This window comes from Hydra vulgaris, chromosome 01 (assembly GCF_038396675.1).
Source record: "Hydra vulgaris chromosome 01, alternate assembly HydraT2T_AEP".
NCBI lineage: Eukaryota > Metazoa > Cnidaria > Hydrozoa > Anthoathecata > Hydridae > Hydra > Hydra vulgaris.
In genome coordinates, this window is record NC_088920.1 from 43212248 (window position 1) to 43356426 (window position 144179).

The window sequence follows — 144179 nt, forward strand, 5'->3', positions numbered from 1 at the left end:
AATGTTAAAAACCAGACAGTTATCACAACATTAAACAATGTAAATCAAACCATTCCAGCAACAATATCAACTACAAACATTACTACTCATACCAATATGAATTTTGAAAATCAAACACTTTTGGCAACAGTGTCAAGCGAAAATGAAACTGTTCCAGCTACTAGTAACATTAAAAACCAGACAGTTATCACAACATTAAACAATGTAAATCAAACCATTCCTGCAACAATATCAGCTACAAACGTTGCTGTTCATACTAATTTAAATAGTGAAAACCAAACACTTTTGGCAACAGTGTCAAGTGAAAATGAAACTGTTCCAGCTACTAGTAATGTTAAAAACCAGACAGTTATCACAACATTAAACAATGTAAATCAAACCATTCCAGCAACAATATCAACTACAAACGTTACTACTCATACCAATATGAATTTTGAAAACCAAACACTTTTGGCATCAGTGTCAAGTGAAAATCAAACTGTTCCGGCTACTAATAACGTTAAAAACCAGACAGTTATCACAACATTAAACAATGTAAATCAAACCATTCCTGTAACAATATCAGCTACAAACGTTGCTATTCATACTAATTTAAATAGTGAAAACCAAACACTTTTGGCAACGGCCTCAGGTGAAAATGAAACTGTTCCAGCTACTAATAACATTAAAAATCTGACATTTATTACGGCATTAAACGATGTAAACCAGTCCATTCCAGCAAAAATATCAACTACAAATAAAGCTATACTTACTAATTTAAATAGTGAAAACCGAACACTTTTAGTAACAGTGTCAAGTGGAAATGAAACTGTTTCAGCTACTAGTTACATTAAAAACCTGACAGTTATCACAGCATTAAACAATGTAAACCAGACCATTCCACCAACAATATTAACTACAAACACAGCTATTCTACCCGTTTTAAATGGTAAAAATCAGACACTTTTAGCAGCAGTATCATATAAAAATGAAACTGTTCCAGCTACTAATGTTAAAAACCAGAAAGTTATCACAACATTAACTAATGTAAATCAAAACATTCCAGCAACAATATCATCTACAATTAAAGCTATTCATGCTAATTTAAATAGTGAAAACCAAACACTTTTGGCAACAGTGTCAAGTGAAAATGAAACTGTTCTAGCTACTAATAACGTTAAAAACCTGACATTTATTACAGTATTAAACAATGAAAACCAGTCCATTCCAGCAACAATATCATCTACAAATAAAGCTATTCATACTAATTTAAATAGTGAAAACCAAACACTTTTGGCACCAGTGTCAAGTGAAAATGAAACTGTTCCAGCTACTAATAACGTTAAAAACCTGACATTTATTACAATATTAAACAATGTAAACCAGTCCATTCCAGCAACAATATCTACAATTAAACCTATTCTTACCACTTTAAACGGTGAAAACCAAACACTTTTGGCGTCAGTGTCAAGTGAAAATAAAACTATTTTTGCCACTACAAATGTTGGAAGTCAGACATTAACAACATTAGGCAATGTAAACCAGAGCATTCCAACAACAGTGTTAACTGAACACATATCTATTCAAGCTACTGTAAGCAATCAGTACCCAACATTTTTGGCAACATTAACAAGTAAAAAACAAATTATTCTAGCCAATACTACAGTTGAAAAACAGACAATAACAACTAGTTTTGGTCAGCTGAATCAGCAGACAATAACAACGACTTTAGGTCAGTTGAATCAGCAGACAATAACAACGACTTTAGGTCAGCTGAATCAGACCACTCCAGCGACAGTATCCACAGATGGCGAAAAACAGACAAGTTCTTCAAATAGTGAAAACCTCAAAATTCTATCAACTGTAACAATTAATAAGAAATGGGTTCTTTCGTCAGCGAAGGCAAAATATGACTTTATTAGTCAAGATTATTTTGGTCCTGAAAAAGATATACATGGCAACATATCCGCAGGTGTTATCGTCGGAATTGTTGTGGCAGTTAGTATTGCTCTTGTTTTGATCACCGTTGGAATTGTAATATTTGTGCGACCTAAAAAACTTTTTTAAGGCTAACATAAAACTATATTTTTTGCTTTAAGTTTTTTTGGTTTAAGCAATATTTGCTTTATAAACTTTAGAACATAAATACAAAATAAAGATGTTTCGTTAATTTTTTGTAAAATAATTTTTTTTTTATAAAGTTTTTTTTTTCTTAAAAAATGTTTTTTTTTTCTAATTTTAGAAATTATCTCTTGATTTCAAAACTGCGACAATTACTATTTATATTAGAATATTTCTCTCTATTTTTAGTTTTTCTGGAAATCCAAAATGTTTTTCAAAATTGCATGTTGAAAAGTATATTTGTTGAAAATCTTAAAAATAATAAAAGAAATACTCAAATCACAGCTTCAAATGCATTATATATAATATATATATGTATTTATATAATATATATATATGTGTATATTATATAATTATATATGTATTTATATAATATATATATTATATATACATATATATTATATAAATATATATTTATTTAATATATATATATATATATATATATATATATATATATATATATATATATATATATATATATATATATATATATATATATATATATATATATATATATATATATATACGTATATATATATATATATATGTATATGTATATATATATGTATATATTTATATAAATATTTATATTGTATATGTATATATTTATATAGATATGTATATATATGTATATATGTACATATATATATATATATATATATATATATATATATATATATATATATATATATATGTATATATATATGTATGTATATATATGTATATATGTATGTATATATATATGTATGTATATATATGTATGTATATATATGTATGTATGTATATATATATATATGTATGTAATAATAATAATAAGATTGAGCTGTGGCATAAAGCGGAGTTGACCAAATGAATATGGTCAACTATGAAAACTGAACTTTATATAAGTTTCATATTGTTTTCATATAGGCATCATAACTATTTTTAAACGAATTAGTAAATTTGGAATTTTTAACTTCATCCGGAAGTGTGTTCCAAATATTAACCACTCTATTTAAGAAAAAGTATTCTCTTTAACGACAGTTATTTGTGAGCTGTTTGGTTAGTCGTTCCTTATTTCTTCTATCTGCACCTGTTTGCCCAGGACAATCGCCGGATTGGGACTTTTTTGGAGGGTGGATCCAGGATGTAGTATTAAGACCAGTGCTTTCCTTAAAATACTGAATTGCATCTACCTGTGTGCTACGTGCTTTGATTGATTGGATATTAAGTAGGGCTAGTCGATCTTCGTATTTTTTTCCCCTTAATGAATGGCATAATTTAGTGGCTCTTCTTTGTACTCGTTCAATAACTTTTTCATCGACTTTGTTAAGTGGAGCCCATGCAGGCTTTCCATACTCAAGGTGAGGTCTCACAAATGTGGTATAAAGTGTTTTAAACACTGAAGGGTATTTCTAGTATCTAAACGTACGCCTAAATAAAGCTAGTGCTGCATTAGCTTAAACGGCTGCCTGTTTTGATTGAGCTGACCATTTTAGATCGCTAGTTATTAAAATTCCAAGATCTCGCTCTTGGTTGGTAGACAAAAAGTATGTTCGGCTGTTATCTTGATTTTGTATGCTAAATTTGTGGTCATAGATTATTTTTTTGGACGATTTTTTTATCGTCAATACTTTGTATTTGTTTGCATTAAATTCCATTTTCCAATTATCTGCCCATTTAGCAACAGCTTCAAGATCTCTCTGCAGCTGTTCAATATCAAATTGATATTTTATTATATTTATTAGTTTGCTGTCATCAGCAAAGAGCTTGAGTGAACATTTGAAAACATCTGGCATGTCAATTGTGTACATTATAAACAGTAGAGGACTTAGAACAGATCCTTGTGGCACACCACTCTGAACTTTTATCCACTCATGGGTCGTTTTGTTTACCTTTTTCTTTATATATTGGTATCACATTCGCTTCTTTCCAATTATTAGGTATTATATCTGTTTCAAATGATGAAACTATCAGAAGAGAAATAGGCCAAACTAAACCAGTGGCACACTCATTGAGAACATAAGGACTTATACCATCAGGGTCAATCGCTTTGTATTTCTTCAAAGCACTCAACTCGCCAAAAACTGCAGTTTCATTAAGATCAAATTGATCCATCTTGCATACCTGATCAGTGGGAATGTAAGCTTGTTTTTGTGGTCAATTTTAGAAAAAGCAGACTGATATATACATACATATATATATATATATATATATATATATATATATATATATATATATATATATATATATATATATATATATATATATAAATATATATATATACATATATATATATATATATATATATATATATATATATATATATATATATACATATATATATATATATATATATATATATATATATATATATATATATATATATATATATATATATATATATATATGTATGTATGTATGTATGTATATATATATATGTATATATATATACATATGTATATATATATATATATGTATGTATATACATATATATATATATATATATATATATATATATATATATATATATATATATATATATATATATATATATACATATATATATATTGCACCGAATATTTGACGATTTAATTTTTTGGAGGGTTCCGACCTTCCTCCTTGCATATGTCAACTACACTGGGTATATATATATATATATATATATATATATATATATATATATATATATATATATATATATATATATATATATATATACATATATTATCAAAATATTATCCGAACGAAACTTGCTTTTGAAATTATTGTTTGCACGGCGGTTAATTTTGATAAATTTTCTCACTGAGGTTTTAGAAAATTGTTAAGTTACGGATGTAACGGCGTCATATGTACTATATTTCGTTGGCATACACGGGAAATCAACTTAGTCCATTTTTGGCAGTTATCTATATCACTAGTTAGTATTTTAAATTCTCTATCGTTTAACCACACAAATTTAATAAATCAATTATTTATGAGTTATAAAGATTTTTTATTTCAACTATTACACAAAAACTTATTATTTTAACTATTACGCAAAAACTTTTTTGTTCATTATCTCAAAATGACGTTTTTGGACTTAAAGCATTTCCCTTGTATACCAACGATTTGTTTTAAAATTACCGTAAAGTAGTAATACATATTACTAATTTTTAACCATGCACTACTTTGGTACTACTATTTGCTAAAATGTTTAAAAAAGAGATTATAAAAAGCCATTTTCTTTTGAAAAAATTAATGTTTGCACACTTCTAATATAACTGTGTAAACACAAATCTAATTGGTTTGTATAAAAAAGAAAACTCATACTAAAATTAATTATATGGAATGAGCTAGCAGGAAGGTCTGGTTTTACATTACGCTACAGATGCATACTATATTTTTTGGAGACATTTCTTTCTAAAAAAAGGGTTTCTTTACATGCGGTTCGGGAACCCCTGAGGGTTCACAGCATGAGCACTTGTGATCTATGTAATAAGCATAAATTCAGAAAAAAATTACGTAATGGAAATTTAATTTTTTGAATGAAAAATTTATATATTTCCAATTGATAATTGATGTGCATCCCGATATTAAACAAAAACAATTTTTCACAAGTTAAAGTGTTTTTGGTAAAAAAAAATAATTATATTCTTTGTTACAATATGTTTAAAATGTCAAATAAAAAATCTAACGTTTCAGGCCGGAATGCCAGAATTTATTTTTTACCCTTTTATTTAAGAAATGTGACATAGACTATGTAAATTTGATCAAAAAATCAAAATTCTTAACAAACACAATTTTATTTGCAATTATGTAAATAATAACGTAAAGAGTTGCTATCCAGTTTTCGAATGCTTATCCAGCATTCCGGGCTATCCAGTTTTGGGCAACAAACTAGCTCTTTTTTTTTAATCAAAAGTGTTACCTACCTCTAAGATTAGCCTTGTTTTAAATTGTACTTAAATTTTAAATTAATAAAAAGTATAGGATGCCTAATACAGTAAATATTTCAATTTTAACCTAAATGGAAAAATAGAAAACAAAGAACTAGTTTTAAATATAAATATTATGCAGGTTAAAACTTTCAATAAATAAAATTATAAGAAACATATTAGATTTAAATGAAACAAGAATCAAGTTAATGAAATGGGTTATATGAGGCGCCTCACGGGAAAAGGTACCAAGTTTTAGTTTCTAGTTACTGAGATATTTGACATAACAGTTAGTCAAAAACGAGATTATTGTTTTCATTTATAGTTTTATCATATTACAATACTTATTAGGTGTTTTTTTGTGAAAAAATTTTTTTGGTAGTTGCAAAAAAGGATTTTTTTTAAAATGTGGTAAAAGTACCAACTCTTCATCAGATAAAACTATAAATATGTTTTGATAATGTTCTCTCCTCAAGAAGTAAAAAACTCCTTGTTAATTATTTTTTTATGCTGTATTATTAACGTTTTAGCGTGCCAGTATATAATACTTTTTATTTTTGATCAATAATCGTTGAAAATCCTAAGAAGTTATTGAAAATATAACTTATTTGTACGTTATTTATTAACCCTTTAAACCGAGTATGGTGACCAAATATTTTATTAAATTTTTTTTAATGTTTTTAATCGTAGTACCAACAATTATTGATTATTTACGTTATTATTTAAATAAAGAAATAATTTTAAAATAGGCTTTTCTTTGTTGAATTCCTTTTAACAGGTGTTACTTTAGAAACAAATTGATTTCAAATGCTGACGTAATAAGCCCGCTTAATTCATAAATGTAACTATGTATTGCGGTTTTTTTGTATTTAAATAGAAGTGCATGACAGTGATGTTCATACACATCAAACTAATTACAACAAACAAACAACTATTTGTTGAGAAATTTCTGCTTGTATTTTAAACCAACGATAAGAGAATTCCAAATACGGCAACACCAACTCATCTCAAAAATTACCACGCCACAAATATTACAACAAACTTCTCTCACCAGAAAGACAATCGTATCTCTACGATAGCATCCGAATTTTTGTCCCAGATCGTGGGAAAGATTTAATTTTTCCAAAGCCACAAGTTGACAGGATAACTTTTGCTCAGGTTTTTTATTTTTTAACCTACCATCATTACGAGAATTAAAATACGGATATATTTGACTAAAGTTTAGGCTTTGAACAATGAAAACATCACTAATTATATTACATTATTTTTTATTTCTAGTTCATAGCTGCAAATGTTCGCAAAACAGTTCAAGAAACAATTGGCAATCTAGATTTTTCGATGGGTTTGCCTCCGGTTAAAAGAAAGCCGTCCACATGTTCTTACTGCAAACAAGTTGGACATGTAAATAAAATGCTAAAAACAGTTCCAGTTTGCCCCAAACGAAAAGCAGATACAAAATTTTGCATTTAATTAAGAGTTGGTACCTTTTTGATTTTTCAGTTATTTTCTATTTTTTTATTTTTAAAGAGTTACTGAAATTTATTTGATGTGAAAATTTGTACCCGTAATCTAAACTGTATTATGCATTTAAAAACAGAAAATAACCACTAACTTCTTCATCAAACTGAATTTACAACATTTTTAAATTATGCGAACTTTCAACTTTAATTTTCTCAAAAACGATATTCTGGTCGTTGTCCCGCAAAAACAACTATACCATGGTCAAAAATAAAGATATTAAGTTAAATTTTTTTTCTTTTTGATCATTTTTCTTTCTATTATACAGTAGTGCTAATAACTCCTTTTCTAAGACTTGGTCCCTTATCGTGTGAGGTGCCATAATATATATATATATATATATATATATATATATATATATATATATATATATATATATATATATATATATATATATACATACATATATATATATATATATATATATATATATATATATATATATATATATATATATATATATATATATTATGGGTTATAAATATCTATTATTTAGCCACTTTTTTAGCAATTTCGGCAAATCTAGTAGTGGCCAGAATTCAAAATTTCAATCCGGTACACCCCTAGATATATGTCAGTTTCACTTTTGTTTCGATCATCTACGGTTTCACTTTTGTTACTGAACGAGATCATAGAAGCCACATTGCTTTTTATGCAATTAAGTGCCTTCTAATGGCAGTATGAAGCCAGCAAAATTGTCAGAATTAAAATTTCTGAATGGTTTAAACTTTTTTTTTTTTTTTAATTTAATTTTTTTGTTCTTTAATCCTTACAAATTCGTAAAATATAATAGAATCTTTACAGAGTAAGTAAAATTTAAAACAAAAAAATTACAAAGTTACGTTATACAAAAAAATATATAAAATAAAACTGTAAAGTATTAGAAATTACTTCAAAGAACGCGGAAAACTTGCAGAAGATCGACGGTTTTGTCATCAAGAAAACGCTATGCGTTACTAACATTTTTGGATGCTTTTATTTAGAATAAGTTTATATATATATATATATATATATATATATTTTTTTTAAATGTTATCGGTTTTCGGCAGAATGAGAATAAAAATCCAAAATGCAAAAAACAAAGAATGCAGACAAAAATAAGTTTTTAATTTTATTTTAATACACATAAATAGAAGTAGGTACACGATTTGCTAAATAGGTAATATATAGTCGTTCAATGTGTTGATAAATAAGCCTGTTATTTGCTTTTGTGTTTTTGTTATTGCTGTTGTTTTTAAGTTATTAGAGTTTACATCGGTTTCGGAACAAAGTTGGTTTTATACATAGTTTTAAATGTTTTGGGGTTAAAATAAAAATTCATAAAGTTGTTAGTGTTTAAAATGAGATCTTTTAATAACGTTTTCAGAGTATTTAAGTTATTCGATTTTTCCAGTTGAGTATTTTTTGATATTAATTTGTTATATAGATAAGGACCACGGTACGAAATGGAAAAGTGCGAGAGATTAGTTTTTTTAAAAGGTACGTTGAAGTTTCCCGTTCCTCTGGTATGGTTTCTATTTTTGCTATTTTTGGAAAAATTCTTTGAAAAGTAAGAAGGAACTAGTCCAAGTTTATATTTGAGCATAAATAACAAATTTTGGAACATATTGATTTGATATACATTTAATGCTTTCAAATTTTTTAAAAGTGGCTCAACATGCGAGAGTCTATCCTTATTAAAAACTCTTCTTGCAGCATGTTTTTGTTTTCGATATAGTGTGGTTAGTTTGGATCTATGAGTATTCGCCCATGCAACATTAGCGTATATGTAGTAGCTTTGTATAAACGAGAAGTATAGAAACTTTAAATAATCAGGAGACAGTATAGAACTAGCTTTGTAGAGGATACCAGTGTTTTTTGATATTTTGGTATTTAATATATCTATATGTGATTTCCATGAGATGTTCTCATCAATAAGTATCCCTAGAAATTTAGTTGCTTGGGTTCTCTCTATTTCTTTAGTATCTATATTTAGCGAAGGTAAATCGTGTGGTATTTTTTTAAGGTTAGAATGAAAAAGAATGTATTTGGTTTTTTCTGTGTTTAGCGATAGTTTTTTAGATTTTAACCAACTGTTTATTTTTTCAAGTTCAGTATTTGTAGTTTCATAAAGTTTTGTAATTGATGAGGATGCATAAAACAAATTGGTGTCGTCTGCGAACATTATGAAATCCAATTTACTTGAGGCTTTAGGAAGATCGTTTATGTATATTAAAAACAAAAGAGGTGCAAGAATGGAACCTTGGGGGACACCGCATTTTATTTTGAGTAATTTTGAATTTTTTTTTCCATGAGCAATAAGCATTGTTTTCTGTCTAGTAAAAAATTTTTGAACCAGTTTAGGGCAACATCTTTTATCCCATATTTTTCCATTTTCCTAATTAAGATAGAGTGATCTATCGTGTCAAATGCCTTAGATAAATCAACAAAGACTCCAAGGACGTATTTTTTATTTTCAAAGGAGTCATTTATATTATTTATAAGATCAAGAATTGCGTGTTCGGTTGAATGTTGCTTTTGGAAGCCAAACTGTTTTTCATTTAGGATTTTGTTATTTGTTAGATGTTTATTGTATATTACTCTCTCCAAAAGTTTTGAAAATACAGGTAGCACTGAGATAGGTCTGTAGTTATTTAGTGTAAATGCATCACCGGTTTTTAATATTGGTATTACCTTAGCTATTTTTAATTTATTCGGTACGGATCCTGTAATAATTGAAGATTTAAATATTTCATAGATTGGTTGTTTTATCTCCGGAAACACATTTACAACTATATAGCTAAAAATGTCGTCTATCCCAGGGGCCTTATTCGTCTTAAGCGAGTTTTTTGCAATTTCTAGTTCTTCATGGTTTTGTCCGGAGAAAATATTTAAACAGAAATGTTGGTTTGTGATATAGGTTTCGAATGAGATATCAGGGCTTTGAATTTTTGAAGCCATATTAGGGCCTATGTTTGCAAAAAACTTATTGAAGTTTTCAGCGATAGAAGTTTTGTCGATATATTTAGTTTCGTTAACGATAATTTTATCGGGTAAATTATTTGACTTAGTATAGTTTTTACCTATTATTTCTTTCAATATGTTCCAGGTTTTTTTAATATAACTTTTGCTTTTTTGTAGTTATTTTGAATAATACACTTTTTTTGAATTCTTTCTAATTTTTTCAAATAGATTTTTGTATTCCTTGTATGTAGTTAAATTAGTTTCGTTTCTGTTTTTTAAATACATGATATAGAGTTTTTGCTTTGTTTTTGATGATTTTCTAATCCCGTTAGTTATCCACGGGCAGTTTAAATACTTTAGCTTTATTTATTTCTCTTCAACACGAAAATGTTTATTGTAGTGATCTAGAAAAATATTTATAAATAAATTGTATGCGGAATTTGTGTGTCCAAGGTTACATTTTTGATACACTTCATCCCAATTTACTACCGATAGCGAGTCTTTAAAGTTTTTAATAGAGAACTGATTCATTTTTCTTTTATAAACTTTAGTTTTAGGATTATTATAGGTTCTTAAATCTTAGATAACGAAAAATAAATAATTAAATACAGGAATTATCAAAACCGATAAATCGGTTTTGATAATTCCTGCTTTTAAAGAAGTTTCTTGAAATGTATTTGTTAATATATTGTCTATTGCAGAGACGGAGGTTGAGGTTATCCGAGTAGGTTTGTTTATGATTGGAAAGATACATAATTGAAACAGATTATCAAAAAAGAGTTTATTAACCGCATTTTCATTGTAGTTTAGACTGTTAATATTTAAATCTCCTATAAAGAAAATATTTTTTCCCTTGTCCTTTATTTTAAGAAAGATTTCATTTAAAAAATTTGAAAATTTAGTCATATCACCTTCTGGAGGTCTATAGCAAGTGGAAATTATAATATTTTTTGATTTATTACCCGTTATCTCAATAGTAAAGACTTCGCTATCAGTGTCTGAGATGGAGAGGTCTTGTCTTACTTTAAACACTTCATTATCTCGGATATACGTTGCGATCCCTCCTCCCCTTCTGTTTGTTTTTCTTTCAAAAGATATTAGTTTATAATTTGGAATTTGAAAATTTGTGTTCGTTTGAAATGATTCATCAGAACACCACGTTTCAGTTATGCAAATCATACTGAATGAGTAATTGCATTCTATTAGAAAGTGTTTTAGTTTATCAAAATTTTTATTTATACTTCTTATATTTATGTGTATTGCAGTAAAATTATTTTTTAAAGTTCAATTTTAAAAGTTTCTATTTCAAAGTATTTCGAATCAAAATTATTTCTGTGAAAAATTTGCGCATCAGAGTCGTAAAAATCATTTAGTAAAATATTATTAGCAGTTTCGAGGACGTTGCAACGCAGCGTTTCAAAATCTTTTGTTTTGTTTTTGTTTTCGTCAGTCATTGCGTAAAGTGCGGTAATTTAAAACGTGCTAACGTAATAAAAAATGTACGGAACTATTTTACATATCTCGACTTAGTTAAAATTAAAATTATTTACGAAAATCTCTGACGAACATTTTATCATATTTGATAATAGCAAATTTACCTTCCTTTCGAAATCTTTTTACATCTTCCCAAAGCTTTTTTCTTATTTCCATCGTTTCGTTCGCATAGTCTTCATTAATGAATATTCCGGTTTCTTTGAGTTTTTTTGATAGCGTTAAGATTTTATTTTTGTTTTGAAAGTCTAGTAGTTTAATAATTATAGTTCTTGGAGATTTATCTTCATTAGTTTTCCCAATGCGGTGAGCTCTTTCAATGATTACGTCTTCAGAGATTCCCAGTTTGTTTCTAAATAGATCTTTAACTTTTTTTGCACAGTCATTCCAAGACTCTATGGGCAGCTCAGTTAAGCCATCAATCCTGAGGTTATTATGGCGTGAACGATTTTCAAGGTCAATATTTATTTTTTTTAAATTGTTAATTTCCATGGCCATCAGACTGTTAGTTTCCGAAATTTTTTTTAAGAAATTTTCTTCCTGAAAGTTGATACTTTCCTTTATTTCATTGATGTCGTTTTCAATTATTATAACCTTCGATTTGCTTTTATTAAACTCGTTTTCAAGTTTGTTGAGCCGATCTGTTATTATTTTTAGGTTACCACTTATGATATCGCTAAATATCTTTTCCTGTTTTTTTTAAAAGGTTGATAGTTTCACTAAGAATACTTTTTGTTTGTTCTTCCAGTTTGGTGGTTATTAGTTTTTCAATATTTATCATTGTAACTTCCATATTGTAAATTTTATTGATAAACACGTCTTGCTCTTACCATGCCGCAGATGAAAAAAATCTAAGTAAGCTTAGAGAAACTAAGAAAGCTAAGAAACTAACAAATTAAGTAAGCTAAGAAACTTAAGCTAAGTAAACTAAAAAACTAAGAAACTAAGTAAGCTAAGAAACTATAAAGCTAAGAAAGTAAGTAAGCTTTCTCTCGATATTGAAAAAAAATAGTTTCTTTTTAATTCATACTATAAAAAGCATCTTCTACCCAGTAATTTGCCTGCTTTTTTTTATAGATGACGTGCAAATTAAAAGAGTAACGGTTACAAATTGTAAGCGGTTTAATTGATGAAAATTTGACATGAAAAGACACATTAAAAACTTGCCCTATAAAATTTCCAAAAGTGTAAGAATATTATTTAAAACAAGACGCATGCCAAATAAACATACTTTAAATCAGCTATACCATTCTATTATTCATTGTCATCTAAACTATTCTAACGCGACTTGGAATACTGTAAACAAAAGTAAATAAAAACCACTTTACCATCAACAAAAACGTTGCACGACTTATTAATTTTAAACACCGTTTTTATCATGCTAAGCCTCTTTTAATGCATACATGTATATGTATATATGTGTATATGTATATATGTATGTGTAAGTATATATATTTGTATGTTTATATGTGTGTAAATAATTATATATATATATTTATAGGTGAATATTTATATATGTATTATTAAACGATTTAAAATCTGTTTAGGCGGTTCTCGATGACAAGATCTTATGATCTTCTACGAGTATCTGCGTTCTTATTGTAAAGATAACAAAATTTGTAATTCTTATTTATATGTACTGTATTCATTTTTTTATTATAAAATTTAATTTAAATAAATTAAGAAAAAAATAAAGTTGAGTTTGAATTTGCGAAAGATAACACTTTACCCAAACTAGGTTTCACTTTAACACAAAAATCATGCAACTTAATATTATGCTTCTATGGGTTTTAATAACAAATTTTTATTATGGGTTATTTTCATTACACCAATAGTAATCATCATTGATTAGAACAAGTTCTACTTAAAGATGATTACCATGTCTTTTATTCAATTTTTGATGTTCTTTATATTTTATGTTGGCTAATTAAAAAAAACACATAAAAACTTATAAAAATGACTTTAAAAAAATTGAAACTTTTTTGATATTTGTTGACAGGGGAGGTCAAGACAAGTTGACGTCAACAATGTTACTTTTTTATTAAATTTAGTTTCTTAAAAAAAGGAAAATTAGGCAGCGTTTGCAGTCCTGTGTTACATACTCGGTAAACCTTCGGTATTTTAATAAAGTTATTTATATTCCTACTTTTAAAAAACCGACTCAGATGCGACAACTATCACTGACGCGTGATGTATACTATTCATCGCTTCGATGGTTACTAAAATCATGTTAACAAGTTTTTAATTAAAATATTTAAAGCAACACAAAGAATTAAAAAAAAAGAGCTCGTTTTTAAACAATAATTCAATTTTAAAATACTACAAGTATCTAAAATATATATTTATAAATAAGAGCATCAAAACATATACTTCAATAGGATCAGTCATTGTTACTTCTTACGACATTTCAATGTTATCTGGATCGTTAATGATTCCTTTATCGGATCTCGACTTTTTGTATAAATATACTGAGACACCCACAATAACGCTTACTATTATAATGATCCCTATACTAAAAGCTGCTTTCTGAGCAGGTGTCCATCCACTTGTTTTATCTGATTTACCAAGATCTTATAAAAATTAACAAATGAACATTAAAAAATGTAACTTAATAAAACATAATTAATAAAACACACACACACACATACACACATATATACATATATATATGTATATATATATATATATATATATATATATATATATATATATATATATATATATATAATATATATATATATATATACATATATTTATATATATATATATATACATATATATATACATATATATATACATATATATATACATACATATATATATATATACATATATATATATATACATATATATATATATACATATATATATATATACATATATATATATATATATATATATATATATATATATATATATATATATATATATATATATATATATATATATATAAATATATATATATATATATATATATATATATATATATAAATATATATATATATATATATGTATAATGCAAAACTAAATAACACCAAGTAATTAAAGAACACAACTCCGAGTTTCACGTCTAAGGCGATCATCAGATGTTACAAACAATCCTAACGATAAAAAAAATTAATCACAAAAATTAGTTTAAAATTTTTTTAATTTTAACGTTACATCGTTTTGCAAAGTTATATGTGCACGCTTGCAAAGTTATTAGTGTTTATATATTTTTTTTAGCTTTAAAAAATAAAAAATATTGCGCAAATTATTAAATTAAATTACAGCCAAGCTTTTTTTTTTTAAATTTAGCATATTGTTATATATCAATAACTTTTCTAGATTAGATACTTTCCATAAGTTTTTAAAAATAGTATGCATTATTTAATCATAATTTTTTTAAAAAGGCATGCAAAAATATACATTATTAAAAAATATAAACAAATCATTTCAAATATTTTAATTAGATAAATTCTTCTCTCCTTATTGCCTTTTCCAACTATCTTCTCATATTTATATAAAAGGCATTGCACTGTTGACTATAATTATTATCAGGTGATAAAATATATTCTAGAGTTTCTTCAACAGTCTTATCGGGATTAGCATTTCTTGTGGATTTGAAATTGGATTTTAACAATAAAAAGAACTCTTCAATTGGGTTCAATTCAGGGGAGTTTGGTACTAAAAACTTGTGAATAGTATTTTTTTCTTTTAGTAATTAAAGTGCTGCAGCTGCTGTATAAAATTTTACATTATCTATTTTAAGAATTTTATTTGGATATACTGCAAAGAATGGTACTAGTTTATTGTTGATGAAATCAATAAGTGATTGTGTATTGTATGTGGCCCTTTTTGTATTGGAAACATTTAACTTCTGAATCGGAAAATAAACACATGAGGCTAACATTCTGTCCTATATTTGCAGGAACTGTCAATTATGCTTTTTTTTCTTTTGGAGAATAGACATATGAGCGCATTGCAAGTTTATTGAATCTGGTTTCGTCTAAAAAAATCAAATTTGAATAAGCAATTTTAGTTATTTCTGCCGCAAAAATTGATCTCCGATTTGTTTTTTCCATAGTGTTTCTTTCTTGAGAAATGATTACTAATCTTTTTCGTCTCAAAAATAATTTCTTAAAATTAAGGGAAACAAATGAGATCAAAATGTTTTTATCATTTTAATCTAAAAATTGCGTTTTAATTAATTTTTGAATTACGGCATTGTTAAAAACCGCGGAAATAAATAATGTCTGTTCGATGTTTGTATTTATGGAATTTTTAATTTTATACGTTTATTTCCTTTTTACTACAGATGACGTGAAGGGTATATTTTTATCACTATTTTTTATAACGCGACTTACAACATTTTGAGTTAAATTACAAGCGTTGAACAATTCCTTGATTAAATATTTTTCACAATTTCTCATATAATCGTATTTTTAGTTTCTTCTGTAATTGTTTTCTGTACTTATCTTTCCATTGATATTTAAAATATAAGGGTTAAAATTAATTTTATAAATGCACTTATAACTTTGCAAATGTGCACTTATAACTTTGCAAAACCCTGTCTTATGGCGATGTTTAACTTTCTTTAATTACCAGATGTTACTATTTAATTTTACATAAACAAATTTGCTCTACTCTGCATTGAGCACTCTATACTGGTATACTTATTGTTAATAATTGCTCTTTTGTTGTCGAGCACTCTAAAATAACAGTTATATTAAATAATTATTATTATATATATGACAATATGGAGGTTACAATGAAAATATGAAAAATTATTTAATCAACTACTCGATGAAGAACATCAACAAAGAAATTATAAGTCATATACTTAACAGAAAAAGTTGAATCATTAATAAAGAGAATGAGATGGATTGCTCTATTTTATGATAAAAAGTTTAACCAAGAAACTATTTACCATTTCGATGCAAAATCAGGAAAATGACCACCACAGTCTCCTGAACTAATAAGTTTTAAAAATGAATTACTCAAAACGATTAAAAAAAACAAACTAATTTCAGTGCAACCAAATGCCAACTCTAAAATCAATTACATAGTGATATTAGCAAAATCTTCTGAACGTTTTTACAGTCTTAAAGTATCTTTGAACTTGAAAAGGCATCTTATGATAAACACAACAAATAAGTAACATATAAAAAATCTGATGGAAAGCAATATGATACTATTAATATTGAAAAGAAATGTCAAAAGATTTAGGCATTGACAACAGAATAAATTGCATTGCCATGAGTTCAGCATTTATAACCATTAAAGACCAAAAGTAAGATTTTTCTAATAATACAAAGTGTTGATCCATCCAAACTAAAGCTGGGAAAAGTAAAATTTATCTTTAAAGCTTTAATAATATAGTGAGAAAAGATTTGTAAACCAGTAACATAATACAGATAGATAAAATGGTTTAATAATGTTCATGACAAAAAAATTGTATTTTTATCCAGTTCGACAATAACAAGTTTTACCCATCGATTTCAGGCTAAGCAGTATACACAAATACCAGATAAAACACTTAGCGTTATAAACCACTCTAGAGAATCCTTGCTTTTATGAGTTAAGAAATTTGGGAAGTTTTGACAGAGCCAAGTCGAGAGAGCTTGTAGCTCTTTATATCCTGCATACCATAAGCAGGATATATGGATGGTAAATTTTTTAGTTTTAATTTAATTAGTTTAATTTAATTTATTTAGTTAGTTTAATTTATTGTATTGTTCCTTTCGACCATACAGAAAACCAAATGACCACCTTCTGTACATTAACGTTAGTTCTAACAACACTCCTAATATTATCAAATCCATATCAATCATGTTATCGAAACATATTAGCAGTATTTCATCAAACAAAGGCGTTATTTACAAAGCCTTACCTTTTTATAATAATGTCTTGGCATCTAATGGTTATAAAGAAACAATAAAAAAAAACCAAATTATATCGCAATAAAATCAAACTCTAGATCACATAACATCATATGGTTTAACCCTCCTTTTGGATTTAATGTAAAACAAATATCGCTAGAATTTTCTTGAACTTGGTTAAAAAATACATTCCAAAATCAAATAAATTTTATAAAATCTTCAACAAAAACAATTTTAAAAGTAAGCTCCAGCTGTTTTCTTGACATCAAAAATAATATCACTGCCAATAATAAAAATCATTTTTTAGGGCTTTCTTTTTCCCAACTCCAATCATTGCAATTTTTTGCAAAACATCCTTATTTGTAATAAGTATAAACATATAAATGTTTGAAGTTTGGTGAAAGTCTGGAAGTTAGTTAGCTAAAACATCAAAAAATGTGGCATCTGTCACTGTAATACATTATATAAACATGCTGTAACTGTAATAGATTAACAAAAAACAAATAAATAATATAACGATAGATATTGAAGGTCAAAAAAGGAAGAATGCAATCAATATAAACAACTTACAACAATGTTTTTTAGTTCAGTGTTTTAGTTTTTTAGTTCTGTATGATGCCCAAAGAATGTTCTGCGTCGACCAGTGGACGCAGAACATTCATTGGGCATCATACAGACTTGTGACATCTATCTAATTTTGTATGATGATGTGCCTGCTTGTATTGCTGTCATTATAAACCAAAAATACAACTTTACAACAGTGGGGGAGAAGCTCAAGCTTGACAGCTACAGCAGATCCAACTTTATTTTTATATTTAATTATTTTTAACTATCATTAGAATGTGCATCATTAGAAGAACGACCCAAAATATAACAGTTTTTTATAAAAGGATTTATAAAGGTAGAGAATAGAACCAAAGATAAGTACAATAAAGATAAACTGTAGTATATGCTGACTTCAAAATGGAATAATTTTTTCCATGAGTGTTCAGTAGTGAAACATGATCAGAGAAAAGTTGAAGAGAGCTCAGCAAAAGTGTTGCATCAGAAATCTCAAAAACATCACAAGAATTATTATAGCAGTAAACAACTGAGTTTTGTTTGAGCTAAAATTCACCAGCTACTTGGCCAATCTAATGCACAATTTTTTTGTTATTATGATTAACAAGCCAGCAGGACCTGTAACTGATGTAATTAGTAAGTTGTTTATTAGAAATTCTAATATCTAATAAAACTAATTAATAGTAAAACTTATATATAAATAAGAGGAGAAAATGTATTTTACAAATATTTTAATGCAGATTTGTAATCTACACCAAATTAAATTTACAAAATAGTTTTTGTATAAAAAAGAAAAAACACTCAGATATCAAGTTTATCACTTTGGGTAGTAAAGTTGATATCATGACAACTTTAAAATTTTATCTTTTAAATATCATATGAAATTTCAACAAGAATAAGACTACAACATAAATGAAAAAAATTTCAATAAACTTCAACTCACCTTTATTTGCTGTTTTGAAAGTACCTGCTACAAACTTTCCCAAACGATTTTGAGAATAATACACATAAATATAATATTGATAAACAGTTGAAGGTTTTAAATTGGTAAGATTTACAAAAAGCAGTGATAACAAAGTGGAATTCACACAAGTGATATTTGTTGAATTCTCACAATATACTACAAGATATTGAAAACTCAGTGTGTTTACTCCACCTAAAGTTTGTGGATGTGACCAAGATATATTAACTGCACTGCTTTCAAAAAACATTATTGGTACAACAGTGGAATTAAAATCACTGATAATTGGTTCTAAAAAAAATTTGAAAGCTTCAGAAAATACAACATATAAAAAGAATCTTTCTGCTGCACATAAATAATTTATAACTGGAACATATATTATATATTATAACATTATTAATATATATAATATATATAATATATATAACATTTATAAATTTTCACTGGAAATTCCTTAGTTCTTATATAAAACTAACTCTAACCTGCTGTTTTGAATGTGCTTGTGATAAATTTTCCCAAAGACATTCCAGAATAAAAAACATAAACAGAATATTGATAAAAAGCAGATGCTTTCAAATTGTTAAGATTTAAAGATAGTTGTGGTGACAAAGTTGAATTCACACAGGTAATGTTGGTGGAATTCAGCTCACAATATGATACAAGGTATTGAAAAGTTGATGGATCTACTCCACTTACAGTCTCTGGAAGTAACCAGGATATATTCACTGCAGTGCTTTCAAAGTACATAACTGGCACAACAGATGCATTGAAAACACCGACAATTGGTCCTGAAAAACATATAAGAACAAGATTTTTATTGATCGGTCAAGCGTAACTAACTTGTTATAGAAATTAACCTGTTTTTCGTAATGATAATTCACAAGAAAATTTCACCCTTACCTTTAGAAAACTCTTACCTGCTGTTTTAAATGTGCTTGTAGCATATTTTCCCAAAAAGATTTGAGAATAAAAAACATAAATAGAATATTGATAAACAGTTGATGATTTCAAATTAGTAAGGTTTACAGACAGCTGCGATGACAAAGTTGAATTAACACAGTTTGTAAAATTTAGCTCACAATAAGATACAAGGTATTGAAAAGTAGATGGATCTTCTCCACCTATTGTTTGTGTTAACCAAGATACTTTTACAGCACTGCTTTCAAAGTTAACAACTGGTTCAACAGTAGCATTAAATACATCAACAATAGCTCCTAAAAGCAATAAAAAAATAGGTTCTAAAATGTAAAAAAGTTAATAAAAATTAAATTGTAAAAAATAAAAAAAATCTATTGATAAAAAACAAACTGTCAAAGTTTTGTATTTCCACACAAAAAATTATATACATAAAAAGAAAGAAATGTACAAAAAATGTCTACAAAAAAAAAAGAAAAAGAAAAAGATATGTACAAAACACAACTGGATTAGTAAAAAGAGTTTGGTTTAAAAATAAAACTCTAGTTAAATAAAATATAAACACACACAAAAATGCATTATTTATGCATTTATTATTTGTAATTATGCAATTATAGTTGACTCCATTGCCATTTTTTTTATGACTAAAACGAATAACAATATAAGAATGTTAAAAATGTTTGAACATTTATTTGATATTAGCCTTGATAATTTAAACTGGTGCTGACATTATTAACATTTGTTTAGTGTAAGTCTTGAATAATAAACTTTTATGCTTGCTGTTGACCAAATTTTTATTGACCAATCAAATTTTTATTGTCCAATACAATCATTCACTTATACTATTTTTTTTTAATACCACATTAATCTTATTATTCATTGAACTAATTTTCAAATCACATAAACATCCGCTAATTAAATCTTTCATTATGAAAATCATAATTTTCAACCCAATAAAAATTTTTTTTTTACACATGGAATGAACCAGTAAGTAAAAATAAGAGTCAATACTTTATTTAAAAACATAGGTGTCAAAAACACATGAGTGTTAAAAAATCAAACTCAAAGATCTTGAATTCTTAGATCAAGATGGTCATGAAATTATCATTTGGGTCTTCTAGACACTAAATATACTAAAGTAATCTGCTTTTATTTGTGCCCATTAGAGTCTTCATGGTGTAAATTATTTCTCAACTTGAATCAATTTTTCAAATTTATATATATACATATATATATATATATATATATATATATATATATATATATATATATATATATATATATATATATATATATACATATATATATATATATATATCATAAATATATTTAAATTTATGTTAGTATCTTTTCTCTTGTGTTTCTGCTTTTCATGCTAATCTACAACTTATATTCAAAAGTGAAATAAATTTATTTTTAAATATTTTTAAATAGGTAAAATCAGTGAAAATAAAGAAGTATAGAAATGCAATGAAAAATCTCCAAGTAAAATTATACATTGTTATGTAGAAGACAAAAAACAAGGAGAAGTCAGCATTAACATAGAACTTAGGTCAGATTTTCTGATTCTAATTTTAAACTAGATGAGTGGATAAATAGAAAAAAGAAATTAAGGAGTACAGCAACTCAAGCCAACATTTCTAAAGATATATATTCAGGAAATATTGCTTTAATGGTAACTGTTAATAATATTTCTCTTATGGTTCTGCAGAGAGTTACAACTGCCGTTGTTCATGATGCTTAAGTAGATATAAAAGTCATTAAAGCTTCTCAAATGCTGTTATAAGAATGAAAAAAGAAAATAAAGAAATTGTAAATATTGCCAAAAAAAGATATTAAAAAAAAGTCCATTGATGTACATTTATATATCATTATATATATGTATATATCATTTTTATGGGAGAACTTTGAAACAAGTAAAGAAAACAAATTAAAATGACTGGCTACACTAGTAAGCGTCAACAGCGAATTGTACTTGTTGTGTGTGCCTTCTTTACTCTCATCTTTGGGTGGCAATCAATATAAAGAAATAATGCAATTGCTTTAAGATTATGATATTAAATCATATGGCAGATGTGCTTTAACACAACATCAACAAATACTGGCATTAAAAAAGGAACAAAATAAGCAATACTTTAGGTAAATACATTCTTCAACTTGCTTACAGACACCATGTCAAAGAGCTGAGAAGCCATTTTCACAAAAATTTTTTTTTTCTTGAAGAAAAAAAAATTTTCTCTTGAAGAAAAGGTAGAACAAAATAATTCTTTTTTTTTTTAAATTTTTAAAAATTTTTTTATAAAAATTGAGAAGTTCAAAAATTCAGAATTATGATCCTAAAAACATATTAAAACTGTTTGATTAGTCATTAAAGGCAGGAACTGTTGTCAAATATTGTTAGAGAAGACAGTAAAGAACTTGTTCAGTTTATCTATCAAAATCAGGAGTTGTCAAAATTAAAAAACCTGTTGCAGCTCACCATGTATGATTTCTTAGTTCAGCACTTTATCATACCAAGTTACAGCTATTACCCAAACAACTAGTATCCAAACAACTAGACTTTTTAATAAATGACAAAGAAGTGAAAACTTAAGTTAAACAAATTCTTGAGTTTGTGTATTGTTTTTATGCGCCATGGTACTTGCAAAGCCACAATTCTATTAAAGCTGTAGAGAAAGTCATGTCAATGTTAAAACATTTTAAACTTTGATAACTCTCTAGATTACTCCTGGATTATAACAATCCAGATAAAACGCTAATTGCCAAATAAATTTTATCTTTCAAAATGCCATTTTTAAATGCATCTGAATACAGAATAGAAAATAAGCCGAGGGTGGATATTAAAGAAAAATTAAATCTAGACAGACTCAAAGCTAGCAATCCACCAAATTTGGCGGTATTTGTTGACAAGTATTTACACTTTATGTTAGCAGTAAATGGCTTTACAGAAGTGAGAATTTTCAATTGGTTATCACTTCCTCCATCCTATAAGCACACTACTTCAACCATTTTTTAGCTTATGCAAAGACATTGATTGTTGTGAACGATTATGCAGAAAAAAATTTGAGTATGATGCAGGAGTTTATCCATAGATACATTAATGAAGAAGAAAAATAAATCAGTCTTATAACAGTAGACAAAGTTTGTTATGCCATGAGAGAACCTGAAAAATGCTCTAGTAAAATGACATAAAGAAACATAGAAACTAATTTACAGAAGATAATCAATTTCAAGAAATGTCATAGTTTTGTATCTTTCGTAATCTTAAGCTACCTACCTTTGATTTCATTTAATAAAATAACTTTAAACATTTTAGTCAATTTTGAAAAAGATAAAAAAGGGGGTGTAGCGGAAGTGACTGTGTGGAGAAGGGGGGGGGGTATAGATTCTAACTTCACCTTCAAGTACATAAATGATAAAAAAAACAAAAAAGTTGAGAATTTTTAACCATGAAATATTTTTAATTTTAAAGAAAAAATCTCAGATACATTTATATTCCAAAATATTATACAGTGATTCTTCTTGTCTAAGAAAAAGTTTTAAACTTTCCTGTCAAATTTTTTAGTATGAATTTTTAGAGTTATGCAACTTTTCCAGTCAACTTGCTACACGCAATGCCTCTTGCATGAGGCTAATGCAGACTGTTTAATTTATTTTCTGTTGTACTGTATTTGTGTTGTATATGCATTTTTGTTTCACCAATATACTTTTTGTTTCATTAACATTAAATAAGGTAGACTCTTGAGTGGCTCTTCATTGGTAGTTAGATTTTTTTCTTTATGTAAATATTGTCTACAGTTTGAAGTTTGTTTTAAAGACTGTTTTATGCCCTGCTTTCCTAAACAGGTTACACAGACAGTATTAGTACCCAAGTTAATGAAATAGTTGGATACATACTTTTTAATGTTTTAGTTACAAATTACTTTTTTTTTACTTCTGATTTTATGAGGATTGTTTGTAGCCATTTCAAACAAGGACTTGAACACGAAATCTCAGTTCATTTTCAATGTTTTTGAGTGTTTAACATTAAATGGTCATGCATTTATTGATGTTTTTTTAAAATATAAATATATATATATATATAAATATATATATATATATATAAATATATATATATAAATATATATATATATATAAATATATATATATATATATATATAAATATATATATATAAATATATATATATATATATATAAATATATATATATGTATATATAAACATATAAATATATATATATATATATGTATATATATATATATATATACATATATATATACATAAATATACACGCACTTTAATTTTTATAAAATCAGCTGCACAGCACCAATTAACTAAAAAAACCAAAACTAAAACAAACCATACTAGACACTTTAATAAAAGAACTTACCATATAAATCTGAACTCTGTAACATAGCACCATAAGAGCTGCTGTAAGGACCATCCCCTGATGGATTAACTGCTTTTCCTTTAAAATAATAAAACACACCAGGAGACAAGCCGGTAAAGTTAACACTCAATGTGTCAACTGAAGGTTGCAAATTTCTTGCATCAACAACTTTGACAACTCGAGTATTAATGTTAACAAATGAATAATACTGTATTCTCTGAGAAAGATCTTTAATTACTGAGAAAACAATACCAATTGTATTTGAATCAAATATAAAGGAGCCCTTAACTTCTGGTGCAGACTTAGGCAAAGCTAAAAAAGTATTGAAAATATATATATATATATATATATATATATATATATATATATATATATATATATATATATATATATATGTATATATATATATATAACCCTCGGAATTAGGAAAGACCTCAAATTGTTAGAGGTCGACATTAGATTAGCAAAAAAAATTTGACACAAAGGGGTTACCATAAGACATAGAAACGAGGTCAGCAATTTTTTTCCAACCTCAAACACTTTTAGGTCGGCATTGCAAAATTCCAAGCCTAATTCTAAGGGTTGTATACATATATACATATATATATATATATATATATTTTTATACAACTATAAATGCATGTTTAGATAAGCAGTGTAATACAATACTGAAATAGCCAGCTGTCAGGAACTTTTTATCTTATAACTTGCTGCAGCAAAGGAGTGCCTTACATCACTGAGGGTTTGGATGGGGCAGCAATTTTTTTATTTATTATTCTTCTTTTTTTTTTCTTTTTCTGAAAAAACCACATGCGCTATAGAATATAAATTCCACAAAAAGATAAGCAAAATTAGTAAGCAATTGCTGATCTGTATACGCTATAGAATATAAATTTTGTTCGTTTTTTTAAAATCTTTTTTAATTTAGAATTTTCTTTGCCCTTTATATAAAATTTATAATGTTTTTGTCTGTTTTTATTAGAAGTTATCCATTAAGTACATCATGCTAAATTTAACTTTTAAATAGAAGTATGATTATTTGCTCTCTTGCGCAGAGATTTTTATTCAACATAAAATACTTTTGAATTTAATTACTTTAAAACTCTGCATGGAAGCCAATAATGCCTGGAATCTTTTTTAAAGTTTAAGTGTGATTTACTTAATGGATAAAGTACATCACAGTAAGTTTACCTATAAGCTAAATCAAAAAAACCAGTTAAGTTAATACAGTTAAGTTACTCAACTATTAAAAATACCTAATATGCTTAAAGAAATTTAATGGCAAAAGTTAGTGATAGAAATGTTTTTATTTATATCTTGTTGTTAACACATAATAAGCTTCTGACTAAATATTATTTTAACAAGAAGTTTTGAATAAAGTATGAAATGTCATTTTTTTAAATTTTCATTTTATTTACTACAATATCATGTTTAAACATTTTGTATAAGTACACAAATTGTTTTAGGATTCATCTATTTGATTAAGAGAATTTTAGTCTTTTAAATTTTTTTTATTCAAACAATTAAAAACATTTTAATAATTAAATTTATTTAGATATTCTATTTAGAATCTATTTATTTACTTTGTTATATTTATGTTTTTAATGTTATAAACTGTATATAACAGCAATAAAACGATAAAGTGAATTTGTTTTATACTAAAAAAAGCTTTTTATAAAGACAAATCAACGCCACAGTATTGTTTTATAGTTGTTTAATATAGCTTTTTACAATAACAATTTAATATGCTTTAAAAATAAAACATGTTTTATTGCCAGCATAATTAATTTTATCAGGTAGTTTTTTATAACTGTTTAAAATGGTTTGAATATTAAAATGATTGTTTTTTTACTTTTACTTTTTATGTTAAGTAAAAACAATTATTATGCTACTTGCACATTACATTACAATTTAAAGCAGTTTAACAGCTGTAACTCAAGCTTTAAATTATAACAGTAACTTACTTTAAAACTTACTTTAAACCCCGCCAAACAAGAGTTTTATGAGATATTATTTAAATATGAGAGATATAATGTTAAAAAGTATAGTAAAAAACTAATGTATAAAATTAGTAAGTACAACTTACTAATTTTATACATTAGTTTATATATATATATATATATATACATATATATATATATATATATATATATATATATATATATATATATATATATATATATATATATATATATATATGTATATATATCAGAGATGTAGGTCTCGAAACCAAAGTCTTGGTCTCAAGGCGCCTCGAGACTCATATTTAACTGTCTTGGTCTTGAAAGCCTAGAGTATTGGTCTTAGTCTCTGACCTCTACTGTCTTTTACTTTCTTGATTCTTACAAAAAATGTCAACTCAATGAATGGATTAGTTATTAATAACAAACCGTAGATTGCCCTAACTTCTCTCTCTCAATGAGAGTTCGTCGCATTGGTTTGACAAGGTTCAAACTGAAATTTTTTATTTTAGGAGATTTAAAATATTAATTAAAATTATTTATATTATTTTTTTTTTATTTGCTTATGTATTCTTTTTACACAGTAATAATATGTAAATGATACACCATATGAGGTGAGCTTATAGAGAAGACCAACATACCAAATTTTATAAAAAGCTTTAAAAATGTTGAGAGCGATAGACTTCTCTTATTTATCTAATGCTCGATAAAACCTTTTAGTTATTATCGTTAAACAAGCAAACAACAACAAGCAGCAACAAACCAGAACAAGAAAATCGAAACCCATATTGATGATAAGAAAGTAAATAAATGTTTGTAAAATAAAGACTCAAAAACCTTGCTTATGATAGGAAGAAGAATAATGGGGCAGTAGTTAGATGATTTTTCTCCAGAAAACAGATGCTGCTTTCCAGCAGGCTGGAAAACAAGACTCTGATAAGAACTTTTTAAATAGTTTTGAAAGTATAGACGACAGCTCCAGAGAGCACTTCTGCAAGATCATAGCAGGTATGTTACCTAGACCACAAGCTGTAGAAGAGTTTAAGCAGGAAATTAATTTAGATTAAGGAGACAGAAGCTGGAGTGACACAAATGTCAAGTAATGGATCAACCTGTTTGTCTGCTATAGCAGGTGGGATGTGATTAGTGGAAACAAGAGATGAGATTGATGAAAAGTGTTTAGCAAACAGCTCAGCTTAGTCTTTAGGTGAAACAAAAAAATCTGAACCATGTAAGAGAGGTGGAATGACAGTTTTGCCCTTATTATAGACACTGTTAAAGATTCTCCAGAAGCCTAATTTTTAAGATAAAGTACAAGATTTTATGATATGAGAATAGCGGGTTTTGTCGTCAGAAAAAACTTATTTAAAGTGGTTTCTTTCAATAGTAAACATTCGTCTGTTTTCTGGAGAATTGTTTTAGCAATAGATATGGAAGTAATGGTCAAGATTAAAAAATTTAAGAAGATAATGAGAGAAAAATAATGGATTACAGTGAAGCTTGAATTGGAATTGTCAAGAGGGAATAAAAAGTTCCATGCCAGCCTGAATCCAAGAAGATACATAAGTAGCACATTTTTCAGCAAGAAGATGAAAGATTTCTACCCAAAGGCCATCATGGAAAGAGTTCCAGTCACCTTTAAAACACTTGTAAGAGGTATGATGATAAGGGGATTCTGACGATGAAGAAGAATGAGATAACAGTTTTAGAGAGATCAAACCATGATCAAAAGCACCTAAGGGTTAATGTGAAGAAACTGAGCACTGTCTAGGATTAGAAACAAGAATGTGAAGGAAATGAGCACTGACTAGGATTAGAAACAAGATATAAATCGAGTAGACAAGGTAAATGATTCAGATTGTTAGGAGGGCGAATTGGAAAGTTGACATGATTTGTGTTAGAGTTGCAAAAAGCAAATGTTGTGGGCCTTAATACCTGCAGAGTTACTGACACTAGAGCCAAGCCTTTAGTGTGATGATCAATAAATTCACCAACAACAATGATATTGTCTGAAGGATAAAGAAAGGGCTTGGTTAATTTGATCAGAAATAACATCAAAAAGAGTGCAGTCTGAGATCAAGGAGAGCGATATACAACATAGTGAAAGGTAATAGAGTGAAGTGGAGCTAAACAAAAACACATAAAAGTACAGTCAATGGATTCAAACCTAGTTTTTCAACAAATGAGTGAATTTTTATAAATGTAAATGCCTAGGCCAAGCATTGGAGTCTTTACAAATAAAAGAAAGAAACCATCAACACTATCTAATTTGAGTTCAACTGTCTCATCACAAGATGAGACAGTTGAACTAAAATTCGTCTCACAAAGAGCATGTAGGTCTGATGAACTTTGCAAGAGATAAGACCCAACAGAAGAAAATTTAATTCAAAGACAACGAATATTAGTGATTGATAGCTTTAGAGAACTTGGTTATGATGATGGTTTTTTGTGTTTTATAGTTTTGATACTTAAGTCATTTTTAAATTTGTTAAAGAACTTGACTCAAAGTATAGATAGTACTCGGTACACTGTTTAATAGCCCAAGCAATTGCCTCATTACTATTAATAAACCCTAAGCCATAACAAAGGCTCCAAATGTAGCCTCAGCAATGCACACTAAAAGTACAAACAGGAACACCATCCATACGTAATATGGCACTGTTAGTACTCTAATACTTTACAGCTGTTGATTGAATCAGTCTCTCTAAGTCTCTCTCTCTATATATATATATCTATACACATCATAGCCCTCAACTTTTTAAAAGTCACATGAGGGTCATGTGTTTTGTGGCAAAACTTTTAATATATGTTGTATATGCAATTTGTAAAATGCATCAGATTTAATGAATTTATTTATTATTGTACAGTATTGTAGCTTTTTGGCTACCATAGTAGCCAAAAAACTACATTTAGTCTTTTCTTCTGGAACATAATTAAAACAAGCTGTATGGTTAAAAAAGTTTGTTTTGCAAGTCAATATTAATGGAATTGTTACTTCATTTGATCGGGATGCTCTGAACTTGGTCGTATTTTTTGCAACTGTGGAGAAAACTCTTTCCTCTGTTGCATTGCTATGTGATAACACCATGATGAACTTTACAATGTGGAACATTAAATAAAATTGTGGACCTGTTGCATTTTTGAGACCATTCAGCATACCATACTTAAAGAATAGATCATGACATACATGATCAATACTTTCATCCAGGAAAGTGTAGTCTGGGAGAAGTTAATATGCCACAAACTGATCATAAACACAGTCTACATTATCTGAAATGTTTTTAAAGTAGAAAATCTGTTTATAAAGTATAACACTGATTCAAATTCAACAACTTTTCTATTCTCAATTCGGAGAACAGCTGCATGTTGAACGACAGCGTCAGTCAATGGAAAATGACCTTTTCCAAATAAATAGGCTGCCTGCATGAACTGAATGATCCAGATTCAATTCTTGATTTCTTATGTGGTAGAAAGTCTGTATTTCTCATTGCTGTTATTTTTTGGCAAAGGAAAAGTTATGATAGGATTCAGGTGTTGTGAATCCTATCATAACTTTTCCTTTGCCAAAAAATAATGCTAGAAAAAATAGCTGGGTATTAGTTTATATTAGTGACATTTTTCCATGTGTATATATATATATATATATATATATATATATATATATATATATATATATATATATATATATATATATATATATGTATATATATATATATATACACATACATATATACATGCATATATGTGCGTGTATATATATGTGTGTTTATATATATATATATATATATATATATATATATATATATATAAACACACATATGTGTAAATGTTTATATATATATATATATATATATATATATATAAACTAGGATTAGAAACTAGGATTAGAAATATATGTATATATAGGACTATAATATATGTATATATATATATATACATATATATATGTATATGTATATATATATATATATATATATATATATATATATATATATATATATATATATGTATATATATATATATATATATATATATATATATGTATATATATATATATATATATATATATATATATATATATATATATATACATATATATATATACATATATACAGGTTATCCTGCAACAAGTAACATGCAACCCATTACAACCTGCTTCATGTCCTGCTGCCTTTTAGGATACGCTTTTTTAGGCATAGGCTAGACGAAGCCAACTCTGACTTAAAACACTCCCTACCTTGGGGCTCTTGGTTAAGTAAAGGATAGAAATGATGTCTCAATAATAATACTCATGTTGGGCAGACATTAAATGCATCTGGCTACAGTCTTGAAGTAAGCCTCCTAGGCAAATACTTAAGGGGTAAACAAATTCTATCTATTGACCAGCCTTGCACCCCTTCTTCATCCTACTAGACTTGCATAAATGTATTTATAATGCATTGTTTCCAGTTTAGGATTTTTTTGACTCAATGCATGGGTTTTGCTTGTATCTCTATTTTTATGACTAGGCAACTTATTCTATTATCTCCTAAAGAGGGTATAGCTCTAAAACTCAGTTTTATGGTTCTAAAGCCGGCTGGTAGTCAGGTTTCCCAAAGTCTCTGGTAGCTCTCAGAGAGGCTGATTCCATCAACAGCTGTAAAATATAAGAGTACTAACAGTGCCATGTTGTGCATGAATGGTGTCCCTGTTTGTACTTTCACCCATTTCTAGGGAAACTAGATTTTAATCCACAGACTATTTTTTTATGTGCTATCATTTAGCACCACTTTACTCTATTGCTTTACTCTATGTTCTATATCGCTCTACTTCATCTCAAGACTACATTTTTTTTCTATGTTATTTCTGATCAAATAGACGAAACCCTCTCTTCATACTTTAGCCACTACTGTTGTTGTTAGTGACTTTAATGCTCATCACACTGAATGTCTTGGCACTAGTGTCAATGACTATGCAAGCATTAAAGCCCACAACTTTTGCCTTTCTCTATCTCTAACACAAATAGTCAACTTTCCAACTCACTTTCCAGACAATCCAAATCATTAACCTTCTCTACTTAACTTATGTCTTGTTTCTGAACTTATTCAGTGCTCAGTTTCTCCACATTTACCCTTAGGTGCTTCTGATCACGGTTAAATCTCTCTAAAACTATAACCTCATTCGTCTTCATCATCAGAATCCCCCTATCATTGTACCTCTTACAACTACCTAAAAACTGACTGGGACTCTTTCTGAGATTTTCTTCATGATAACCCTTGAGTAGAAATCTCTAGTCTTCCTGCTGATAAATGTGCTTCTTACATAAATTCTTGTATTCAGGCTGGCATGGAATCTTTTATTCCCATTCAACAATTCTAAGTAAAGCCTCACTCTTCTCCATGGTTTTCCTCTCATTACGCTGCTGCAATTTTTAATCTTAACCATTATTTTCATATCTATTAGCAAAACAATTCTCCAGAAAACAGGCGCCTGTTTACTATTGTTAGAAGCCATTGTAAAAAGGTGTTTTTAACACCAAAGCCTGCTATTCTTAGGTCACAAAATCTTATATATCATATCAAAAATTAGGCTTTTGTGACTTCTGGAGAATCTTTAACAGTAATAAGGGCAAATTTATTATTTCACCTCTCTTGTATGGTTCAAATTTTGTCACCTCACCTAAAGACAAAGCTGAATTGTTTGCTATGAACTTTTCATCAATATCATCTTTTGATTACACTAGTCACGTTCTACCTGATATAGCTGACCAACAAGTTGATCCATTGCTTGACACTCGTATCACTCATACTCGTATGATTTCCTGCTTAGACTTTTCTACAGCTTGTGGTCTGGACAACATACCTTTAATAGTTTTGTAGAAGTGTACTCTGGAGCTGTCGCCTATACTTTCAAAACTATTTAACAAGTGCTTATCATATTCTTCGTTTCCAGCCAACTGAAAAAAAAAAAAGCGTCTGTTTTGCCTATTTACAAAAATTCTGAAGAGCAATCTAACTTGTCTAACTACCGCCCCATTAGTCTTCTTCCTATCATAAGCAAGGTTTTTGAGTCTTTAATTAACAAAAACCTTATCTTTTATCCTGAATCTAATAACTTACTTCCTGATTATTTTTATGGATTTAGGTCTTCTCGTTCTACTGCTAATTTATTAACTGATGGTTTTATCGTGCATTAGATGAATGTGGAGAGATTAAGGTTATTGCTCTTGACATTAATAAAACCTTTGATAAAATTTGACATGCTGGTCTTCTCCATAAGCTTTCTTCTCACAGTGTATCCGGTAACATCTTTAAGATTATTGAACCCTTTCCAATCGTAGTATTAAAGTTGTCCTTATTAGACAACACTCTTTCTTATATCCTATCGCTTCAGGGGTTCCTCAAAGTTCTATCCTTTGATCTATACTCTTGTTAATTTACATTAATGATCTTCTAGATATTCTCACATCCAAGGTGGCATTATTCGCTGATGATACTACCATTTATTCTTGTCTTGAAAAGAAGCCCACACTCTCTGATTGCTTGGAGGGGCATGGGGCTCACAGTGGCTGGTGAACTTTAATTCATAAAAAAACTTAATTTTTTTCAGCAAATTGTTATTGCAGTAATCAAGATCTTCCTATATTTATGAACGGTAATGTACTCGATGATTCATCTACCCATCGTCTACCAATCTTTTTTTGAAACCATATATCAAATCAAAATTAGTATCAGCTAAGGTTGCATTTCTTTATTGTCTTCACCTCTTTCTTACTCAGGATTCTATTCTTTATCTCTATAAATCTCAAATCCGTTCTTGAATGGAACATTGTTGCCATATCTAGGGCGGATCTTATAATGATGTCCTTTCTTTTTTAGACAAGGTGCATAAACACATTGCAAACATATTTGGACCTGCTCTTGCAGCCAACCCTCAACCATTATCACATCATTGTAATGTTGGTTCTCTTTCTCTTTTCTATAAATACTATAATGGGCACTGTTCTAAAGAGCTAGCGGCTCTTGTGCCACCTACTAAAATTCATTCTCATGCTACTTGTCATTGAATTAAATCTCATCATTTTACTGTGACTGTTCCTATGTGTTCCAAAAATTCTTACTTGCCTAGTTTTTTTTCGACATTAGTTCTTTGGAATTTGCTCCCTTAATCTGATTCATATAATTTGCATTCTTTTCTCTTACAGTAATTTCCAACTCTAACAGTGGTTGCTTGCAGCCTTGGATGAGATGTTGAAAAAAAACAAAAAAACTTCAAAATTGTTCTGTACTCCTGATCACAAAAGCCACAAAAATCCTTCAATCTATGTTATCATTTAACACTGTTGTGAAAGTACTAAAACATGTCCACTAAAAAGTTGCCAACATTAAATCCTGTCGCTTTAGTAAATGCATCTGATCCGGCTTTAAGAGTATTGTAAATAATATATTTTTTAACATCTTTGCTTCCAACAAGGCTGCAAGGAACCACTAGTAGAGTTGGAAGTTTCTGGAAGAGAAAAGATGAATATTGTAGAGCAAGATAACAATTGACCGACATAAAATATTGCAAATTATGTGATTCAGGAAAGCAAGATGAAGGAAAAGACTTCCAAAGAACTGATGTTCGAGAAAAATAACTAGACAAATAAGAGTTTTTGGAGCATTAGGACCAGAAACAGAAAAGAGATGATACTTAATTGAATAACAAGTAACACTAGAATGAATTTTAGTAGATGGCACAAGAGATGCTAGCTCTTTAAAGCAGTGACCATTATAATATTTGTAGAAAAGAGAAAGAGAAGCAACATTACGACGATGTGATAATGGTTGGAGGTTGGCTGCAAGAGCAGATACAACTATGTTTACTTTGCGTTTACACACCTTGTCTATAAGAGATGGGGATCATTAGAAGATCTGTCCCAGATATGGCAACAGTATTTCATACAAGGCCGGATTTAAGATTTATAGAGATAGAGAATAAAATCCGAGTAAGAAAGTGTTGAGTTTGATAAAGAGATGCAACCTTAGCAGATGCTAATTTTGCAACAGATTTGATATATGGTTTTCAAGAAAGATTGAAAGTAAGAGTTAATCCTAGAAGATGAAGAGTAGATGACTCATCGAGTACATTACCGTTTATAAATATAGGAAGATCTAAATTATTGCGATAACGATTGTCTGAAAAAAATTGAGTTTTATCTGAATTAAAGCTCTCCAGCCACTGTGAGCCCCATGTTATAGCAGAAGTGAGATCCTTTTCAAGTTCAAATGCCCCTCCAAGCAATCAGAGAGTGTTGGCTTCTTATCACGACAAGAATAAATGGTAGTATCATCAGCAAACAATGCACCTTAGATGTGAGAATATTTAGAAGATTGTTAATGTTAATTAAAAAGAGTATAGGGCCGAGAATGGAACCTTGAGGAACCCCTAAAGTTACAGAATATGAAGAAGAGTGCTGTCCATCGAGGACAAAATTTATACTACGATTGGAAAGGAAGGATTCAATAATCTTAAAGATGTTACCAGGTACACTGTAAGAAGAAAGTTTATGGAGAAGACCAGCATGCCAAACTTTGGTCTTAACCTCTCCACCTTTATCTAATATTCGATAAAACCTATCAGTTATTACTGTTAGCAAATCAGCTGCAGAATGAGAAGATTGAAACCCATATTGATGATCAGAAAGTAAGCTGTTAGATTCAAGATGAAAGATTAAGTGTTTGTTAATTAAAGATTCAAAAACCTTGCTTATGATAGGAATAAGACTAATGGGATGGTAGTTAGACGAATCAGATCGCTCTCCAGATTTTTTGAAAATAGGGATAAAAGATGCCGCTTTCCAGTCGGCTGGAAAACAAGACTCTGAGAAGCACTTGTTGAATAGTTTTAAAGTATAGCTCTGGAGAACACTTCTGCAAGACTATAACAGGTATTTTGTCCGGGCCAAAAGTTGTAGAAGAGTCCAAGCAGGAAATCACTTTAGATACAGAAGCTGAAGTGATACAAATGTCAAGCAATAGACCTGTTTGATGGCTAAATCAGGTAGAACGCAACTAGTGGAATCAAGAGATGATATTGATGAAAAGTTCTTAGCAAACAATTCAGCTTTAGGTGAGGTGACAAAGTCTGAACTGGAATAACTGATTTGCCCTTATTACTGTTAAAGATTCTCCAGAAGTCACGAGAGCCTAATTTTTGTGATGAAATACAAGATTTCATGAGAATAGCGGGCTTTGGCACTAGGCAAAATCTTTTTACAATGGTTTCATTTCAGAATCATTTTGCTGATAGATATGGAAGTAACAGTTTCGATTAGGAATTGCAGCAGCACAATGTGAGGAAAACCATGGAGAAGTGTGAAACTTGACTTGAAATTGTCGAAAGGGAATAAAAGATTCCATGCCCGCCTGAATCCACGAAGTAATGTAAGAAGCACATTTGTCAGCAGGAAGACAAAAGATTTCTACCCAAGGGCACAAAGAAAATCACGGAAAGAAACCCAGTCAGCTTTAAGGTAGTTGTACAAAGGTAGAGGTACAATGATAAGGGGATTCAGATGATGAAGAAGAATGAGATAATAGTTTTAGAGAGATCAAACTGTGATCAGAAGCACCTAAGGCTGAATATGGAGAAACTGAGCACTGAATAGGTTCAGAAACAAGACATAAGTCAAGTAGAGAAAGTAAATTATTCGGGTTGTCTGGAAAGCGAGTTGGAAAGTTGACTATTTGAGTTAGGGATTGAGAAAGGCAAAAGTTGTGGGCTTTAACACCTGCAGAGTCACTGACACTAGAGTTAAGCCATTCTGTGTGATGAGCATTAAAGTCACCAACAATAACATTATTGGCTGATGAATGAAGAGAGAGAGGGCTTGGCCAATTTGATCAGAAATAACATCAAAAAGAGTGCAGTCAGCGATACAGAACAAAGAGTATGGCAATATAGTGAAGTGGTGCTAAACGAAAGCACATAAAAGAATAGTCTGTGAATTTAAACCTAGTTTCTCAATAAATGGGCGAATTCTTATGAGTTTAAATGCACAGGTCAAGCATGTGACTATTGGAGTCTTTACGAATTAAAGGAAGATAACCATCAACACTAAGATCACAAGACAGCTGAACTCAAATTAGTCTCACAAAGAGCAAGTAAGTCTGGTGAACTTTGCAAGATATAAGACCCAACAGAAGAAAAGTTACTTGGAAGACCACGAATGTTAGTGAATGATAGATTAAGAGAACTTGGTGATGACGATGGTTTTTTATGTTTTATAGTTTTTGGTACTTTAGCCATTTTTAAATTTGTTAAAGAACTTGACTCAAAGTATAGATAGTACTCAGTACACTGTTTAATAGCACAAGCAATTGCCTCATTACTATTAATAAACCCTAAGCTGTAACAAAGGGCTCCAAGTGTGGCCTTGACAATGCACACCAAAAGTACAAACAGGGACACCATCCATGTGCAACATGGCACTGTTAGTACTTTGATATTTTTCAGCTGTTGATGGAATCAGCCTATCTGAGAGTTACCACAGACTTTGGGAAACCTGACTACCAGCTGGCCTCAGAAACATAAAACTGAGTTTTAGAGCTATACCCTCATTAGAAGATAATAGAATGAGTTGCCTAGTCATAAAAAAAAAGACACAAGCAAATTCCATAAATAACATCCTAAACTGGAAACAATGTATTAAAAATACATCTGCGCCAGCCTAATAGATGGAGAAGGGGTGTGAGGCTGGTCAACAGATAGAATCTGTTGACAATATGACAAGGACATCCAAATGTGTAAATTGACTCTTTTTTGATTAAGTGTGTGAATGTGTTTTCCCATGTTCACAGAGGTATTAAACTTAAGCCAATGCAGTTTTCCTAGGGAACACTTTTTTTTTCCAAAGATATCTGACACCTTTTGGAAAATTCCTTCAGCTGTACAATAACTGACAAGAGCCATATTTCAAAACTGAGAACTGATTTCACCTCTGTTAATGTCATAAATCTTAACAACAAGTGGGTACATGCTTTCAGTACCTGTATCACTGCTTCCATCAACAGAAAGGCTAAACGGTTTAGTTTTAAAAAAGTCCATGATACAAAAATTTATGATGGAGCAACGACATTATAATTGATACATGCTGTTTTTGTTGCTGCACATTTATACTTTGCTGCTATTTTACTGTCAGTAATCATTTTCCTGAAAAGAGGACCTGCTTGTGATCAGAACTCAAAGGCAAATTATGTTCTGGAATAAAACCAGTAAATAAAACTTCTGCATTTGTAACAGACTTAACTTCAGTTCTGCCACTTGCAAAAAAAGAAATGATTGGTTTAGTTGCTGCTACATCTTTAGCTGTCTTATTATGCTGAGGATCACCTATATGTCTGGTAATATCCAATAGCCCTTTGTGGTTGATATCGAAAGAACAGTCATATCTGAAATAAAAACAAACAAACTATTAACTATTAATATGTAGAACATTAATTTTACAGCGAACTAAAGTTTGGACCTTTTTTTGGCATTTTTGGCTTTTGGACCGCTCCCTAACAACTTTGAGATACTTATAGTGGAAAAAAATTGAAATTACATTATATACTTACTGTACATTTGACTTCATTTATAGGCTAAATAAAAGGATATTGTATACTCCAAACTTTTTTAAAGGAACAAGATGAATGCTTTCTTTTCTTCGATTCATTTGACACCATAAATTTTTAAATTAGTACCAAAACCAAAAAAAAACTTTATTTTAAAAACTGTTAAATACAAACAAATAAATAATTGGTATTATATGTAAATTACTTAAAAGTTAGATATTATGTATAAATTATTTATTATTAACTAATTATTGTAAAACTGATACGTAAAAAAAGTAAAACATTTTTTAAGAATCAGTTTGTTTTTTTTGCTGGATTTTTAGATACCTTCACAGGTCAGCAGATTTATAGCAATTTATGCAGGTCTGACCCGCGAATCACAGGTTACTTGGGAGGTATGATATATATATATGTGTGTGTGTGTGTGTGTGTGTGTGTGTGTGTGTATATATATATATATATATATATATATATATATATATATATATATATATATATATATATATATATATACACACACACTCTATATATATATATATATATATATATATATATATATATATACACACACACACAAGATATAAATATATATATATATATATATATTTATATCTATCTATCTATCTATCTATCTATCTATATATATATATATATATATATATATATATATATATATATATATATATATATATATATATATATATAAAAGCTATAAAAAAATATATATAAGCTAACAAAAAAGACTTTCAAAAAGGAAATAACATACAACAAGCTGCTAAAAGAGATTCATCAGATTTATCTGGACAATCGAATATCCCATTACACAAACGGTCTTTGCTTACACAACTCATGTCTTGATTACAAGTGAATTGTGTTGCTGGATTGCAAGTGTCTAAACAATATAAGTAACACATTTGTGTTTTATAAGTTTTGTACGGTTCTTTCTACTTTTAAATATTTATACGTTTTTAAGTATTTATCAAAAACAAGTAAATAAGATTATTTAAAAAATTTGTTCATTTAAACAGATTAATAATTTTGAATATAAGAATTTATATATATATATATATATATATATATATATATATATATATATATATATATATATATATATATATATATATATATATATATATATATATATATATATATATATATATATATATATATGCTTTTAATGACGATCAATAAAATTTAGTAAGTTTGAAACATTTAAAAACATATTTTATGGTTTTTGTGTGAATAACATAATTATGTTTGATTCTTTTATGATTCTGCTTTTTGTTGCAGAAACTTTGAATAATTTACCATTACAACACAAAGTTATCCAACATTTGTAAATTTGAAGATAGCATAATATATTTTTTTAACCAAAATAGCAAAGCAGCACACAAATAAAGAAACTACAAATAAAATAGATATAAACAACTACATTTTTCAAATAACAATAAACAACTGTTTTAAACAGCAATAAACCTATTTCCTAACATCAACTGTTTTAATTTGATTACAAATAGTTAGAAATTAAAAATGCTTTTTTGTGCATAGTAATAAAATGAATATACAAACAGATTATACAAAACAGATTATACAATGAAAACAATAAAAGATTTCAAGTCGGTTTAAAAATAAAATAGTTTATGTTAAACTTTTAATGTCATAACAAACGTATTATGATAGTTACAACATACTTGTCTTGATCATTCAAAACTGTCTTGATAAAGTTATTCAAAAAATTTTAAAAAATTGATGAAATATATAACAGCATCTTTACTTTTTTCTATAGTTTTAGCTCTATCAAATTTGATACAAAACATGAAAATACTTTTCAACTTTTATGTGAAAATGGCAACAACTTGTTTTAATAAATATAAAAAATAAAATAAGTTGACAAATATAATAAATAAACCTAGTATTTATAAATAAACAATTTTCAATTTAAGTTTTGCTTAAGTTTGCCTGACAAATCAAACTTAAATGTAATAATAATTAAAAATATAATACAGTGCGGTGCACATTTAAAACCTCACCAAAAATTCAAGATCTTGCATATAAATAATTGATCATTACTAAAATATTCAACTGTTATATATTAATTTGATGATGTGTTGCATCTTAATTTGAATTTATTATTAGTACTTTGTTTTATTGCCGCAACTCTGAATGACATCGAATATTCGCTTTGGCATACTTTCAGAATATTTTCTGAGATCAGCAAGACATATGTTCCAAACATGTACAATTGCTCTTTTGCATAAACATGTCTTGCTAAGATGCTTCATATGTTTTCAATGGGATTTAAATCAAGTGAGAGCGCTGGCCATTCCAATAATTGAATTTTCTAGCTGGTGAACCATGAAATCTTTGACTTTGCTCTATGAATTGGAGCATTATCTTGCTCAAAAATAACTCGTGAAATATCCTTTAAATGATTATCCAATAAATTTCTATATCCTTAAGCATTCAATTTAGTAGTAATAAGGCCAATTGTACTTTTTCCAAGTACTCCTCCGCCTCCCATAGCTCTTCTTTTTTAGACATTTTCTTTTTTTTAATGTCATGCTTTCTAATATCTTAATAATTGAAGCTATCTGGACTATCAAGATTGAATTTTTTTTCATCAGACCACGCAACTTTTTGCCAGTTATTTTTCCAAGTCATGTGGTCCTTGGCCCAATGAAGACAAATGCGTTTGTGCGCTTTAGTTAGTGCTGGAGATGTGCGTTTTTTTGCATATTTAAGAATGCCTGACTTGTTTATAGCACAATTCACTGTCCATGTTAAGCATTTCAATCTTAAATTGGCACTTATTTGAGATTAACAATCCCAATTAACAATATTTAAAGCTGCTTTCAAAGTTTCTATACAGATGAGGTTATAAATCTGTACTGCACTGTATAAATATAGCATTGAAGTTTTTTAAATATTACACAGTCAGTGGATGTTATAAATATCTAAAAGATATATATAAATATATAACTATATATGTATATATATATATATATATATATATATAGCATCAACTAAAAGTGGCCAGCCAATAACTTTCCAACATGTGATATAGTGGCTAGTCATTGGATAGCCACTAATGGTCCATTGAGCAAAACTACAGTGGATTGCTCAAAATACCTTTATAGGTCTAATCAAAATCCACTATAAATATTTGGTTGGTATATATAAAAAAAAATAACAAAAAAATACATAAAGAAATAATTAAAAAAAAAACTTAAAAAAATACAAGAATTAAAATACTTTGAACTGAAGTCTTGAATGTGCCTTCTGTCAAATCACCAACTTTTGAAGATGTTGTGGCAAAAGCTATCAATGAGTACTGATAAAAACTATCAGATTTCAAACCTGTTAGTTGTACTTGCAATGTACTGCTGTTCACAGAAATATTTTGGCAAGTAGTAGGAATATTTAATTCGCAATATGTTGCAACATAACTCAAACTGCTAGCATTATAACCAACAAGTATAAGAGGAGGGGACCATGACAGTATAAACGAAGACTGCTCAGAAAAAAGTGTTGGTGTAGCTTTTACATTAGATGCTTTTCCTATTGCACCTACAAGTTTAAAGAAAGTGTAACTAAAGATTTTAAAACATTAAAACCAGAGCAAAAATTAAACGAACAACATGTACCTGCCATTGTATTTACAGTCATATTACTAGACCATGGTCCAGGACCACTAGGATTTAGTGCTCTTACTCTGAGAATGTATGAAGAATCTGGATTAAGTCCAATGAAAATTGCCTCTTTAGGTCTGTTATCACCACTTTCCTGTATAATACTTTGAACAAATTTAGCTCCAACCAACTGACACTCATAGTTTGTTATCCTATCCTGTGGAATGTTGATTACATCCCATGCTATTGTTATACTTGTCAAAGTGGTATTTATGATGCGCAGATTTGATGGGGTATTAACAGGTACAACTAAATTAAAAAAAAAATTAATTTAAAAATGATATTTATCTGTTATTTTAATAAATCTAAATAATTAGAAAAAGAAAGGGAAAAGTTATAAAGAAGTATATTGATAAAAATTATATGAATAAAACTTGGAAAATAAGTAACAAAGATCAACACAAAGACTAAGGTTACTATAAGCATTTTCAGTAAACAACAAAATTTATTGTTACCACAACCAGCTATAAGAAGTTCATCTGAGTTGTCTATGCAGTCCTCAACCAAGTTACATGTTTTATTCTTTAGAATGCAGTGACCGTTTGCAACACATGTAAAGTAACCATCTTGACAAGTGTCTATAAAATTAGAAACCCAATAGAATTTGGTGATTTTAAACAAAAAAATAAAGTTACCATTTCACATTAAACAGAATTAATGCTGTTTTAAAAAGAAATATATATATATATATATATATATATATATATATATATATATATATATATATATATATATATATATATATATATATATATATATATATATATATATATATATATTTACTTCATATACATAAAAACTTACTCACCCTTATCAGATGTTTTAAATGTGTTTGTAATAAACTGTCCCAAAGCCATCTGAGTATCAAAGGGATAGACAACATATTGGTAAACAGTTGCAGACTTCAAGTTTGTAAGAATTACAAACAGTTGGGATGATCTTGTAGAATTCACACAGCTTGTGAAGTTATTCATTTCACAATAAGAAACAATGTATTGAAAAGTGGATAAATCCATGTTACCAGTAACTTGTGGAGGATACCAAGATATTTTTACTGAACTGCTTTCAAAGTACATTACTGGAACAACAGTCAAATTAGAAACAGCACCTATCAAACCTATATAAAAATGGTTGAAATTTGAAATGAAAATACTTCATTTACCAGGATCTAGCATAAAAAATTATATAATAGCATAAAATCTTTGCAATTTACATGTTAAACATAAAAACTACATTTTAAATAAAAAACATACATATAAAAAAAAGGTTAAGACAGCATTGCTAAGCAATTGATTAACTAATTTTTTAATTGACATTAAACATTAGTTAACACAATTATTAATAAATATTGCTTGATATATATATATATATATATATATATATATATATATATATATATATATATATATATATATATATATATACAGACCTTGGAATAAGGAAAATTGAGGTGAACAATAATATGCTAGCCTTAATCTGTTAGAGGTCGGCATCAGGTCAGCATAAAAAATTTGTTAGAAAGGTTTTACTATAAACATAGAAATGAGGTTGGCAATTTTTTGAGGTATTTTTGAGGTCAACGATGTATATATAAATATATAATATATATATATATAAATAAATATATATATATATAAATAAATATATATATATATAAATATATATATAAATATATATATATATATATATAAATAAATATATATATATATAAATAAATATATATATATATAAATATATATATAAATATATATATATATATATAAATAAATATATATATATAAATATATATATATATATATATAAATATATATATATTTATATTTATATATAAATATATATATATATATATATATATATATATATATATATATGTATGTATGTATGTATGTATGTATGTATGTATGTATGTATGTATGTATGTATGTATGTATGTATGTATGTATGTATGTATGTATGTATATATACAGTATTGGACAAAACATTTGCAACCAACATCGAACAATGCTAAAAAGTATTCCTAATTTTACATGTCTTAAAAACGAAACGAACTATACTACCACAGCAAACAGTTCAGGAGTCTGGAGTCAGAGCATGCCATGACATGAGGAATCAGCTGACAGGTGACAGCACACAGGCAGAATTTCGTTGACAAGTGCCATTTTGCAGCGGACAAAACAAGTGTAATTTTTTTGGTTTGTTTCATTTTCTTAAGACTGGTCCAAGTCAACGTCACGGAAGTTTTTTAATAATTAAAGGAAGTATCCAGAAGTTTCCAGAAGCATGCAGAAGCTTCCAGAAGTTTCCAGAAGAAGCATCTGGAAGCATCCAGAAATATCCAGAAACATTCAGAAGCATCCAGATCCATCCAGAAGCTTCCAGAAGCATCGAAAAGAAGCATCTAGGATCTTCCAGAACAGGTTCACACAGGTTTATTTTACTATATAAGAGACGTGTAAACCGACATGTAATTCTGCCAGTATATGGAAGTCAATCAGTCAGTATTATCAAGACAGTTTATTGAAGTGAGTCTTATCAAAGTGTTTCATCAAAGAACATCAATACAAGAAGTGAAATACAACAAGTGTTTCATTACATCAATACAGTCCACATCCAACCAAGACGTTGTGTTCCATAGAGCATTATTGTATCATCACAAGGTAAATGTAACACGGTAAGCCTTGAGAAGCGTGATTATTTATTTTAATTATTTTTATGACTTCAAGTTCAAAAATGGCTCCCGACAGGCTTGGATTGGAACTAAGAAAAAAAATTATTGGCGATTGGAACTAAGAAAAAAAATTATTGGCGATTATGTAAGTGGATTGCCACAAAAAGGTATTTGTGATAAATATCGCGTGAAAAAATAGACTGTATCAAGACTATGTTTTAAAAATCGTTCTACGGGGAAGTTGGCAGCAAATAACAAAGGTGGAAGACCGCGTTCCACCACTTCTAGAGAGGATTCTATGGTCGTCAGATCCGTCAAGAAGGATCTTTGGATATCATCAGTCGAGATACAAAAGCAATTAGAGCTGCCTGTATCGGACCGAACAATCAGACGACGTGCTGTTGAAGCCGGATTGTTTTCTCGACGCCCTGCAAAGAAACCACTGATTTCACTAAAAAACCAGAAGAAAAGACTCCTGTTTGCTACATTTCATATTTACTGGAATGTGCAGAAATGGCGTACTGTCCTGTTCAGTGATGAATCAAAGTTCAACATCATTGGGAGCGATGGCATTTGCCATGTACGTTGACTGGCCGGAAAACCTCTCGATTTACAATACTGCCATAAGACCGTTAAGCATGGTGGAGGCAATGTAATAGTCTGGGGGTGTTTTTCTGCTAACGGTCTAGGTCCAATACATAGAAACGATGGAATAATAGACTGTTTCATATATAAAAATATCCTGAAAGATGTTATGTTACCTCATGCTAAATGGAATATGCCAATAAAATGGGTTTTTCAGTAAGACAACGATCCAAAACACACTGCAAAAGTAGTCAAGCAGTGGTTTCAAGACAACCACCTATCGGTGATGGTTTGGCCGCCTCAATCTCCGGATCTCAACCCTATCGAGAACCTGTGGGAGATCCTCAACCGCAGAATTAATCGTGAAGGTGTTCGTAATAAGGATCAACTGTTTGAACAAATCCAAAAGGCCTGGGCAGCGATTCCACAAAGTTTCATTGATCGTCTGATCGAATCTATGCCTCGAAGATGCAAGGCTGTGATCGACAACAAAGGATTCGTCACGAAATATTGATAGCAAAATACAGCTTGGTCAACATTTTGTCGAGTTGCACTTGTTTTATCTGGAAAGAAATCAACTTTTTTTAATACTTTTGATTAATTTATTAATTTTCATGTACAAATAACGAACTTTGTGATGAATAAAACTTGCAGAACTTTGTCTCTAAACGGTTACATAGTTATTTCTCTAAATTTAGCACTTTTATATAAAGAAACTAAATTAGCATTATTTGGTTGCACTCGTTTTGTCCGATACTGTATGTATATACATATATATGTATATGTGTATATATATATGTATATATATACATATATATATGTATATGCGTATATATATGTATACATATATTTATGTATATATATATGTATATATATGTATATATATATATGTATATATATATGTATGTATATATATATATATATATATATATATATATATATATATATATATATATATATGTATATATATATATATATATATATATATATATATATATATATATATATATATATATATACACACACAAAGTTGTATAAATATATAACACTAGATATAAATAATGTTATTGGCAAATTATTTATAATTAACCAAAAAGCCCAAAAAGCTCATTTTTTAAATAAAAAGTTAAAAACAACAAAATTAAAAAATGTTACTTGATGCATATGTTACATGACTACCATATACAAAGTTGATGCAAAATGTTAATTACATGAGATTTCTGCATAAAATCAGAAAAATTAAATTTAATAATCTAAAAAAATTTGTTTACCTGATGTCTGTAATTTGACAGTGTAAATAGGACTGAAAGGGCCATCTCCTGACGGATTGACTGCCTTTCCTTTAAAAAAGTAATACACACCAGAAGACAAACCTCCAAAGATAACACTAAGGTTGTCGACTGAAGGTTGCAAATCCAAAGCATTTACTGTTTTTTCAATACTTGTATTTATATTAATAAAAGAATAAGACTGCACTCTCTGAGATGGGTCTTTTATTACTGAAAAGGTAATTTCAATTGAGTTTGAATCTATAACTGTGAACTTCTGAATCACTGGTACAGAGGTTGGTAATGCTGAACAAAAAAGAATCATTAGCAATTCAAAACATAAAAAAATCTGTTTTCAAAAAATTTAGCATAACACTATAATGATGCACAAATGTATCAAAAAACAAAAACTTATATTCATGATTATAACTTATATATGTTACATATAAATTTTTTTTATTTTAGCAATGTCATTTTTGCAAAGTCATTATTCATCCATTGGTCAATGACCTCTGGATGAATAATAAAAAAACCTTCTTAAGTCAAAATTTTTATTAACATGACATTGATAAAACAAAAAAAAAACCTTCTTAAGTCAAAACTTTTATTAACATCAAAAATTTTAACAAAATCTAATATAAGGAGTTGATATTTTGTTTTCAACAATAATAAATAAATAACACGTGCGAAAAATGGTTAATTTAAAATTCATATTTACCAAAATTTCTAAAATATATTAATACAAATTCCTAACATATATGTTCAAAAGTTTGACAACATTTACTAATATACTGTTGGATCAAATATACTCTCAGGTGTTAAATAAACATCCTCCACCAACAATTGATTTTTTTAACACCACCCAGACCTTTTTTGAACTCTCCTCGCCTACCACCACTTATTAACTTTTCTTTGCTCATTTTCCAAAAGAGAAATACAAATTATTTAATGAACTATGATTTCTTTTAGATTATTCTCATTGTTTTAGTTTATGAACAGTTTTTTGTTAGTTAATCTTGGATTATGTGTGTGTGTATATATACATATATATACATATATATATATATATATATATATATATATATATATATATATATATATATATATATATATATATATATATATATATACATACATACATACATAAATACATACATAAATATATGGTAGTTGAAAGAGACCTTTATGCTAAAAATCTCTTTCAACAACATTGTGACATCAAAAATTAAGCAATGTTTCAACGTCGTCTAAAAATTAAAACAATTAAAATAATGCAGAAGTACATTAAGTTTTATCATTTTTAAAAAACCACAATAATAATGACTAGAAAGTTTTTATAACTAATAGTGTTTTTTTTGTTTTTTTTTGATATTTTTAAAACAAGGAGTGTTGCTACATTGACTGAAAAACAAGTAAAATATGCAAGAAATGTTGTTTTTTTACTGCAAAACATGCGCAGAGTGATGCTACATTGATTATCTTATTGCCTGCTGCTAGAAGGGAGTGCAGCTACACCGACGATCCTACAGCCTACTGCAACAATGAAGTGCTGCTACATCAACTGAGATTTTGGTTTTTATTAGTTTACAGGGTGACCAGAAAAAACGGAGACAAAATTTAATATGTCCTGATAATAAAGTTTTTTATGATATCCAATTAATTTTATTTGTTTTCGGATTCTCCATGTTTTTATGTTTAGTATATCTATGTTCTTAGTTTGATATCTATAAAATATATTATATTTTTAGAATGTCAAATAAACATAGCGCAATTTTGGAGTAGTTTCGTAAAGGAATGCATCAATGTGATATTGTTCGCTTGCTTAATTTGCCTAAGCAAACTGTGTTCAAGGCCGTCAATCGTTTCAAGGAGCTCCGCCATGATGGTCGCAGTCCAGAAAGTGGTAGAAGATGCACCGTCAACAAGTCCACAAACTGCCAGATCATCAGGAAGCAAGTCAAGCAAAATTCAAGGGTCTCTATGCGAAAAATCGCCCATGAAACCTGAATGAAACATGAATCAGTGCGACAAATGGCAAAAAGGGAGCTTAACCTCATGCCTTACAAGCTCCAAAAAGTTTAATTGCTCACTAATGAAAACAAACATGTGCGACTCCAGAGATGTTTCCAACTCAAGCGTTCAGCCGCTGCTCAGCGAATGGAGCGCATCCTATTCATGGACGAGAAGCTGTTCACCATTGAGCAGGCGTACAACCACCAAAACAACAGGAGCTGATCCGCTGAGGCTCCCGGCACGTGGGCCATTGTCGAACACCGCCTTGTTTTTGTGTCAAAATCAACCAAGGTCTACCGACGCAACATTCTCGAGATTATGGTACTTCCGTGGGCCCAACAGCACCTCGGTGATGTGAATTGGATGTTCCAATAGGACTCTGCTCCTGCTCACAAGGCGAAAACGACTCAATACTGGTGTCGGACCCATTTTTCGGACTTCATCACGTCTTCAGAATGGCCGCCCTACTCGCCGAATCTCAACCCGATGGATTACAGTGTGTGGTCAATTTTGGAGGCCAGGGTCTGTGCTACACGCCACATAAGTTAGGAGTCGCTGAAGCAACCGCTGCACCAAGAATGGGATCCATTGTCGCCAGAAGACCTGCAGCCCATCGCTGAAAATTTCAAGAGGCGTTTGGGCTTATGTATCACCGCGGGAGGAGGCCACTTTGAAACCGGCTGAGTATATAGTTGCGGAAGGTCCATGTTGTTGTTATTCATCATTGTTTTACTTAACTTTTATTGGTTTAATAAAAAATGATTAAAAATTTTTTCTGCTCACCCTGTATATAAAATTAATTTTATTTGATAAAAAGATTCAGTCTCAGTAAAAAAAACCCTACATGGGTTCAACATGGATTCTGTGTGGGATTCATATGGGATAGATTTTCCTATGTGGTATCTGCAAGAGAATTTGTAAAATCATGCCAATATGGATAATTCCATATGGGTTTTATGTGTTACAAAGCCATATAGGAAATCCCATGTGGGTTAAATGTGGAACTTATGCAGTATTTATTCATATGGGAAATTCCATATAGGTTTTTTGTGAGATTTTCACAAGTTTTTTTGTGAAGACTGAAAAGTCAAAAATGTTTTTAACTAATTTTAAATTTGTCATTATTTTACTAACACCGCTTCAACATAAACAAAATAATTTTTAATATTATTTCAATCTGATCTGGTACAAATTGTATAATTGCTAAGAATTTAGGTTTGGATCTGGTGAAATGTAAATAATAAAAAAAAAATACAAATAAAAAAAAACTAAAAAGTCAATAAAGTAATATATTATCTAAAGTTTTATTTCATTTTTTTTTTAAACTTTTTTTTACAATAATATTTACAATTTTAAAGTGAAAATTTTTATTACCAGCCTATTCAAGTTACAGTTTTTAAATTAACACACATATAATAAATAAATAATAAATTACAAATTTAAATTACTCTGTTAAGACTAATTATAGCAGCTAAGAGTAAATATATTATCTCATAAATATCAATAAATTATCTCTGTTAAGACTGAATCTTAACTGTTAATTATCTCTGTCAAGACTGAATCTTAACTGTAAATTATCTCTGTCAAGACTGAATCTTAACTGTAAATTATTTCTGTTAAGACTGAATCTAAACTGTAAACTATCTCTGTTAAGACTGAATCTTAACTGTAAATTATCTCTGTTAAGACTGAATCTTAACTGTAAATTATCTCTGTTAAGACTGAATCTGAAACTGTAAATTTTGTAAAGTAAAAAATTTGTAAAGTGTAAAAAAGATTAATTTTGTAAAGTGTAAAAAAGAAATTGAAGTGTTATAAAGTAAATAAAAGAAAAATAATATTTACATATATATTTTTAATATTTAATATTTATATCAATATTTTGAATATTTAAATTTATACTAGATTTAGATTAATGTTTTATTATATATACTAAACTTTAATTTGTATTGAATTAATACTAGATTATTATGGTAAAATAATTATTTATTACTATTTTTTAGAAAATGAAAGAAAATTTTTTTTATTGAGCTAGTTTTGTCTATTTTTTTTATATCTATCAACTACTAAGGTCCAATTGGGGGTACTGATCGCATAGGAGCAAATAAAATAGCTCAAACTAATGTATTTTGTAATTTCATTGTCTAACTCAAAATTTCCTAATTTTATAGATTTAGTATAGAATTTCCAAATAATGCTACATTTATCTATTTAACTACAATGTGGATGTATTAATCACAAAAGAACAAACAACATTGATCCAAACTAATCTATTCTTTTATTTCATTTTCTAACTTAAGCTTTCTAATTTTGTAGATTTAATATATTGTTTTAAAAGAGTTTTAAAATATTCTTTTTTTTTAAAATTATGTGGGTTAAGTTTTTTTCAACTAATTGTAGTATTCTTTTTTTAAGAACTGTTGTATCTTTAACTATCAATAAACAAGCTATCATCTCTTGTTCCACCAATCAAAACTCTCGCATGAATTGTCATCAAAGTCCCATCCTTTTACTCTACTTGATCTATCATGCTCTAAAAGCTTTTATTTATTTCCTTACACATCAGAAGGAAATAAATAAAAGCTTTTATTTATTTCCTTACACATCAGAAGGAAATAAATAAAAGCTTTTATTTATTTCCTTACACATCATTTTTTTCCATCATCATGTTAAGTCTTCTACCACTTTCTCAGTCTTTAACTTTACTTTTTATTTTCTCTAACTCCTAACTCTTACTACAGTTTGATTTTAAATAAAAGGATAATATGGACATTATAAACATTTACATGACATGAGAAAACAATTATTTGTTAATATTATATAAATAAAATATTTTTTGTCACATTTTATTTAAAAAAGGCAGCCAGAGCATGTCTAACTACACTTAAAATATGCTTTTAGACCTTGCCTTAAAGAAAAAGAATACCATCAGAAAAACAAAAAAAAATTTTTTTTAAGGAAATAATAAAATATTTATAAAGGTAAAGAATAGAAATAGGAGTAAGAATATTGTGAGAGCAATCTAGTGAGGCAAATTGCTGGTAAAATTTAATCCAAACAAAACTCAATTGCTTACTGCAAAAAATTATCATTTACCTTACTATGCACTTTATCGCTAACTTTGCGATGTATTGTATATGAGTTTAAAATAATAGTTTCCACATGGGTTTAATGCAACAAAAAAATCACATGTATCCATATGTGCTTTTTCAGTGACGTTAATAAAAGAAAAAAAATCTTCAAAAATAAACAATTCAACTCAAGACAAATAAAACAAATCTTTGGAAAGTGTTTAATGTGTATTAAACCTCATCTCCCTTTTATTTTTGAATAGTTCCTACCACATATTTATTAAGACACAGTTACCCATTTATTTGACATTTGAGAATACTAAATTAATTATTGTGAGCAAATTATTAACTAACTTACAACAAAATGCCAAAAGTGATTCATCTGATTTATCTGAACAATCAAATACTCCATCACACAAACGATCTTTGCTTACACAACTCTTGTCTACAGTACAACTGAATTGCGTTGCCGTATTGCAAGTGGCTAAACAATATAAATTAAAATATGTTTCTAACTCACTTTAAGAACTAACACAACTTAACTTAACTTTAACACAAATTTTATTTTATCATGTATAAAAACACAGACAATACCTTGAGAGGAAGTCTTAAACGTAGATTCTATCAAATCACCAACTTTTGAAGATGTTGTGGCAAAAGCTATCAATGAGTACTGATAAAAACTATCAGATTTCAAACCTGTTAGTTGTACTTGCAAAGTACTGCTGTTCAATGATACATTTTGGCAAGTAGTGGGAATATTCAATTCGCAAAAGGTTGCAACATAACTCAAACTGCTAGCATTATAACCAACAAGTACAACAGGAGGGGACCAAGACAGTAAAACCGAAGACTGCTCAGAGAAAAGTGTTGGTGTAACCTGTATATTAGATGCTCCTCCTATAACACCTACAAATTTAAAAGAAGTTAAATCTACAATGTTAATTTAATAATGCTAAATTGTCATTGTTAACCTAAAAATTTCAATTCAAATAAGTGAAACCATAATCTACAATATCAACTTAGGTACACAATTTAATAGAATCAATGCAGAATGTAAAAACCAGTGTACCTGTCAAGGTGTTGACAGTCACATTACTAGACCATGGTCCAGGACCATTAAGATTTAGTGCTCTTACTCTAAGAATGTATGAAGAATCTGGATTAAGTCCTGTAAAAATTGTACTTTGGAAGAAAATATCACTGGCGTCTTGTATAATACTAAGAACAAGAGAAGCACCAACCAATTGACACTCATAACTCACAATACGATCTTCTAAAAAGTCTTTTATTGCGTCCCATGCTATTGTTATACTTGTTAAAGTGGTATTTACAACATGAAGATTAGATGGAGTATTAACAGGAACAACTAAATAAATAAAAGAAAGTACAGAAGTTTAATTCTATTATAACTAAATTGAACACAAACAAACATGTTCATAAAAGACCATACAAAAAAGAAATTCAAAACATCCTTCCAACAAATATACAAAAATATAAATAAAACATTAAAAAAGATTTAAAGTAAAATAAGGCCGAAAAACAATAAAAGTAACATAAAAAAAAAGGAAAAAAAAGGCAGTAGTTTAAAAATAAGTTATCGCAGAATAAACTAAAATTAAAAAAATAACTGTAAATGAAAAAAAACAAATTATTATTAGATAATCAAAAAAACAGTATTTAGCCATTATAAAAATAAAAACATGAATAATAATCATACTAAAGCAACAAAAATATAACTGAAAAAAAAAAAGAACTCAAATATAATAATAAGAAAGACATTTAATATCATAAAACAAACCATAACGTCAAACTTATATACTTTTCTAATATATGCATACATACATACATATTTAGATTTTACTTAATAAGCTAAAAATACTTTTACAGTAAAAAAAATTTATAAACGCATTCCAAACACTAAGCTCGTCAATTGTAAAATCGAGGATGAGTTTCATTTCGTGGTTGTTGTTTTTTTGTTTTCAATAAAAATAAAATCGAAAACATAAAACAAATTTGGATAACTTTAATAATAAATGCCAATTACCGCAACCAGCTGACACAAGTTCGTCTGAGTTGTCTGAGCAGTCTTGAACCAAGTTACAAGTTCTATTCATTAAGATGCACTGACCGTTTGAAACACAAGTGAAGTAAGCGTCTTGACAAGTGTCTATACAATAAAAAATAATAAAAAATTTAAAGATTATAAACTAAAAATATTGCAAACTTATCATACCACTTGTTTAGATGTCGACCTTTCAACTACCTGCTTTAAAACATATCAACTCGACACATAATATGAACAGAATTGCATACAAAACAAAAACAAACAAAAAAGTGTTTACACAGAAGAAACAAAAAACGGGTTTTTAATCTGTAACAGAAAAACCCTATTGCTCACCCCTATCTGCTGTTTTGTATGTATACGTAAAAAACTGTGTCGAAGACAATTCAGAACTGAACAGATAGACAGTGTATTGGTAAAAAGTTGCACTTTTCAAGTTTGTAAGAGTTACAAACTGCTGAGATGACACTGTAGAGTTCACACAGGTCGCTGGTAAGTTCAATTCGCAATAAGACACAAGGTATTGAAAAGTGGATGGATCTGCTGCTCCTGTAGTTTGAGGAGGTGACCAAGAGATTTTAACTGAATTGCTTTCAAAGTGAGTAACTGGAGCGACAGTCACATTAAAAGCAGTGACAACCGAACCTTGATGTTAAAAAAAATATTGATTCGTACATAAAATCTACTGTCCCCATAAAAAAAGCAACATTGAAAATCCTTACCCGCTCTATACACATTTTTTTAATGTGACCATTTTAATTAAACAAAAGCAAACTCAAATGCAACACAAAATAAGTATGTGGCATGTTGCTAGAGACACGTAGCCAACTTGAAAAAAGACTCTTATTTAAAAAGCAGAGAACACTTATGCATGCAAAAAGCAGCACGTATGTTATAATTACCTGATGCCTGCAGCATGAACCCCGAAGAGGAGCTGTAAGGACCATCTCCTGACGGATTGACTGCTTTTCCTTTGAAAAAGTAATACACACCAGTAGACAGCCCTGTAAAGGTAACGTTAAGCGTATTGACAGAAGGTGGCAAATTCGAGGCATTTACTGTCTGCACAATACTTGTGTTTATGTTAATAAACGAGTAAGACTGCACTCTCTGAGACAAATCATCGATCACTGAAAAGACTATTACAATTGAGTTTGGACCTGCAGATGCGATCTGCTGAATAACTGGTGCAGAGGTCGGCAATGCTAAAAAAAAAAAAAAAAAAAATTACGTTTCAATAAAACATTTGACCATTTCACGCAAAGAACTTTTTCATTAATATTTTGAAAATAACATGTCTTTCAAGTGTTATCACGTGAAAAGAAACGCATCCACAATAATAATAATAATAATTTTATACAGTAATTTTGAGTACACTCAAAAACCTATATTGAAACAAGAAAAGTCACAAAAGCATCATTTTGTTGCAAACATGTTTTACGACAAACAACTTCATTCATTTTTGCGCTCAAAAAAGACTGTAAATGGCTGCAAATAAAGTTTTTTGACATTTATATGAGCAACCTGATAAGTATACTTATAATTATCAAACTGTTGATAATATATAAGTATACTTATCAGGATAATTATAATTACACAAACAAAAATACTTCACAAACATTTGTTTTCAAGTCTAAAAATTGCTTTTTCGGTGTAAAAAACTTTCTAATTACATGATATATATTTTATAAAAACATACTATATTTTTTTCTGTTACAAGTAATATGACTTTTTATATTTTAAATACTTTTTTACGACTTCGAAGTTTTCAAATTTTACACCGACTGTAAAATTTAAAAACTTATTAAAATAAAAAATTGTTTTTATTTTAATAATTCCAATATAATCTTTTGAAAAACTAGTTGCGCTCGAAAAAAAAACAAAAAAACAAAACATTTTCCTTTCATCCAAAAGAACTTACCAAAAAGATTTGCTTTGAATGCAAAAGATGACTTTAAAGCCCTGTAAGTTTAACTTACTATTAAATAATGATTGGTTTCACCAAATAACTGCAACTGCAGATCATACTCCAGATTGTGCACATCTTATTATCGTGTTTTTAGAAGAAACAAAGCCGAAAGTCTTACTTATATACTTTTCTGATATATGCATACATACATACATACTTAGATTTTACTTAATAAGCTAAAAATACTTTTACAGTAAAAAAAATTTATAAACGCATTCCAAACACTAAGCTCGTCAATTGTAAAATCGAGGATGAGTTTCATTTCGTGGTTGTTGTTTTTTTGTTCTTAATAAAAATAAAATCGAAAACATAAAACAAATTTGGATAACTTTAATAATAAATGCCAATTACCGCAACCAGCTGACACAAGTTCGTCTGAGTTGTCTGAGCAGTCTTGAACCAAGTTACAAGTTCTATTCATTAAGATGCACTGACCGTTTGAAACACAAGTGAAGTAAGCGTCTTGACAAGTGTCTATACAATAAAAAATAATAAAAAATTTAAAGATTATAAACTAAAAATATTGCAAACTTATCATACCACTTGTTTAGATGTCGACCTTTCAACTACCTGCTTTAAAACATATCAACTCGACACATAATATGAACAGAATTGCATACAAAACAAAAACAAACAAAAAAGTGTTTACACAGAAGAAACAAAAAACGGGTTTTTAATCTGTAACAGAAAAACCCTATTGCTCACCCCTATCTGCTGTTTTGTATGTATACGTAAAAAACTGTGTCGAAGACAATTCAGAACTGAACAGATAGACAGTGTATTGGTAAAAAGTTGCACTTTTCAAGTTTGTAAGAGTTACAAACTGCTGAGATGACACTGTAGAGTTCACACAGGTCGCTGGTAAGTTCAATTCGCAATAAGACACAAGGTATTGAAAAGTGGATGGATCTGCTGCTCCTGTAGTTTGAGGAGGTGACCAAGAGATTTTAACTGAATTGCTTTCAAAGTGAGTAACTGGAGCGACAGTCACATTAAAAGCAGTGACAACCGAACCTTGATGTTAAAAAAAATATTGATTCGTACATAAAATCTACTGTCCCCATAAAAAAAGCAACATTGAAAATCCTTACCCGCTCTATACACATTTTTTTAATGTGACCATTTTAATTAAACAAAAGCAAACTCAAATGCAACACAAAATAAGTATGTGGCATGTTGCTAGAGACACGTAGCCAACTTGAAAAAAGACTCTTATTTAAAAAGCAGAGAACACTTATGCATGCAAAAAGCAGCACGTATGTTATAATTACCTGATGCCTGCAGCATGAACCCCGAAGAGGAGCTGTAAGGACCATCTCCTGACGGATTGACTGCTTTTCCTTTGAAAAAGTAATACACACCAGTAGACAGCCCTGTAAAGGTAACGTTAAGCGTATTGACAGAAGGTGGCAAATTCGAGGCATTTACTGTCTGCACAATACTTGTGTTTATGTTAATAAACGAGTAAGACTGCACTCTCTGAGACAAATCATCGATCACTGAAAAGACTATTACAATTGAGTTTGGACCTGCAGATGCGATCTGCTGAATAACTGGTGCAGAGGTCGGCAATGCTAAAAAAAAAAAAAAAAAAAATTACGTTTCAATAAAACATTTGACCATTTCACGCAAAGAACTTTTTCATTAATATTTTGAAAATAACATGTCTTTCAAGTGTTATCACGTGAAAAGAAACGCATCCACAATAATAATAATAATAATTTTATACAGTAATTTTGAGTACACTCAAAAACCTATATTGAAACAAGAAAAGTCACAAAAGCATCATTTTGTTGCAAACATGTTTTACGACAAACAACTTCATTCATTTTTGCGCTCAAAAAAGACTGTAAATGGCTGCAAATAAAGTTTTTTGACATTTATATGAGCAACCTGATAAGTATACTTATAATTATCAAACTGTTGATAATATATAAGTATACTTATCAGGATAATTATAATTACACAAACAAAAATACTTCACAAACATTTGTTTTCAAGTCTAAAAATTGCTTTTTCGGTGTAAAAAACTTTCTAATTACATGATATATATTTTATAAAAACATACTATATTTTTTTCTGTTACAAGTAATATGACTTTTTATATTTTAAATACTTTTTTACGACTTCGAAGTTTTCAAATTTTACACCGACTGTAAAATTTAAAAACTTATTAAAATAAAAAATTGTTTTTATTTTAATAATTCCAATATAATCTTTTGAAAAACTAGTTGCGCTCGAAAAAAAAACAAAAAAACAAAACATTTTCCTTTCATCCAAAAGAACTTACCAAAAAGATTTGCTTTGAATGCAAAAGATGACTTTAAAGCCCTGTAAGTTTAACTTACTATTAAATAATGATTGGTTTCACCAAATAACTGCAACTGCAGATCATACTCCAGATTGTGCACATCTTATTATCGTGTTTTTAGAAGAAACAAAGCCGAAAGTCTTACTTATATACTTTTCTGATATATGCATACATACATACATACTTAGATTTTACTTAATAAGCTAAAAATACTTTTACAGTAAAAAAAATTTATAAACGCATTCCAAACACTAAGCTCGTCAATTGTAAAATCGAGGATGAGTTTCATTTCGTGGTTGTTGTTTTTTTGTTCTTAATAAAAATAAAATCGAAAACATAAAACAAATTTGGATAACTTTAATAATAAATGCCAATTACCGCAACCAGCTGACACAAGTTCGTCTGAGTTGTCTGAGCAGTCTTGAACCAAGTTACAAGTTCTATTCATTAAGATGCACTGACCGTTTGAAACACAAGTGAAGTAAGCGTCTTGACAAGTGTCTATACAATAAAAAATAATAAAAAATTTAAAGATTATAAACTAAAAATATTGCAAACTTATCATACCACTTGTTTAGATGTCGACCTTTCAACTACCTGCTTTAAAACATATCAACTCGACACATAATATGAACAGAATTGCATACAAAACAAAAACAAACAAAAAAGTGTTTACACAGAAGAAACAAAAAACGGGTTTTTAATCTGTAACAGAAAAACCCTATTGCTCACCCCTATCTGCTGTTTTGTATGTATACGTAAAAAACTGTGTCGAAGACAATTCAGAACTGAACAGATAGACAGTGTATTGGTAAAAAGTTGCACTTTTCAAGTTTGTAAGAGTTACAAACTGCTGAGATGACACTGTAGAGTTCACACAGGTCGCTGGTAAGTTCAATTCGCAATAAGACACAAGGTATTGAAAAGTGGATGGATCTGCTGCTCCTGTAGTTTGAGGAGGTGACCAAGAGATTTTAACTGAATTGCTTTCAAAGTGAGTAACTGGAGCGACAGTCACATTAAAAGCAGTGACAACCGAACCTTGATGTTAAAAAAAATATTGATTCGTACATAAAATCTACTGTCCCCATAAAAAAAGCAACATTGAAAATCCTTACCCGCTCTATACACATTTTTTTAATGTGACCATTTTAATTAAACAAAAGCAAACTCAAATGCAACACAAAATAAGTATGTGGCATGTTGCTAGAGACACGTAGCCAACTTGAAAAAAGACTCTTATTTAAAAAGCAGAGAACACTTATGCATGCAAAAAGCAGCACGTATGTTATAATTACCTGATGCCTGCAGCATGAACCCCGAAGAGGAGCTGTAAGGACCATCTCCTGACGGATTGACTGCTTTTCCTTTGAAAAAGTAATACACACCAGTAGACAGCCCTGTAAAGGTAACGTTAAGCGTATTGACAGAAGGTGGCAAATTCGAGGCATTTACTGTCTGCACAATACTTGTGTTTATGTTAATAAACGAGTAAGACTGCACTCTCTGAGACAAATCATCGATCACTGAAAAGACTATTACAATTGAGTTTGGACCTGCAGATGCGATCTGCTGAATAACTGGTGCAGAGGTCGGCAATGCTAAAAAAAAAAAAAAAAAAAATTACGTTTCAATAAAACATTTGACCATTTCACGCAAAGAACTTTTTCATTAATATTTTGAAAATAACATGTCTTTCAAGTGTTATCACGTGAAAAGAAACGCATCCACAATAATAATAATAATAATTTTATACAGTAATTTTGAGTACACTCAAAAACCTATATTGAAACAAGAAAAGTCACAAAAGCATCATTTTGTTGCAAACATGTTTTACGACAAACAACTTCATTCATTTTTGCGCTCAAAAAAGACTGTAAATGGCTGCAAATAAAGTTTTTTGACATTTATATGAGCAACCTGATAAGTATACTTATAATTATCAAACTGTTGATAATATATAAGTATACTTATCAGGATAATTATAATTACACAAACAAAAATACTTCACAAACATTTGTTTTCAAGTCTAAAAATTGCTTTTTCGGTGTAAAAAACTTTCTAATTACATGATATATATTTTATAAAAACATACTATATTTTTTTCTGTTACAAGTAATATGACTTTTTATATTTTAAATACTTTTTTACGACTTCGAAGTTTTCAAATTTTACACCGACTGTAAAATTTAAAAACTTATTAAAATAAAAAATTGTTTTTATTTTAATAATTCCAATATAATCTTTTGAAAAACTAGTTGCGCTCGAAAAAAAAACAAAAAAACAAAACATTTTCCTTTCATCCAAAAGAACTTACCAAAAAGATTTGCTTTGAATGCAAAAGATGACTTTAAAGCCCTGTAAGTTTAACTTACTATTAAATAATGATTGGTTTCACCAAATAACTGCAACTGCAGATCATACTCCAGATTGTGCACATCTTATTATCGTGTTTTTAGAAGAAACAAAGCCGAAAGTCTTACTTATATACTTTTCTGATATATGCATACATACATACATATTTAGATTTTACTTAATAAGCTAAAAATACTTTTACAGTAAAAAAAATTTATAAACGCATTCCAAACACTAAGCTCGTCAATTGTAAAATCGAGGATGAGTTTCATTTCGTGGTTGTTGTTTTTTTGTTCTTAATAAAAATAAAATCGAAAACATAAAACAAATTTGGATAACTTTAATAATAAATGCCAATTACCGCAACCAGCTGACACAAGTTCGTCTGAGTTGTCTGAGCAGTCTTGAACCAAGTTACAAGTTCTATTCATTAAGATGCACTGACCGTTTGAAACACAAGTGAAGTAAGCGTCTTGACAAGTGTCTATACAATAAAAAATAATAAAAAATTTAAAGATTATAAACTAAAAATATTGCAAACTTATCATACCACTTGTTTAGATGTCGACCTTTCAACTACCTGCTTTAAAACATATCAACTCGACACATAATATGAACAGAATTGCATACAAAACAAAAACAAACAAAAAAGTGTTTACACAGAAGAAACAAAAAACGGGTTTTTAATCTGTAACAGAAAAACCCTATTGCTCACCCCTATCTGCTGTTTTGTATGTATACGTAAAAAACTGTGTCGAAGACAATTCAGAACTGAACAGATAGACAGTGTATTGGTAAAAAGTTGCACTTTTCAAGTTTGTAAGAGTTACAAACTGCTGAGATGACACTGTAGAGTTCACACAGGTCGCTGGTAAGTTCAATTCGCAATAAGACACAAGGTATTGAAAAGTGGATGGATCTGCTGCTCCTGTAGTTTGAGGAGGTGACCAAGAGATTTTAACTGAATTGCTTTCAAAGTGAGTAACTGGAGCGACAGTCACATTAAAAGCAGTGACAACCGAACCTTGATGTTAAAAAAAATATTGATTCGTACATAAAATCTACTGTCCCCATAAAAAAAGCAACATTGAAAATCCTTACCCGCTCTATACACATTTTTTTAATGTGACCATTTTAATTAAACAAAAGCAAACTCAAATGCAACACAAAATAAGTATGTGGCATGTTGCTAGAGACACGTAGCCAACTTGAAAAAAGACTCTTATTTAAAAAGCAGAGAACACTTATGCATGCAAAAAGCAGCACGTATGTTATAATTACCTGATGCCTGCAGCATGAACCCCGAAGAGGAGCTGTAAGGACCATCTCCTGACGGATTGACTGCTTTTCCTTTGAAAAAGTAATACACACCAGTAGACAGCCCTGTAAAGGTAACGTTAAGCGTATTGACAGAAGGTGGCAAATTCGAGGCATTTACTGTCTGCACAATACTTGTGTTTATGTTAATAAACGAGTAAGACTGCACTCTCTGAGACAAATCATCGATCACTGAAAAGACTATTACAATTGAGTTTGGACCTGCAGATGCGATCTGCTGAATAACTGGTGCAGAGGTCGGCAATGCTAAAAAAAAAAAAAAAAAAAATTACGTTTCAATAAAACATTTGACCATTTCACGCAAAGAACTTTTTCATTAATATTTTGAAAATAACATGTCTTTCAAGTGTTATCACGTGAAAAGAAACGCATCCACAATAATAATAATAATAATTTTATACAGTAATTTTGAGTACACTCAAAAACCTATATTGAAACAAGAAAAGTCACAAAAGCATCATTTTGTTGCAAACATGTTTTACGACAAACAACTTCATTCATTTTTGCGCTCAAAAAAGACTGTAAATGGCTGCAAATAAAGTTTTTTGACATTTATATGAGCAACCTGATAAGTATACTTATAATTATCAAACTGTTGATAATATATAAGTATACTTATCAGGATAATTATAATTACACAAACAAAAATACTTCACAAACATTTGTTTTCAAGTCTAAAAATTGCTTTTTCGGTGTAAAAAACTTTCTAATTACATGATATATATTTTATAAAAACATACTATATTTTTTTCTGTTACAAGTAATATGACTTTTTATATTTTAAATACTTTTTTACGACTTCGAAGTTTTCAAATTTTACACCGACTGTAAAATTTAAAAACTTATTAAAATAAAAAATTGTTTTTATTTTAATAATTCCAATATAATCTTTTGAAAAACTAGTTGCGCTCGAAAAAAAAACAAAAAAACAAAACATTTTCCTTTCATCCAAAAGAACTTACCAAAAAGATTTGCTTTGAATGCAAAAGATGACTTTAAAGCCCTGTAAGTTTAACTTACTATTAAATAATGATTGGTTTCACCAAATAACTGCAACTGCAGATCATACTCCAGATTGTGCACATCTTATTATCGTGTTTTTAGAAGAAACAAAGCCGAAAGTCTTACTTATATACTTTTCTGATATATGCATACATACATACATATTTAGATTTTACTTAATAAGCTAAAAATACTTTTACAGTAAAAAAAATTTATAAACGCATTCCAAACACTAAGCTCGTCAATTGTAAAATCGAGGATGAGTTTCATTTCGTGGTTGTTGTTTTTTTGTTCTTAATAAAAATAAAATCGAAAACATAAAACAAATTTGGATAACTTTAATAATAAATGCCAATTACCGCAACCAGCTGACACAAGTTCGTCTGAGTTGTCTGAGCAGTCTTGAACCAAGTTACAAGTTCTATTCATTAAGATGCACTGACCGTTTGAAACACAAGTGAAGTAAGCGTCTTGACAAGTGTCTATACAATAAAAAATAATAAAAAATTTAAAGATTATAAACTAAAAATATTGCAAACTTATCATACCACTTGTTTAGATGTCGACCTTTCAACTACCTGCTTTAAAACATATCAACTCGACACATAATATGAACAGAATTGCATACAAAACAAAAACAAACAAAAAAGTGTTTACACAGAAGAAACAAAAAACGGGTTTTTAATCTGTAACAGAAAAACCCTATTGCTCACCCCTATCTGCTGTTTTGTATGTATACGTAAAAAACTGTGTCGAAGACAATTCAGAACTGAACAGATAGACAGTGTATTGGTAAAAAGTTGCACTTTTCAAGTTTGTAAGAGTTACAAACTGCTGAGATGACACTGTAGAGTTCACACAGGTCGCTGGTAAGTTCAATTCGCAATAAGACACAAGGTATTGAAAAGTGGATGGATCTGCTGCTCCTGTAGTTTGAGGAGGTGACCAAGAGATTTTAACTGAATTGCTTTCAAAGTGAGTAACTGGAGCGACAGTCACATTAAAAGCAGTGACAACCGAACCTTGATGTTAAAAAAAATATTGATTCGTACATAAAATCTACTGTCCCCATAAAAAAAGCAACATTGAAAATCCTTACCCGCTCTATACACATTTTTTTAATGTGACCATTTTAATTAAACAAAAGCAAACTCAAATGCAACACAAAATAAGTATGTGGCATGTTGCTAGAGACACGTAGCCAACTTGAAAAAAGACTCTTATTTAAAAAGCAGAGAACACTTATGCATGCAAAAAGCAGCACGTATGTTATAATTACCTGATGCCTGCAGCATGAACCCCGAAGAGGAGCTGTAAGGACCATCTCCTGACGGATTGACTGCTTTTCCTTTGAAAAAGTAATACACACCAGTAGACAGCCCTGTAAAGGTAACGTTAAGCGTATTGACAGAAGGTGGCAAATTCGAGGCATTTACTGTCTGCACAATACTTGTGTTTATGTTAATAAACGAGTAAGACTGCACTCTCTGAGACAAATCATCGATCACTGAAAAGACTATTACAATTGAGTTTGGACCTGCAGATGCGATCTGCTGAATAACTGGTGCAGAGGTCGGCAATGCTAAAAAAAAAAAAAAAAAAAATTACGTTTCAATAAAACATTTGACCATTTCACGCAAAGAACTTTTTCATTAATATTTTGAAAATAACATGTCTTTCAAGTGTTATCACGTGAAAAGAAACGCATCCACAATAATAATAATAATAATTTTATACAGTAATTTTGAGTACACTCAAAAACCTATATTGAAACAAGAAAAGTCACAAAAGCATCATTTTGTTGCAAACATGTTTTACGACAAACAACTTCATTCATTTTTGCGCTCAAAAAAGACTGTAAATGGCTGCAAATAAAGTTTTTTGACATTTATATGAGCAACCTGATAAGTATACTTATAATTATCAAACTGTTGATAATATATAAGTATACTTATCAGGATAATTATAATTACACAAACAAAAATACTTCACAAACATTTGTTTTCAAGTCTAAAAATTGCTTTTTCGGTGTAAAAAACTTTCTAATTACATGATATATATTTTATAAAAACATACTATATTTTTTTCTGTTACAAGTAATATGACTTTTTATATTTTAAATACTTTTTTACGACTTCGAAGTTTTCAAATTTTACACCGACTGTAAAATTTAAAAACTTATTAAAATAAAAAATTGTTTTTATTTTAATAATTCCAATATAATCTTTTGAAAAACTAGTTGCGCTCGAAAAAAAAACAAAAAAACAAAACATTTTCCTTTCATCCAAAAGAACTTACCAAAAAGATTTGCTTTGAATGCAAAAGATGACTTTAAAGCCCTGTAAGTTTAACTTACTATTAAATAATGATTGGTTTCACCAAATAACTGCAACTGCAGATCATACTCCAGATTGTGCACATCTTATTATCGTGTTTTTAGAAGAAACAAAGCCGAAAGTCTTACTTATATACTTTTCTGATATATGCATACATACATACATATTTAGATTTTACTTAATAAGCTAAAAATACTTTTACAGTAAAAAAAATTTATAAACGCATTCCAAACACTAAGCTCGTCAATTGTAAAATCGAGGATGAGTTTCATTTCGTGGTTGTTGTTTTTTTGTTCTTAATAAAAATAAAATCGAAAACATAAAACAAATTTGGATAACTTTAATAATAAATGCCAATTACCGCAACCAGCTGACACAAGTTCGTCTGAGTTGTCTGAGCAGTCTTGAACCAAGTTACAAGTTCTATTCATTAAGATGCACTGACCGTTTGAAACACAAGTGAAGTAAGCGTCTTGACAAGTGTCTATACAATAAAAAATAATAAAAAATTTAAAGATTATAAACTAAAAATATTGCAAACTTATCATACCACTTGTTTAGATGTCGACCTTTCAACTACCTGCTTTAAAACATATCAACTCGACACATAATATGAACAGAATTGCATACAAAACAAAAACAAACAAAAAAGTGTTTACACAGAAGAAACAAAAAACGGGTTTTTAATCTGTAACAGAAAAACCCTATTGCTCACCCCTATCTGCTGTTTTGTATGTATACGTAAAAAACTGTGTCGAAGACAATTCAGAACTGAACAGATAGACAGTGTATTGGTAAAAAGTTGCACTTTTCAAGTTTGTAAGAGTTACAAACTGCTGAGATGACACTGTAGAGTTCACACAGGTCGCTGGTAAGTTCAATTCGCAATAAGACACAAGGTATTGAAAAGTGGATGGATCTGCTGCTCCTGTAGTTTGAGGAGGTGACCAAGAGATTTTAACTGAATTGCTTTCAAAGTGAGTAACTGGAGCGACAGTCACATTAAAAGCAGTGACAACCGAACCTTGATGTTAAAAAAAATATTGATTCGTACATAAAATCTACTGTCCCCATAAAAAAAGCAACATTGAAAATCCTTACCCGCTCTATACACATTTTTTTAATGTGACCATTTTAATTAAACAAAAGCAAACTCAAATGCAACACAAAATAAGTATGTGGCATGTTGCTAGAGACACGTAGCCAACTTGAAAAAAGACTCTTATTTAAAAAGCAGAGAACACTTATGCATGCAAAAAGCAGCACGTATGTTATAATTACCTGATGCCTGCAGCATGAACCCCGAAGAGGAGCTGTAAGGACCATCTCCTGACGGATTGACTGCTTTTCCTTTGAAAAAGTAATACACACCAGTAGACAGCCCTGTAAAGGTAACGTTAAGCGTATTGACAGAAGGTGGCAAATTCGAGGCATTTACTGTCTGCACAATACTTGTGTTTATGTTAATAAACGAGTAAGACTGCACTCTCTGAGACAAATCATCGATCACTGAAAAGACTATTACAATTGAGTTTGGACCTGCAGATGCGATCTGCTGAATAACTGGTGCAGAGGTCGGCAATGCTAAAAAAAAAAAAAAAAAAAATTACGTTTCAATAAAACATTTGACCATTTCACGCAAAGAACTTTTTCATTAATATTTTGAAAATAACATGTCTTTCAAGTGTTATCACGTGAAAAGAAACGCATCCACAATAATAATAATAATAATTTTATACAGTAATTTTGAGTACACTCAAAAACCTATATTGAAACAAGAAAAGTCACAAAAGCATCATTTTGTTGCAAACATGTTTTACGACAAACAACTTCATTCATTTTTGCGCTCAAAAAAGACTGTAAATGGCTGCAAATAAAGTTTTTTGACATTTATATGAGCAACCTGATAAGTATACTTATAATTATCAAACTGTTGATAATATATAAGTATACTTATCAGGATAATTATAATTACACAAACAAAAATACTTCACAAACATTTGTTTTCAAGTCTAAAAATTGCTTTTTCGGTGTAAAAAACTTTCTAATTACATGATATATATTTTATAAAAACATACTATATTTTTTTCTGTTACAAGTAATATGACTTTTTATATTTTAAATACTTTTTTACGACTTCGAAGTTTTCAAATTTTACACCGACTGTAAAATTTAAAAACTTATTAAAATAAAAAATTGTTTTTATTTTAATAATTCCAATATAATCTTTTGAAAAACTAGTTGCGCTCGAAAAAAAAACAAAAAAACAAAACATTTTCCTTTCATCCAAAAGAACTTACCAAAAAGATTTGCTTTGAATGCAAAAGATGACTTTAAAGCCCTGTAAGTTTAACTTACTATTAAATAATGATTGGTTTCACCAAATAACTGCAACTGCAGATCATACTCCAGATTGTGCACATCTTATTATCGTGTTTTTAGAAGAAACAAAGCCGAAAGTCTTACTTATATACTTTTCTGATATATGCATACATACATACATATTTAGATTTTACTTAATAAGCTAAAAATACTTTTACAGTAAAAAAAATTTATAAACGCATTCCAAACACTAAGCTCGTCAATTGTAAAATCGAGGATGAGTTTCATTTCGTGGTTGTTGTTTTTTTGTTCTTAATAAAAATAAAATCGAAAACATAAAACAAATTTGGATAACTTTAATAATAAATGCCAATTACCGCAACCAGCTGACACAAGTTCGTCTGAGTTGTCTGAGCAGTCTTGAACCAAGTTACAAGTTCTATTCATTAAGATGCACTGACCGTTTGAAACACAAGTGAAGTAAGCGTCTTGACAAGTGTCTATACAATAAAAAATAATAAAAAATTTAAAGATTATAAACTAAAAATATTGCAAACTTATCATACCACTTGTTTAGATGTCGACCTTTCAACTACCTGCTTTAAAACATATCAACTCGACACATAATATGAACAGAATTGCATACAAAACAAAAACAAACAAAAAAGTGTTTACACAGAAGAAACAAAAAACGGGTTTTTAATCTGTAACAGAAAAACCCTATTGCTCACCCCTATCTGCTGTTTTGTATGTATACGTAAAAAACTGTGTCGAAGACAATTCAGAACTGAACAGATAGACAGTGTATTGGTAAAAAGTTGCACTTTTCAAGTTTGTAAGAGTTACAAACTGCTGAGATGACACTGTAGAGTTCACACAGGTCGCTGGTAAGTTCAATTCGCAATAAGACACAAGGTATTGAAAAGTGGATGGATCTGCTGCTCCTGTAGTTTGAGGAGGTGACCAAGAGATTTTAACTGAATTGCTTTCAAAGTGAGTAACTGGAGCGACAGTCACATTAAAAGCAGTGACAACCGAACCTTGATGTTAAAAAAAATATTGATTCGTACATAAAATCTACTGTCCCCATAAAAAAAGCAACATTGAAAATCCTTACCCGCTCTATACACATTTTTTTAATGTGACCATTTTAATTAAACAAAAGCAAACTCAAATGCAACACAAAATAAGTATGTGGCATGTTGCTAGAGACACGTAGCCAACTTGAAAAAAGACTCTTATTTAAAAAGCAGAGAACACTTATGCATGCAAAAAGCAGCACGTATGTTATAATTACCTGATGCCTGCAGCATGAACCCCGAAGAGGAGCTGTAAGGACCATCTCCTGACGGATTGACTGCTTTTCCTTTGAAAAAGTAATACACACCAGTAGACAGCCCTGTAAAGGTAACGTTAAGCGTATTGACAGAAGGTGGCAAATTCGAGGCATTTACTGTCTGCACAATACTTGTGTTTATGTTAATAAACGAGTAAGACTGCACTCTCTGAGACAAATCATCGATCACTGAAAAGACTATTACAATTGAGTTTGGACCTGCAGATGCGATCTGCTGAATAACTGGTGCAGAGGTCGGCAATGCTAAAAAAAAAAAAAAAAAAATTACGTTTCAATAAAACATTTGACCATTTCACGCAAAGAACTTTTTCATTAATATTTTGAAAATAACATGTCTTTCAAGTGTTATCACGTGAAAAGAAACGCATCCACAATAATAATAATAATAATTTTATACAGTAATTTTGAGTACACTCAAAAACCTATATTGAAACAAGAAAAGTCACAAAAGCATCATTTTGTTGCAAACATGTTTTACGACAAACAACTTCATTCATTTTTGCGCTCAAAAAAGACTGTAAATGGCTGCAAATAAAGTTTTTTGACATTTATATGAGCAACCTGATAAGTATACTTATAATTATCAAACTGTTGATAATATATAAGTATACTTATCAGGATAATTATAATTACACAAACAAAAATACTTCACAAACATTTGTTTTCAAGTCTAAAAATTGCTTTTTCGGTGTAAAAAACTTTCTAATTACATGATATATATTTTATAAAAACATACTATATTTTTTTCTGTTACAAGTAATATGACTTTTTATATTTTAAATACTTTTTTACGACTTCGAAGTTTTCAAATTTTACACCGACTGTAAAATTTAAAAACTTATTAAAATAAAAAATTGTTTTTATTTTAATAATTCCAATATAATCTTTTGAAAAACTAGTTGCGCTCGAAAAAAAAACAAAAAAACAAAACATTTTCCTTTCATCCAAAAGAACTTACCAAAAAGATTTGCTTTGAATGCAAAAGATGACTTTAAAGCCCTGTAAGTTTAACTTACTATTAAATAATGATTGGTTTCACCAAATAACTGCAACTGCAGATCATACTCCAGATTGTGCACATCTTATTATCGTGTTTTTAGAAGAAACAAAGCCGAAAGTCTTACTTATATACTTTTCTGATATATGCATACATACATACATATTTAGATTTTACTTAATAAGCTAAAAATACTTTTACAGTAAAAAAAATTTATAAACGCATTCCAAACACTAAGCTCGTCAATTGTAAAATCGAGGATGAGTTTCATTTCGTGGTTGTTGTTTTTTTGTTTTCAATAAAAATAAAATCGAAAACATAAAACAAATTTGGATAACTTTAATAATAAATGCCAATTACCGCAACCAGCTGACACAAGTTCGTCTGAGTTGTCTGAGCAGTCTTGAACCAAGTTACAAGTTCTATTCATTAAGATGCACTGACCGTTTGAAACACAAGTGAAGTAAGCGTCTTGACAAGTGTCTATACAATAAAAAATAATAAAAAATTTAAAGATTATAAACTAAAAATATTGCAAACTTATCATACCACTTGTTTAGATGTCGACCTTTCAACTACCTGCTTTAAAACATATCAACTCGACACATAATATGAACAGAATTGCATACAAAACAAAAACAAACAAAAAAGTGTTTACACAGAAGAAACAAAAAACGGGTTTTTAATCTGTAACAGAAAAACCCTATTGCTCACCCCTATCTGCTGTTTTGTATGTATACGTAAAAAACTGTGTCGAAGACAATTCAGAACTGAACAGATAGACAGTGTATTGGTAAAAAGTTGCACTTTTCAAGTTTGTAAGAGTTACAAACTGCTGAGATGACACTGTAGAGTTCACACAGGTCGCTGGTAAGTTCAATTCGCAATAAGACACAAGGTATTGAAAAGTGGATGGATCTGCTGCTCCTGTAGTTTGAGGAGGTGACCAAGAGATTTTAACTGAATTGCTTTCAAAGTGAGTAACTGGAGCGACAGTCACATTAAAAGCAGTGACAACCGAACCTTGATGTTAAAAAAAATATTGATTCGTACATAAAATCTACTGTCCCCATAAAAAAAGCAACATTGAAAATCCTTACCCGCTCTATACACATTTTTTTAATGTGACCATTTTAATTAAACAAAAGCAAACTCAAATGCAACACAAAATAAGTATGTGGCATGTTGCTAGAGACACGTAGCCAACTTGAAAAAAGACTCTTATTTAAAAAGCAGAGAACACTTATGCATGCAAAAAGCAGCACGTATGTTATAATTACCTGATGCCTGCAGCATGAACCCCGAAGAGGAGCTGTAAGGACCATCTCCTGACGGATTGACTGCTTTTCCTTTGAAAAAGTAATACACACCAGTAGACAGCCCTGTAAAGGTAACGTTAAGCGTATTGACAGAAGGTGGCAAATTCGAGGCATTTACTGTCTGCACAATACTTGTGTTTATGTTAATAAACGAGTAAGACTGCACTCTCTGAGACAAATCATCGATCACTGAAAAGACTATTACAATTGAGTTTGGACCTGCAGATGCGATCTGCTGAATAACTGGTGCAGAGGTCGGCAATGCTAAAAAAAAAAAAAAAAAAAATTACGTTTCAATAAAACATTTGACCATTTCACGCAAAGAACTTTTTCATTAATATTTTGAAAATAACATGTCTTTCAAGTGTTATCACGTGAAAAGAAACGCATCCACAATAATAATAATAATAATTTTATACAGTAATTTTGAGTACACTCAAAAACCTATATTGAAACAAGAAAAGTCACAAAAGCATCATTTTGTTGCAAACATGTTTTACGACAAACAACTTCATTCATTTTTGCGCTCAAAAAAGACTGTAAATGGCTGCAAATAAAGTTTTTTGACATTTATATGAGCAACCTGATAAGTATACTTATAATTATCAAACTGTTGATAATATATAAGTATACTTATCAGGATAATTATAATTACACAAACAAAAATACTTCACAAACATTTGTTTTCAAGTCTAAAAATTGCTTTTTCGGTGTAAAAAACTTTCTAATTACATGATATATATTTTATAAAAACATACTATATTTTTTTCTGTTACAAGTAATATGACTTTTTATATTTTAAATACTTTTTTACGACTTCGAAGTTTTCAAATTTTACACCGACTGTAAAATTTAAAAACTTATTAAAATAAAAAATTGTTTTTATTTTAATAATTCCAATATAATCTTTTGAAAAACTAGTTGCGCTCGAAAAAAAAACAAAAAAACAAAACATTTTCCTTTCATCCAAAAGAACTTACCAAAAAGATTTGCTTTGAATGCAAAAGATGACTTTAAAGCCCTGTAAGTTTAACTTACTATTAAATAATGATTGGTTTCACCAAATAACTGCAACTGCAGATCATACTCCAGATTGTGCACATCTTATTATCGTGTTTTTAGAAGAAACAAAGCCGAAAGTCTTACTTATATACTTTTCTGATATATGCATACATACATACATATTTAGATTTTACTTAATAAGCTAAAAATACTTTTACAGTAAAAAAAATTTATAAACGCATTCCAAACACTAAGCTCGTCAATTGTAAAATCGAGGATGAGTTTCATTTCGTGGTTGTTGTTTTTTTGTTTTCAATAAAAATAAAATCGAAAACATAAAACAAATTTGGATAACTTTAATAATAAATGCCAATTACCGCAACCAGCTGACACAAGTTCGTCTGAGTTGTCTGAGCAGTCTTGAACCAAGTTACAAGTTCTATTCATTAAGATGCACTGACCGTTTGAAACACAAGTGAAGTAAGCGTCTTGACAAGTGTCTATACAATAAAAAATAATAAAAAATTTAAAGATTATAAACTAAAAATATTGCAAACTTATCATACCACTTGTTTAGATGTCGACCTTTCAACTACCTGCTTTAAAACATATCAACTCGACACATAATATGAACAGAATTGCATACAAAACAAAAACAAACAAAAAAGTGTTTACACAGAAGAAACAAAAAACGGGTTTTTAATCTGTAACAGAAAAACCCTATTGCTCACCCCTATCTGCTGTTTTGTATGTATACGTAAAAAACTGTGTCGAAGACAATTCAGAACTGAACAGATAGACAGTGTATTGGTAAAAAGTTGCACTTTTCAAGTTTGTAAGAGTTACAAACTGCTGAGATGACACTGTAGAGTTCACACAGGTCGCTGGTAAGTTCAATTCGCAATAAGACACAAGGTATTGAAAAGTGGATGGATCTGCTGCTCCTGTAGTTTGAGGAGGTGACCAAGAGATTTTAACTGAATTGCTTTCAAAGTGAGTAACTGGAGCGACAGTCACATTAAAAGCAGTGACAACCGAACCTTGATGTTAAAAAAAATATTGATTCGTACATAAAATCTACTGTCCCCATAAAAAAAGCAACATTGAAAATCCTTACCCGCTCTATACACATTTTTTTAATGTGACCATTTTAATTAAACAAAAGCAAACTCAAATGCAACACAAAATAAGTATGTGGCATGTTGCTAGAGACACGTAGCCAACTTGAAAAAAGACTCTTATTTAAAAAGCAGAGAACACTTATGCATGCAAAAAGCAGCACGTATGTTATAATTACCTGATGCCTGCAGCATGAACCCCGAAGAGGAGCTGTAAGGACCATCTCCTGACGGATTGACTGCTTTTCCTTTGAAAAAGTAATACACACCAGTAGACAGCCCTGTAAAGGTAACGTTAAGCGTATTGACAGAAGGTGGCAAATTCGAGGCATTTACTGTCTGCACAATACTTGTGTTTATGTTAATAAACGAGTAAGACTGCACTCTCTGAGACAAATCATCGATCACTGAAAAGACTATTACAATTGAGTTTGGACCTGCAGATGCGATCTGCTGAATAACTGGTGCAGAGGTCGGCAATGCTAAAAAAAAAAAAAAAAAAAATTACGTTTCAATAAAACATTTGACCATTTCACGCAAAGAACTTTTTCATTAATATTTTGAAAATAACATGTCTTTCAAGTGTTATCACGTGAAAAGAAACGCATCCACAATAATAATAATAATAATTTTATACAGTAATTTTGAGTACACTCAAAAACCTATATTGAAACAAGAAAAGTCACAAAAGCATCATTTTGTTGCAAACATGTTTTACGACAAACAACTTCATTCATTTTTGCGCTCAAAAAAGACTGTAAATGGCTGCAAATAAAGTTTTTTGACATTTATATGAGCAACCTGATAAGTATACTTATAATTATCAAACTGTTGATAATATATAAGTATACTTATCAGGATAATTATAATTACACAAACAAAAATACTTCACAAACATTTGTTTTCAAGTCTAAAAATTGCTTTTTCGGTGTAAAAAACTTTCTAATTACATGATATATATTTTATAAAAACATACTATATTTTTTTCTGTTACAAGTAATATGACTTTTTATATTTTAAATACTTTTTTACGACTTCGAAGTTTTCAAATTTTACACCGACTGTAAAATTTAAAAACTTATTAAAATAAAAAATTGTTTTTATTTTAATAATTCCAATATAATCTTTTGAAAAACTAGTTGCGCTCGAAAAAAAAACAAAAAAACAAAACATTTTCCTTTCATCCAAAAGAACTTACCAAAAAGATTTGCTTTGAATGCAAAAGATGACTTTAAAGCCCTGTAAGTTTAACTTACTATTAAATAATGATTGGTTTCACCAAATAACTGCAACTGCAGATCATACTCCAGATTGTGCACATCTTATTATCGTGTTTTTAGAAGAAACAAAGCCGAAAGTCTTACTTATATACTTTTCTGATATATGCATACATACATACATATTTAGATTTTACTTAATAAGCTAAAAATACTTTTACAGTAAAAAAAATTTATAAACGCATTCCAAACACTAAGCTCGTCAATTGTAAAATCGAGGATGAGTTTCATTTCGTGGTTGTTGTTTTTTTGTTCTTAATAAAAATAAAATCGAAAACATAAAACAAATTTGGATAACTTTAATAATAAATGCCAATTACCGCAACCAGCTGACACAAGTTCGTCTGAGTTGTCTGAGCAGTCTTGAACCAAGTTACAAGTTCTATTCATTAAGATGCACTGACCGTTTGAAACACAAGTGAAGTAAGCGTCTTGACAAGTGTCTATACAATAAAAAATAATAAAAAATTTAAAGATTATAAACTAAAAATATTGCAAACTTATCATACCACTTGTTTAGATGTCGACCTTTCAACTACCTGCTTTAAAACATATCAACTCGACACATAATATGAACAGAATTGCATACAAAACAAAAACAAACAAAAAAGTGTTTACACAGAAGAAACAAAAAACGGGTTTTTAATCTGTAACAGAAAAACCCTATTGCTCACCCCTATCTGCTGTTTTGTATGTATACGTAAAAAACTGTGTCGAAGACAATTCAGAACTGAACAGATAGACAGTGTATTGGTAAAAAGTTGCACTTTTCAAGTTTGTAAGAGTTACAAACTGCTGAGATGACACTGTAGAGTTCACACAGGTCGCTGGTAAGTTCAATTCGCAATAAGACACAAGGTATTGAAAAGTGGATGGATCTGCTGCTCCTGTAGTTTGAGGAGGTGACCAAGAGATTTTAACTGAATTGCATTCAAATGAGTAACTGGAGCGACAGTCACATTAAAAGCAGTGACAACCGAACCTTGATGTTAAAAAAAATATTGATTCGTACATAAAATCTACTGTCCCCATAAAAAAAGCAACATTGAAAATCCTTACCCGCTCTATACACATTTTTTTAATGTGACCATTTTAATTAAACAAAAGCAAACTCAAATGCAACACAAAATAAGTATGTGGCATGTTGCTAGAGACACGTAGCCAACTTGAAAAAAGACTCTTATTTAAAAAGCAGAGAACACTTATGCATGCAAAAAGCAGCACGTATGTTATAATTACCTGATGCCTGCAGCATGAACCCCGAAGAGGAGCTGTAAGGACCATCTCCTGACGGATTGACTGCTTTTCCTTTGAAAAAGTAATACACACCAGTAGACAGCCCTGTAAAGGTAACGTTAAGCGTATTGACAGAAGGTGGCAAATTCGAGGCATTTACTGTCTGCACAATACTTGTGTTTATGTTAATAAACGAGTAAGACTGCACTCTCTGAGACAAATCATCGATCACTGAAAAGACTATTACCATTGAGTTTGGACCTGCAGATGCGATCTGCTGAATAACTGTGGCATGTTTGCAATGCTAAAATAAAAAAATAAAATTACGCTCTAAGTCAAACATTTGACCATTTCACGCAAAGAACTTTTTCATTAATATTTTGAAAATAACATGTCTTTCAAGTGTTATCACGTGAAAAAAGAAAAACGCATCCACAATAATAATAATAATAATTTTATACAGTAATTTTGAGTACACCAAAACCTATATTGAAACAAGAAAAGTCACAAAAGCATCATTTTGTTGCAAACATGTTTTACGACAAACAACTTCATTCATTTTTGCGCTCAAAAAAGACTGTAAATGGCTGCAAATAAAGTTTTTTGACATTTATATGAGCAACCTGATAAGTATACTTATAATTATCAAACTGTTGATAATATATAAGTATACTTATCAGGATAATTATAATTACACAAACAAAAATACTTCACAAACATTTGTTTTCAAGTCTAAAAATTGCTTTTTCGGTGTAAAAAACTTTCTAATTACATGATATATATTTTATAAAAACATACTATATTTTTTTCTGTTACAAGTAATATGACTTTTTATATTTTAAATACTTTTTTACGACTTCGAAGTTTTCAAATTTTACACCGACTGTAAAATTTAAAACTTATTAAAATAAAAAATTGTTTTTATTTTAATAATTCCAATATAATCTTTTGAAAAACTAGTTGCGCTCTAAAAAAAACAAAAAAACAAAACATTTTCCTTTCATCCAAAAGAACTTACCAAAAAGATTTGCTTTGAATGCAAAAGATGACTTTAAAGACCTGTAATTTTAACTTACTATTAAATACTGATTGGTTTCACCAAATAACTGCAACTTAAGATCATACTCCAGTTTTTGCACATCTTATTATCGTGTTTTTAGAAGAAACAAAGCCGAAAGTCTTACTTATATACTTTTCTGATATATGCATACATACATACATATTTAGATTTTACTTAGCTAAAAATACTTTTACAGTAAAAAAAATTTATAAACGCATTCCAAACACTAAGCTCGTCAATTGTAAAATCGAGGATGAGTTTCATTTCGTGGTTGTTGTTTTTGTTTTCAATAAAAATAAATCGAAACATAAAAACAAATTTGGATAACTTTAATAATAAATGCCAAATCACCGCAACCAGCTGACACAAGTTCGTCTGAGTTGTCTGAGCAGTCTTGAACCAAGTTACAAGTTCTATTCATTAGACTATATGTACCCGAAACACAAGTGAAGTAAGCGTCTTGACAAGTGTCTATAGATAAAATAATAAAAAATTTAAGATTATAAACTAAAAATATTGCAAACTTATCATACCACTTGTTTAGATGTCGACCTTTCAACTACCTGCTTTAAAACATATCAACTCGACACATAATATGAACAGAATTGCATACAAAACAAAAACAAACAAAAAAGTGTTTACACAGAAGAAACAAAAAACGGGTTTTTAATCTGTAACAGAAAAACCCTATTGCTCACCCCTATCTGCTGTTTTGTATGTATACGTAAAAAACTGTGTCGAAGACAATTCAGAACTGAACAGATAGACAGTGTATTGGTAAAAAGTTGCACTTTTCAAGTTTGTAAGAGTTACAAACTGCTGAGATGACACTGTAGAGTTCACACAGGTCGCTGGTAAGTTCAACTCGCAATAAGACACAAGGTATTGAAAAGTGGATGGATCTGCTGCTCCTGTAGTTTGAGGAGGTGACCAAGAGATTTTAACTGAATTGCTTTCAAAGTGAGTAACTGGAGCGACAGTCACATTAAAAGCAGTGACAACCGAACCTTGATGTTAAAAAAAATATTGATTCGTACATAAAATCTACTGTCCCCATAAAAAAAGCAACATTGAAAATCCTTACCCGCTCTATACACATTTTTTTAATGTGACCATTTTAATTAAACAAAAGCAAACTCAAATGCAACACAAAATAAGTATGTGGCATGTTGCTAGAGACACGTAGCCAAATGTAAAAAAAGAACTTTCTTATTTAAAAAGCAGAGAACACTTATGCATGCAAAAAGCAGCACGTATGTTATAATTACCTGATGCCTGCAGCATGAACCCCGAGAGGAGCTGTAAGGACCATCTCCTGACGGATTGACTGCTTTTCCTTTGAAAAAGTAATACACACCAGTAGACAGCCCTGTAAAGGTAACGTTAAGCGTATTGACAGAAGGTGGCAAATTCGAGCCATTTACTGTCGGCACAATACGTGTGTTTCTGTTAATACCCGAGTAAGACAGCACTCTCTGAGACAAATCATCGATCACTGAAAGACTATTACAATTGAGTTTGGACCTGCAGATGCGATCTGCTGAATAACTGGTGCAGAGGTCGGCAATGCTAAAAAAAAAAAAAAAAAATTACGTTTCAATAAAACATTTGACCATTTCACGCAAAGAACTTTTTCATTAATATTTTGAAAATAACATGTCTTTCAAGTGTTATCACGTGAAAAGAAACGCATCCACAATAATAATAATAATTTTATACAGTAATTTTGAGTACACTCAAAAACCTATATTGAAACAAGAAAAGTCACAAAAGCATCATTTTGTTGCAAACATGTTTTACGACAAACAACTTCATTCATTTTTGCGCTCAAAAAAGACTGTAAATGGCTGCAAATAAAGTTTTTTGACATTTATATGAGCAACCTGATAAGTATACTTATAATTATCAAACTGTTGATAATATATAAGTATACTTATCAGGATAATTATAATTACACAAACAAACATCATAAACATTTGTTTTCAAGTGTAAAAATTGCTTTTTGTGTAAAAACTTTCTAATTACATGATATATATTTTATAAAAACATACTATATTTTTTTCTGTTACAAGTAATATGACTTTTTATATTTTAAATACTTTTTTACGACTTCGAAGTTTTCAAATTTTACACCGACTGTAAAATTTAAAACTTATTAAAATAAAAAATTGTTTTTATTTTAATAATTCCAATATAATCTTTTGAAAAACTAGTTGCGCTCGAAAAAAAAACAAAAAAACAAAACATTTTCCTTTCATCCAAAAGAACTTACCAAAAAGATTTGCTTTGAATGCAAAAGATGACTTTAAAGCCCTGTAAGTTTAACTTACTATTAAATAATGATTGGTTTCACCAAATAACTGCAACTGCAGATCATACTCCAGATTGTGCACATCTTATTATCGTGTTTTTAGAAGAAACAAAGCCGAAAGTCTTACTTATATACTTTTCTGATATATGCATACATACATACATATTTAGATTTTACTTAATAAGCTAAAAATACTTTTACAGTAAAAAAAATTTATAAACGCATTCCAAACACTAAGCTCGTCAATTGTAAAATCGAGGATGAGTTTCATTTCGTGGTTGTTGTTTTTTTGTTCTTAATAAAAATAAAATCGAAAACATAAAACAAATTTGGATAACTTTAATAATAAATGCCAATTACCGCAACCAGCTGACACAAGTTCGTCTGAGTTGTCTGAGCAGTCTTGAACCAAGTTACAAGTTCTATTCATTAAGATGCACTGACCGTTTGAAACACAAGTGAAGTAAGCGTCTTGACAAGTGTCTATACAATAAAAAATAATAAAAAATTTAAAGATTATAAACTAAAAATATTGCAAACTTATCATACCACTTGTTTAGATGTCGACCTTTCAACTACCTGCTTTAAAACATATCAACTCGACACATAATATGAACAGAATTGCATACAAAACAAAAACAAACAAAAAAGTGTTTACACAGAAGAAACAAAAAACGGGTTTTTAATCTGTAACAGAAAAACCCTATTGCTCACCCCTATCTGCTGTTTTGTATGTATACGTAAAAAACTGTGTCGAAGACAATTCAGAACTGAACAGATAGACAGTGTATTGGTAAAAAGTTGCACTTTTCAAGTTTGTAAGAGTTACAAACTGCTGAGATGACACTGTAGAGTTCACACAGGTCGCTGGTAAGTTCAATTCGCAATAAGACACAAGGTATTGAAAAGTGGATGGATCTGCTGCTCCTGTAGTTTGAGGAGGTGACCAAGAGATTTTAACTGAATTGCTTTCAAAGTGAGTAACTGGAGCGACAGTCACATTAAAAGCAGTGACAACCGAACCTTGATGTTAAAAAAAATATTGATTCGTACATAAAATCTACTGTCCCCATAAAAAAAGCAACATTGAAAATCCTTACCCGCTCTATACACATTTTTTTAATGTGACCATTTTAATTAAACAAAAGCAAACTCAAATGCAACACAAAATAAGTATGTGGCATGTTGCTAGAGACACGTAGCCAACTTGAAAAAAGACTCTTATTTAAAAAGCAGAGAACACTTATGCATGCAAAAAGCAGCACGTATGTTATAATTACCTGATGCCTGCAGCATGAACCCCGAAGAGGAGCTGTAAGGACCATCTCCTGACGGATTGACTGCTTTTCCTTTGAAAAAGTAATACACACCAGTAGACAGCCCTGTAAAGGTAACGTTAAGCGTATTGACAGAAGGTGGCAAATTCGAGGCATTTACTGTCTGCACAATACTTGTGTTTATGTTAATAAACGAGTAAGACTGCACTCTCTGAGACAAATCATCGATCACTGAAAAGACTATTACAATTGAGTTTGGACCTGCAGATGCGATCTGCTGAATAACTGGTGCAGAGGTCGGCAATGCTAAAAAAAAAAAAAAAAAAAAATTACGTTTCAATAAAACATTTGACCATTTCACGCAAAGAACTTTTTCATTAATATTTTGAAAATAACATGTCTTTCAAGTGTTATCACGTGAAAAGAAACGCATCCACAATAATAATAATAATAATTTTATACAGTAATTTTGAGTACACTCAAAAACCTATATTGAAACAAGAAAAGTCACAAAAGCATCATTTTGTTGCAAACATGTTTTACGACAAACAACTTCATTCATTTTTGCGCTCAAAAAAGACTGTAAATGGCTGCAAATAAAGTTTTTTGACATTTATATGAGCAACCTGATAAGTATACTTATAATTATCAAACTGTTGATAATATATAAGTATACTTATCAGGATAATTATAATTACACAAACAAAAATACTTCACAAACATTTGTTTTCAAGTCTAAAAATTGCTTTTTCGGTGTAAAAAACTTTCTAATTACATGATATATATTTTATAAAAACATACTATATTTTTTTCTGTTACAAGTAATATGACTTTTTATATTTTAAATACTTTTTTACGACTTCGAAGTTTTCAAATTTTACACCGACTGTAAAATTTAAAAACTTATTAAAATAAAAAATTGTTTTTATTTTAATAATTCCAATATAATCTTTTGAAAAACTAGTTGCGCTCGAAAAAAAAACAAAAAAACAAAACATTTTCCTTTCATCCAAAAGAACTTACCAAAAAGATTTGCTTTGAATGCAAAAGATGACTTTAAAGCCCTGTAAGTTTAACTTACTATTAAATAATGATTGGTTTCACCAAATAACTGCAACTGCAGATCATACTCCAGATTGTGCACATCTTATTATCGTGTTTTTAGAAGAAACAAAGCCGAAAGTCTTACTTATATACTTTTCTGATATATGCATACATACATACATATTTAGATTTTACTTAATAAGCTAAAAATACTTTTACAGTAAAAAAAATTTATAAACGCATTCCAAACACTAAGCTCGTCAATTGTAAAATCGAGGATGAGTTTCATTTCGTGGTTGTTGTTTTTTTGTTTTCGATAAAAATAAAATCGAAAACATAAAACAAATTTGGATAACTTTAATAATAAATGCCAATTACCGTCAGCTGATACAAGTTCGTCTGAGTTGTCTGAGCAGTCTTGAACCAAGTTAGAAGTTCATCATTAGACTTACCGTTTGAAACACAAGTGAAAGCGCTTGACAAGTGTCTATACAATAAAAAATAATAAAAAATTTAAAGATTATAAACTAAAAATATTGCAAACTTATCATACCACTTGTTTAGATGTCGACCTTTCAACTACCTGCTTTAAAACATATCAACTCGACACATACATGAACAGAATTGCATACAAAACAAAAACAAACAAAAAAGTGTTTACACAGAAGAAAACAAAAAACGGGTTTTTAAATCTAAACAGAAAAACCCTATTGCTCACCCCTATCTGCTGTTTTGTATGTATACGTAAAAAACTGTGTCGAAGACAATTCAGAACTGAACAGATAGACAGTGTATTGGTAAAAAGTTGCACTTTTCAAGTTTGTAAGAGTTACAAACTGCTGAGATGACACTGTAGAGTTCACACAGGTCGCTGGTAAGTTCAATTCGCAATAAGACACAAGGTATTGAAAAGTGGATGGATCTGCTGCTCCTGTAGTTTGAGGAGGTGACCAAGAGATTTTAACTGAATTGCTTTCAAAGTGAAGCAACTGGAGCGACAGTCACATTAAAAGCAGTGACAACCGAACCTTGATGTTAAAAAAAATATTGATTCGTACATAAAATCTACTGTCCCCATAAAAAGCAACATTGAAAATCCTTACCCGCTCTATACACATTTTTTAAATGTGCACGATTTGCATGCAAACAAAAGCAAACTCAAATGCAACACAAAATAAGTATGTGGCATGTTGCTAGAGACACGTAGCCAACTGAAAAAAGACTCTTATTAAAAAGCAGAGAACACTTATGCATGCAAAAAGCAGCACGTATGTTATAATTACCTGATGCCTGCAGCATGAACCCCGAAGAGGAGCTGTAAGGACCATCTCCTGACGGATTGACTGCTTTTCCTTTGAAAAAGTAATACACACCAGTAGACAGCCCTGTAAAGGTAACGTTAAGCGTATTGACAGAAGGTGGCAAATTCGAGGCATTTACTGTCTGCACAATACTTGTGTTTATGTTAATAAACGAGTAAGACTGCACTCTCTGAGACAAATCATTGATCACTGGAAAGACTATTACAATTGAGTTTGGACCTGCAGATGCGATCTGCTGAATAACTGGTGCAGAGGTCGGCAATGCTAAAAAAAAAAAAAAAAAAATTACGTTTCAATAAAACATTTGACCATTTTACGCAAAGAACTTTTTCATTAATATTTTGAAAATAACATGTCTTTCAAGTGTTATCACGTGAAAAGAAACGTGTCTACAATAATAAATATAAATATATATATATATATATATTTATATATATATATATATATATATATATATATATTTGTATATATATATATATATATATATATATATATATATATATATATATATATATATATATATATATATATATATATATATATATTATAAGAATAATAAAAATATATTCTAATCTAAGTATGTAATCGAAAGTACATTGAAAAATATTTACAAATCTAGACTTGAAAGTATACGAGTCACAAAAGAAAAATTTTTGAGAAAAGCAAATTTTATCTATTATCTATCTTTTTAAACAAAGTGCACAAAAAAACAATGCTTACCAAAATTAAATACTATGTAAATATGATTAAGCATTACACAGTTAATTACATATTTTAAATAAAAACACAGCATGCTTTTATTAATTAGCAACATATTTTGAAAATAAAAATAAAAATATGAGGTATTGTTGTTTGAGGAGGCAACCATATTATTTTACTTGAACAACTTACAAAGTATGTAACTTGGGCAACAGTTGTAAACTTACAAAGTATTTGGGCAACAGTCACATTACAAGCAGTGACATAAAATTCATAATGATATATTTTTATTTTTATAAAGATATAATGTATTATAATTATAATTGCATAAATTATAATTGTATATGATGTTTAGATATAATGTTTAATTTATTATAATTTATACATTGATAATAATATAGATACATTAGGTAATAAAGTATTTGATTTATAATACAAAATGCAATAAAGTTGATTTTAAATATATTTTCTTTGTATGTTTTTTTTTTCATTTAATTTTTATATTTCATAGTTTTATTAAGTATAACCTCATTTTTATTTAAATTTGTTTAAGATCTAATAAAATCTTATTTTTTTTAAATGCAAAACTTCTGAAGGGGATTTACTTACCACATATATTGTTTGTTTCATCCGATTTATCTTTGCAATCAAATATGCCATCGCACAAACTGTATTTTAATACACAAGCTTGATCTTGAATGCATGTGAAATATGTATCATTATTGCAAGAAGCTATAAAAAGTTTGATAATAAAATATAAAATTTAGATTTAAACAAGAAAAGTCAGAAAAGCATCATTTTGTATATTTTATGACATCAAGTTCATTCATTTTTGAACTCAAAAAATACAAAGGGCTGGAAATAAAGTTTTTGATATTTATATGAGCAACCTGATAAGTATACTTATAATTATCAAACTGTTGATAATTATAATTACACAAACAAAAATACTTCACAAACATTTGTTTTCAAATCTAAAAATTGCTTTTTCGGTGTAAAAAACTTTTAATTACATGATATATATTTTATAAAAACATACTATATTTTTTTCTGTTACAAGTAATATGACTTTTTATATTTTAAATAGTTTTTTACAACTTCGAAGTTTTCAAATTTTACACCGACTGTAAAATTTAAAAACTTATCAAAATAAAAAATGTTTTTTATTTTAATAATTTCAATATAATCTTTTGAAAACTAGTTGGAAATAAGAAAAATAAACATTTTTCTCTAATTAGAAGGACTAATCAAAAAGATTTGCTTTGAATGAAAAAAGATGACTTAAAACCCATATAAGCTTAAATCACTATTTAATAATAATTGGTTTCACCAAATAACTGGAATAATGTATGATATATTACTAATGTGAATTTGCAAAAAAAAAAACTTATGCCAAGTATTAAAGTAGTCAAAAACAATAGAAGTTCAACCATCAAACCGAAATTTTGAAAATTATTACTAAATATTTCAAGTATTTGTTATTGAAATGTCAAACATCATGCCAGATTTTTAATAAGATAATAAAAATAACATAGCTATTGAGGAGACAGTATTGTTAAGTATAGCAATGTGCTAGAATCTTTAAGTCCTGATAAATCTTGCGGTCAAGCCATTTTTAAATAATACTAAAAATATTTTCTGCCACTTTAGCATTACCAATAACTTTAATTTTAAAAGCTTTATTTGAAAGTAGCTATTGCCATTACAATGGAGATTCGCTAATGTAAGACTTTAGCAAAAAAATTGTGATAATCTATCTGCAACTTCAGGCCAGTATTGCTAACGTGTATATTATCTAAAATGTTGGAAAGCATTATTCAAAATAAATTGAAATGTTTTGTTGTCAAAAAGAAACTCAAAACCAGTAAGCAGCATGGCTTTGTTAAATAAATTATGCACAATGTGTGAAATTAATATAATTGTGAAAAATGATTTATTAGTAACTTTAGACATTATTTATCATTTTTTGTCTGCAAATCGATGTAGTATACTTAAATTTTACCTAGGCTTTACCAAGGTACCCCCAATAAAAAGCTAAATTGTAACCTCAATAAGTATAAAAATTAAAATCATATTAAATTTGGATTCCTCAAGAATATAAGATTCCTACATGAATAAAAGATTTACATGACTGAGGCAAAAAGAAGACTAGAAGACTATAGTTTTCTTATGATTAAGCCCTGTAAAATATACCGTAAGATACATGGTTTATAAAAACTGCGTCACATAAAATATAAAATCAAAATATAAAATCATTTTTTAGTACCATTAAAATTTACTAAAAAATTTATTTAAATAGGGATTAACTAACAAAAAAAAAAAAATTAAAAATTAATGAAAATTTGTTTTGACACCTTTTTATTAGGTTGTGAATTTTTGTGAAATAAAGAAATCAAATTTTGATGTAAATAATTTAATGAAATAATAGAGTTGTGTCGGTAAGAACCGGTAAGAAAATACCAGGTTTAAGTCCAGGTACCCGGCACCAGACCCATTTTAAAAAGTTGGAATAAAAGCTTGTAAAATCTCTAACGCTGAATTGTTTTCACAAAATAATGCTGATTAATTTGCGCCAATAAAGTTTGCCTAAATATATCAAGTTTCTTTTTAATAAACAACTAAATTTACACTCGAGATCACAAATTCAAATTACAAAAACTAAAGTCTAAGCGCAATGTCCATAAATATTCTTTCTATTACAAGGTTGGTAATATTTGCAATAACTTGCCGTCTGATGTTGTAAATGCCAAAAACATCAAGAGCTTTAAAATTAAAATTAGACTTATATCAAGAAGTTTATTAGTTGAAGTTTAAACTAAAAGCAATCCTGTTAATAATATTTCGACACAATTTAAAGTAACACTTAAAGAAATAGTTACAGCACTTTAAATTAATTAATATTTTAATATTTATTAAAAATTTCTTTTAAGAAATTTTTAATAAATGCAACAAAATGGCCAATTCCAGGTATCAGGGAAAACAGCTGAATTACCAGGTCCAAACCGGGTTCCCGGCACATCACTATGAAATGATAAATTTTTATAAAAAAAATAAATTATTCACTGGTTATAACTGGTAAATGCAAATATTACAATAATAATAATAACAAATAATAAATTCAAATTCAGTCATGTCTACTTCCCCTTTTCTCCCACCACCTCCACCACCTAAATTATATAACCTAATATCAAATGGTTGCCCTTCTCTATATGTATGTGACCCTGCTCCTCTCTTTACATCTGTGACCATTTCCCTCTCTACAAGTATGTGATCATGCCCCTCTCTAAATATAATAATGCTAGAAATATAAAATCAATAATAAAATTTGATGTATTAAATAAATCAAAACCACCCGTTTTAATAACAAATTATTGTAAGTTATTTTAAAAAATAATGTAATGAAGTTTATGGTTCTTTTTAATATATAATTTCAAAAAATTTAAGAAAAAAAGCACAAATAATTACAATTTTGTTTTGTTCCAAAGGTCAGGAATTACAAACATTTTATGATGACAATAAAAATGTTTGTAATTCCTGACCTTTGGAACCAACCATAAGTGTAATTATTTGAGCTTTTTTTCTTCAATTTTTTGAAATTCTATATTAAAAAGAACCATAAACTTCATTACATTATTTTTTAAAATAACTTACAATAATTTGTTATTAAAACGGGTGGTTTTGATTTATTTAATAAATCAAATTTTATTATTGATTTTATATTTCTAGCATTATTATATTTAGCAATATTATAGCATCTAATCTTAATCATAATATCTAGCATTATTATATTTATTAGTCGTTTGACGGTATATATGACGTTTGTCTGACGGGATAAACTAGTTATAAGTGCTGATCCTCATCAAAACGCCAGTAATAATAGACGCGACTCTGAGGAGATGTTTATTACTTAATCACTACACAATTTATGTTTACACATTGGCATTAATGTTTTTTTTCCATTCTGAAGCCTTTCATTGCTGGATGCATACTTTTTATTTTTGTAATCAATTTTTTGTTTTATTTATTTTTTGTTTGGTGACATATTTTTTGTATATCTTCGTTAATATTAGTGTTTATAAAACAATTTATTGTTTACTATTATTGTTAGTACTGTTTAGGTGCATTGCCTGTCTTATTTATAATTTAAATATTTCTCTATTAATCTTTATTTTTTGTCTTGACAACTGTCAAAATATGCTTTGTTCGAAAAATAATTCTCCTTTAATCTAATGTACTTCATTTCTTCTCTCAGGCGTTCACAGCTTGTGTGTGACCATTCAGCGAATTTTATATATGCCAGAATTATATATATGCCAAAGTTTTTAAATAATATATCAAATTTTATTATTGATTTTATATTTCTAGCATTATTATACTATAAATAATAAAATTCAAAAAATGCACAAAAACTTTGTTAAACAGTATGGCACTCAAAGGAATATTTTTAAATATTATTAAATAAAAACTTCTTTAAATTTTTCGGACAGTGAATAATTTAAAAAAACAAGAAACAAAGCTCTTTTGTAATACTATAAAATTAATTTTTTAAATTAAATACTAAGTTCGGTTTTAAACCTAATTCATAAAACATAGTTCAGTTTTAAACCTAATTCATGAAACATAGTTTAATGATAAAAAAAAAAGAAATTTTTTAACAAAAAAATTGAATGATAAGAATGAATTTGGTGATTTAATGTCAGTATCATTTTAGAAGAAAGTTCTATGATATGATGAATTCAAGATTAAGTTTAAAAAATTCAATGATTGAAAAATTCAAAAAAGTTAAAAAAATTCAATGATGCTCAAAGAGTAAAAAATAGGAAAAGCTTTTTATATGAGTTGCATGAGAGGAACAGTTAAGTATGGTGGTGGAAATATAATAATCTAGGGTTGTTTGGCATGACATGGTGTTAGTAAATGAGATTTTATTAATCTGCTAATTGTACAGTAATATATTGGGCCAAACATTAACATCTTATAATTAAAAAAACTTAGCAAACAATTTTGGGTTTCAACAAGACAATGATCCAAAATACATTGCTAAAAACTTAAACCATTTCAGATGATAATGAAATAAATACTTTAGAATGCCCTGTACAGACCTTTGATTTGAATCCAATAAAGCATTTATGGTTTTTATACTTAAAAACATTCAAGTTAAAGATTGTTTATAAACTGTGTTGTTATAAAATATTTTGATTATTATTTTATTGATTATTATTTATGATTGCTAAAATGTGTATACTTGTTAAAAGATAGTGGAAAAGCATCACAGCGATAAAGGCCCCCTCACATACCTTTTCGTAATAAGCCACTGCTATTATATAAACATTATTTTTTAGAACATTTATTATTTATTTATTTGTTTATGTGTAGTTAAAAAATAAAATAGATCATTTAAAAAAAAAAATGATTTAATGTAAGGTGTTTAAGGTCAAATTATGACCTAATGCTGACATTCAACCATTAAAAATAATCAGATCTAGTTTAGTGAGATCAAAAGAAAATGGTGAAAAAACAAATAAAACTAAAAATGAAACCAATGAAAAATAAAAAAAGTTAAAAGATTTATAAGCGGTAATATATATGTTTGTGTCAAATATAAAACTTTTTATAGTCTATATGATGCAGAAACTTGAATGCAGAAAAAAAAATTGATTTCTAGAGAAAAATATTTAGTTAGTAAAGCAATGTTATTCAATTTTATTATTCAATTTTTATCCTTCAGAATAAATTGAAGAACAATAGAATAAATGAGAACAACTTACAATATTTCAGAAACAATGTTTATAATGGAAACACAGAATAATTTTGCAAAGTGTCAAGCTGTGATATTTTTAAAAAATTGATAAACTTGATTTCCTAAAGTCAAAATTACTACAACACAACTAGAATTACAAGACACAAGTCAAGACTAATGTAGTTTTGACAACTAAATCGAGAGATGGAAATTTACATAGTTTCTATTAAATCCAGTAATCAGATTTTTGATAAGAAAAATGTTTTAATTTTTTTTATAAATCCAAAAATTTCTGTTGTAAGTAGAATAATGAACAAGGTACTAAGTTACAAGATACCAAGGTACAAAGTACTTATTTGATTAATTTGACTGAAAATCTTTATTGTGTATGTTCACAAATTTCATTTTGATTGTTTAAATGATAAAATTATGATAAAACTTATAGTTAAGTAAAATAACAACAATTTTTAACAAAAACTATTCTTTAAACATAAAGGAAGAAATAAACTGCCAGAGAACTTGTACCAAGACTTTATATTCATTTCCTCTGCAGAAAAATCTACCATTACACTGCTGCCATTACACCACTACCGCTGCACCAACACCATTGCACCGCAACCGTATTTATGAAAAAAAATTGATCTTGGAACCCAAAATAAAAAAATTTTTAAATAAACTAAAATTTATTTTTCACAAATTTATGTTTTTACTTTTTTGTATAGAGTGCATAAAGAGTAATAAAATTTATTTTTTAAGTTTTTAAAATTATGTGTTTGTATTTTAATAAAAAAACTAGATATTAAAAAATAAAGTATAAAAAATAATACCTGTCAAAGCAGTTTGAAAAATAGTTGATGATGCCTCTCCAATTTTAACTCCAACAGTATACACTGCAATCGGAGTAATAGTGCATTGATAAAAAATATTGGATTTCAAGTTCATTAATTTGATTTGTAGTGTGCTACTATTCAAGGATATATTTGTACACCCAGTAATTACATTCAGTTCACAATATGACAAATAGTATGTTAAACTCTTGGTTGTATATCCAAGAAGTAGAGTTGGAGGATTCCATTGTAGCAGTACAGATGTGTTTTCGAAAAAGGGAACTGGTGTAACTTGCATATTTGTAACCGCACCAAGAATTCCTTTAACAAATAAACTAATATCAGTATCAAAAAAATATAAAAATAAAAATACAACAAAAAGTAAAAATTTTAAAACATTAAAATATGAAAATAGTTTTTTTTAAATATGCCAAACAAAAAGGATTCTCTGCTTACTTCAGCAAAAAAAATATTACTAGATTACAAACTCTATCCATTTAAAATAACATTAGAGAGATTTCAATATAGAATTTCTGCTCTATATAAAGCCAATAAGACAAAATAATTTTTTTTATGCATAATTTTTTATACATAATTTTTGCTGTAAATACTGATTTACAGCATTAGTTAATCATTAAAAAAAAATCAATTTGTCTTTTTTTAAAACGCAAACTTTGTATAAGTAAAACATTTTTATGTTACATAATATATTTTGAATGATTTTGAATTATTTTGAATGGTTATTAATTATTTTGAATGATTATTAATTATTTTGAATGATTATTAATTATTTTGAACGATTATTAATTATTTTGAATGATTATTAATTATTTTGAACGATTATTAATTATTTTGAATGATTATTAATTATTTTGAACGATTATTAATTATTTTGAATGATTATTAATTATTTTGAATGATTATTAATTATTTTGAACGATTATTAATTATTTTGAATGATTATTAATTATTTTGAATGATTATTAATTATTTTGAACGATTATTAATTATTTTGAATGATTATTAATTATTTTGAATGATTATTAATTATTTTGAATGATTATTAATTATTTTGAATGATTATTAATGATATTAGAATGGTAGATTATTAGATTATTTGTATTTTTACAATAAAATAAGTCTTTTTTAAATGTTTTATTTTAGGCATTTTTAAAATGTTTTAATAATTTCTACTGATTTGCACACCTTTTGTCTCATCCTGCACATAGTGTTGTGAGATCATTTCCAACTAATAAATTTATTGATTAGTTTTTAAAATTCTGTTTTTAATAAAAGATTCTTATACTCAAACAAATTAATACTTGCAAAATTTGTATAATAAAAAGTCATTAGAATAAAAATGCTGTTTTATAATAAAATTTAAAAAAATTGAAGGTACACAATGACTAAAATCAACATGATAAACCGTAAAGCATTCAAAATATATGAAAATGAAATTATATAAAATACATTTAGGACATTAAAAATTCTGACCTAATTGTAAATTAAAATGTAATACAATGAAATGAACAAATAGGAACAACCCAATTTTATTTAGTTTATGCCTTCTAAAGGAATTTTCATTTACCAAGATGGAGGAATCAACAATGGGTATAAATATACATTATACATGTCATATATACATATAAAATGCCATCACAAAAATAAACACCTGTTAATAAACAAATGATTTTTAATATTGTGATAGCGCATTGTGACAATGTTTATATGTAATCTATAAGATGGTACATAAAATATTTTTATTTAATAATGCCTGAAAGATTCCTCACACATAAATCATTGTAATTCAATTGAAAATATTACATAAAGTTACATATACTATATATTTAGAGAGAAAATCTACCTGAGCTCGTAGTAGCAGTAATAAAACCGGAATACTGCCCAGGGCCACTAAGGTTAATAGCTCTCACACGAAATTTATATAAGTACCCAGGAAGGAGATCAATAAATGTAATATTTACTAAACCATTACTCTGAGAAATAGTTTTTATATCCAAAAATCCACCATTTGTTGTTACTATTTGACACTGATAGCTTGTTATACGATCTTCAGGCATATCATTTACAGCATTCCATTCTACTGTAATACTTGATGATGTTATGTTTTTTATATGCAAGTTTGAAGGAATACTTGTTGGAGACTCTAAAATATATATATATATATATATATATATATATATATATATATATATATGTGTGTATATATATATATAAACTGTATTCTAAAAAATATATGCATATATATATATATATATATATATATATATATATATATATATATATATATATATATATATATATATATATATATATATATACTCTTGTTTAGTCGCCTTTAATTTTTACCATAAAATGTACACTTTATGTTTTCTTTTTTTTTTAACTTATTTAGAAGACTAGAAAAAAGTTTAAAAACTATTTTTTTAATTGATAATCTGCCCAAACTAAAACCCTTAGTCATCAAAACCCATATGTAGCAGCACTTTTCAAATGATCAACCAATTTATCAGTCAATGTAGAAGAACTCCTTGCATGTTTACCTAATTGTCAGTTGATGTAGCAGCACTCCTCACATGTTTTACCTATTAGTCAGTCAATGTAGCAACACTCCTTTGCCATTTTTACCACAAATGATAAATTTAGACATCAAACTATAAGAAAATATATATACAGGCCTCGGAATTAGGAAAAATGAGATTGGCAATAAATTGCCGACCTTAAATGTTTAGAGGTCAACATCAGGTCTGCGAAAAAAATTAGACACAAAGGGGTTACCATTTAACAATGAAATGAGGTTAGCAATTTTTTGAAAACACTTTTAGGTCGGCATGTAGGTTGACGTTGCCAAATGCCGACCCTAATTCCAAGGGCTGTATATATACAGTGGTGTACACTGGATTTTTAGATGTTTGAGTTTTGACACTTACAGGCATTGTGCAAACTCCAAACTTTTGTATGTTTATGCTTATATCAAAAAATAATGTTTTGCAAAGAATTAGGGTGATTGGAGCTTGGGAACAAAAAAACCCTAATTTTCGGGTCCACCCAGCCCTTAACGTGAGAGCAATGAGTTTATAAAACATTTTTTTTACTATTTTTATTTAAACTCATATTCATCAACAAATTTCAAGTTTCATGCAATAAGCTCTTAGTGTTAGTTTTTATGACCCTGCAATGTTTACAGCCTCAAATTGAGGGGGGTTAAAACTTTATATAGTCATAGTTTTTGAAAAATAAGAGATTATTGCATGAAATTTGAAATTTGTTGATGAATATAAATTTAGATAAAAATAGTAAAGAAAATATTTAATAAACTTGTTGCTCCCATGTTAAGGGCTGGGTGGGCCCAAAAATTAGGGGTTTTTTGTTCCCAAACTCCAATCACCCCAATTCTTTGCAAAACATTCTTTTTTGATATAAGGATAAACATACAAAAGTTTGGAGTTTACACTTGCATGTCTGTAAGTGTCAAAACTCAAACATCTAAAAATCCAGTGTACACCACTAATATATATATATATATATATATATATATATATATATATATATATATATATATATATATATACATATATATATATATATACATATACATATATATATATATATATACATATATATATATATACATATACATATATATATATATATATATATATATATATATATATATATATATATATATATATATATATATATATATATATATATATATATATATATATATATATATATATATATATATGTATATACATAATATATATATATATATATATATATATATATATATATATATATATATATATATATATATATATTATTACTATTATTATTATTATTATTATTATTATTACTATTATTATTATCACTTATAAGAATCAGAAAAAAATAATACAACTCCATGAGTTAAGCTAAACATAATCAATTATTAATTCTGTCGATGGCATACGCAGCTGCATTGGAACTGGCAAAGAGGACAAGCTGATTTTTAAGCAATAAAGTGATTAAGTAATAACGTAGTTACTGCAAGTAAAAACCATTTTAGTACATTTTGTACATTTTGATTTTATCAGTTAAATCATTTTCAATTATGTAACCTAGATAATTGAATTTGTAAATAAAAACTAATTCACAACTAGTTAATTAATTCAAAACATTTCTGTTTTGCATTAAATACAATACACACCATTTTCATTCTATTAAATGACTTAACGGCAGAAGCTTCAACATTTAATGCATTTAATAATTTTTGCAGTACAATTCAAGAGGTTGCAATTAGTATATATATAAATATAAATAAATAAATATATATATAATATATATATATATATATATATATATATATATATATATATATATATATATATATATATATATATATATATATATATATATATATATTTGTCCCAGTATCAAAACAGTTTTGATTTTGTCCCGAAACGAAAGTAATTTCAGAATTATACAGAGACTTTGAGTTTATAATTAGAACAGTTAAACCATTTATATACCCAGAGACAGAACTGGTTCCATCATATCCCTGACTCCTACAGTTTTTTATATATAAGTTCAAGTTGGTTACACAATCAAAACAGATTAACTTATTGTATTAAATTATAATAAGATGATTAATTATTTTTTTAAATAACACAATGTTTTTTTTTTTCTTGACATGTTTCTTAAAATTTATTTTCATTTTCGGGAAAAAATCTTTTTTTTATTTTGTCTCAAACAAAATTCACAATTTTGAATTTTTAAAACACAGACTAAGAAAACCTTTTTATACTAATACAAATAGTAACAATAAAGTTTTATCAAGAACTCAATATCTTATTTTAAATCATCCTAAAGAATGTTAACAGTTGATTTTATTAGAGTATGTGTATAAGAAGCTGTGTTTTTGTTTAAAATGCCAAAATAAAGTTGCAAATTTATGAATGAACTTCAAAAGGATTACCCGTTTGTGAAAAAAATTAGTGCTGAGGACAACAAAGTGCTGTGTAAGCATTGTTTAACAGAACTTTCTGTGGCACATGGTGAACAAGCAGACATTAAAAGTCATTTAAAGTGTGCCAAACACAAAGCTGGAGTCTCAGCTGTCGCATATTCTTCATTTATTAAAGAATTTTTAAAAGTGATGGATTTAATGAAAGTGATTTAGATATTCAGCAAAAAAATTGAAGCTCTTGTTGTAAATATAATATAAGCACTTTTATATCAGTTTGTGTAACTGAGTTTAAGGAAATTTGTGATTTTGTAGATATGGAATATAGAAAAATAATCCAATATAGAAGTACTAGATTTCTTCCTCTGCTGCCAGCAGTTGAATAAATTTTTTATACATATGAGGCACTGAAGTCATCTTTTTTTTCTAAAAAAACTGTCCATGTGCTTTGCAAATGTTTTTTGAGAGCGAAACAGGTGAGTTATATTTGTGGTTTGTGCATGAACAGCTAAATAATTTAAAAAAAAAACTAAAAAAATTAAAATCTAATCTTGAGGTAAAAGATGAGTTTGTCCCACAAGGAGCATAACAATTACTGAGAAAATTTAGTGCCCAGGATGTCAATACATTTATGACAGAGTTAAACTCCTTTTATAAACATTTAATATATTTGCATGGACTGGACTTGATCACGTACTGAAGTGGGAGGATATTGAACAATTTGCTGAAGCTATAAACAATATAATATATATGGTTCAGACAATCAAAAAAAAAAAATTATTGGCAACTTATTTAAGGAAATTGGTAATCTTATTGGTAAGATTAGGTAGACCTAATCTGATAAAAATTATTGAATAAATTTTGTGTCTGCCAGGAACATCTGCGACTGCAGAACATATTTTTTCAATCAATGGAGCAATAAGGTTTTTTCTTTTTTATATAAAGACTTTCATGAAAACTAGTTACAGAGTGCCATGTTTTTTGAAGCTTAAAAAAACACCTTTTCTCCATAGCACAAATCCCCCCCCCCCTTCTCTCTCTCTCCAGCCATTTATTTCAGCTTTTTTCAACAACACCCCTTCCCCCAGCACACACACACACACACACACACACACACACACATATATATATATATATATATATATATATATATATATATATAAATATATATATATATATATATATATATATATATATATATATATATATATATATATATATATATATATATATATGCACACACACATTTTAATTATTAAAATTGGTTTTGATAAAATTAAAAAACAAGAGATAAATTAAATAGCTAAAAAAAAACAATCAAAAAACCCATTTCTCCAAAACAACTACTATTCCAAATCATATGCCAGCTTTTACTATAGAAATATAATACATAGATTTTAAATAGTTAAAACAAGGTAAAAAAACAAAAAACAAAAAACAATATTAAAATATATATATATATATATATATATATATATATATATATATATATATATATATATATAATAATTAATAAAATGTGATACTATAAATAATTAAATATGGCACTAAATTAACAAACTTTAGAAAAAGATCTCGGTGTATATGTATCAAATGGATTATAAAACATCAGTTATACGCTTGATAACTTAGACAACATCACCTATAATACTAATAAGGCAAAAATTAAGCTTGAAAGAGTGTTTTCTCTTTTAAATATTTCAATAATTAGATATTTAGTTAATTAATTCTTAGATGTAATTAATCAGTTCTTAGATATGATTAATTATTTCTTAGATATAATTAATCAGTTCTTAAATATAATTAATTAGTTCTTAGATAAAGTTCTTAAAATACAAATACTTCAAAGTATGCAATAAAAACAATACAAAAAAATTTGTAATTGTTTCCAAAGTTAAAAATTTTAATGTAATTTATGTATAATTCTATACCACATCCAGCATTCAAACTTTCATCAGAGCCATCTGAGCAATCTTGAATGGAGTCACACGTTTTACTCTTAGGTATACAAACTTGACTTTGTATACATTGATAATCTGAATCAGGACAGCTGACAGCTGAAACTATAAGAAAATTATGTTAATAAACTAAAGGTTAAAAAAATATAAAAGAATTGTGAATAAATATGAAAAGAATAACAAGAAAAATAAAGAACAAAAAAAAATTAAAGAAAAAAATACCCGAAGTATATAATTAAAAACATAATTATTTTGATAAGGAAGTCGTAACTAGAGAGTAATATTCTTAAATTGGTCTTGAAGTTTCAAAGTATTTTAAAAATAAGTATGTTTTGGTAATAACTGCATGGACAATGTTATTTATTTTTTTTGTAGTTAGGGTTAGAGTCCATAGTCCCTTTTAGATTTTTTAGTTTGGAGGCTAGCTTTGGACCAAGTTTAGTCATCAAATTTATAGTTACTCTTTATATCTATGCGAATGAAGTGCTGAAATGAAGTGCTGTCTTAAGAGCAAAACATTTAATGCCTGCAATTGTTAGTTTCAACAATTCTGCCCAGAGTACAAACCTTTTTAGTGCAACAGCTAAATCATAGTTACGATTTATGCCAAGATACAAACTTTAAAAGTTGATATATAACTTTATCAACTTAAAACTTTTTAAAACTATCTGCATAATACAAACTTTACAAGTTAATATATAACTTTATTAACTTGATACTTTAAAAGTTGATCTGTATGATACTAACTTTATATGTTAATGTCATCTTTGAAAAAAAAATTTATGGTTATTAAGTCATTAACATATATTATAGTAAAATAATATATATTATATATAACATATACTATAACGTATATAATAGTAAAATATATATAACATATATTATAGTAAAATAATATATATTATCATAAAATTTGTTTAAAATGTTAAATCATTAACATGTAGTAACAATGACTCAACACATGTTCTCAGTGGAACTCTACAAACAATACGAATTATATTGGATTGAAAACTTTCAACCTTAACTTGAAGATATCTATTGATGAGAAACACTGATACACAATGATATGATAATATAACATACAATTTATTATATATAATATACAATGCAAGTTTAACTAAGTATAGATATGATACAATATTTTATTATAAAATGCATGTTTAGCTAAAAAAACGAGTCAAATATTTTTTGAAAATCAGTACATAAAATATCTGCTATTAGATGATTGTCACATAGATCAGGTCATATTTTAAAAATTCGGAAAATTGATTTGGTAAAATATCCGGAATATATTTTCCCTTATTTTTCCCTTAATTTTTCTTTTAGCTGAGTTGTTTCAAATTTTTTTTCCAAACTTTTTTTAACCTTTGTATGAGTGATGAGAGAAAAAGCTTAAAAAACAACTATATTACAAAATATACTCCTAAACTTTTATATATGGAAAATGTTTTGGATATTCGGAAAAACTAACTGTTTAGAAAAATATCCAGAACTCCATATATATCCGGAAAAAAATAATGTTGTTAAATACAATACTTCAACCATTTACAATACTACCACCATTTACAATACTAAAACCATTTGGAGATTCTAAAAGAATCATACAAGTTATGTTAATACTTATTTTCTTGAAAATTTGAGCTTCTGTTCAAAACAACAATTTAAAATTAAATAAATTAAATATTAAATTTTAGCTAATCTTTTCTAGTATGTATATATGCATTATTAAAAATTCTGCATATTTTAATTCTTTCTAACGAGCAGCCAAACTTAAATAAAATCTATTTTAATTGGCAACTTTGTGCAAATAATCCAAATAAGTCTAGTCCCAATAGTCTAAATAAGTCATTAATTCTCAAAATTTGTATCATAATCTTAAAATTTTGGCTTAAAAAGAACAGCTAATGAATAGAACATCAAGTTTACTTTTCAATTTGGAAATGCTTTTTAATGCTTGTACTTGGGGAAATTGAATTTTTTATTGTGTTCGCCAGTTTCTTACACCTAACTCCATTCTTTACTCCTACCAATCTCTCATTTCTTCTTGAATGAAATGATATTATATTTGGGTTGAATTTTTTAATCTAATTTATTATTTTTAATATTATATTATAATTGATTTTTTCAATCTTTTTAAAACAATGCCCAAAAATGCATTGGATTTGTGTTAACACAGCTATAATGCTTGAGTCTCTATTCCATCATCAAGGTTGTATCTCTTTTTCTTTTATAGAAATACTACCGTGGTCACTGATGCAAGCTAAAACTTCTGAACAAAACTCAATTATGTCTGACTTATTATTCAGTATAGATGCAATTTTTTACTGTAACTGCTAATTCAAGTTAAAAAAAAATCAACTCCTAACTTAATAATTTTCTTCTTCTAGTAATTAATAGTGGATGCTATAGTTGCAGTGCTTGCATCCTTATTAGAAGCGCTCTACACAAAAACAGTATTTCTAATAAGAATTTTAAAACAAGATAATCTTTTACAAGTTACAGCTAGTAAAATATTATCTGAAAAAGAGTCAAATTTGCATCTATTTTGTAACTTGCATCTTCTCTTGAATCTATTTTGTAATTTTAATTGTATAAAGTAGCTTCATACTAAGAATTTATTAATTCAAGATTTACAACTGATATGCATTCTAAAATCAATTATAAAATTTTACCTCTATGTGATCATTCTTTTTTTAATAGCTGTAAGTCCCAATAGTTTTCATTTTGTCTTGTTTTTGTCTTTGTTGACTTTATTAGTGTTTATGTTTTTGTTTTTATTTAAAATAGCAAAAAGAATTTGTAATTGACAAATTGATTCCAAAAAGATTACTGATTTGTAAAAAAACCTAATGGTGGAGACAAAAATGTGATGTTTTAGCAATATTAAACAAAATTTTTTGATGCATACTGAACAGACATAAAAAAATCTAAACATATATATATATATATATATATATATATATATATATACATATATATATATATATACATATATATATATATATATATATATATATATATATATATATATATATATATATATATATATATATATATATATATAAATATATATATATATATATTTATATATATATATATTTATATATATATATATTTATATATATATATTTATATATATATATATATATATATATATATATATATATATATATATATATATATTATATAAATATATATTTATATATCATATAAATATATATATATATATATTTTATAAAGTTTACTTTTGGAATTACTTAACTTCTACATAAATAATTCAAAACTATGAGGTAAATAAAAAGTGTAATAATAAGATTACAAAACTGCATTATTAACTGTTACATTTGCTTTTTTTAAACCATCTAGATGTTTGGTCTTTCAAGGTTTCTTTCAAGAAAACAATTAGGCTTGAACATTTTAATGTATGAATATAACTTTTAAGGATAAACTTTATTGGTCCTAATCAAACTATTTGTCGCTTTTTGTTGACAAAACTTTGATAAGTTATTGTCCTTAAGGACAACAAAATGTCAATATCTTTGTCTTGCAAAACTTTAGTCTAAGAACATTCACATTTATTTTTTAAGACCCAGTTATGAAAACAAACTACTCTTTGATGTTTAAACAAATTTAAGCGCACTTTTGTAAAAATCTACGAAAACGGCAAATTATTCGCTAAACATTAATCGATAAAATGTGAACTGCGAACCGCTAACTGCGAACCGGTAAAATGCAAACTTTTTTGCTAACCGAGACGTTATTTCATTTATGACCCTTACATTTATGATATTCAAAAAAACGTTTCCTTATCAATTTTTTAATTTGAATTAAATACAAGGCCGTCCCGAAGTGGTCTCTCATGGGGGGAGGTGGTGTTGTATGTATTTTTTGCCCACTAGAGTCATAAAAAAAAAAAAAAAAAGGTCCTCAATATTTGCAATTTGCTAACTATAGTTCAAAACTTGCTAAATGTGCCAACTCGAATGCTTCTATTACAGCTTTGAGGAAGGGGGGGGACACTCTCTACACCCTCCGTTCGGACGGCCCTGATTAAATATAGTGGAATTTGATATATTTAATTTAAATTAGATTTTATTTCTTTTAAATTAAATACAATTCATGATTGTGTTTTATTATAACATAATTATGTTTTGTAACTATAACATAAAAATAATTTTCTGCAAAACTTTTATTTTTGATTTATTAAGCAGCTAATAAATATTTTTAAACTCAATCTTAATAAAAACCCAATACTTATCCTTTAAGACAGAAGCAACGCAGAGTGAGGCAGATTAGGGTAGATTAGGGTTTTATGAGCACCTTGGTAATATGAGCATACTTAGAGATTTCTTTGAAGTAAGAAGTAAAGTTAACGTTGTTTTGTATTTTTCAAATCGACCTTTTTGTGGTGATAATAGGAATCGATACAATTAGCGTAAATTTATATGCAGTAATTACTGCATATGATATGCGGCTATCATCGAATATGCTGTTAAATTCATCATCACGTTTAATCATCACGCATGAATAAATCTGTGGCGCAAAATTTTGGTGCCATTTTTGGGTAATATGAGCATGCTCAAATTACCCAGTGTTTTTCATTGAAATTACCTAGTTTAATGTCCTAAAATAGCAGTGGTTTTAATTGCTTTTTAAATAAAAACAAAACATAGTAAAAAATTTTAATATTTTAACAATACTAAATATTTTTCTGTAATTTAAATTCAAAAAATTTAAATTTTTTTTGTTTAAAGGTTTAAGTTAATAAAATTGAAAAAATAGCTAACTGATTTTTTTTTGGCGGAAAACAGTTTTGTTAATAACGAATCATTATATTACAAAAATTAGTTCTAATTGTCAGGTTGGTATTTTTTTACTTAATTAATGTTATTTTTTTGAGTTAACTTAAAGTGCTCATATTACCAAGTGGTCAGGGTAATATGAGTACTTTTGCTACTTTTTAAAACCTCTGTGTTTTAAAACAAAAAATTCGGCTGCCCTGATATCTAAGTGGATCATAAGTAAGGATCCCTAAAAAATGTTTATTCGCGAAAATTTTGGATCCAGCTTAAATATTTTTAAAATATTCCAATTTTCGCTTAAGGTGCTCGTATTACCCTAATCTAACCTAAATTAAAAACATAAAAAGTTTAAATTTTATCATTTTTAGACTTAAAGTGTTAAAGTTAACTACTTTTTAGAAGAAAACCAAGATACAAAAAGTATAAATATATAACTTTAACATAAAATATGTGAAGATTAAAAAAATTATGATCATAAAACTTTAAAAATGTATCTTTGCATTTAATTTAACTTTATTTATAATCAATTTTCAAATCTCTTATAATGTTTATGTTAAACTACTTCTTTAGTAAAAAAATAATGTAAAAAAAAATACAATTACTTTATTATGATTAACTATTTAAAATTTTAGTAAAACTACACCGCACATTTATGAACTCTTTTTTATTTTAATTTGAATAAGACTTTGTTTTGTTTAATGCAACGTTCACCCCCCCCCTCCTCCTCTTTGTTTTAAAAAAATAATAGTTTTCGGACGTGTAAGCAAAAATACTCAGTCAAATAATATCTCGTACATTATATCTCGGAAGTTTTATAGCTTTATATATTAACTTAATGATATTTGGTTATAAAGTGTTTTAGCTTGTGTTTAAAAATAATATATTTGGTTATAAAGTGTTTTAGCTTGTGTTTAGAAATGATATTTGGTCATAAAGTGTTTTAGCTTATGTTTGGAAATGAGAAGATTGTGTCAATTTATATTAATACGCGAGTTTGAAGTAAATAATAAAAAACTTAGTGAAATCTTTATTGAATTCATTTAAACTTCTTTAAAAAAAACTTTAAAAACTTCAATTTCTGAAGAGAAAATAAGAGAACTAAATAGATATTTGTATTTTTTTTTTTAAAGTTGATTCGCCATTTTGTTCGACATTTTAAGGAAGCTCTGAGAAGCCTTAATAAAATGATTTTAAATTATTCAAAAAACTGACGTTTGAAGCGTACGTGTTTGACGTTTAAACAAATGCATGCACGTTTTAGAGATGTTTATTGCATGCAAAATTAAAAAAAAAATCCAGTTCCGTATTTGAATTCTTCGGCCCCCAAAACCCTTAATTCGGTATAAATTATCTATTCAACTAACACTTATCTAAGTGTTTGTTATTTTTCTTCGCTTTTTAACGCAATCCGCTTCACTGTGACTTGGCTACATTTCGGTAAGTTACTTACCAACTAGATTGTTTACCTGTAAGTTATTGGTAACTTAGTTGTAATTATAAGTTATTTCCATATACTTCCGTTTGAATAATCACTGCTACCGTTTTCTTGAATCTGATTAACGTTTAGCATGCCATAGTTTAATTTTAATAAAACAATGAAACAAAATTAGTTTCAAAAAAATCAAGCAAATTTTACTGAATAAAAATTCAATGTAGTTTATTATTTGGTATAAAAGCACGACTGATGAAGCTATGAAAAGCTTCTAATGCTAAATTTTTAAACAAAAGTTGTACAATTGAATAAATCATTTTTAAGAAATAGAAACATATGCTAAATATTATAACTTTATGGGTTGACGTTAATGGGGCTACATGTCACTATGTCCCATAAAGTTAAAATAGCCAACATCAAATTTTTGGGCTGAAATTTTCTAGGTATATTAATATAAAGACAAAAAACAACGTTAACCAAAACCAAAAATGATAATAATTCTAGATTTTGTTTTAAGCATTTATGGTAACATTCACATTTTGGTTGCCCCAACATTGCCACAAAAATAGATTCTAGTAAATGTGAATACTTGAAAACTTGAAGTGTGAATGATTGAAGTTCATAGTCATACTTATTCTAAAACTTCTGAGAAATTTTCAAAGTTCAATTTATTATTCAATTATTCAATTACACCTTAAATATTTTTGGAAACGGTGAGCACAATTTCTGTCAATATTTCTTAACAAAAAAATAAACATCTTCACTTATTTAATGTTAGTGAAGTACTTTAAGATAATATTCTTCACTGTGTTCATTTTTTTGACTATCTTGTTGGTTTAAATAACCGCAAAAGAACTTTTGTAAATAATTGACAAATGTTTTCAACAGCATATAATAAGGTAATATTCCATATTACTTGCTTATGAAAGTTCCTAATTAACAAAAAAACTCAAATATTTGGAAACCGTTCAGAAGTGTAAATAATTTTGGAATTAGCTGCTGAATTTTTAAATTCATAAAAGTCAAATTTTTATGAACTTTTATGAATTTTTAAATTCATTAAAGTCAAAAGCTTATTGATTTTTTTTTTTTTTGTAAATTAATTATTATTTCGCTGATTAAACAATATTACAACTTTTCATACAAAATAAATATCGTAAACATAAAAAAAAAACCCTTGATAAAAAACGTTTTTAATTTTTTATTTATTTATCATATATATATATATATATATATATATATATATATATATATATATATATATATATATATATATATATATATATATATATATATATATATATATATATATATATATATATATATATATATATATATATATATATATATATATATATATTATATATATATATATATATATACTGTTATAATCAGTCAGAGGCTCAAAGAAGGTAAGGATGATGCGTTTATCATCACAACCTTTTCATAGAGCCCCTATAGTCACTCATTAAAAAAAAAAAAAAAACTTTAATTATTTAAAGTAAAATAAAAACTCAATAAAGCAAAGCCCTTTTTAACGCTAGTTAATGTCAAATAAATATTTGGTAACCATGGCGCATAGTAAATTACTTTAACAATTAAAATGTAATCAATTTTTGTATGATTTAGTTGAGACCTATAATTATAAATATTGTACACTTGTTATTTTTTTCTTGTGCGTACATCTTTACTTGATTTCCGACTTAAGAAACTCTGTGACTTAAAAAAATATACACTTAGCGATAGTTTTATAAAAACAGTTGTATTATGTAAAAACAAATTATAAACGTTGATCGAATCAAATTCTTTTTTTAGTTACTACTAAAACTCTAATAATAGACGTCACAATCTAAGAACTAATAGAGTTATTGTCGCTTTTGATGACGTAACTTACAGTTTTTCTTGCTGATAGAACAAAAAACGACAAACCCAATAGTAAAAAGTTAAAAAAGAAACTTCTTTAAAATTTTTTAGTAAATTTTAGATTGGGACGCATTAATATCTTTTAAATAGTGATATTCCGTGAACAAGTTTTTAAATTTTTGGTTATTAAGGTTCCAACAAGACTTAACAATTTTGTCACTAAGCACCGAAAATAACATTAAGGTTGTTCACGTCGCGTTCCTAACCGATGTCGCAAATGTCCAAAGCAGATCAAGCCTAGAATATGATGAATCCTAGACAATCGCTAAAACCACTTCGTAACTGTTTGTGATTAAGGGTAGGAGGAGCCCTCTGAAGTATAGTACTATAATAAAAATACTTGTCTACATCTGCAAAACCGGTTAACGTTTAAAACTATATTTTGATTTTCTGCTTTTGAATTTTTTTTTATAAAAATCTTTAATGTACCTAAAATAATTTTTAAATTACCCGATTTAAAAGTGTTTTGATATTTTATATATGAAACACTTTCCCAGCGGGCAGACGATGTTGGAATAACGTTGAAATAACGTTGATTGACGTTGATCGATTCCAACGTCGTGTGCCCGTTGGGTTCAGGCGCTGTGAAAATATAACTTTATTATATCTTTATTCCTATATCAAATGAGAATGCTTCAATCATCGCGATTTTTTGCGAAATTGCGGTGATCGAAACTTGGAAACAAAAATATTTCAAATTATTTGCAGCGCCTACTCTTGCGAAGGCAATATGATAATAAATTATTTTAATTCAATATCTTATACTATATTTAAATTCATTGATAAGTTTTAAATTTCTTCTCATAATCTTTCAGTGTTCGAAAGTTATAATCATTTAAAATTTACAACCCATTCATTTTGGCTAAAGGAGAAACTTTACGTCATAACTTTCGAACATTAAAAGATTATTAAATAAAATTTAAAACCTGACAATAAATTTAAATTTACTATAAGATAAAAAATTAAAACATTTTCCTCACTTTTTGGGATCAGCAAACATTTTGTTTCTACGCTCCAACCAACGCAATTTTTCGCAAAATATTCTAATTTAGCATAAGTATGAGTGTACTTAAATTTGAAGTTTTCAAAATGCCTGAAAGTGTCCTCAGCCAACACATCTAGTTTCATTTTTGGAATTAAAACATGTATAGATACGTGTTTGATACGATTCAGACGTAAACCAAAAACACGTTTATTTTCCGGGCAGTTTTACTCGAATTTAACACCTTTCTTTAGAGGTTTTAAAGTCAAATTTAAATATCGCGGACTTTTATTACTGGTTTCACATTTTTTTTAAAAATTTAGTTTTCATAACGGTGAAACCATTACTATTTTAACTGGTATTTTTGGTAAAAAGTAAACATAGAACAACCGTAAAAAAAGAAAAAACTTTCAAAAAATTTTTTTTTACGGAAAAAAAATTTTTTGAAAGTTTTTTCTTTTTTTTACGGTTTTATCTCATTAGGTATATCTTTTTCAAAAAAATTTAATTTGGAAATACAAATATACTAAACGTATGCATTTCCCTCAAGTAACAAATTAGCTTGTTAACTAAGCTTGGGATGTTTTGAATAATAGTAAACTTGCTCTTTGCCGTAAGTATTAAAAACTCCTGCTGTATGTATCAAATACCAAACAAATTACCTCTTGCTGTACCAAACAAATACCAAACAAATGCAATTGACGACAAAAATTTCATTTCACATGTATTTTTAATACTAAATAAAATTAATAAAATTTAAACAGATGATTTAAGTAACAACTAATTAGAGATTATATTGCGTTTAGCACACTTGCATTCAGAGGCGATTCTACAAATAAAATGAGGGGGAGGGGTAGTGGGGTTGAATCCTTAAAAAGTCTTGACTGGTTTCTCAGAAAAAAATAAAAAATAAAAAAAAAAGTCCTCAATACTAAAATTCACCCCCTCCCGAAAATCGCTTCAGCGTGAAATCTTTGTATAGAAAGATTTTCAATACAACAGGGTGCGATGTTAAAATAAATAAAAATATGCGTATTTTTTATTTGACACCACGTGGTACCTCTTTTTAACATCACAGCCTACCTCTTTTTGACATAACAACCTACCTCCTAAAAACTAAGCCTCGAGAAAAAGTTATATTCAGTATAAAAAGATGTTTTTAAAAATTAGAACTTAACATTAAAAAGATTTATGAAAAGCTTCTGATTTGTATTAATTGTTCTATTTGAAGCCGGTTTGGTTTCTTTCAAACCTTTCAAGTTTTAGAATTCAAAATTGTTTACCTTTTTTTAGGAATTCTTGTATTGAAATCTGACTTACATAGAGAATAATGTTTTTTGGTTCAAATCAAATGTTTTTTGGTGTCTTTGAATAATATTGATTAATTTAACCAAAGTTTGAAAAAATAATTGAAAACGAAAGATTAGAAGAGTTCTCTTGATTGAGAATCTCTAGCAATTACTTAATTTATGCCTATACTGAACCGAACATACCATTTGAAAATGAACTGATTGAAAAATAAATGTACCGATTGAAAATCAAATATAGCAATCGGTAATTTAAAAAATCTTTCAACCACCTACCTTGATTTAAATCTGTTAACTAAGTTGAAGTAGATAAAACAATATTCTATGTAATAATTTTAATTTAAAAAAAAAAAACTATTCAAGTAGAAAGTTTTACATCTTAATAAAAAAATTTTAAAAATACCTATGAAAGTTTTAAATTTTACTTAAAAAAAAAAAAAATTAGTTGATTATGTAACAACTCTTACGTATGACGATTGATTATCCTATGTAAACCTTATTATGTAAAATTAATTATTTGCCAATATCATCTCATAAGTAAAATTAACATATGAATTAATTTGAAATCTACCATGACATTTATAGCAGGTTTCACTTTCTTTATGGTAGGTTTCACTGAAAATATTTTTGTTAAATTTCAATATTAATATTTTAATAATTAATAAAGATATTTTTATTAGATTTCATTAAAAATAGATTTAAATATGTTAGAAGTTCTCTACGATACTTTGATATGTCTTTATAAAAGTATACAATAAAATATATTATTTAACTCAATTCTCAAAAGATTAAAAAATCTATTAAAATAGGCAATCAACTCTTATTAAAGTTGTCTTTCATACACTATATACATTGTTCTCATTCGACTCTCAGTTCTCGTTTGTTTCTTTTTTAATTTTAATGCTTCTTACTTTTTCATTAAAAATTTGTTAAACAGCCACTCGGATCAATCTTTTGTTTAAAACAACTAATATTAAAAATAACCCTCAGTATTGTTTTTTTATTTCATCGCTTTTTACGAATGTTTCTAGCTTGACAATTATTTATCTCTTTTCCTAATATTGACCGATGTTTATTTTAAGATGTTCTTAGATGACTTACTGTGAATTAAAAAAGTTAGTTCTACTCTTTCTACCTTTTTGATTACTGAACCGCAACTTACTTAAGTAACATCACCTTTTCTTGATTTGTATAATTAGTAGCAATGAAATTAACCAGACCTTTACTACCATGTTGAAAAATCTTTTTCCTGACAAGAGTTAGTCTCTAAAAGTCGTGTTATTTTTTTCTTTCTGATGATGTTACTAACATATTCAGTTTTTTTTGTTTGTTTGTTTTTTTCATTGCTTTTAATTGTAGAAGGTTCATTGTACTCTTTTTATAATGAAAAAAATTTGCCTTTGAGGTAATTGGTGTTGTTGTGCTGACGCTTATACAAAGAAGTCTTAATATCTTTATTCAATCATTTTCATTTTTTTTTTATGTTAATTTATCTCCCCTAGGGTAGAGATGGCCACAACAGTTGAGGAAGCTACTATAATTGTGATTACAGTCCTCCCTTTACTTTATAATTTCGAAACACGAACCTTGACGAACAAGGCTGCTGCGCGGAGAAACAAGTTGAGCACGGTACTACCAGGGACCTAGTGGGGATCGAAAAACTCATTTAACGTTTCTTCGATTTGATCTTCGATCAACATTTTTGGGTTAAGACCACCTTTTCTAGTAAAATTCGAATTTGCACTGCGAATCCAATTGTATGCTGTCTTCTATTTGACACCTAAAGTTTGCGCGAGAATCACTCAATCTTCATTTTGCATAACACATTCAACAACTCTTTTTCTGTTACTAGGTAAAGAAAACTTAAGTTGAAGTAAAACGTAAAACAAAGTTTTTTTTCAACTTGTTCGGTTATATATATTTCCTGCTAGTGCAGTCGGTTGATGCTTTTTTACGTAACAATATTTCACTGCCGGACACCAACAAATCTTTTTGCACAACTTAAGTTTATATATTCCTGTATGTAAAACAATCGAGACACAAACCGTTAAGCGAATAAAATTGGTTAAATTGGTCTTTAAAGATAAGAAAGATTTGTGTCTTGTTGACGCCATTATATTACGTCACGGTCGTAGTAATAACCAAATTCGGACGAATAACGGACGAATAAATAAAAACATGGCACGTTGTTAATGATTGAACTTTGCAATGACATCGCAAACGGTGGACACTTTTTATTAACAACTATAAATAATTTTTTAAAGAGTGAAAAAAGAAAAAGAAAAATCAATAAATCAGGAGATATTTTGCTTTAGTTTTTCAAAAATATAATCAATTATAAAGAAAAAACGAAATATCTAAAAAGAAGAAAAAAGAACGAACTATTTGAAAGGATATAAAATAAACTACAAAAGTAACGAAAATAATAATAAACAAAAAAAAGTTTAAAAATGAATGAAAAAGGAAAGAAAACATTCGAAAATTTGGGAAAACTCGGCATAACAAGATTTTATATTGTTTTTACTTTTTTCATATTTCGTTAGTTATTCATTTCATATTATGATTTATTTTAAGGTAGTTTTATTTAGCTATGCAATGATGTTTTCCGTTATGTAATGATATTTTCTTTTCTTTAGTTTTTAGTATATGTAGTGCATATAGCTTTACTTATTATATGTTGCTAATCATTAAAATCATTTGCTAGTTATTTACTCCATCATGTTAGTTTTATAAAGTGTTTCTTTTTTTCTTTCTATGTTTTATGAATTATTTATTGTTACTAGTTTGCTTGATTACATTATTATGCTTTGTACTTTTTTAGCGGTAGCTTTGTTTGTAATGTTTATCCCTTTTTTTGGTTTTTGTTTTTCACAGTGTTTTTCTGTTTTTGTTTTTTTTGTTTATTGTGTTATTGTGTTATTGTACAATATATTATGGTTTTCATATTTTAACAATTATGATTAACATATTTACTAAATCTATATAATTTTTTTAGTAGTAGTCGTTTTTATGTCATCGTTAATTGTTAAGTTTTGTCAATTTTTTAAATTTTGTAACTGTAGCTATGTATGTATAAATGATTATTGTATAAAACGTAATATTGATTTATTTTATTTATTGTAATTACTGTATTACTATTATTATTATTATTAATATTAATAATATAATTATTAATATTACCAAGATTATTTGTATATATGTAAATTATTTTTTTAAGGTATTTACTTGTATGCTCTGTATGTTGTATTACTCTGTATGCTTATTTCGTGATGCGCTTTTCATTTCTTTCAGTTTTAATAACAATCATGTCTACCAGTAAAAGAAGAAAAATAGAGCTTGTTGATGTCACACAATTTCCTGAGGTACTTGTTCCTGTGCGTGATATCAATTGGGAATTGTGCATTTTGTGTCAGCGTGTTTCACCGGAACCTCTTATAATTCCCAAAGAGGCAGGTTATAAAACTCTAAGTGAAAACTTGATCGAGTTCGATAATCATGAAGCTTTGCCACCAACTATTCGCTTGGATAAAATAAGTGATGGAAAGGAGTTATTGCACGCATTAATTGTTAATAAGGCAAAGTACCACAAGCTTTGCCGAAACAAGTACGACTCTCAGAAACTGCAGAGAATCATTGAGAGAAACCAAAATGTGCAAGATGATTCTGAAAACGCCCAGAGCTCTGCTAGGTGCATGCGATCCTCATGTAAAGCAGTTGACATAAAAAGTTGTTGTTTGTTTTGTGATGGTGAATCTGTGACAGGCAACCCCTTAGTACAGGCAAGCACAAAAGAAATTGGCCCAAAAGTGTATGCTCTAGCCATTGAAATGCAGGACACAAATCTGCTTAACAAAATAGCAAACCAAGATTTCATAGCACTCGAAGTCAAATATCATAAAGACTGTTACAGGGGATTTCTCAACAGAGCCCGTAGTCATGAGCGCTCCTTTAGCAATGATGAACACAATCTCTATCGATTGACTTATGGCTCTGTCATTGCGGAATTGGTTAGTTACATGGAAGAGATGTTTATATATGGTACATCATCCCCTGTTTTTAAGCTGTCTGACATCAATAAACTTTGTGCAGATCGTATGTCGAGTCTCGGAGTTCAGTCTGAGTCTATCAACCGAACTAGACTGAAGGACGATTTAATTTCCTTAGTTCCTGGTTTGAGGGAAGACAAGTGTGGTAAAGAAGTCATCTTAAGCTTTGAGCCAGATGTGGGTAATGCCATACGTGATGCTTGCAACTTCAACGATATGTCGGACGGTATTTGCATTGCTCAGGCAGCTGGTATTCTCCGTAGAGATATGTTTAGAGAGTTTCCCAAATTCAGCGGCTCGCTTATAGGCGACTTTGGATCTCGTGATTGTGTGCCACCTTCCCTTGTAAATTTTGTTAATACTCTTTTAGGAGGCTACAATATCGACAATGGTTCACCTGCTTCCGCACCCGAGCAGGAAGCTGCTTATTCCATTGCACAGTTAATTCGATTTAATAGTGTAAAGCGTAGCAGAGCCAACAGACCTCAACAAATACGTCATCAAGCAAACCAAGAAACTCCATTGGCCGTGTACCTTGGTTTGATGATCCATAACTGCACTCGGAAAAGATCAGTTGTCGACAAATTGAATTCTCTAGGTTTAAGTATTTCATATGACCGAGTTCAAGAAATTGAATCAAGTTTGACTAATGAAAAGTGCAAATTTTATGAGCAAATAGGTCATGTGATACCAAGTTGCCTGTCTGAAGGTGTTTTTACAACAGCTGCGATAGACAATATTGATCACAATCCATCTTCAACTACATCTAACGATTCATTCCACGGCTCTAGCGTCACAATTATTCAGCATCCGGATACTCCCCATTCAAATTCAAAATCCACTTCAGATGGACTCCTTTGGTCAAGGAAAATCAATAGCAAATTGCCGGATACATACACCACTCTCCCTGCAACGAATAATGTTGTTTCCGAACCACTAATGACCACCGTGAATGCATCACCTATTGCTAGTGATCCAATAACCATTGAGTAGTTGACACCTTGGCTAAATTCTGTGCAGGAGTCTGTGTATAACACATCAACAAATAAAACTTCATTCGCTGCTTTCCATGCGGAAAGAAATATGCATCCATCAACCTTTCCATGTCATAACATACTATTGCCATTGCTAACAGATCACATTCAGTCTCCAGCAACAGTACGCCATTTGATGGATGTAATAATAAAAATAACGAGTGCTGTCAATAACAAACAAGGTGCTGTTATAACTGGTGATCAGCCCGTGTACGCAGTTGCAAAGTATATACAATGGAAGTTTCCGGATGTTTATGGAGAGGATAAAATAGTCATTATGATGGGTGGACTCCATATTGAAATGGCCATTCAAAACATGATTGGAAAGTGGTTGAAGGGCAGTGGTTGGACTGAAATGTTCATAAAAGCAGAGGTTGCTAGCATTGGAAGGAGTGAGTCGCTGCTTAAATCGTCGCACATAAAGAGAACAAGATATGCGCACAAAGTGAGCCTGGCATCTCTTTTCATTTTTCGTGATGAGGCGTATAAGCTAGATTGTAAGGACTTTGTTGAGTCATTGGAAGAGTGGATTTCCAGGAAAAGCAACGAATCTAATCAGTTTCTTTATTGGCAAACCGTTATGGAGTTGGAGAGCCTGCTACTGAGTTTTGTGCGCAGTATTCGCAAATCAAACTTCGAGGAGTACGTGCGAATGCTAAAGCAGATTGCTCCGTGGTTCTTCGCACTTGATCTAACTAATTACTCTCGCTGGTTGCCGGTTTTCATCAAAACCTTGGAAGAGCTACCTGTCCGACACCCTTATGTGTTTGAGGAATTCAAAAAGGGCCACTTCACAAGTAGGAAAACTAACGCGGACTTCTCTGCCATGTCTGATGACCAGCTTCATGAACAGAACAACAAATTGATCAAGAGTGACGGAGGAGCAATCAATGTACTTCATAACGAAACTGCTCTTCTTAAGTGGATGGTGGCTGGTCCAGAAATTTCTCGAATGATTAATGAGTTTGCGAATGAAGTTCGCAGTTCCACTTCTTTGGGTTATCAACACCGTCGCCATCATGAAGACAGAAATAGTTTTCAGACTCGTTATCTTCATCACGTGTCTGAAGTGGTGAAATCTATGCGCGATGATGGGAATCCTTTTGCGGAGCAGTTACTGCAGACAGCAGACAACCATAAGATTATAATGTCCAATTCAGCCGAAAAAACTGTTCAAGAAGCCAAGATCACAGGGCAACAGCAATACAACGAGTACGTAGCTGACCGTCTTGTGTCCAGACAAAAGTCAATTCATGAGCCTTTGAAAAGAAACAAATTTGAATTGTTCCACAGTTTGAAAATTCCAGGTTCCAAACATAAAACTAAAATCGCTGATCTTAAACATGACTCCAACTACTTTTGTAAAATGTATGTAGCAAGTCAAAATCGTGTTAGTGATATAGAGGATTTCTTTTCACACGAAAACAACCGTTATCCGCCGTCAATTTCTGAATTCGGAAGGAAGCGTAAGGCCACCAGCAAATCAGATGTCCTCATTTGTTTGGAACAGTATGGTAGCGAGAAACAACAAGACTTCAACCTTGACTATAAGGTTTCTGCTCTGATTGTTGATGGTGCAGCACTCGTACACATGCTTCACCCGAGATCGTCAAAGACATTCTCTGACTACTGCGAAAATGTGATTGGACCATTCGTGGACAGACTTCTGAGATCCGTGCAGCGCCTTGACATTGTTTTTGATCGGTATGTCCCAAAAAGCTTGAAGTCCGAAACACGGGAAGATCGTGGATCAGGGCAACGCATAAACGTCACAATGGGTACACTTATTCCAAAAAAGTTTGACAAATTCCTATCTGTGGACTTCAATAAGACGCAACTGTTCGGCCTTATTTCCAGATTCGTTTTAACGCAATCCGTAGTTGGAAAAGTTATTGTTTGTACCATTGAAGAAACTGCATGTGCCAGTCAACAAGATTTAGATGTATCGTCCATATCTCCTTGTAGTGCTGAAGAGGCAGATGGCCGTCTTTTGCTCCATGCTAATCATGCACTGAAAAATGGCAACTTAACTATAACTATACGCACTGTGGACTCCGATGTGGTCGTTATAGCTCTCTCTGTGTTTAGACAGATGATTGGAGTGAAAGAGTTGTGGATTGATTTTGGAGTTGGAAAAGGAAGACGAATGATAGGAGTTCACCATCTACATCAACACATTCCAGATGGTGTATCGTCAAATTTACCATTCTTCCATGCCTTCACCGGATGTGACACAGTATCAACATTCTGTGGGATTGGAAAACGAACGGCATGGAAAGCGTGGATGAACTACCGAGTAGTTGATGCTGCATTTCACAATCTTTCCACGTCAGACTTAAAAAATGATGTCTTAACTGATACGGCAATGAAGGCCATTGAGCGATTTGTAGTATTGATGTACGATCGATCATCAACCGCTGCTGGCGTAAACGAATGCCGCCGTATACTCTACACCATAAAGAATAGAGCAATTGAAAACATTCCGCCGACTGCAGACGCTCTTCTGCAGCACACAAAGAAAGCAGCACTGCAGGCGGACTTATGGAAACAATGCTTGTCTGCTGTTACTCCAGGATATTTACCCACTGAATGGGGATGGAAAGATACTGCTGATGAGTGCTATACACCACTTTGGTGCACTCTGCCGGAGATTTCTCGACATTGCCAGGAACTGATTCGTTGTTTGTGCAAAACTGAGTGTAAAAACTGTTCATGTAAACGACATGGTTTACCATGCACTAAGCTGTGTGCATGTAACGGCTATTGTTACAAAGAAACAAATGGTGATTCATATGAAGAACTAGAAGTTGAAGAAGACCCGGAATTCGACCATGTTCTCCAGATCTCCTTCCATGACGAATTGTAATCCAAAAGTGTATTGTAATTATGTAAATACGTAAATGTATGTAAATATGTAAATACGAGTTTCTTGTTACATCATCGAACAAGACGGCGTTTATTTTAAGTGGATGTCACTACTAGTTCTAAAGTTATGACCATTTAAAAACTTTCAAGATGGCCGATGGCAGCCATCTTGAAATTTCAAAACATTGATTTCAGTCAGTTTTATGTAACTTTTCTCTTAGAACAAATCGATGTTTATTTGAAGTGGATATCACTACTAGTTCTACAGTTATGACCATTTAAATACATTCAAAATGGCCGCCATTGGCCATTTTGAATAATTCATCTGTAAAACGATTCCAGATGCATAACAAGTTTGTGTCTCGCTATTTTTTTGTTGCTCATACCGTCCACTATCACTATGCAAAGTTACACGCTGGTGTCCAGAAGTGAAATGTTTTTATGATAGCCAGCTGCACTATGCCGAAAAACGAGACAAGTTGGATCTGAAGTGGATGTAAACAAATTTGGTAAAACAAACGTTGATCTTGAATTAAACTTACAGTAGAAGAGATAACAAAATTTTGACTTTTAGAAAAAAAATAAGTTTCTAATAAAAATGTTTATGATTAAAAGCAAATTTAATAAAAAAATTCAATAATTAAAAAAAAATTACAATAATTATTTTAGTTACTAAAAACCTAACAATGCATTTGTTTAACTATTCTTTTTTAACGTTAAATAAGTATCCAAACAAAATTTTTAATAATTAATTGTTTCTCCAAGTTAATATATTTTTTAACTTTTTATTATTAAGTTGGACCACCTTTAGCTTTTAAGACTTCTACAAGTCGATTTTGCATCGATTCAATCGATTCTGGGGATCAAGCCATCGAATCCCAGACCATAATACTTTCTCGTTAAATTTTACTGTTCCTCGAATGTTACTGAGTGTGAATGTCTCACCCTATATTCTCCATACTTTTTGAGTTTTATCATAAAACTAAACTTCAACTCTTTAGTTTACATTACTTTCCTCTAAAATGAGACTGGCATTTGGTCTCGATGGGTTTTTTATTATATTTTTTTTAAAGAAGGCTTGAATCTTTTCGTGGTGATAAAAATTGGTTTTATCGCACCACCTTGACGACTCGTCGATCAATTTTGGATGTCGTTTTTATGCTTAGCTCCGGATTTTGGCTGAGTTTTTATTTAGATTGCTGATGGTTCCTTGTGCCATTCCTGTTTTTATCAACCTAAATGTTTTATTTTGCTTGAACAAGTCATTAGTCAAATTGCGCTGAAGAGGTGACCATTCTATGATTTTAACTACCATACTTGACTATATCAATGGTAAATCAAATGAATTTATAAAATATCAGTCATGAATAAAGGTTACTTGTTATTTAATAACAATATTTTTAAAACTATCCGTTACAAGCTACTTTTTAATAACCACTTTCAAATCTTTATTTACAAAACAGAATGTTGGGATAGCTATTTTTTGTCGAGGTTATCACTCCTTAGCATAACAATTGTGCAAAAGTGGATAAAAGCATGAAACTTTTTCATGTGATGAAAAAAAGTATGCGATTTAATTAAGATATGGCATCACGTTCAGTTTGATTAAAAAGCCATAATAGACGAGCTAAAGCCCTAAAGGCACAAGACGTTTTTAAGACGTATAAAATAGGTGTTACTACGTGTTTAAGTCTTACGTGTTGTAGTGTTAAATCTTAAACACGTCTTGTCCTCACTGGGAGGGAGGCTTCTTGCACAGTGTCAGTTCAATAGACCCGGATATTAAAGTACGTGTACCATTAACTTATGTGGTTCTACATTATTGACCAATGCAGCTCAAAATTAATTGCTCAAAAAGCTAAGTATCATACTAAGTAAGGCGCACAAGTATCATACTAAGTAAGTATCATACTAAGTAAGTATCATACTAAGTAAGTATCATACTAAGTAAGTATCATACTAAGTAAGTATCATACTAAGTAAGTATCATACTAAGTAAGTATCATACTAAGTAAGTATCATACTAAGTAAGTATCATACTAATAGGTATCATACTAAGTAAGTATCATACTAAGTAAGTATCATACTAAGTAAGTATCATACTAAGTAAGTATCATACTAAGTAAGTATCATACTAAGTAAGGCGCACAAAATGCTGAAACCTACCTGTAATAAAATGAAACCGTAATATGTGTGTACAAATTATTTTTTCTTAGCTATTAGCTTGCATTAAAGAAACAAAAGACAATATTATTTTCAAACAAGTCCAGACAATATTATTTTCAAACAAGTCCAGACAATATTATTTTCAAACAAGTCCAGACAACTTATTTTCAAACTAACTGATCTTGATTATATGTTGATCACTTGTCCCAACTAACTGAAGCTAAGTTATATACACCAACTCAGCGTATGCAAAGTACACAGTTGAAAGAAAAATTTTAACCCCACTTTCTTAACATGCGTGCACAACAAAATGTTTGAGAAGTTTTTAATGATGACTTTTAATGGTTATTTGTCTTTAATAACAAAATTTTTTGACACTTCTTAAAGTCTGTTAATTACGTCGTGGTTGTGATGCAGTGTATTTGTCAAAAGATGTTCAGATTATACAGCAAACCATATTTGACCACTAAATCCAGGTGAATTTAGCCTGAATGTCAGAAAAGTTAGTATCAGAAAACCTTCTCGCACTCGTTACTATAATTTTTATTCCAGTGCTTTAACTCAAAGGCTAAAGCACTGATATTAAAACCAAGCAAAATAACATTCTAACTATAAGCCAGCTAATTATTTTTAATAGTGTAAGACAAGCGATCAAAGAAATGTAACTTTGTATTAGACAAATTCAATCACAAAAACTTCATTACACCTGTATGCTCAACTAGCTATACTGGTCAACAGTGGTCTGTTTACAGGTTGTGGTTTTTTGTGGAAACGTGAGCTCAATAGAGAAAAGTTTTCGCTTGAAATTGTTGGACAGGTTCATAATGTTAATGGATCAAACAACAATATGCAATCAGTGATTTTCAATACGCCAATGCAATGGTTTTCATTATCTGCATAGCATACCAATAACATTCAGAAATCAAGTTACCAAGAGTTTTATTTCTTTTAAATAGTTTTTCAGGATTCTTTCAATATTGTTGTCATGATCCCGCTCTCAATGAATTTAATAAAATCTGCATCCATCATCTTCATCTTAAACAGATCCCTGTTATCACATTTCATCATCCGTTGTATGCTATTGCTAAAACAATTGAATGAAACAGACCTTATCTGTACGGGGAAGATAAATTTGTTGTTTTGATGGGTGGTCTGGATATAGAAATCTAAAACAAATTTTACATTATCATACATACAACTTGTATTGTAGTTTGATGGGGACAGTATTCAGCCTTGTCTTTCGCCAGCTGGTGCGTTAAGCAAATGGTTCATTCACATTACTTATTGGAGTTTAATCAAAGAAACTCATAACACTTTGTTTACCTTTGACAGATCTCTGTATACTACTCATTTTGATCTATACTTAGATAATTTTACAAAATCGGTACCATGGTTATTTTAATTGATCAAACTTATTATGCCAGATTATTTGTGCACATTCAAAAATGGAGTGTTTTTTGCAGAAATAGGATATCAACTTTAGCTGCATTCATGGCGGGCAAGTTTAAAGTTAAAAAAACTGTATAAAAATTTTCAGCTCTGGCAATTGATCAAAGCTATCAACAATGCAACGCTGCAGTTAAAGATGATGATTTTATTAGCTTAACACAAGTTAAACACCCATTACGTCGATGGATAATTCCATAAGTGTGTAGGCTATCAGAAGAATTTTAATATGGGATGCGTAAGACTACAAGAGGAATTCAGACATTATGATCAACAGGAAAATATTCAGCAACTTTCAAACATGATATTTATGCCTTAGGCAATACACTAGTTGATATAAGTAACCCTTTTAAAGATGACAATGAAGATCTTGTGGTACTACATGGCAGACATTTTGTAAACTGTACTGCAGCCAATTTTACATTAATTTGAAAGTTAGGAAAAACTCAGGGCAAAGAATTTTTTTAAGATTATTTTGTTATCAAGGCTGAATTACAATCTTATCTAATAAAAGTAAACACTTGAAATTAACTCAAAGCGACTGTTATAAGCATTTCCGTTATATTGCAATGCAAGAAATAACCAACATTTTTGAACCAAAAAAATTAAAAGCTTTACCAGCTTTCCATGCATTTACGGGTAGCAATACAACCTTAGTTTATTTCAATGGTAAAAAAATGCTTAGATAACTTGGTCTTTGTTCAATGGTGTAACTGATGCATTTTTGGCATTTTCTGCAGCTCATAAGCTAATGACTGACAAAACAATCCTGTTGCATAAATATTTGCTATTTTACTATATAACCAAGCGGCTGGGTAAAAGAATTTAAAACTGCTAATAAATATTTTTTTTACTCAAAAGAACTGGCAGATTAATAAAATTCCCCACACGCATGATGCACTGATGCAGCATGTGAAGCATACAGTATATCAGGCTTGTGTTTGCAGTCAAACATTGATAGTATCGCTAACTTTACGAAGTCAAAGTGACTGAGATTATAAGTTAGAAGGAGATGATTGTCATCCTATATGGACGATGCTTCCTGAGGCTTATAAATGCCGCTGTAAATGTGTTTGTATCAGTTTGAAAAGTAACGCTCTTTGCAGCTTTGAAGAAGAGTGTACAAGAAATTATATTTATATTTATTATATTTATTAAAAGTCGTTTTAACTTGTTAGTAACTGTAAATGTGTTGTTCAGATTTTAAAAATATAAAAGATATATGAAAAGATGGCGCCAATCCAGTTCCGCCGAGAGGGGGGGGGGGCGAAAGGCACAGTTTGTCCCAGGCGGCAGATATCCAAGGGGCGCCCAATGAAAAGTAGGTAGCTAAAAATAAAAAAATAAAAAAGGTTCTTCATCTATAATATAGGGAAATTTTATTAAATAAGGGCGCCAATCAGGGTTCATTCCCAGGCGGTGTGACGGCTCTCATTGACCCTGCGGCAATCACTAATATAATATGCACTAACATAGATTTTAGCCAGTTATGGTTATGCCACGCTTTGCCATCATATCTCAAAATGATTCTAAGTAATTGATAAAATTCTCGTGCTTTTATCCACTTGTGCTCAATTCTAGTAATTTTAATGCTAAACTGCTGCACTATAAGGAGTCGTTAAATTTTAACAAAGTAAATTAAATAAAAAAATAATTTTTTTTCGTCTAATTGTTTTTATTTTTCTCAAACTATTTAGCAAACTTAACTTTTTTTGAAAAGGTTTTTGTTCGGATAGTTATCTTTCCTATTGTACATCACATGATCTTTTTTTTTAGAAAAAATATTTCTAATCATCAGTTTTAATTTATATTGTCATATTTTATGTAAGAAATCATTTCAATTTTAAAAAACTTTACGGTTTAAAAAAACCGCAGTTAAATAACGTTTCTTTAAAATACAATTTTTAAATAACTGGAATAAATGTATCAAGCGAGAAAAGTATTTTAAAGACATAATTCCTTATCAAAATACTTAAAAATAAAATATATATCAAAATATCAAAATACTTGAAAATAAAGTTGCAAGAACAATGAGTTTCACTGCATCCAAACGCATAAAAAAAAAAGCAAAAAAAAAAAAAAAGAAATAAAGGAATTGATCAAATCTTAATCATAGAAATTTAAACTTAACTTAACTTAAACTTAACTTACCTAAAACTTAGCTTAACTTAAACTTAAGAGCGTTGAAACAAATTTTAAAAAAGACTTGAGAAAAAATTTTAAAAAACTTTTTTAAGAAAACTGTAAGCTTTATTTTAAGTTTTATTTTAAGTAAGCGAGAGTAAGTTATGTATAAAAAGTAGAATACGGGGCTATGTGCTTAATCTAAGGATTTGGGGATTTTTGAAACCCATGGAATCTTGGGATTCCCAGCCCTATGTCCACACTTTGAGTCAACTTTTATACAGAAAATTTTAAAATTCACTAGACTTGTTTTTTGACTAATCTGAATTATAAGAAGTTAAAGTTCGGGCTTTTTAATAGTATTTTTATTTAATATTATTGTTAAGAAAAGATTAAGAAAAACTTTAATGCAAAATGAGTTGTTGTAAAGGATAACTCTTAGAAGAAAGTCTTATCATTGAGTACCCTAATTTAATGGTTTATATGGTCACCATTGTTAAATAATAACGAGTGGTACACATAAATGTTTAATACATATCAATAAAACAGTTGAATTGAGTATGAGGTATTTTAATTTTTTTTTTCAAAGTTACAAGATTAATTATTGTTTTATAGTTCTTGAGTTCTATATTATTGGATATTATTTTGTTATAAAGATACAGACCCTGGTATGGAATAGAGAATCGTGAAAATTTCGTTGTTTTTATTGGTAATATAAATTTTCCTGTTTCTCTTGTAATATATCTGTTTGTGTTAATTTGCAAAATTTTCTCTAAAAATGCGATAGCACTAATCCAAGTTTATATTTAAGCATGAATAGAAAATGTTGATATTAATTTCTATCAATATTTTTTCATTTAATGCATTTTTAAATGCAGTTAATAAAAGCATTAAAAGGCTTTTAGATTAGAAATATTAAATCATGCTATAAGGGTAGTGCTATTTTTGATTTAAAAGTTTGGTTTGTTGAACTCCAGAAAGTACATACAAAACCAATTTGTTAAATTGCAAATTAAATGAAAGATACAGAGCTTGGTAACTCAAGAAGATAATTGAGAACTTCAAGTTATCATGTTGTTGGTTTTCTGTTGCAAAATTCTACAAGCTGCAGCCTCTTAAGCATTTCAGTCAAGAGCCACCGATCTTTTAAATGCTTTAAATTGTTTGAAAATTTTCTCAAAGAATTGAAAAGGTATCAACATGAATTTGAAAAGTAAAAAAAAAAAAAGCAAATAGTGTAGCAGAATAATGATCCATCAACCCAGAATTTTCTAAAATTCGTCAATAAAAACTCAACGTAACAAGACAGGCTACTAGGCTGTTCAGCTTATTAAAAATTCTAAAGTCCGATTTTTAAACTTAATGATTTTTTTATTACTTTTGTGGGACAGATAGAAAAAGAAAGAAAGGTTGGAGAAAAGATTAAGTCTTGTAAAGATTTAATTGTTATTTTATTATAAACATGTAATACCTATGCTTTTAAAAATATAATTTATTAGATAGTTGATAATGTACACAAAACTAGTACTGCTGATGGGTAACTACTTAAATAGCTTGGGGTCTTCCATAAAGTACGTACAAAAATACGGGAAAGAGGGTTAATCAAAAACGTACGAATGCGTACAAGGGAAGAGGGGGGGGGGGTGAAACTTAAGACCCGGTTTGACTACCTTTTGTTCTGAATCTCTCCATAAAACTGATTTCTTTTAAACAAAACATTGAATTTCAATAATTTAATAAGTTAATATTAAATGTTATATAAAGGGAAATGTTTAATTGCTTGTTTAGGAAGTTTAAATTATTGTTTAACATGTTTAAATCATTGTTTAGGAAAAGAGGTGTGAACTTCTTCGTTTAACGCGATGCCTTGTATTAAAACCGTTAGGTCTTCTTAGAGCACCTTAATAACTAAAAAAAATATTTCTTATTCACGAGCAAAACTTTGTAAACTGCATTTTATACCAATCATAAAAATTTAGACATTGATAATAATTAAAGAGGTTGGCGATAAGACTGAATTTGTCTTCTTCTTGCCCCACCCGTATATTTACATTTTATGATAAATAATTTTGTAAATTTTTCTTTACGGTAAAATACATAATAGTAACAATAATAATAATAATAATAATAATAATAATAATAATAATAATAATAACAATAATAACAATAATAAGTATAATAATAATTTCTTTATTACCTTGCAGTAAAGCTCGAAAGAAATGTTTGTAGATTGCTTATTGTAAATAAGACATTTTTGAACTATTCAATAAGTGCTTTAACAATCATTAATGTTTTGCTTAGTTCTATTGGGTCAGAGAAAGCTTTTCTGCAAGCTTTCGGTTGTAGGTGCTCTTGCTCCATTAAATTTAGGGAAATTACCTTTGAGATGTTTCATTTTGAACATTAATTGCAAAATAAATGTCTTTTTGTCCTAAATTTCATTGAAGTTGTTACTTGCTCTCCATTTTTGAATTCAATTTATAAATCTTGCACTAAATACTGATGCACAAAATTTCATTTTTTGAATTTGACACACTAAATCTTAAAGATGTTGTTACAATCGCAAACATGGTAGAACTATGACAGTTAACAGATTTGGAAAAAACTTGGTTGTACAAAGCTTGTCCAGGCCCAAACTATTTAATAGCAACATTTTTTTTATAAATCTATGTTACTGGTATCATAATATTCCATATAATGCTACTGTCTTCCGAGAAAAAAAATTTTGAATTTATCTTAATCTAAGTGTTTTAAAGGATTAACTACTCTGTGTAGTTTTTAGGAATTGTCATCAGTCAGCTATTAGTTTAAACAACCGCGATATTTCCTTAAATATCTGCAATCTTTTAAAATTTATTTTAAATGCAATATGTCTATCAGGATTTTATATGGTACATAGTTTAATATAATACAATTGCAGTTCAATTTCGAGTCCTAACTATAGCTTTAATTTACAGACCCGTGAAACCTCAAATTCTTGAATGCTAATTTTCAAATTCAAAGAAGATTACTTTTTTTTCCCTCTGTCTCTAATTTAAGAAAAAGAATAAATTTAAATTATCGTTATTAAATCTATTAATGCTGTAAATCTTTATAATTACTTTTTTACAATATAATTGACTATAATGTATGCATTAATAGATAGTTTTCAAATATGATATTTTATAGATAGTTTTAAAAATAATTGCCTGTTTGTTCATTATTTAAAAGTAATAGTATTAGTTTTTGTTTAAATTGTTCAAGAGTTGTAAGTGTTTTAATATCATTACAAGTTATCTTATTCGATACATTAGGTCCTTTAATAGTTATTGAGAACTTGCCAGACTCATATAAAGTTTTGGGTTGAACAAAGTTGTTACTTGAATATTTAGTCATGTATTTGAATTGAATTTTATTAAATAATGGCTTGAAGATATTTGGTATTGTATTATTATTAGTTTTATCAATAAAAATTAAATGATATAATTTTTTTTTGGTACAAACTTAATATCTCTAGATTGTTAAATAATGGTCTCTAGATTGTTAAGTAATGTGAAATGCAAACAAAGCTTGTTGTATGAAATGCTACTTATTGTTAACTTATAAATAACTTGGCATAAGGACTTTAAGTAATCACTTGCAAACCAAGCTGGCATAATAAACCATAATATGTTTAAATTTTTATGCAGTTGATCATTAAGAAAAGCTAGTTAATAAAGACTTTTCAAAAAAAAAAAAAAAATGTTGTTGCTATGGTTGTTGCTAATGACGCTTTTTTATACTAACCAACAAATTATCCAAAATAGATTAATTTTCAAAATGAGTTAGATAAAATTAGCCTTACCATAGTTAAAATGGATCATTGAAGCATTGTATCACTTAAAGTTCATTTTTTCATAAAAAAACTTTTTTTTTTGTGGTTATCCACCTTAACTGATTTATGTAGCATAACATTGATGTTTTAAAACAAGCCTTTTGTTCGGATAAGTGTTATGTAATTCGAATTTTAACTATATTTAAATTGGAGCCATTGCAATCAGCCTATCCACGCAGAAAAAATGTGGAATTTACATTTAACTTAACCTAAATTTCAATTTCATTTCATGTTATAAAATTCTAAAAATTTTACAAAATATCTTACAGAAAAAAATCTCTTTTGCCTTAAATTTTTTGCTTAAAATTATGCAAATAATCTTCTTTTTTTTGCCGTTCGATAATTTGTCTATTTGAAAGTTAGCCGTTTAAAAAATTAATATATTACATTTATAAATTTAGGCCGGAGTAAAAAAAAGACATAAACTGTTTTATTGCCGAGCCCCGTTTACATTTTGTCTGTGTTTATATAAAAGCAAGTATATACATAATCCATTTTAAAATACATATAAATTTTGCCAACAAACACCCTCTTCCCAGTAGGCACGGTACGTTTTTAAAACGTTTTTTAGACGTTTTTATAAGGTTTAAACCTAATAAAAACGTCCAAAGAATGTTTTAAAAACGCACTGTGCCCACTGGGTTATCCAGTTGTGATATGTTAAGAATTGCGTCACACTATAAGGGGGAGGGGTTGGTGGTTTTGTGACGACTCGTACAAAACTTGGTATTTAAGTGTTACGGTTTTGTGATGAGGAAGGGGAGGTCAAAAACGGTCGGAAATTGTGTGACGTAATTTATGGACGACCCTAACTACAAACTGAAAACATCTCTACTTCCAATTAAACTATAGCGAATATATATTACTAATATAAAACTATAAGTGTATCTGAGCAGCCGTGGCGCAGTGGTAGTGCAGTTGCCTCAGAAACAAAGTATCCGTGGTTCAAATCTCTGAGCAAGTTTTGCGACAACGGTTAGAAAGAAAGCGTGAACTTCCAATAAAATGCTTATCCGCGGTGCTCTGTGATAAGATCGTAAAGATTTCTTGGGGCACCTAAATAAAAAAATTTTAAAAAATATAAATACTGCCTGACAGGTACAAGAGAATACGTTATTTCTTCTATAATTTTTTCAGCATACAACTTTGCTAAACTAGTACTTGCTGCAACGTCCACACAATCATCGATTCTGACAAATGGATTTTTACAACAATTGCTACGCGTGTCATTTTGATTAACTCCCGGTCAAACTTAAGATTATGAGCTCCAAAATGTTTGAAACTCTTACAAAATTTATGAGCAAGTGAGACAAAACCCGATAAAAACTTTTATCGGGGTTGTCTCACAAAGGTTTTTTAACGAAGCGTTTCAATTCTCTGACTTCCCGTAAAATAGTCATTTAGGGTGGAATGCAAGAACCGAACTTGAGTCAAGTTCGACTTGACTCAAGTTCGACTTTACTTTGTAACCAATAGCGGCAGAGAATTTTTTTAAGGGAAAACCCATACTCTGCCGCTATTGGTTACAATGTAAAGTTCAAGTCGAACTTGATTCAAGTTTGCTTCTTGCATTCCACCCTTAGTCAAAGTCAACTTAGCTTAACTAAAATTTTAGAGCACAACGACTAGACCCGTATCTTGTTTCTTCTATTTTATTCTACTATTTTACTTAAAAAAATATATATATATATGTAAAAAATAGAAAATAATGAAAACTGAGTTGACTGTAGCAATTGCTAGACTTGCTACACCTTAGATCTGCTCCTGTGTAGATGTATGAGTTTTTTTTTAGAAAGTATCGGGACTTTTTTCCCAACGTAAAACAAGCTTATTTATTCCACTTCTAAAAAATTCTCGGTCCTTTGAGTCTATAAAAGCTTTCAACTCCATTTCAACCGCGTCCTGGTCTCGGAACTGCTGTCCTTTTAAATGATTTCCCAGGGAAAGGAAAAAATGGAAATCAGTAGGGGAGAGGTCTGGCGAGTATGGTGGATGAGGCAAACTCTCCCAACCAAGGCTTTGGAGCTTGTCCTGAGTCACGCGAGCGGTGTGCGGTCTCGCGTTGTCGTGGAGAAGCAGAACTCCTCTCCTGTGCACCAGTGCAGGCTGCTTTACAAGCAACAGGTCGTGAACTCGTTGCAGCTGTGCTGAGTAGACCAGTCCAGTAATGGTTTGGCCTGTTGGGAGCAGCTCGTAATGCACCACACCAGCTGTGCAGAGCAAAACCTTCCGCTCGTGGAGATTGGGCTTGGGTGTCTTTGGGATGGGGTCATCGGGGGACAACCAATGGTAGCAACGCTTGGTATTGTTGTACACAATCCATTTTTCGTCGCATGTCAATAAACGATCAAGAAAAGGCTCAACATTGTGGCGTGATAAGAGTGATGTGCAGATCGTAAGCCGTTGCTTCTTGTTGTCGATCGACAAATTTGTGCGGAACCCACCGACTCAGCTTCCACGCTTTCCCAATAGCATGCAGATGCAGGCGGATGGTTTCAACACTCACAGCAAACCTCACTGCAAGTTCTTGGAAAGTTTGGCTGGAGTCAGACTCGACAGCGTCCTTCAGTTCATCCTCATCAACCAACAATGGGCGTCCAGAACGCGGCAGGTCTTCGATGGACTCATCTCCCGAAGAGAATCGCTGAAACCACTTCTGTGCTGTGCGTTCACTTACTGTACCTTCTCCAAATGCTGTGCAGATGTTTTTGGCCGCTTGTGATGCATTCCTTCCAAGTTTGAACTCGTAAAGTAAGCAAGATCGAATAATCGTTGGTTGGGTTGCCATCCTTTCTTTACGCAAAACCTTTCCTGTAAGCTCGTTACAAGCCTACACTATATATGCAGCAACTGCGCGTGACACACGCGTTCTATTACGCAACAAAGCTACTTGCCTTGTGCGATGTGGGTGTTTTAAAAAATGCTAAAAACAATTCAATTACCAAAAACCGCACGAACTTTTTTGGTTACCTAATACCTAAAATCGCCCCTGTCTATACTCCCTTAAATTACTGTATTAAAAACAATATAAATAAAGAGTTATATTTATAGAAACAGTTTTTATTTATAGCTTTAATTATATAACAATCAAGTCTTTAAAGATGTCTTTTAAAATTTTTAAAATAAAACAATTTTCGTCTAAATTTTGCTACTTGTAAATAACAAAATGTAATTCGAGAACTTCGCTGTATTTATTGATACGACAAAATAGTTATTAAGTTTATTATAATTAATTTTTATAGTTGTATTATTAGTTTGAGTTATATAACTAAGTTATATTATTAGTTAGAGTTGAGCCTCGTGGTCAAATCGCTGTCTTTTTCGTTACCAATGTCGCTAGCTAATGTAAATTAGATGCGTGCTTATAAAATGACATAAAAATAAAAATAATCTAAAAAGTTTTTTTCTTATCATTATTAGTATCTTAATAGTTAAATCAAGCAGATTTGACTCATACTACATGTTAAGTTTCAACTTTTTTTTTTTAACAAATTTTCAGAAAATCAATCAATCAGTTATATATTTCTGAATCTTAAAACTTTCAAAGATATTTACAAATAGTAAAATAACTGATATTAAGTAAACACCTATGATTGGAATAACATATAATAAAGATGATAATATCAAAAGTACCATTAATAATAAAAATAATGAAAAAAATAAGAGCAATAATAACAATGATAAGTTGGCTTTAACAATAATATTTAACAATAATTACAATTATACTTAATAATGATAATAATAACAATAAAAATAATCATCATCATAATAATAATAATAATAACAATAATATTAACAATCTAATTATTAAAAAAATTATAACTTTTTTTTGAATGTAATAATAAGAGTAACAATAACACCTTAATTGGGTGTACAGATAAATTTAAGAAACTTTTTTTAAATTTTAGGAGATTAGTTACTAAAGACTTATTTTATACGCATATTTATAAACATACACATATACGTTCTATATATATATATATATATATATATATATATATATATATATATATATATATATATATATATATATATATATATATATATATATATATATATATATATATATATATCTATATATATAATAAATATATATATATATATATAAAATATATATATATATATATAAATTAGTAAAAAACACTTATTTAACTTTTTTCTTCAACTTTAAGTTTCACCAATGTTGGATCATCAGGAAGAGTTACTAAATCTCAAAAAAAGTTTTAGTCATCTTCTTGATGATCCAGCAATGATGAAACTTAAAGTCGAAGAAAAAAGTTAGATAAGTGTTTTTTACTAATTTAATTTATTATTGCTCTGTTCTTTAAGAACATTGAGCACTATTTGTAAAATACACTAACATAATTTACATATATATGTATATATATATATACACACACACACACACACACACACACACACACACACACACACACACACACTTGTGGACAATACAAGGTAACATAATAACAAAACTATTTACGCCAGGATCTACTTAACTGCTAAAATTTTATGTTTTAATTTTTTAATTTGATTCCATAAAAAACAAATATAGTTTTAACTCTTTTTAACTCATTGCAAAAGTAAGTATATATTAAATGAAATCAGCTTTTACAATCTTAATAAAGTCTTACAATTTTTTTGTCCAAAATAAATGTGACAAGTAAAAAACATCTAAGTTTTTATAGTAGTATAATATTGTGTCAACAACTATTATTACAAATGCAAGAATAAATGATTTTCATTTTAGTATTTTGTATCACCACCTTTTGTTTTTACAATACATAAATGCATTTAATTCATCTACATGGATTTTACAAGGTTTGAGGTGACATCAACACCAATTATATATCAAGTTTCACTAAGAACTAAGAACCTCATTAAATTCTTTTATATATGTTTGTTTTGAAGGAGGTATCTTAGATTTTAAAATTGCTTGTAAATTTTCAATGAAATTAAGGTCCGAGCTTTGTGCCGGCCATTTAAGGATATTAATTTTACTTTTTTTTTTTAGAATTTTGTTATTATGCTGGTGTATGTGGTGTCAGAGTTGTTAACAAGGCCAAAAGTTTTAAGGTCAAGGCCGAGAATAAGATTTTCAAAACCAAGATCTACGCAAACATTTTCAAGACCAAAGATTTAAATTTTTGCCTTACGTTAAAGCCAATTATTAACAAAACTGTAGGTAACAAGTGGTGTGAAAATAAAACTAAATGTTGTAAAAATCGACAAAGGTTATGCGCAGAATTCAACGAAGTCAATATATTTGAAAATATATTTGTAGATATATATGAAAGCCGAAAACAATAATACATAAAAATAAAGAATGAAAACTTTTGATTCTTTAATTTTATGTATTAATTTATTTTATTTTTTAGGTCTTTATTTTCGACCTTAAGGCAAGGCCAAGGACTAACAACTCTATGTGGGGTCATTGTCTTGTTGAAAAAAGAATTTGTTCCAAATTCGTTCTTTAGATTGACATAAACTTTTAAAAAAGCTAATTAACATACAATTGTCCTGTTATTATATGTTCAATATTCACTAGCTTTCCCAAACCATTTGAAGCAAAGTGTCCCCAAACCATAAGTGAGCTACTTCCATGATTGACATCATGGAAGTACTTCCATGATTGACATCATGGAAGTAGCTCACTTATGGTTTGGGGACACTTTGCTTCAAATGGTTTGGGAAAGCTAGTGAATATTGAACATATAATAACTCTTAGTCATTTTTTAAAACCAAATATTGAAATTTACTTTTATAAGACCATAACACTGAGTTCCAAAATGTCTCACCCATAATAATATGGAGTTTTGCAAATGCTAATATTTTTTTGTTGGTTTATACCACTAATGAGATGTTTACTTTTCTGAAAATGGTTTATTAAACCACTTGAATTAAGTCATTTCTGTACAGTTCGACTGAAAACGTTTAATTTTCAACAGAACCGGTTATTTCATATTTATTGTTTAAACACTACTTATTTTGATTTTTTTTTTCCCAAATTCTGTAGTTTAGGCCATTTTAGATCACAAAGGACTCGAGATCAGATTTCCAAATAATAATTTTGTTGGTAAACCATTTATTATTTAGTTTTACTTTTTCTGAAAATAATTTTCAAAAAACATAGTTTAAAATGCTTATATTTAACAACTTAAAAAATGTTTCTAATAATTATTATTTTTAATAACTTGGTATTGACAAAACATCTTTCATAATAAAAACTTTGATGTTTCTTACTATTGTCAAATTTATTTTGGAAAAAAAAATTGTAAGGTTGGTAATTTCATTTAGTAGAGTTTGTTTTGCAATGTATTAAAAAGAGTTATAAATTAATTTTTTTCTTTTGGGAATCAAATTTTTAAAAAAGCATAAAATTATTGCAGTTATATACAGTGAGCAAAAAAATTAATCATGCATCCAATAGAAATTAATAAAAATGCATTTTTCTTAAAAAGTATAAACTTTTTTGAAAAACTAATTTCACCAAAAGATAGCGCTTAAAAAATACATTAAAAATCATATGTTTGAAAATAAAAAATTTGAATTTGTTATATTTAAAAAAATAAAGAACTAACTTTATTGAAAATTCCTGACAAGAAAATTCAAATGGTAAGTATCAAAAGTTATATTATATTTAATTATATTATTTATTTATGTTAATTTAAACTATATATTTATATTAATAAACTTTCCAGCAATGACCAGCATTGAAAAAATAAAATCTAAAAGAAGCTACACATCTCAATTGATCGGACTTCGTGCACAAGTAATTGCGTTATGGAAAGATGGCCAAAGCCAAAGATCAATAGCTAAAAGGCTATGTATATTGCCTGCAACCGTTCAATCCATCGAGGAAAAGTTTTTAAAAGTTGAAAACCTCGAAAATCAACCTGGAAGAGGACGCAAACGAAAGACTACGGCGCGTCAAGATCGATCTTTGATCAAAAGATTTGAAATTAATCCAAGATCTTCAACAACAGCAGCAGCAAAAGAGTTGGAGGAGAGTTTTGGATTGTCTCTCACACCGCAAACAATTAGAAATCGCTTGCATGAACCGAATTTACATAGACGAACACCACGCAACAAGCCATATATAAGCCCAATCAATAGAAAGAAGCGGCTCGAATGGACAAAAAAGTATGTGGATAAGCCACAAGAGTTCTGGGACTCAGTCATTTGGTCTGACGAGTCGAAATTCAATTTATTTGGCTCTGATGGAGCTGTAAAGATATGGAGGAAGCCAGGAGAAGAGCTTCAATTGAAGTGTTTGAATGCCACAGTTAAACACGTTGGCGGTAATATTATGGTCTGGGTATGTATGGCAGCGAGCGGAGTCGGGAAATTGGCATTGATTTATATAAATATTATATTTATATATAATATTTATATAAATCAATTCTGCAAGATAATTTAAGTTCATCTGCAGAAATTGTCGGGTTGAAAGATAATTTTATATTTCAACACGACAATGATCCTAAGCATACGGCTCGTTCGGCCGTCGAATATTTAAAAGTTTCAGGGTTCAAAATGCTTGAATGGGTTGCTCAATCACCAGACTTAAACCCAATTGAGCATCTTTGGGCTCACGTCGAGAAAAAATTAAAAGATCGGCGAATTTCGAAGAAAGCCGATCTGAAAAACTTAATTTCGAGTTTTTGGTCGGAAATCGGGTCAGATATCACCAGAAACTTGGTAAATTCAATGCGTAGATGTTGTTTAGCCGTCATTCAATCAAATGGTGGACCTACGCGTTATTAATTTTATATTAATTTTCTTTATTTTTAATTTAATTTAGTTTTTTAAATTATGCATGTTTAATTTTTTTGCCTTGGTTTTTTGATTTTTTATTTCTTTTGTAATTTTTCATAACTTATATTATTATTTTGTAATTTTTTAGTTCCTTTTTTGATAAATTCATATATAAATTTTAATTATTTAATATAAAAATCATAAATTTTAAATTAATTTAGTTTAAATTCAGTTTTAAAAAGTTTTTACTATGGTGCATGATTAATTTTTTTGCTCACTGTAGATCCTAATGTAAATAATTTCATTTTTATTGCTTGAGTTTTGATTTTAACAACAATGTTACTAAATATTGTCCTTGAGTATATATATATATATATATATATATATATATATATATATATATATATATATATATATATATATATATATATATATAATATATATATATATATATATATATATATATATATATATATATATATATATATATATATAGTTCTATAGATTGTTGCATTTGGGAGTACAGAAGGAGACAAATGATTCTTATGCCAACAAATACGTCACTTTTAATTATTTTTGGCTTTCGTCCAACATTTGCGTGTTGTCAGAAAGTTAAAACCATTGATTTAATTACAAATTAATCGTTTCTTAAAAAAACCACAAAAGCACAAATTTAATTGACCAGAATGTTTTTAAAAACTTCTGAATGTTTTTAAAAACTTCTGAATATTTTTAAAAACTTCTGAATGTTTTTAAAAACTTCTGAATGTTTTTAAAAACTTCTGAATGTTTTTAAAAACTTCTGAATGTTTTTAAAACATTCTGAATGTTTTTAGTAATATAAACAATGTTTCTATTTCTATTTTTTTTAATAAAATGTTTTTATTTTTATTTTTTTTACTGTAAATCATGCACAGAGTGTTACTACATCGACTATCTTATAGCCTGACTGGCAAGGGAGTGCTGCTACATCGACTGAGGTTTGGTTGGTGCAGGCAGTCTATTAAGTAACAAAAAAAAAATTCTGGTCTTGCATTTTAATTTTTACTTTTTGTCAACAAAACTTTCTGACAACCAGTTAGGAGTTATATATATATATATATATATATATATATATATATATATATATATATATATATATATATATATATATATATATATATATATATATATATATATATATATATATGTATATATATATATATATATACAAACATACATAAATAGTAATATTTTTGTTTCAAATGTAGCTTTGAAAATAGTTAGCCTTTAATTTACTTTAAACTATATTTAGCCTTTAAACTACTTCCAGAATTAGCAACTAGTTTACTATAAGTAGTGGGTAAATAGTTTACCATAAGTACTATTTGCACTTATTTATTTATCATTAAGGTTTAATATAAATGATTTAGGCATAAGTTGCCTGTCAACCTGGTTATATATAAATTTAACAATGACAGAAAAAAAAGTTTGTACATATTTGTACAAACCTCAGGAATTTTTTTTGAGTTTAAATACATGACCACGAGTATTATATCGGGTATCAATTTCAAATAGACTTCTAATACATATATTATTTTTGCACCATTTAAAGATGTTAATTAGTTCTTCACATATTAGTCTGTATTTCATAGTTGTCATATTTAATTCCAACCATCCTTGTTTATAAGAAAAATCATATAAGCCTTTAATTCGTTTTGAAGCTCTTTTTAATACAGCTTCTATTTGCTGTTTATCTTTAGCTGCAGGTTAAAAATTGATCTCCAGTATTTTTTGAAGGATTATAAATCTGAATTAGGTGAAAATGTTTTTTCTATTTTACATATGATTTGTGTTGCTTTGTTAGCTTGAATAGAAGTGTGTTTTGAAAATAATAAATTTGACTCAATGTGAAGACCTGAATCTGTTTTGTATTTTGTTTTAATGTTTACTCAAATTTTGTTCTGAATTATACATAGTATAAGTGTGGGATTTGTTGTTGTGTCATAAGTGTAGTACAGAGCATTTATCAATATTAAATTTCATTCCCTATTTTTGCAACCATACAACAAGAACATCAAAATTGAATGGAAGATTTTTGTATCATCAACAAAAAGTGCGGCTTTTGATTTGATTAATTTTGATTTGAAACCCAGTTTGAATAAGTGCCATTTGCAACAACTCTTTGCCTAAGACTATCCAAAAAGTTTGTATTGATCCATTTATACTATAAGCTACAGGTTCGAATAAGAAATTTGTGTGGAACCTTGTCAAAGGCTCTTTCAAAATCTAGTTAAATGGTATCAATTGAAATATTGTAATGATAGTGTCCCATAATCAATTGTATTTAGAAGGTTAGTTAAGCAGGAATAACCAGCATGAAATCCATGTTGGCACAGACTTAAGAAGTTTTTGTTAATTAGGTGTGTCATAAGTTTTTGTATAAAATTTTCGTATAAAATTTGTAAAAAAAAATTGTATAAAAATTTTTATTGAGATTATATTGATAAGTCTTTAATTAATTGCTTTTAAACTGCCTTTTTAAATATGTGTGAAATTGTTGCATCTTTCCATATTTGTGGTATTGAACAACATTTAAGCACTGTTAAAACTAGTGGATAGATGTTTAGACATTTGAAAGCTAATTTTCTTAAATATTAGAATGTAATTCTTCATAGCCTTTTAGGTTTAAGAGGCATGTTTCAATATTTTCTGGACTTAAATCAATATTATTTAAAAATAGATACTCATTTTTATGTGTTAGATCAAATGGTGGTATCACTATTTTTATTTTATTTTTCGACTTGAAAAAGAATTAACGAAATAACTGATGAATAGTTGAACGTTATCTTGATTAAAAGTTGCAACAAGTTGTAGCAGATGTCTGGGAATGTCTCTTTGTTTTTCTTTTTAATTTGACATGAGTAAAATGCTTTTGGATTTTAGGCCTTTCATCATTTCTGTTCATTCATTACTTGAGAGTCAATCTATTTTAAGCATTTTATTTTTTTAAAGTAAGATTTTGGTATATTTTTGTTGGTACTAGTTTTAAGTTTATTGAAAAAGATACTCCATAGTTGATCTGAGTTAAATGTTGGATAGAGATTAATATTTGCGAGGTCTTCATTAATTTTATCATAGTTTCTTTTTGTGGATAAATGTTTGTATAATTTAGTGTTAAATTTTCACTAGATTTAATTGATAAAGTATAGTAGTTGATGATGATTTTTACCTATGGATACTAGATTTGTTCAAAAGGAAATCTTGCTTTTATCAAATGTAATTATGAGGTCAATTATTGATGGCTTTTGTTTTTTTCTAATGTGTCTTGCTTCTGAAATATGGTGGGTTAAAAAAGAATTGCAGAGATTTTCAATAAATTTATTTGATTTAGAAACATTTAAAATAGGTTGTTTTGGATTATATCAGCTGATATCGTGATAGTAAAATCTCAAATAATTAGAATGTTTGAATATTTGTCAGAAAGTTAAGAAATGTGCTGATTTATGCAGTGGTTGTTTTCATTGTTACTGTTTGTTGATCTGTAATATGGGCCTAATTTCTCAACTTCACCAATTTATACATAACACAATAAAGATGACTTTAGTGTTTTATGTATAAATATTGCTAAACCTCTACATGAATTATTGCTGTGGTGTAGATTCTGTTACAAAAATAATTTCGGGTTTTAATATATATATTTAAAATACATACATGTGCTTTAGTATGGTAAACTACTTATAAGTATTAATTTATGGAGTCAAATCTGATTGGTGAGTAAGTTAGTAAGTATTTTATTTAATAAACTACTTACTTGAATAAAATACTTTATTAGTAAACTACTAATAAGTATTTTATTTAGTAAATCAAGCATTGGTCATGGTTACAGCAATTTAAAATATTGTTGTAGGGCTTAGTTGTTTTTTTAATGTTTTTAGTTCAGTTTTTAAATGGTTGCTAAGTCTTTAAATGACATAATAACACATTGTTGTAACAAATAACACATTGTTGATAAATAGTTGTAACACACTTATAAATATTAGTAAATATGTAATAACACATTGTATTAATAGGGTTATTTTACAAAAAGAGCAAATTAAATAATTTATCAGTGTTTTTAACTGTGTTTTATTAATGATTAGGGCTTGTGTTTCATATTATATTATTTTCAGATGAATTTTAGCATTGTTGTTAAAGAACAACTTTGCAAAATACATTTTTTAACAAAAAAATTTTAAATTTTAAATATTTAATTTATATAGTTGTTCTTTAATTAAATCTGCTTTAGATATTATTTATATAACCAGTGCTTTTTTTCACTTAGTAAAATAATAAAATAATAAATTGATAATGCTGCAGCCAATTAAATACAGCCGTGGTTTTCTTCAAATCATTGATCAGCTAAGGCTACCATTGGAAGTTGTTTATATTGACATTGTTTCAGTGGAAGATGGTTATTATGCTATTAAGGACATGAAAGTCAGAGGTCATTTTTAATATCTCCTAATTATTTAATTGTTTATCATTTTAACTAATGTAACTTGAATAACAATATAATGAATATATATATATATATATATATATATATATATATATATATATATATATATATATAAACAGGGCTCGAATTAACGTAAAAAAATCTAATAGCAATTTTTTTGTTGCTCATAACCCCTCCTCCACTCTCGCTGGAGGGGAGGGGGCATTATTTATTTTAACTTATTTATAATAACATATATAATAATTCTCATTTTTGCATAAGATGTCATAACATTTACGTTCAGCAGTTGTAAAGTAGCTTTAGTTATAATTTACATTATTACTATTATTATATTGCGTTAAATCTAACGGCTGTATTTTTGTAAAATCAATGAACTTGATATAATCTTCTTTTAATTAATTTTTTTGTTTTCTATTTTATTTACATATTTTAAACTGTTTAAAACAACTAGAATATTTAATTTTCTATAAATTTTAACGGTAAAAAAAATTATTTAAAACTCTAACAAATCAATCTATAAATTTGAAACAGTTATAAAAAACTATTTAAAATGACGAAAACATTATCGTGATAAAATGTTAAAACTTAACTTTTTCACGAAAACCCACACAATCACAAACAAGAATGATAATTAAATTCTTATTAAGTAAGTTTTCTTATCTAAGTAACCTTATCAAATTCCTATGATATTTCTATCTATTGCTTTTTCATTCAATGTATTTTTTAATAAAAGTTAGCGTTCACTTTTTTCATTCAATAAAATAAAGCGAAAGAAAAAAATGTGTCTAAATAATAGAATCTTTTACGATCTAATTTTTTTTTTTGATTGCTAACAGAAAAAGTATTAGATCGTAATCGTAAATATTTTGATCGTTTTGTAATCATTTCACTAGTTTAATGCTTAGAATATTAAATTTTCTTCCTCGCTTTCACTTTCTTCCAAATCCGATATTGTAACTGTCGCTAGATCAATGTCTGTTTTTCCTGACTTTCTTTTTCTTTTTTCCAGATAACGATGAAAATTTGCTGACAATCGTCTAACTTTATCATTATACCATTCGTCCATAGCAGTATCAGGTTCAAATTTGTCAATCCCAGGACCTTCTTCACTTATCCAAAGTAGAGATTCTAAAAGATCTTGTCTAAGACAACTTCTCCAGTCATTTTTTACGCGATTCAAACATGAAAATATTCATTCTACTTTCGCATTTGTAAAAGGACAAATTAAAAATAGTTCAAAAATATCAAGAATATTTCGGCATTCTTTGACCAAATTTGATTTGGAAAAAACAATTTCCCAAATTTTCAAATAATGCTCATTTTGATTGTTACATATGATGGGAAACATGTATGCTTTTAAAATGATCCACTCATGAAGTATATTATTCAAATCACATCCTACACCAATTAAAAATTCAGAAAAATGTTCAACAACTTCACCGATAGCTTTATTGCCAAAAGTTCCATCATTCATATTTAATGGCCAGTTATAAACGTCAAATAAAGCTACCAAATGTATAAACAATGGTGATTTTTGGAGAGATTGAAAACGGCCTTCCATACATATGGTAATATTTGCAATAATTAGCTTGTACTGGTCAAAAACATGGCTATTAACTTCGGTATATTGAGAAAGTGCAATATTTTGATAACATTGCTTTGAATCAATTGTCTCAATATCTTTAGACAGTTTTTTATAATGGGTCATAACACTTGTATCATCAAGCAAATTGTCTAGCAAATTTTCTAGAAGAATTTGCAGCTTGGCCATTGTCCATGTAAATTCTTGAACTCTTCTTATAGCTTTTACTGGATCATGAATATTGTTCTGAAAACTTAAACTCAGACGCTGAAGAGGAGATAAAACATCAAGATATATTGATAAATGAATACGCACAGACGCATTTTTCCATCACTTTAAAAAACCCTTTAACTCTGCTCTCTTTGCTACCTGGGAGTCTGTTATAGCCAATGATTCGTTATGTGTCATAAACACACCATAATTTTCTAAAACAATTTTCATTGCTTTATACTTGTGATCAATCCACCAAGTTCCGCATGCTTTTGTTGGTTTCGGAACGCTATTACCCCAAGCTTCGGCTAATCCTTGTAGTTCTTGGTAGCGCTTTGGTGACTTTTGATACATGTGATAAAGTTGTAAAAGTAGTTCGTCAACAGTTTTGAAGGCAGATAAATTTTCAAACGCATCTTTTAAAGCAAGTTCAAGTCAATGGTTAAAACAGTGTACAACTTCCAGCCAAGGAGAACCTTCCTTTAGTAATGCGCCTAAACCAGCATAAGCTCCTAGATTAACGCTAGCTCCATCAAGATTTACACCCAATAGATGTTTATAAGAATTGGTAATACCAACTCTTGTAAAAGCGTCTGTTATACATTTTTTCAGGCCAACAACATTAGAATTCTCTGCCGTTTCAATAGATAAGAATTCTACTTTTGGACTTCCGTCTTTTAAATAAAGAATGTAAATCAATTCCTGTTCGGATACAGCTGAATCTGTGCTTCCATCACAGAGAACACAGTAAAATCTACAATTTTTTAAACATTCAGTTAATTTGTTTTTAATTAGGGTGCCAATGTAATCTGTAAATATTGCAGCTGCACGGTCAGTGCCATAAAAATTTCCTAAATTGTAACCTTATTCTTCTTTTCTAATGCAATCAAATAAGGGTAATCTGTGAATGGACGCTCTCGTTTTGCCAAGTAATACACAATATTAAACTTTTTCCGTAACGAGTCAGCGTCTTTTACGGCCATTTTATGTAAACCATGCCCGATCGGAGTATTATGAATAACATGGTTAGATAATGAAACTGAACCTAATATTGTTTGTTGATGAATTCACGTGGCCTCTTTATGTTGCGCACAGTGAATCTTTTTTTATTGATATTGTTCCTGGTTTGATCCAGGTCATGGAAAACAATTTTGTTTGACTTATCCGTTTTTCAAATTGTTTACATAAACTGCATCTTAATCTTATAACTTCATTTCCATTAAATCGCATTCTAACTCGCAATTAAAATGTTTTTCCACACTTTTTAACTGTAGATAATCTGCATCTGTGGTCCTTATTTGCATCCATTTATTGCTATTAATTTAAAATTAGCAAGAATACTAACAAACTTTAAAGTTTTTTTTTAATAACTATTTAGAGTCTATATTGCCTTCCACTATTCTTCGCAAAATAAACTTATAAAAATATCATTAAATTTGTTCATAATGAATGAGCTAAATTGGAATAAAGCCCTTGAGAATTCGAGTTAAGAAAGTGACTTTTCAATCAATTAACTTTTATTTCTTTTTTCAATCAAAATCTTTTATTTCTTGATTCGAATAGGTATTTAATCGTTTGTTTTTTATAAATTTTTCCTTCCTTAAACATTTGGCCTTTTTCCTGCATTTGAACATTTTTGCAAATTGATTTTCTAAAACTTTTATTTTTCTTTCTTTTACTTTATGCTCCGCTTTAAAAAAAAAATTATCGTTACAGAAGTCACTGCAGTTTTATACTGTAAAAGAACACTAAATATTCGCAAATAGAGTATCAATCTTCTAAAATAAAAAAGAATAATCACGAAAAAAAGAAAGATCGCAAAAAAAATATTTTAAGAAAAAACTAATCGCAAAGGTGCGAAAAGTAATCGCGATACGCTTAATTCGAGCCCTGATATATATATATATATATACACACACACTTCTAGTCGGTGCTTACAAGACATGTTTATTTTGTTCCCATTTTGTTTTGTTTTTCCTTTTTCCATACTATTTTTATCATGAATATAATTATTTTTTAATTTTTATCATATTTTTATTTTTATTTATACATATTTAAATTTATTTTTTTATTATAAAAATATGTTTTTTATTTTTATTTTTGTTATCTTTATTTATTTATTATATATTATATTTCATTTTTATTTTCATATATTTACAAAAATGGTTAATTACAGTAATATAACCATATTTAAACCTTGCCATAACCCTAACCCTAAGCCTGACCTTAATGCTGACACAAACCAAACCCTCAGTTAGTGTAGCAGCACTCTGCTGCGAGTCAGGCTATTTGATAACCTATATATGTACTTTTTGTTCTCTTTAAAAGTTGCTACGGGGACATTTTTTATTAAAAAAACGATGCTTATGGGGACAAAAAATTAACGGGTACACTAAAATGTCCCTGATAATGCTAATGTCCCGGTTAGTGTTTTTTTGTAAAGTCTGTCCCTGTAAGTGATATTATAGGTGTATATATATATATATGTATATATATATATATATATATATATATATATATATATATATATATATATATATGTATATATATATGTATATATATATATATGTATATATATATGTATATATATATATATATATATAAATAGTTATAATATATATATACATATATATATATTTATATATATATATATAAATAGTTATATATATATATATATAGTTATAATGTATATATAACTTTATATATTTATATATACATTTATTTATATATGTATATATATACATTATAACTATATATATTATAACTATTTATATATATATATATATATATATATATATATATATATATATATATATATATATATATATATATATGTATGTATATATATATGTATATATATATATATATATTTATTTATATATGTATATATATATATATATATATATATATGTATATATATATATATGTATATATATATATATATATATATATATATATATATATATATATATATATATATATATATATATATATATATATATATATATATATATATATATATATATATATTAGGGTGGTCCTTATTTTCAAAAATTCATATTTTTTCAAAATTATTTGTTATTTTGTTCAGTTACACCAAAACATTAAAAATACAAAATTTCAGCTCAATCCGATAATAGTGACACGTGCCGCATTGGCCTTAAAGTTTCATGCATCTGACTGTCTAACATGCTATGACGATGCTATGCCCAACTAACTACCAAGTGCATTCTGAATTCGCTACAAGCGTAACTACAAGTCTCTACAAGTCAGTTTTGTTTTTACATATTATTTGTTCAATGCTACATTCGTTTTAGTTTCGTACATGAAGTGCATAAGAAAAGACGTGCTATATAAGTAATTGATAAAAGTGCTAAAATGTCCACTTTTCGGAAAAATATTTATCTAGTTGGAGTGATGAAAAATCAAATCTGCGGTAGTAAATTACCATGTAAACGAGTTTTGAGTATACTTTTTTATAACATGAGAGTGGTAAATTTAAATCTTAATGACAGCAGTGCTTTAGTTATTGATGAAGTGGTCGTTTTTTGGAAAAAAGCAAGAATCCCAGTTCAAAACCGTTCAAACTGTATTTCGAAATTAAAATCTTTGTACGATAATGTCAGAAATTTAGAAAAATCTAAAAATAGAGATACTGAATGGCAGAGAGAAAAAGAAAATGATTTTAAAGAAGATTTAGACAACCTTTTCGATATTGCCACCTTAAATGCGTTAAATGAGATTAAAATTGTCGAAGATAGACAATTTTTAATTAAGCAAATGGAGAAAGGTAGAGTAGGTTGTATGTTGGGAGTAGATATCAAATTATTACATAAGGAAAAGCGGAAAGAAGGAAATCTTCTTTTTTTTTCAACTCTGCACAGCTGCAGAGTTGAAAAAAAAAGGAGATTTGTTGGAAAATTCTAGTTGTTCGATTGCATATTTTGAAATGGAAGATAAAGAAAACGAAGATTCACAGAAAAAAGTGATAAATCAAGACAACAGTGAAGATGACACATATTTAATATCGGAATCTGAACAGGGTCCATCTTCAAACAAGAGAGGACGAAAGACGTTAATGACACCTTGCCTGGTCGCTGCCTTGGACAAATGTAAAGTGAGTGACAGGGATGCAATGCATATTATTTCTGCCGTCCTAGATGCTCTTTATATAGATATCACCGAGTTCGTTCTCAATAGATTGTCTATCAAAAGAAATAGAGAGATTTTGCGGAAAATAAAATATTCATCAATAAAATCGGTAGGAAATGATGCAAATTTTATTGAAGTGCATTGGGATTCCAAATTATTGCCTGATATCACAAAAAATGAGAAAATTGATCGGCTTCCTGTGATCGCGGTTGGTTTAGATTTTGAACAATTATTAGGAGTACCTGGAATTGCATCATCAGGAGGATCGGATGTTTGCTCTGCTGTGTTCCATATCACTGATGAATGGAATTTAACCGAAAAAATTCAAGCCTTTTGTTTTGATACTACAGCATCAAACACTGGACGTATAAAAGGAGTTGCAGTTCTGCTTCAACAAAGGTTAGGGCGAGATATTTTGTGGCTTCCATGCTGGAAGATTATTGATCGAATGAAATTTTTACCAGCGATGAAGCCGTAGAATATTGATAAAATGAAATTATACCAGCGATGAAGCCGTTTATAATGCACTGAAAGATGTAGCGCCCCAAATTATTTATTTTGTGAAACAGAAACTTGCAGAAGAACAACCACGCGATGACTACAAAGAGTTTTTGCAATTGACGCTTATTTTTTTGGGAGATAAAACAAATGTGAGTTTTAGGGCCCCCGGTGCATATCATTTAGCGAGATGGATGTCTAAAGCGATTTATTGTTTAAAACTTTTTTTATTTCGCGATTAAATGAAAATGAGAAAGGATAATTCAAAACTGAATGCAGAAATTTGCGTTTTCATTGTATACTGTTATGTAGAGGCCTGGTTTTCAGCAACAAATACTACAGGAGCTCCTCTAAATGATATATTTTTTGAGAAAATTGGTTAAATTTAAAAGTATTAATGAAAACATTGCAACCATTGCAATAACAAAATTTTTAAACCATTTATGGTATCTAAGTGAAGAGTGTGCTGCCATGGCAATATTTGATGATAGAATTGAGAGAGTTGAAAAAATTAGAATGGCTCAAAAAAATATGGAATGTGCAAGTAAAAACATAGAGACTGTGAATGAAAAAGAAGAAGAAAATGAAGAGACAGAAGTCATTGAGAAAAAACTATCGTTGCAAATCTGAGATGTCCAAAATTTTGTTCAAAAAGATCTACTAACTGAGTTATTGTCCGCCAATTCACTTCAGTTATTTAAACGATTCGGTATTTGTGTTAAATTTCTTCTGGACGATCCACTGAATTGGGAAAACAGAAAGATTATCGCACAGGAAAAAATGTCATTTCAACCTTAAAATGTACAAATGATATTGCAGAAAGAGGAGTGAAGTTGATTGAGGATTACAATGAA

The 144179-nt window shown here is 28.7% G+C and overlaps 4 protein-coding genes across 7 annotated transcripts in view; 2 read left to right on the top strand and 2 right to left on the bottom strand.

Moving 5' to 3' along the window:
- Positions 1 to 2136, top strand: part of LOC101241095 (protein PF3D7_1417600) — a 9844-nt gene extending 7708 nt beyond the window's left edge. For all 3 annotated transcript variants that reach the window (XM_065788257.1, XM_065788256.1, XM_065788255.1), the window contains one exon: positions 1 to 2136. This exon is cut by the window's left edge and continues 839 nt beyond it. In XM_065788257.1, the coding sequence (XP_065644329.1) occupies positions 1 to 2046 (2046 nt within the window). In that variant the 3' untranslated portion in view covers positions 2047 to 2136.
- A 12099-nt stretch (positions 2137 to 14235) lies between these two features.
- LOC101241241 (uncharacterized) lies at positions 14236 to 80421 on the bottom strand. Its single transcript, XM_065788258.1, has 50 exons — positions 80119 to 80421; positions 79553 to 79861; positions 79199 to 79321; positions 77796 to 78096; positions 77226 to 77534; positions 76879 to 76998; positions 75471 to 75771; positions 74906 to 75213; positions 74552 to 74674; positions 73134 to 73436; positions 72568 to 72876; positions 72214 to 72336; positions 70796 to 71098; positions 70230 to 70538; positions 69876 to 69998; positions 68459 to 68761; positions 67893 to 68201; positions 67539 to 67661; positions 66121 to 66423; positions 65555 to 65863; positions 65201 to 65323; positions 63783 to 64085; positions 63217 to 63525; positions 62863 to 62985; positions 61445 to 61747; positions 60879 to 61187; positions 60525 to 60647; positions 59107 to 59409; positions 58541 to 58849; positions 58187 to 58309; positions 56769 to 57071; positions 56203 to 56511; positions 55849 to 55971; positions 54431 to 54733; positions 53865 to 54173; positions 53511 to 53633; positions 52536 to 52832; positions 52058 to 52372; positions 51822 to 51947; positions 46383 to 46685; positions 42667 to 42975; positions 42314 to 42436; positions 41814 to 42107; positions 41422 to 41736; positions 38936 to 39061; positions 24636 to 24947; positions 20249 to 20545; positions 19814 to 20119; positions 19314 to 19622; positions 14236 to 14518 (listed from the first exon to the last, which is right to left on the bottom strand). Exons 9-50 carry the CDS (start codon positions 74619 to 74621, stop codon positions 14346 to 14348), a joined length of 10290 nt encoding a protein of 3429 aa, XP_065644330.1. The 5' UTR covers positions 74622 to 74674; positions 74906 to 75213; positions 75471 to 75771; positions 76879 to 76998; positions 77226 to 77534; positions 77796 to 78096; positions 79199 to 79321; positions 79553 to 79861; positions 80119 to 80421; the 3' UTR covers positions 14236 to 14345.
- A 1589-nt stretch (positions 80422 to 82010) lies between these two features.
- LOC136075357 (netrin receptor DCC-like) lies at positions 82011 to 106545 on the bottom strand. 2 transcript variants are annotated; one of them, XM_065788259.1, is made up of 7 exons: positions 106470 to 106545; positions 96642 to 96773; positions 91612 to 91911; positions 89748 to 90068; positions 83790 to 83912; positions 82443 to 82745; positions 82011 to 82187 (listed from the first exon to the last, which is right to left on the bottom strand). In XM_065788259.1, exons 1-7 carry the CDS (start codon positions 106522 to 106524, stop codon positions 82135 to 82137), a joined length of 1287 nt encoding a protein of 428 aa, XP_065644331.1. In that variant the 5' UTR covers positions 106525 to 106545; the 3' UTR covers positions 82011 to 82134. The 2 variants fall into 2 exon arrangements, with proteins under 2 accessions (XP_065644331.1, XP_065644332.1); XM_065788260.1 differs by lacking the exon at positions 106470 to 106545 and adding an exon at positions 99341 to 99443.
- A 30153-nt stretch (positions 106546 to 136698) lies between these two features.
- Positions 136699 to 144179, top strand: part of LOC105845558 (methylthioribose-1-phosphate isomerase) — a 20800-nt gene continuing 13319 nt past the window's right edge. Inside the window, exon 1 of the mRNA XM_065788262.1 lies at positions 136699 to 136868. Coding sequence (XP_065644334.1) covers positions 136733 to 136868 — 136 coding nt within the window. The 5' untranslated portion in view covers positions 136699 to 136732. The remainder of the gene's footprint in view (positions 136869 to 144179) is intronic.

What these genes read in the sequence shown, in the direction of transcription:
- LOC101241241 (XM_065788258.1), bottom strand. Translation starts at nt 74,621, where the DNA reads ATGAATAGAACTTGTAACTTGGTTCAAGACTGCTCAGACAACTCAGAC. An exon ending in ATCACTTTTGGCATTTTGTT is followed by an intron (nt 46,686 to 51,821) that starts GTAAGTTAGTTA and finishes TTTTTTGTTCAG; the next exon opens with CATTACCAACCTCTGTACCA. An exon ending in ATTTAAAACATCTGATAAGG is followed by an intron (nt 42,437 to 42,666) that starts GTGAGTAAGTTT and finishes CTAATTTTATAG; the next exon opens with ACACTTGTCAAGATGGTTAC.
- LOC136075357 (XM_065788259.1), bottom strand. Translation starts at nt 106,524, where the DNA reads ATGAAATTTTTGTCGTCAATTGCATTTGTTTGGTATTTGTTTGGTACA. An exon ending in TACTGCTACTACGAGCTCAG is followed by an intron (nt 90,069 to 91,611) that starts GTAGATTTTCTC and finishes TATTTGTTAAAG; the next exon opens with GAATTCTTGGTGCGGTTACA. An exon ending in TTTTCAAACTGCTTTGACAG is followed by an intron (nt 83,913 to 89,747) that starts GTATTATTTTTT and finishes AACTTTTTATAG; the next exon opens with CTTCTTGCAATAATGATACA.